The sequence below is a fragment of the Oncorhynchus tshawytscha genome, linkage group LG01, assembly GCF_018296145.1.
Source record: "Oncorhynchus tshawytscha isolate Ot180627B linkage group LG01, Otsh_v2.0, whole genome shotgun sequence".
Classification (NCBI taxonomy): Eukaryota; Metazoa; Chordata; class Actinopteri; order Salmoniformes; family Salmonidae; genus Oncorhynchus; species Oncorhynchus tshawytscha.
This window is the reverse complement of record NC_056429.1, coordinates 78,981,904-79,105,303: the sequence shown is the minus strand read 5'-3', so window position 1 is coordinate 79,105,303 and position 123,400 is coordinate 78,981,904. Positions and strand designations below refer to the sequence as shown.

The window sequence follows — 123,400 nt, the reverse complement described above, 5'->3', positions numbered from 1 at the left end:
CATACTTTGAGGCCGGTCTTGTAAGAGGCTATATTTGTTACAGCTGTTAGTGAGAGTCCTGTACCAATTTAAGTGATATGTGGTAGAAGTTTCCTAACAATTAAATGTATATAGGGAACAGGTCAGAGTGGTAGTGGGTCTTAAACATTTTACTGCTTAACCTGTTACCCATGTCCATTTTATCTGTTTTGCTCTGTGATTACAGCCAGTTAGGAAGCTTTTGTTTTGGCCTCTAGAAGTGCAAGTGATTGCAGCCAACCTGCTTGCTCTAATGCCTTGTAATTACAGTAAAATACTGTAGAAATAATTTTGTTAGAACTTTAAAGTCACACTTACTGTTCTGTGTGTTATTGCTCTGGCTTCAAATGACCATTAATATCTCAGTATATGATTGGATTGGATCTAGTCAGAGATACATCGTAATCGATTTCTTGCTGTAATTACAATTACACTGAAGACCAACGTATCCTTAACCACAACATTTTCAGTAACAGTTGATATGACTGTGATGTGTTTTCTTTCTCTACCTTGGTTGAATGCACTGACTGTAAGTTGATAAGTACAAGAGTGTCCACTAAATGGCCAAAATGTAAATCGAAAAATGAAAACTTGCAAAGAAGACTGGGTAATATGTCACTGGGTCGGTAATTCCAGTAATATATATATTCCAGTAATATACTGTAAATTAGATTACAGCAATGGTTCCCAAACTTTTTATAGTCCTGTACCCCTTCAAACATTCAACCTCCAGTTGCGTACCCTATCTAGCACCAGGATCAGCACACTCTCAAATGTTGTTTTTTGCCATCATTGTAAACCTGCTACACACACACTATACGATACATTTACATAAACATTTGTGTGAGTTTTTGTCACAACCCGGCTCATGGGAAGTGACAAAGAGCTCTTATAGGACCAGGGCATAAATAATAATATAATAATAATCAATAGTTTTGCTCTTTATTTAACCATCTTACATATAAAACCTTATTTGTTCATTAAAGATTGTGAATAACTCACCACAGGTTAATAAGAAGGGTGTGCTTGAAAGGATGCACATAACTCTGCAATGTTGGGTTGTATTGGAGAGAGTCTCCGTCTTAAACCATTTCAGTCTGTGCCTGTATTTAGTTTTCATGCTAGTGAGGGCTGAGAATCCACTCTCACAAAGGTACGTGGTTGCAAAGGGCATCAGTGTCTTAACAGCGTGATTTGCCAAGGCAAGAAACTCTGAGCGCAGCCCTATACAGAAACCTGGCAGTGACACATAACCGCTTGTAGCAATTTTGATGAAGCTCTCTTGTTCAGATATCGGTAAGTGGACTGGAGTCAGGGCATGAAAGGGATAATGAATCCAGTGGTTTGTGTCGTCCGTTTCGGGAAAGTACCTGTGTAATTGCGCACCCAACTCACTCAGGTGCTTCACTATATCACATTTGACATGATCCGTAAGCTTGAGTTCATTTGCACACAAAAAATCATACAATGATGGAAAGACCTGTCTGTTGTCCTTGCTAATGCAGAGAGAAAAGAGCTCCATCTTAGCATCAATTTTGTCCCGCACATTTAATATAGTTGCAGAGAGTCCCTGTAATCCTAGATTCACATCATTCAGGCGAGAAAAAACATCACCCATATAGGCCAGTCGTGTGAGAAACTCGTCATCATGCAAGCGGTCAGACAAGTGAAAATGATGGTCAGTAAAGAAAACTTTAAGCTCGTCTCTCAATTTAAAAAAACATGTCAATACTTTGCCCCTTGATATCCAGCACCCTTCTGTATGTTGTAAAAGCGTTACATGGTCGCTGCGCATATCATTGCGTAATGCAGAAATTACACGAGAGTTTAGGGCCCTAGCTTTACCAAAGTTAACCATTTTCTCTGTAGTGTCCGAAACATCTTTCAAGCTGTCAGGCATTACCTTGGTAGCAAGAGCCTCTCAGTTGATGCTGCAGTATACCCAAGTTGCGTCTGGAGCAACTGCTTGCACAGGTTGGAGTCATTAAAACTCATTTTTCAACCACTCCACAAAAGTCTTGTTAACCAACTATGGTTTTGGCAAGTCGGTTAGGATATCTACTTTGTGCATGACACAAATAATTATTCCAACAATTGTTTACAGACAGATTATTTCACTTATACTTCACTGTATCACGTTTCCACTGGGTCAGAGGTTTACATACACTAAGTTGACTGTGCCTTTAAACAGCTTGGAAAATTCCAGAAAATGATGTCATGACTTTAGAAGCTTCTGATAGGCTAATTGACATCATTTGAGTTAATTGGCTCATTCATCCCCCTCCTCTCCCCTGTAACTATTCCCCAGGTCGTTGCAAATGAGAACGTGTTCTCAGTCAACTTGTGACATCGGGTGGTGTAGGTGTCCTGGAGGGCAGGTAGTTTCCCCCGGTGATGCGTTGTGCAGACCTCACTACCCTCTGGAGAGCCTTACGCTTGTGGGCGGAGCAGTTACCGTACCAGGCGGTGATACAGCCCGACAGGATGCTCTCGATTGTGCATCTGTAGAAGTTTGTGAGTGCTTTTGGTCACAAGCCGAATTTCTTCAGCCTCCTGAGGTTGAAGGGGCGCTGCTGCGCCTTCTTCACGATGCTGTCTGTGTGAGTGGACCAATTCAGTTTGTCTGTGATGTGTACACCGAGGAACTTGAAACTTACTACCCTCTCCACTACTGTTCCATCAATGTGGATAGGGGGGTGTTCCCTCTGCTGTTTCCTGAAGTCCACAATCATCTCCTTAGTTTTGTTGACGTTGAGTGTGAGGTTATTTTCCTGACACCACACTCCGAGGGCCCTCACCTCCTCCCTGTAGGCCGTCTCGTCGTTGTTGGTAATCAAGCCTACCACTGTTGTGTCGTCCGCAAACTTGATGACGGAAGTGAGTGCTATGGGGCGGTAGTCGTTTAGCTCAATTACCTTAGCTTTCTTGGGAACAGGAACAATGGTGGCCCTCTTGAAGCATGTGGGAACAACAGACTGGGATAGGGATTGATTGAATATGTCCGTAAACACACCAGCCAGCTGGTCTGCGCATGCTCTGAGGGCGCGGCTGGGGATGCCGTCTGGGCCTGCAGCCTTGCGAGGGTTGACACGTTTAAATGTTTTCCTCACGTCGGCTGCAGTGAAGGAGAGTCCGCATGTTTTAGTTGCGGGCCGTGTCAGTGGCACTGTATTGTCCTCAAAGCGGGCAAAAAGTTATTTAGTCTGCCTGGGAGCAAGACATCCTGGTCCGTGACTGGGCTGGTTTTCTTTTTGTAATCCGTGATTGACTGTAGACCCTGCCACATACCTCTTGTGTCTGAGCCGTTGAATTGAGATTCTACTTTGTCTCTATACTGACGCTTAGCTTGTTTGATTGCCTTGCGGAGGGAATAGTTACACTGTTTGTATTCGGTCATGTTTCCGGTCACCTTGCCCTGATTAAAAGCAGTGGTTCGGGCTTTCAGTTTCACACGAATGCTGCCATCAATCCACGGTTTCTGGTTTGGGAATGTTTTAATCGTTGCTATGGGAACGACATCTTCAACGCATGTTCTAATGAACTCGCTCACCGAATCAGCGTATTCGTCAATGTTGTTGTCTGACGCAATACGAAACATATCCCAGTCCACGTGATGGAAGCAGTCTTGGAGTGTGGAATCAGATTGGTCGGACCAGCGTTGAACAGACCTCAGCGCGGGAGCTTCTTGTTTTAGTTTCTGTCTGTAGGCAGGGATCAACAAAATGGAGTCGTGGTCAGCTTTTCCGAAACAACTTACCTGGTAAAATAACAGATAAATAAAAGGAGGTCTACCTTCAAATTCATTGCCTCTTTGCTTGACATCATGGAAAATAAAAAGAAATCAGCCAAGACCTAAGACATTTTTTTTACACCTCCACAAATATGGTACATCCTTGGGAGCAATTTCCAAACGCCCGAAGGTACCACATTCATCTGTACAAACAATAGTACGCAAGTATAAACACCATGGGACCACGCAACCATCATACCACTCAGGAAGGAGATGCGTTCTGTCTCCTAGAGATGAACGTACTTTGGTGCGAAAAGTGCAAATCAATCCCAGAACAACAGCACAGGACCATGTGAAGATGCTGGAGGAAACAGGTACAAAAGTATCTATATCCACAGTAAAACGAGTTCTATATCGACATAACCTGAAAGGCCGCTCAGCAAGGAAGAAGCCACTGCTCCAAAACTGCCATAAAAAAAACAGACTACGGTTTGCAACTGCACATGGGGACAAAGATCGTACTTTTTGGAGAAATGTCCTCTGGTCTGATGAAACAAAAATAGAACTGTTTGGCCATAATGACCATTGCTATGTTTGGAGGAAAACGGGCGAGGCTTGCAAGCCGAAGAACACCATCCCAACCGCGAAGCACCGGGGTGGCAGCATCATGTTGTGGGGTTGCTGTGCCGCAGGAGCGACTGGTGCACTTCTCAAAATAGATGGCATGATGAGGGAGGGAAATTATGTGGATATATTGAAGCAACATCTCAAGACATCAGTCAGGAAGTTAAAGCTTGGTCGCAAATGGATCTTCCAAATGGACAATGACCCAAAGCATACTTCCAAAGTTGTGGCAAAATTGCTTGAGTGGCCATCACAAAGCCCTGACCTAAATCCTATAGAACACTTGTGGGCAGAACTGAAAAAGCTTGTGCGAGCAAGGAGGCCTACAAACCTGACTCAGTTACACCAGCCACCTCTGTCAGGAGGAATGTGCCAAAATTCACCCAACTTATTGTGGGAAGCTTGTGGAAGGCTACATGAAATGTTTGACCCAAGTTAAACAATTTAAAGGCAATGCTACTGTCACGTTCTGACCTTTATTTCCTTTGTTTTGTCATTATTTAGTATGGTCAGGGTGTGAGTTGGGGTGGGCAGTCTATGTTTATTTTTCTATATTTTGGGTATTTCTATGTTTCGGCCTAGAATGTATAGTTAAAGTGACTATGTATAGATGATAAACAGAGAGTAGAAGCAGCGTAAAAGAGTGGTTGGTGGGGTGCTGGGACACAATGCAAATAGTCAGGGTAGCCATTTGATTACCTGTTCAGGGGTCTTATGGCTTGGGGGTAAAAGCTGTTGAGAAACATTTTTGTCCTAGACTTGGCGCTCCGCTACCGCTTGCCATGCGGTAGCAGAGAGAACAGTCTATGGCTGGGGTGGCTAGGGTCTTTGACAATTTTTAGGGCCTTCCTCTGACACCACCTGGTATAGAGGTCCTGGATGGCAGGCAGTTTAGCCCCAGTGATGTACTGGGCCATATGCACTACCCTCTGTAGCAGTTGCAGTACCAGGCAGTGATGCAACCTGTCAGGATGCTCTCGATGTTGCAGCTGAAGAACATTTTGAGGATCTGAGGACCCATGCCAAATCTTTTCAGTCTTCTGAGGGGGAATATGTTTTTTCGTGCCCTCTTCACAACTGTCTTGGTGTGTTTGGACCATGTTACTTTGTTGGTGATGTGGACGCCAAGGAACTTGAAAGTCTCAACCTGCTCCACTACAGCGCCATCCATGAGAATGGGGGCGTGCTCGGTCCTCCTTTTCCTGTAGTCCACAATCATCTCCTTTGTCTTGGTTATGTTGAGGGATAGGTTGTTATTCTGGCACCACCCGGCCAGGTCTCATCATTGTCGGTGATGTTGCCTACCACTGTTGTGTCATCTGCAAACTTTATGATGGTGTTGGAAACGTGCCTCGCCATGCATTCATGGGTGAACAGGGAGTACAGGAGGGGACTGAGCATGCACCCCTGAGGGGCTCCAGTATTGAGGATCAGCGTGGCAGATGTGTTGCTACCTACTCTCACCACCTGGGGGCGGCCCGTCAGGAAGGGTCCTTAACTTAGGAAGGGTCCTTAACACAGGGTCCTTAACTTAGTGATGAGCTTTGAGGGCACAATGGTGATGAACGCTGAGCTGTAGTCAATGAATAGCGTTCTTATGTAGGTGTTACTTTTGTCCAGGTGGGAAAGGGCAGTGCAATAGAGATTGCATCATCTGTTTGAGCGTTATGCAAATTGAACAGTGCATTTCATGTAAAAAAAAATGTAAAATTGAAATCGAAAACCATGATAATTTGTTTTAGAATCTTACTGAAACCGAAATGATTTCAAAAAGCACTAATTGCTCAGCATTAGGTACTGTACAATGGTTTACTGTCAAATGGATTACAGTAGCTGTGCTCTAAAATAAATTAAAGTAACTTTCTGGCCAATTGCTGCCAGTAAATTACAAGAAATTTGACAGGAAATGTTTTACAGTGTGATGCCATAAAAGGTTTGATTGAACACTGTGATGATAATAATAGTGTGAAGTGAGAAGGATTTAAACAGGACTGATATTTAAATTTTCGACTTGGAAAGAAGCCAAAATAGTCAAGATGTTGTCAGTGAACAATACCACTCATACTGCTACATGTATATTAATACAACTGTAGGTATAGGGGTGTTAAATTATGCTTACATATCAAACTAAAAACCATGCCTTTCTGCTTACGTGCAAATAAAGTTGGAGTCGTCACACTCCCAACAACGTCATGTGCAGTCTGCTGTTGGATGGAAATCCCAACTTCACTCACTTACCTTAGACCTAGACACACACACACACACACAAACACACGCAAACACGTCTGTAACTAGCTCCTTAACGTGATGAATGACTGAATCCCTAAATGGAGGGAGCTGTAAAGGCTCAGGGATTTCTGTCAATCAACTCACTCTATTCTAAAGATTGAAGAGATGAATGATCGACAGATTGCTGCCCCATAGTGCTCTGGTCAAAAGTAGTGCACTATATATGCAATATGGTGCCATTTGGGACACTCCCAGAGACTAAAGCACGGGTAGGCAACTAGATTCAGCCGTGGAATGATTTTTGTTGGAGCAGATGGTCGGCGGGCCAGAACATAACAAATAAACCACAACTAAGCCCCAAAAGAAATTGTATTTTCAAATATAATCATTTCATACCTTGATTGCACTACATTATTTTGTTTTGTAATTTAAAACAGGACTTTGTTACGAGAGGCGTATCTAGACAGCTGCTGTTGTCACCAACTCTGTTTTGTGGTAGGCTAGTTGACACACATGGCTTTGATACTGGTGTTGAGTGGCAAAACCATTCCCTGAATCCCCAAGGCCCTACTAACTCTCTAACACACACACACACACACACACCACCTATATTGGTCTATTTTCTGTAGATTAAGTTTGGATTAGCAGGTTCCCATACCTCTTTCACACTGAGGGCTTTTCTCTATGTCTCCTGAGATCAACCAACACAATGTTAGTATCAGTTGGTTATTGTGGTTATTATTATGAACAATGTGGATTCATTAATGTGTGTGTGTGTGTGTGTGTCACCTGACACCTACCATCCTCACCTGACACCTACCATCCTCACCTGACACCTACTATCCTCACCTGACACCTACATCCTCACCTGACACCTACCATCCTCACCTGACACCTACTATCCTCACCTGACACCTACCATCCTCATCTGACACCTACCATCCTCACTTGACACCTACATGGGCTGGCACTGACACTATAGGTGAGATTATTGCACCTGTGTGTGTGTGTGTGTGTGTGTGTGTGTGTGTGTGTGTGTGTGTGTGTGTGTGTGTGTGTGTGTGTGTTGTGTGTGTGAGTGAGTGAGTGCACTACTGACAAACTGACACTCGCCAAACTTGGTTCTGACATGCACGTTATTTATTTTTCTGACATTCACTCTACCTACTCAGTTGATGAAGGAGTGAACTGCAGGGTTTACATACAGTAACAAACATGATCAAGATTAAATAAATTATATACATAAAAGGTTATGCCATCATCTCACATCACACCTGTCAGTCAAGACACAATCAAGTGAGACGACAAAAATACATAAAATCAAATCAAACGTTATTTGCCACATGTGCCGTGAAATGCACAAGAAGGTAGTGAATGAAATGACACTGGGGAATAAAAAAATATTATTCAGCAGTACTATCAAATCACCACTAGATGCCACTCTTGTCCTATGTACAATTCATTTACATACTATCAACAGAACAGAGCCATGGAACAGGTAGGCAAACTTAACAAGGTCTGTGGCTGTGTGTATGTCACAGGAGGTTGGGGGCACCTTAATTGGGGAGGACAGCTCATGGTAATGGCTGGAGCGTTTTAGGTGGAATGGTATCAAATATATTAAACACGTGGTTTCCATGTGTTTGATGCCATTCCATTTACTCCATTACAGTCATTATTATGAGCCGTCCTCCCCTCAGAAGAAATGTCTATGATTCGTTCAGATTTGTATCTGGTCCACACTGCCTAAATGTGTACTTATTTGTGTAAATGCATTTGATGTCAATGTCTGGGAAAGACGTCTAAAAGACATATTTTCAATGTCATTTTGCTTACTGGGTAAGAACAGATAGAAAGGTCAACAAGAACCAGAGGAGGCCGGTGGGAGGAGCTATAGCAGGCCTGGCTCATTGTAATGGCTGGAATGGAATCAATGAAACGATATCAAACACATCAAACATATGGACCCTGTCATCCTATAGCTCCTCCCACCAGCCGCCACTGAGAAGAACATATAGGAAGATAGAAAGTGCCCTTCTCTCCAACAGAAACCTTACAGGCAGCGGTGAGTAGCTCACACAGGCATTCAGTGATTTGGCAAGAGTACAAATCACCTGGGACCAGGCTAAGAGGGAGGGGATTAGGAGACAGATTAGTTAATACCCTAATAGACTAACTTTCATAGCTAATGTTACTTCCAAAGATTAAAAAAAGTATATTTGTTACCATGACTAGCTAACTAGTAAGTGGTAAACAAAAGTCTAGCGTAGGTGAAGGCTAAAAGCTATACTTAGCTAGGTAGATATCTAGCAGTAACGTGCCTCAAACACTCCATCTAGTTCCTCAGTTATATCATCTGCATTAAGTTCCAGCGCCACCCCAGAGATAACCCCCTTGATAGGTGTCCTGCTTTGAAGACCCACACACTACACATTCCATTCAGATAACTGTTTAAAGGGCACAAAGCACGCTTCATCTGCTCCGCAGACACCAAACCAAAAAAAGAAAACACTTGTTATTCTAACTGACGCCGCATTACTCAACGCATCCATGATTTTTATAGAGATTTCCTCCAACCCCCATGTTATCCAGCTTGATGAGTAGGCCTCCCTTCCACATCATATCATAAGCCTACATCAAAGAAAACGGCTACCACCACCTCCTTATTTGCCTGAGCCTTCCGTTTGACTGACTCAATGCACAGTTCAGGATCAATCGTTCCCCTGCCTTTCCTGAACCCACGTTGATCTGGTGACATTAGTCCTCTACTTTCCAGAAAGTACGTTATCATCCTTTCCATAAGTTTATATACATGAGATGTCAACGCTATCGGCCTATAGCTTGAAGGAGTATTAGGGTCTTTCCCTGGTTTCCATATCGGCACCACTAGTCTGCTTCCAACTTCCAGGTGGTTTCCCTTCCTGCCCCACCTTAATGTAAAGGCCCAATACTTTCCCCATTGCAGCGTCACTGAGATGAGCCATCATGATGTAACACATCCCTTCCATCCCAGGAGATGTTGCTCCAGCTTTAGCTAATGCTCTCTTCATCTCAGCCAATGTAAAAGGGCCATTCAATGTATCCCCACTTTTGCTCTCTGATCCAGGACCCTCTGATGTTCTCCTCTGACCCTCTCTCTCCCACGTTTCTGTCAGATTATTTGAGCTGTGCACCTTCACAAATGCCTGGGCTAACATCTCTGCCTTCTCCATGTCTCTCACTGCAAGAATCCTGACTAGAACCAAAATATTTGATCATATTACTCCAGTGCTAGCCTCTCTACACTGGCTTCCTGTCAAAGCAAGGGCTGATTTCAAGGTTTTACTGCTAACCTACAAAGCATTACATGGGCTTGCTCCTACCTATCTCTCTGATTTGGTCCTGCCGTACATACCTACACGTACGCTACGGTCACAAGACGCAGGCCTCCTAATTGTCCCTAGAATTTCTAAGCAAACAGCTGGAGGCAGGGCTTTCTCCTATAGAGCTCCATTTTTATGGAACGGTCTGCCTACCCATGTCAGAGACGCAAACTCGGTCTCAACCTTTAAGTCTTTACTGAAGACTCATCTCTTCAGTGGGTCATATGATTGAGTGTAGTCTGGCCCAGGAGTGGGAAGGTGAACGGAAAGGCTCTGGAGCAACGAACCGCCCTTGCTGTCTCTGCCTGGCCGGTTCCCCTCTTTCCACTGGGATTCTCTGCCTCTAACCCTATTACAGGGGCTGGGTCACTGGCTTACTGGGGCTCTCTCATGCCGTCCCTGGAGGGGGTGCGTCACCTGAGTGGGTTGATTCACTCATTCATTCTGTTGTGGTCATCCTGTCTGGGTTGGCGCCCCCCCCTTGGGTTGTGCCGTGGCGGAGATCTTTGTGGGCTATACTCAGCCTTGTTTCAGGATGGTAAGTTGGTGGTTGAAGATATCCCTCTAGTGGTGTGGGGGCTGTGCTTTGGCAAAGTGGGTGGGGTTATATCCTTCCTGTTTGGCCCTGTCCGGGGGTGACCTCGGATGGGGCCACAGTGTCTCCTGACCCCTCCTGTCTCAGCCTCCAGTATTTATGCTGCAGTAGTTTATGTGTCGGGGGCTGGGGTCAGTTTGTTATATCTGGAGTACTTCTCCTGTCCTATTCGGTGTCCTGTGTGAATCTAAGTGTGCGTTCTCTAATTCTCTCCTTCTCTCTTTCTTTCTCTCTCTCGGAGGACCTGAGCCCTAGGACCTGAGCTCCAGGACTACCTGACATGATGACTCCTTGCTGTCCCCAGTCCACCTGGCCATGCTGCTGTTCCAGTTTCAACTGACCTGAGCCCTAGGACCATGCCCCAGGACTACCTGACATGATGACTCCTTGCTGTCCCCAGTCCACCTGGCCATGCTGCTGCTCCAGTTTCAACTTCCACCTGACTGTGCTGCTGCTCCAGTTTCAACTGTTCTGCCTTATTATTATTCGACCATGCTGGTCATTTATGAACATTTGAACATCTTGGCCATGTTCTGTTATAATCTCCACCCGGCACAGCCAGAAGAGGACTGGCCACCCCACATAGCCTGGTTCCTCTCTAGGTTTCTTCCTAGGTTTTGGCCTTTCTAGGGAGTTTTTCCTAGCCACCGTGCTTCTACACCTGCATTGCTTGCTGTTTGGGGTTTTAGGCTGGGTTTCTGTACAGCACTTTGAGATATCAGCTGATGTACGAAGGGCTATATAAATAAATTTGATTTGATTTAATTTGATTTGAACAGTCTCCCCACTTTACAGCACAGGGAGATCCCAATCTATTCAGACCCCACTCATCCTCTTAATCATCCCCTATACAGTACCTTTCCCACAGAAGTGGTCCTGCCTATGTTTCCACAGAACCGGCACCAATATCCTCTCTTAACTGTCCTAATGATTGTTCTTACTACTGCTTGTTTATAATGAATCAGGTGCTGGTAATTATGGGACCTTTTCAACATTCTGAAAGCCCTGTTCCTACACTTCACTATTTCTCTACACTCTTCAATCCACATGTTATATATTTTTTATCCCACTCTTCAGCTACCCTTAACCCCTCCCATCTATCTCTAAAAACCATCCATTCTTGACTTCTACTTGCCATATATTTTTCACTGTGCTGTGATGTTTCACAAAAGTTCTGAACCTACCTATTCTTATAGTTTCCACAGATTCTACATTAAAGACGAACACCTTTACTAAAAGTACTATTCTATTATTGTTTGACTGACCATGGCTTTTCAAGTCACTCAGCAGTGCTATTTGCAAAGATAGCTTTAAGTGAATGTTGGGATTTTTCAGCCATTCCTGAACCTGCGACCAAAAACAAACTACATATGGGCAATACCAAAACAAGTGATCTAATGATTATATATCTTTGCAACAAAATATGCAGAGCTGGGATGTTTGTATCCCCCATATCCCCCATATACATAACATTCTATTCTACCAACAGGAAATTCACAACTGTTATATCTCATGTTAATAGAGTTGTGGCTGAACGACGACACGGAGAATATAGAGCTGGCATGGTTTTCCGTGCATCGGCAGGACAGAACAGCTACGTCTGGTATGACTAGGGGTGGGGCTGTGTGTCTATTTGTCAATAACAAATGGTGCGCGATGTCTAATATTAAAGAAGTCTCAAGGTATTGCTTGCCTGAGGTAGAGTACATTATGATAAGCTGCAGACCACACGATCTACCAAGAGAGTTCTTATCTATATTATTCGTAGCCGTCTATTTACCTCCAAAGAACGAAGCTGGCACTAAGACCGCACTCAACAAGCTGTATAAGGCCATAAGCAAACAAGAAAATGCTCATCCAGAAGCTCCCAGTGGCCCGGGGACTTTAATGCAGGCAAACTGAAATCTGAGTTACCTCATTTCTACCAGCATGTCACATGTGCAACCAGAGGAAAAAAAATCTGGACCACATTTACTCAACACACAGAGGCGCATACATAGCTCTCCCTCGCCCTCCATTTGGAAAATCTGACCATAAGTCTATCCTCCTGATTCCTGCTTACAAGCACAAACTAAAGCAGGAAGTACCAGTGACTCGCTCAATACGGAAGTGGTCAGATGACGTGGATGCTACGCCTCCTGTACGCCCTGTTCACTCATGACTGCATGGCCAGGCACGACTCCAACACCATCATCAAGTTTGCCGATGACACAACCTTGGTAGGCCTGATCAACGACAACGATGACACAGCCTACAGGGAGGTCAGAGACCTGGAGTTGTGGTGCCAGGACAACAACCTCTCCCTCAATGTGAGAAAGACAAAGGAGCTGATGATTGGCTGAGAGAAATTCATGATAAAAAGATTGTGGGAGCTATTTTGTTAGACTTTAGTGTGGCTTTTGACATCGATCATAGTCTGCTGCTGGAAAAACGTGTCATGGCTTTACAGCCCCTACTATATTGTGGATAAAGAGTTACCTGTCTAACAGAACACACATTGTAATATTATTGTATGGTGGTTTTATACATTTTATATTGTAGATATGTAGTGGTGTAATAATGTTATGATATACTGTTTTATCTTTTGTTTTATGTGTGATAAGTAGTTGCTGCCTTAGCAGAAGCTAATGGGGATCGATAATAAATACAAATACAAATTATATTACTTACAAAGATTATACAATTTTTAAACATTTCTTTTAACATATTTTTTTTATCAATTATTATTTTTCTGGTGGATTAAACTGAAATTGCAACCAGCTTTCTATGGCTTGTTTTAAAAAATATTAATATTTCGGAGATAGTTTAATTTTTAAATGACCGAAAGTGAGAGGTTGTAATCTAAATTCATGGAAAGGGCTATTTTTGAACAGAGGGTAAGCCATTCCTAATAATCTGTTGCAGAACCAGTTCGGATTCAAGTATAACTTGTATGACTGAAGCCTTTAGTCAAATCAAACTTTATTGCCACATGCGCCGAATACAACAAGTGTAGACTTTACCATGAAAGGCTTACTTACAAGCCCTTAACCAACAGTACAGTTCAAGAAGGAGAAAATATTTACCAAGTAGGCTAAAATAAAAAAGTAATAATAAAAAGTAACACAATAAGAATAACGAGGCTATATACAGGGAGCACCGGTACCGAGTCCGTGTGCAGGAGTACAGGCTAGTTGAGGACTATGCGTAGGTAACAAACAAACAGCGAGTAGCAGCAGTGTACAAAAGGGAGGGGGTGTCAATGTAAATTGTGCAGTGCGATTTTTATGAATTGTTCAGCAGTCTAATGGCTTGGGGGTAGAAGCTGTTGAGGAGCCTCTTGGTCCTAGACTTGCCACTCTGGTACCGCTTGCCGTGCGGTAGCAGAAGAAAGAGTCTATAACTTGGAAGACTGGAGTCTCTGACAATTTTATGGGCTTTCCTCTGACACCGCCTATTATATAGGTCTTGGATGGCAGGAAGCTTAGCCCCAGTGATGTACTGGGCCGTACACACTACCCTCTGTAGCGCCTTACGGTCAGATGCCGAGCAGTTGCCATACCAGGTGGTGACGCAACCGGTCAGGATGCTCTCAATGCAGATATCAATATTGCAGATTTATTGTTGGATCTGATTTTACTAGCTAACATTTCCATGGCCATAATAAATAGATACAGTATGCTGATAGTGGACAAACTTGTTTTACTACTCTTTTACAGTTGAATACTTTCTGAGATGTAGACATTATTTACTATTTTACACCTGGGGTTACTATACATTCTGTAACTGTAACCCATTGCATAAGAGATTCTCCTAAATTAAAATAGTCCATGCATTTATGTATACATTATAGGTGTTCTTTATCAAAGGCCTGGTTCTATTGTTTTCAGTTATTGTCTTATATTATCTCCAATGTATCTCCTATGTAAAAAATCTGATTAGGATGAATAATATTCGACAACACCTTTTTAATTCTAAGTGCTATACATTTTGCTAAAATGTTGGCATCACAACACTGAAGTGTAAGGGTTCTCCATTTTTATAGGAGTGGTTAAAACATGTTAATAATGGACATTTGAGTACATCTAAAAATATTTGATATACCTCAACTGCCATCCAGCCTTGGAGTTTTCCTGGACTTAAAGGCTTTAATTACATCTAGAAATTCATCCTCTGTATTCAGGCCTTCACACGAGTCTTTCTGTACCTCTGTTCATTTACACTACTTATAGAAAGAAATTACTCACAATTAACTTCAGTTAGTAGAGACGGACTAGACTGACATGAAACATACGCTTAAAGTACTTTGCTTCCTCTCAAAATATTGTTTGGTGAATCATGGATGACACCGTCATTTGTAACAAGTTTCTGTATATTATTTTTGGTAGCATTTCTATGTTGAAGATTAAAAAATAATTTGGTGCATTTTTCCCAATATTCCATCCAATTTGCTTTATTTTGTTAATATATTACGCTTGATCTTTCTTGAATAAGCAACTCCATTTCTTTGTTTTCTTCTAACTTATTCTGTTCATGAAAATAAAAATGTGGCTTTGGTCTTAATTTAAGGTTAGGGTTATGCTTAGTAGTGTGTTTAAGGTTATTGTTAGGTTTAAAATTACATTTTAAGAAGAGAAATTGTAGAAATCGGCGGGGTTTATAACGTTCTGTTTGTGGTAACTAATGACGACCCTGAACTGGAACTGTTGTCTGCGCATGCGTAAATGCTGTAAATGCGTAAATGTTAGCAGCTTTTTGACTTGTAATTTCAAACGTGTTATTCCAGACATCAATGCTGTAGTTTAACAGCGGAATGAAGCATATTCTCTCAGCGAAACAATCAGAAAGTAGTGGGTACAATATTACCCAGCATTCCCTTCGCCCGTGTATATGGAAACGGTATTTGATCATTTGCTGAAATTCCACCAAAACCACATAAAGCTACATTAAATTCCCTACTGGACCATATTATTGTGCGCGGACTCAACATGCAATATTTTGTATTGTAGGTTTACCCAATGTGCGTTCAGTATTTGTGTCTACATAAAGAAACTTATTGATGAGTAACTATAGAGGCATAGTGTTGCTGAAATTGCTACCCTATCCCTACTGTCGGTCTTGGTTGACACCGAGTTTTTATCTCAGTCTATTTTCTTCTATGAAAGTTACAGTTGTGCAATACATTTACGAACGGACAAGCTGACTGCGCTCTGAATTTACCAACCGCCCAGAGCACAATACAGCTTCTATGACTCTTGATTGGTCAACGTCACACTCTGTGGCCCCGCATTCGATGGCAGAGACGAAGTACGACAGAAAACACCATTTCTAGTAGTTACCATAGCCACAAAGTCAATTTTGACAATATCGTAAAAAATCATGAAAACAAAAATTAGCTTTTTGGTCTTAATTTAGGGTTATGCATAAGGTTAGCAGTGTGGCTATGGTTAGGCTTAAGGTTAGTGTTAGGTTTAAAATGACATTTTAAGAAGATAGATTGTAGAAATAGGCGGGGTGTATGACTTTGTGACTGTTGTAACTAGTAACGACCAGGAACGGCGATTTTGGTTTGTTTACATAAAACGGACCTAAACCTAGAGCACAAGGGCCACAAAGGAACAAATTAGACATGTCTTAATGTATTTCATACGTGAGTAGCTAAAACGTTTATATTTAATTTAATTGCAGAGCTATTTTTGTGTTAGCATTCTTTCCTTTCTAGCATCACTCCTTGTGCCCTCAGTTAGCTCACTACGATACGCGTTAACGTTAGCTACATAAAAACCGACCTGAATTTATTTTAAATTGCGATATTTGTGTCTATCCACTACATAATATTTCGTCTTATATCTAACATTCCCATGCCAGGCATTCCACTTGTCTGGTATTGCTAGCTAATCTTCGCTATCTAACAAACTGTAGTTAGTCGGTAACGTTAGTTAGCTAGGTAGCTAGCAACTGTAGCTAGCTAGCTAACGTGTACAACAGGGTTATTTATTGATCCATGGCCACAGCTCGGTTGGCGTTTTTCCTCATGTTGCATGTTATATAAATCATTGAACTCTGTGTTATACGAACGTTGTAGAATAATATGCCGATTCCACACCAGCGGGAGCGGAAAATATTTTTGGCATGTCATTGTTCTTGCAATTCTCAAAAACTTCATTGTTCATGCTTTTTACATTTGTATCACAAACCATTTTTGAGAAAATCATTATTAAAGTGTTCCTTTTTAGACCTATATACCTCCTGTAAGACCCTATAATCGGTGAACAATAACGCTCAGTTGCGGTCAGTGCCATTTAAGATGAGGGAGGACGATGTTTTTTCATGAGCATTACCTTATTTTTATTAAAGCATATTGGATGACTGTCATTCATATTCCATTCACCCTGTTCAATGTAACAGCGATAGGTTTAGACTACTACATGATACTAACATTTTCCCTATACCTATCATGAGGTTGCTACAACCTAGCCTATGAATAAAAATTTACAACGTAGGCGCACACAGGACTAGAGACAAATTTGAAGTGACAGACCTTGACATATGGACTGATGGTGACATTCAGTACCACCTTGCACACTCTTGCCTGCATCAAGCTGATATAGGGTGTAATCATTAGTCCAACAGTTGCAAACGATTGGACAAATTCAGGCAATTTTTTTAATCCCTGTTTTGTTCCATTTGAAACATTTTTCAATAGAATCAGCTGAATGAATATCAATTCAAATTGTATTAGTCACATGTGCCGAATACAACAGGTCTGTAGACCTTACAGTGAAATGTTTACTTACGAGCCCCTAACCAACAATGCCGTTTAAAATAATAAGAAAGAAAAGTATCAAGTAATTAAAGAGCAGCAGTAATCGCAAGCAGTGATCACGTGTAAACACTGTTCACTTTCATAGCAGCCACGTTCTATTCTTTTTATCTATGCACTCTCCTCCTCTCACCTCTTCGCTTGGGGATGCACAACACATCAGCTGTATGTGACCAGGCGAAAAAACCTTTCCAAGCCAAACCACTACACACAACAGCCTCCATTGTTCTCACAATATTTGCTAAAGTAACATCATAGTCAGCATAGCTAACAGAACTAACAAGTTAGTAAACCCTCTACAATCATGCAGTTACATTAGTGTACAGTCAGTAAGCAGTTACACCGGCGGGCCCCGGTGGCAATAAATTGGTCAAACCAAAAGCTTACCTTAACTTGAAAGAGTTTCAGTGTTGTGTTGGATAGTCATAGCCAGCTAGCTAACATAGCATCCCTTTGTTTGAGCAGGCTAAACTAGCTGTGAAACTGAAAGTGAAAAAAATTGCTCCTCCTTCATTTTGGAAGAAATTAATTTAACTGTTCAACTATTGTCTCTCTCTGAGTCAACTACTCACCTCATTTTATGCAGTGCTAGCTGTAGCTTATGTGTTCAGTACTAAATTCATTATCTGATTCTTTGATTGGGTGGACAACGTGTCAATCCATGCTGCAAGAGCTCTGATAGGTTGGAGGATGTCCTCCGGAAGTTGACATAATTACTGTGTAAGTCTATGGAAGGGGGTGAGAACCATGAGCCTCCTAGGTTTTGTATTGAAATCAATGTACCCAGAGGAAGACGGAAGATAGCTTTCTTCCAGCTATACCATGGTGCTACCCTACAGATGCTGTGGAGGCTAATGTAGACCTTTGCAAAATGAGGATGGTCCTCCCCTTCCTCTGAGGTGCCTCCACTGATAACATTACATGATACAGACAGCATTTTGGTGTCATTACATTATAGCTACTCCTTACAGTGTGCTATAAAATGTGACCATCGACTCGATTCGGTTTTACGTAGCAACATTTGAAATTGTGTTTTTACGTAGGATAAAAGTAGATTGAGGAACAATGGGAAAGTAATTCTGCTTTAAAAGTTGATATAATTTTTTAACACCACATTTGAGAAAATGGCCCATGAATGTTTTGGTACACCTACTGGAGAACTCTTCCTTGTCTACACCTATTCAGCATCGTTCACACCCTCTTAAGCCTTACTTGCTGACCAGACTGGACACATCGCGTGCGGGAGCGTCGCAAAATAAATGTAGAAATCCATGTTATTCAATTATTGCACCCTCACTGCTCGCGTGCACCAACGAGCGTCTGCAATGCCAGGTGCTAAAATAGAACTCCTTTCTATTTCTGACGCAGATTGCGCTGAAAGTCCTGCCTCTTCCATCTCCTCATTGGTTATACCCACGTGGGTGATTGAAAGATAAAAATGTTTTACCGGTTGTCATGGTAAAAGTGTAGATGCCAATCACCATATAAGTTCAAAGATGAAAAAGCCTGGAAGGAGGAGAATTGACTAGAAACGATTCGGTTGGCCGTTTTATGTGTGGATTAATTGTCGGAGTAGAAGACCTTGTGCATTTCAGGTAAAATAACAACTCAATGTTTATATCCCAGGACCTATTAGCTAGCAACAGCAAGCGAGCTAAATAGGACAAATTAGCTAGCAAGTGCAAGCTAACTAGCTAAATTGCCATACATGTTTAATGCTTTTCAACCTGTCCCCAAATTAATGTCATTGGTTCAGAGTTTGTTTTGATTTTTTAATCGGCACGTCGTGATCGTGTTTGATGTAGTGGGACAAAATATATTTATGAACGATGGCGCACACGCACAAACAGTTTGGGTTCTGTGTTAGCCCCACTTATCTCTTTAAATCAAATCAAATTTTATTTGTCACACATGTTTAGCAGATGTTAATGCAAGTGTAGTGAAATGCTTGTGCTTCAAGTTCCGACAATGCAGTAATAACTAGAGGTCGACCGATTATGATTTTTCAATACCGATACCGATTATTGGAAGGAACTGGTGGTTCCTTTTAACATGAGTCTTCAATATTCCCAGGTAAGAAGTTTTAGGTTGTAGTTATTATAGGACTATTTCCCTCTATCATTTGTATTTCATTATCCTTTGACTATTGGATGTTCTTATAGGCACTTTAGTATTGCCAGTGTAACAGTATAGCTTCCGTCTCCTCGCTCCTCCCTGGGCTCGAACCAGCAAGACAACGACAACAGCCACCACATCGAAGCGTTACCCATGCAGAGCAAGGGAAACAACCACCCCAAGGCTCAGAGCGAGTGAAGTTTGAAACGCTATTAGCGCGCGCAACTAGCCAGCCATTTCACTTCGGTCACACCAGGTCACACCAGCCTCATCTCGGGAGTTGATAGGTTTGAAGTCATAAACAGCGCAATGCTTGACGCACAAGGAAGAGCTGCTGGCAAAACGCACGAAAGTGCTGTTTGAATGAATGTTTACGTGCCTGCTTCTGCCTACCACCGCTCAGTCAGATACTTAGATACTTGTATGCTCAGTCAGATTATATGCAACACAGGACACGCTAGATAATATCTAGTAATATCATCAACCATGTGTAGTTAACTAGTGATTATGATTGATTGTTTTTTTTATAAGATAAGTTTAATGCTAGCTAGCAAATTACTGCATTTGCGTAACAGGCAGTCTTGTGGAGTGCAATGAGAGAGAGGCAGGTCGTTATTGCGTTGGACTAGTTAACTGTAAAGTTGCAAGATTGGATCCCCCGAGCTGACAAGGTGAAAATCTGTCTCTCTGCCCCTGAACAAGGCAGTTAACCCACCGTTCCTAGGCCGTCATTGAAAATAAGAATGTGTTCTTAACTGACTTGCCTAGTTAAATAAAGATTAAATAAAGGTGTAAAAAAAATACAGATTTCCGATTGTTATGAAAACTTGAAATTGTCCCTAATTAATCGGTCGAACTTTAGTAATAACCAACAAGTAATCTAACCTAACAATTCCACAACTACTACCTTATACACACAAGTATAAAGGGATAAAGAATATGTACATAAAGATATATGAATGAGTGATGGTACAGAACGGCATAGGCAAGATGCAGTAGAGTACAGTATATACCTTCCATATGAGATGAGTAATGTAGGATATATAAACATATACAAGTGGCATTGTTTTAAGTGGCCAGTGATGCATGTATTACATAAAGATGGCAAGATGCAGCAGTTTAAATGAGTACAGTATATACATATACATATGAGATGAGTAATGTAGGGTATGTAAACATTTATATTAAGTGGCATTGTTTAAAGTGGCTAGTGATACATTTTGACATCAATTTTCATTATTAAAGTGGCTGGAGTTGAGTCAGTATGTTGGCAGCAGCCACTCAATGTTAGTGCTGACTGTTTAACAGTCTGATGGCCTTGAGATAGAAGCTGTTTTTCAGTCTCTCGGTCCCTGCTTTGATGTACCTGTACTGAGCTTGCCTTCTGGATGATAGCGGGGTGAACAGGCAGTGGCTTGCTCGGGTAGTTGTTGTGCTTGAGGATCTTTATGGCCTTCCTGTGACATCGGATGGTGTAGGTGTCCTGGAGGGCAGGTAGTTTGCCCCCGATTATGTGTTGTGCAGACCTCACTACCATCTGGAGAGCCTTACGGTTGTGGGCGGAGCAGTTGCCTTACCAGGCGGTGATACAGGATGCTCTCGATTGTGCATCTGTAGAAGTTTGTGAGTGCTTTTGGTGACAAGCCGAATTTCTTCAGCCTCCTGAGGTTGAAGAGGCGCTGCTGCGCCTTTTTCACAACGCTGTCTGTGTGGGTGGACCATTTCAGTTTGTCTGTGATGGGTACGCCGAGGAACTTAACTTACTACCCTCTCCACTACTGTCCCGTCGACGTGGATAGGGGGGTGCTCCCTCTGCTGTTTCCTGAAGTCCACAATCATCTCCTTTGTTTTGTTGATGTTGAGTGTGAGGTTATTTTCCTGACACCACACTCCGAGGGCCCTCACATCCTCCCTGTAGGCCGTCTTGTCGTTGTTGATAATCAAGCCTACCACTGTAGTGTCGTCCGCAAACTTGACCATTGTGGGTGTATCAATGCTTGTGTTCCTAGCTCCAACAGTGCCATAGTATCTAACAATTCACAACAATACACACATCTAAAAGTTAAAGAATGGAATTAAGAAATATCTCAATATTATTATGGGCAATGTCAGAAGAACATGTCTAAACAAAAGGCTGCACTTCACCAGGTGATTACATGACCCATCAAGTTAGAAAGGTGTGACTAGGGGTGATTACGGCTATCTATCGTATTTCATGAACACGTGTACGTGTCTAGACAATAGTTACCCATCCACTTAGCTACATGTGGCTCGGGTTGGTTTTAGCATTTCCTTCACATGACCCATCAATTTAGACAAGTGTGTAGGGAAAGCGTCATCAAATAATTAAACATTTTAAATCTGGACACTTTCTCCTCTTGATATTGTTACTATGCAAGTAACCATTTCACTTTACCATTTACACCTTCTGTATCCTCTGCTTATGACAAACTTAGATTTGATTTGATATAGTGTGTGTTAAACAGAGGCAGTAATGTGAAGAACAACATGACCTGCACCAAAGTCGGGTTAGGATATACGCCAAGGACTAGATAGTGTATTTTTACCTGGAGTTTTTCCTTATTGTAGGCAACTATTTTTACCACTTTTAATCTTGAAATCTTTGATGTTTACTTAACGATTCACTCTGTTTAGCACATGGCCTCACAGATGAATCCTTAATACATATGAATCCAAATACATATCCGGCGCCGACAGTGATGGCCGCCTCGCTTCGTGTTTTTTTACGTGTTATTTCTTACATTGGTACCCCAGGTAATCTAGGTTTCATTACATACAGTCGGGAGGAACTACTGAATATAAGAGCAACGTCAACTCACCATCATTACGACCAGGAATATGACTTTCCCGAAGCGGATCCTGTGTTTTGCCTTCCATCCAGGACAATGGATCGGATCCCAAGCGGCAAACCAAGCGGTCTTCTGGTCAGGCTCCGGAGATGGGCACATCACGCACCACTCCCTAGCATACTACTCGCCAATGTCCAGTCTCTTGACAACAAGGTTGATGAAATCCGAGCAAGGGTAGCATTCCAGAGAGACATCAGAGACTGTAACGTTCTTTGCTTCACGGAGACATGGCTCACTCGAGAGACGCTAACAGAGTCGGTGCAGCCAGCTGGTTTCGTCACGCATCGCGCTGACAGAAACAAGCATCTTTCTGGTAAGAAGAGGGGTGGGAGGGTATGCCTTATGATTAACGAGACGTGGTGTGATCATCACAACATACAGGAACTCAAGTCCTTCTGTTCACCTGCCTTAGAATTCCTCACAATCAAATGTCGACCGCATTATCTACCAAGAGAATTCTCTTCGATTATAATCACAGCCGTATATATTCCCCCCAAGCAGACCCATCGACGGCCCTGAACTAACTTCATTTGACTCTATGTAAACTGGAAACCACATATCCTGAGGCTGCATTCATTGTAGCTGGGGATTTTAACAAGGCTAATCTGAAAACAAGACTCCCTAAATTCTATCAGCATATCGATTGTGCTACCAGGGCTGGTAAAACCCTGGATCATTGTTATTCTAACTTCTGCGATGCATATAAGGCCCTCCCCCGCCCTCCTTTCGGAAAAGCTGACCACGACTCTATTTTGTTGCTTCCAGCCTACAGACAGAAACTAAAACAAGAAGCTCCAGCGCTCGGGTCTGTTCAATGCTGGTCCAACCAATCTGATTCCACGCTTCAAGACTGCTTCAATCACGTGGATTGGGATATGTTCCGCATTGCGTCCAACAACAACATTTAGGAATACGCTGATTCGGTGAGCGAGTTCATTAGAAAGTGCATTGGCGATGCTATACCCACAGCAACGATTAAAACATTCCCAAACCAGAAACCGTGGATTGAGGGCAGCATTCGCACGAAACTGAAAGCGCGAACCACTGCTTTTAACCAGGGCAAGGTGACCGGAAACATGACCGAATACATACAGTGTAACTATTCCCTCCGCAAGGCAATCAAACAAGCTAAGTGTCAGTATAGAGACAAGTAGAGTCGCAATTCAACGGCTCACGCGAGGTGTGTGGCAGGGTCTACAGTCAATCACGGATTATAAAAAGAAAACCAGCCCCGTCGCTGACCAGGATGTCTTGCTCCCAGACAGACTAAACAACTTCTTTGCTCGCTTTGAGGACAATACAGTGCCACTGACAAGGCCCGCTACCAAAACCTGCGGGCTCTCCTTCACTGCAGCCGACGTGAGTAAAACATTTAAACGTGTTAACCCTCGCAAGGCTGCAGGCCCAGACAGCATCCCCAGCCTCGTCCTCAGAGCATGCACAGACCAGCTGGCTGGTGTGTTTACGGACATATTCAATCAAGCCTTATCCCAGTCTGCTGTTCCCACATGCTTCAAGAGGGCCACCATTGTTCCTGTTCCCAAGAAAGCTAAGGTAACTGAGCTTAACGACTACCGCCCCGTAGCACTCACTTCCGTCATCATGAAGTGCTTTGAGAGATTAGTCAAGGACCATATCACCTCCACCCTATACCCACTCCAATTTGCTTACCGCCCCAATCAAATCAAATTGATTTAAATACCCCTTCGTACATCAGCTGATATCTCAAAGTGCTGTACAGAAACCCAGCCTAAACCCCCAAACAGCAAGCAATGCAGGTGTAGAAGCACGGTGGCTAGGAAAAACTCCCTAGAAAGACCAAAACCTAGGAAGAAACCTAGAGAGGAACCAGGCTATGTGGGGTGGCCAGTACTCTTCTGGCTGTGCCGGGTGGAGATTATAACAGAACATGGTCAAGATGTTCAAATGTTCATAAATGACCAGCATGGTCAAATAATAATAATCACAGACAGAACAGTTGAAACTGGAGCAGCAGCACGGCCAGGTGGACTGGGGACAGCAAGGAGTCATCATGTCAGGTAGTCCTGAGGCATGGTCCTAGGGCTCAGGTCCTCTGAAAGAGAGAATTAGAGAGAGCATACTTAAATTCACACAGGACACCGGATAGGACAGGAGAAGTATTCCAGATATAACAAACTGACCCTAGCCCCCCGACACATAAACTACTGCAGCATAAATATTGGAGGCTGAGACAGGAGGGGTCAGGAGACACTGTGGCCCCATCCGATGACACCCCCGGACAGGGCCAAACAGGAAGGATTATAACCCCACCCACTTTGCCAAAGCGCAGCCCCCACACCACTAGAGGGATATCTTCAACCACCAACTTACCATCCTGAGACGAGGCCGAGTATAGCCCACAAAGATCTCCGCCACGGCACAACCCAAGGGGGGCGCCAACCCAGACAGGAAGATCACATCAGTGCCTCAACCCACTCAAGTGACGCACCCCGCCTAGAGACTGTATGAAAGAGCCCTAATAAGCCAGTGACTCAGCCCCTGTAATAGGGTTAGAGGCAAAGAATCCCAGTGGAAAGAGGGAGACAGTAAGGGCGGTTCGTTGCTCCAGAGCCTTTCCATTCACCTTCACACTCCCGGGCTAGACTACACTCAATCATATGACCCACTGAAGAGATGAGTCTTCAGTAAAGACTTAAAGGTTGAGATGAGTTTGCATCTCTCACATGGGTAGGCAGACCATTCCATAAAAATGTAGCTCTATAGGAGAAAGCCCTGCCTCCAGCTCTTTGCTTAGAAATTCTAGGGACAATTAGGAGGCCTGCGTCTTGTGACCGTAGCGTACGCGTAGGTATGTACGGCAGGACCAAATCAGAGAGATAGGTAAGTGCAAGCCCATGTAATGCTTTGTAGGTTAGCAGTAAAACCTTGAAATCAGCCCTTGCCTTGACAGGAAGCCAGTGTAGGGAGGTTAGCACTGGAGTAATATGATCACATTTTTTTGGTTTTAGTCAGGATTCTAGCAGCCGTATTTAGCACTAACTGAAGTTTATTTAGTGCTTTATCCGGGTAGCCGGAAAGTAGAGCATTGCAGTAGTCTAACCTAGAAGTGACAAAAGCATGGATTCATTTTTCTGCATCATTTTTGGACAGAAAGTTTCAGATTTTTGCAATGTTACGTAGATGGAAAAAAGCTGTCCTTGAAACAGTCTTGATATGTTCTTCAAAAGAGAGATCAGGGTCCAGAGTAACGCCGAGGTCCTTCACAGTTTTATTTGAGACGACTGTACAACCATTAAGAAGAATTGTCAGATTCAACAGAAGATCTCTTTAGGTCCACAGACGACGCAATCGCAACCACACTGCACACTGCCCTAACCCATCTGGACAAGAGGAATACCTATGTGAGAATGCTGTTAATCTACTACAGCTCAGCATTCAACACCATAGTACCCTCCAAACTCGTCATCAAGCTCGAGACCCTGGGTCTCGACCCCGCCCTGTGCAACTGGGTACTGGACTTCCTGACGGGCCGCCCCCAGGTGGTGAGGGTAGGTAACAACATCTCCACCCAGCTGATCCTCAACACTGGGGCCCCACAAGGGTGCGTTCTGAGCCCTCTCCTGTACTCCCTGTTCACCCACGACTGCATGGCCATGCACACCTCCAACTCAATCAGCAAGTTTGCTGACGACACTACAGTGGTAGGCTTGATTACCAACAACGACGAGACGGCCTACAGTGAGGAGGTGAGGGCCCTCGGAGTGTGGTGTCAGGAAAATAATCTCACACTCACACTCAACGTCAACAAAACAAAGGAGATGATTGGACTTCAGGAAACAGCAGAGGGAGCACCCCCCTATCCACATTGACGGGACAGTAGTGGAGAGGGGGGCGACAGGGTAGCCTAGTGGTTAGAGCATTGGACTAGTAACCGGAAGGTTGCAAGTTCAAACGCCCGAGCTGACATGGTACAAATCTGTCGTTCTCCCCCTGAACGAGGCAGTTAACCCACTGTTCCTAGGCCGTCATTGAAAATGAGAATTTGTTCTTAACTGACTTGCCTAGTTAAATAAAGGTAAAATAAATTTTAAAAAATTAAAAAAGAGGGTAGTAAGTTATAAGTTCCTCGGCGTACACATCACAGTCAAACTGAATTGGTCCACCCACACAGACAGCGTTGTGAAGAAGGCGCAGCAGTGCCATAATTCCACCATAATTTGCAAATAAATCCATTAAAAATCCTACAATGTGATTTTCTGGATTTTTTTTTCTAATTTTGTCTGCCATAGTTGAAGTGTACCTATGATGAAAATTACAGGCCTCATCTTTTTAAGTGGGAGAACTTGCACAATTGGTGGCTGACTAAATACTTTTTTGCCCCACTGTATATTGACACCAAGAGGATATCTGTATCATGTAAGGTTCACAGATCATAGGGTCTTGCAGGAGGCATGTATAGGTCTATATATGGCCTAAAATGGCTAATTTCATCATGATTTTCTACAAAATGATTTGTGATACAAATGTTAAAAAACATGTTAAACATCCTTCCTCCCAATGAAGTTTCAATGTGAGAATTTCAAGAACAATCTGAGATGCTAAAAATATTTTCTGCTGTCATCGAATCGCCCAATTAGCCTTGCTTGCTTAAATTATTGACCCATGCGTTAATTATTTAGCTAGCCAGACAGCTAGCTAGCTACTTCCCTTGAGATCCCTTCCATCATCAAATTAATGCCAAGAATTTATCAATCTAGTAGTTAGTGAGCCATCTAAAAAAAGTTGCTCAAAACAAGGAGGATGCTTTATTTCTTGTTTTGCAGCTATTGCGCACATCATCAAATTAATGCCAAGAATTTATCAATCTATTAGTTAGTGAGCCATCTAAAAAAAGTTGCTCAAAACAAGGAGGATGCTTTATTTCTTGTTTTGCAGCTATTGCGCCCAGCTGTGGAGAACGTCCTCATTCATGCCCCAGACAGTTGAAGCATGCTGGTAGTAACGTTAGTATGCAGCCCAACATAATCAGAAGAGATGCCGGAGTCTGGCATCAAACGAAAAGCCTGCTTTACAAGAATCTTCTCATCAAATGGAGGACTAAACAACAGAGTCTGCAGGTGGGTTACTTGCTGCACCTTGTCCTTTGTCTGCCTGATTTGAATCACTTTGGGGCAGTTTCACGGACACAGATAAAGCCTATTATGTTTTGCATCTGAGAAATGTAGCTAGCTGTATAGTTAACTATATAACTCATCTGTATCTAACCCATGCTGCCATCATCATTTCCTTCTGCCAGGAGAATGGTAGTACAAAAGTCTCATTCAATTCTATGATAATATTCACACCACACTTTAGGCTGCCCCCATTAGGACTATAAGGCTTAGTTCGGTAATACTACTGCAGCCTGCTGAAGGCTGATTTGTATGTGGTGTTTATAGCCTACGTACGCCACTCAATCAGGTTCATTCTACTCCCTTAGGGCTAGGAGTGCACTGACATGGTCAGTCACATGTACCTTCCTTTCTCTTGTTTTACCTCCCTCCAGAGCATTTTGGCTCTAGCATTTTATTGTGCCCACCCACCCGCAAGCTTTAACTTCTCTGGGATATGTGGGACGCTAGCCTCGCCAACAGCCAGTGAAATTGCAGGGCGCCAAATTCAAAACAACAGAAATCCCATAATTAAAATTCCTCAAACATACAAGTATTTTACATCATTTTAAAGATAAACTTCTTGTAAATCCAGCCACAGTGTCCGATTTCAAATAGGCTTTACGGCGAAAACACACAAAACGATTACGTTAGGTCAGCACCTAGTCACAGAACCATAAAGCCATTTTCGATTAGCGATTAAATTAATCACTAACCTTTGATGACCTTCATCGGGTGGCACTCACAGGACTTCATGTTACACAATAAATGTGTGTTTTGTTCGATAAAGTTAATCTTTATGTCCAAAAACCTCTTTTGAAATTGGTGTTTTATGATCAGAAATGCATTGTCTCAAACAAACATCTGGTGAAAGTGCAGAGAGCCACATCAAATGACAGAAATACTCATAATAAACATTGATAAAAGATACAAGTCTTAGGTATGGAAATACAGATAAACTTCTCCTTAATGCAACCGCTGTGTCAGATTTCAAAAAGGCTTTACGGCGAAAGCACACCTTGCGATTATGTTAGGTCAGCACCTAGCCACAGAAAAACATTAGCCATTTTCCAAAGAAGGAGAGGTGTCAGAAATAGAATTGTAAATATTCACTTACCTAAGATGATCTTCATCAGAATGCACTCCCAGGAATCCCAGTTCCACAATAAATGTGTGTTTTGTTCGATAAAGTCCATAATTTATGTCCAAATACCTCCTTTTTGTTCGCGCGTTTCATTCACAAATCCAAACTCACGAGGCGCGGGCAAGTCCAGGCGAAAAGTCCAAAATGTTATATTGCAGTTCGTAGAAACATGTCAAACGATGTATATAGTCAATCTTTAGGATGTTTTTATCATAAATCTTCAATAATGTTTCAACCGGACAATTCCTTTGTCTTTAGAAATGCAATGGAACGCAGCTAACTCTCATGGGCTAGCACGAGACTGAGCTCATGGCACTCTGCCAGACACCTGGTTGAAACAGCTCTCATTCAGTCCCGCTTCACAGTAGAAGCCTCAAACAAGGTTCTAAAGACTGTTGACATCTAATGGAAGCCTTAGGAAGTGCAATATGACCCCATAGACACTGTATATTCGATAGGCAATGACTTGAAAAACTGCAAACCTCAGATTTCCCACTTCCTTCTCAGGTTTTTGCCTACCATATGAGTTATGTTATACTCACATACATCATTCAAACAGTTTTAGAAACTTCAGAGTGTTTCCTATCCAAATCAACTAATTCTACGCATATTCTAGCTTTTAGGTCTGAGTAGCAGGCAGTTTTCTCTGGGCACCTTATTATCCAAGCTACTCAATACTGCCCCCCAGTCCCAAAGAAGTTAAACTTGTTGTGACTAGTGATGCACCGATATGACATTTTTGGCCGATACCGATATCCAATATTTTCCTTGCCCCCAAAAAACGATACAGATAACCAATATTTAATATTTTAGCTGCCTTTTAAGCATTCTTGTACAGTTTATAGTTCACACATGGACGCAGCGGTCTAAGGCAGTCTGGTTCGAATCCAGCTGTGATTGGGAGCCCCATAGGGCGGCGTACAATTGGCCCAGCGTCGTCCGTGTTTGACCGGGGTAGGCCGTCATTGTAAATAATAATTTGTTCTTAAAACTGACATGCCTAGTTAAATAAAGGTTACACACACCACATTGACCAAAAAGTTATTTTCTTGGCATTTACTTATGTCCCCATTACCAGTAAAACATCCAAACCTATTTCTTTCACTTACTTGCTGTGCTGTTTCGTTGTTAATTTGTTCAGTCGTTTCATTCTAAACCAGAATTTCTATAGAATGATAGAAGGATTTCACGAAGGATTTCATTGTCTAAAATAACCAGTTCTTTGATTAATGGTGGTCGGACCCATGTATGTGAAGCTAGCCACAATAAGGTTTAGCCACAATAGTAGACTTTGGTTAGCCTTCAAAATAAAAGTATGGCATAATTCTACTATTTGTATTCAATTGCATCACTGTCAATTACTTTATTTTGAAGGCAAACGCAAATTCCACTATTGTGCCTAATCCTTAGCTGCCCGCTAATAACGTTAGCTTTGGCCAACAGGGTTAAGTAACTGGCTAGCTATTTATTTTCATGAACTGAAGTTCAATTTCAATAGGCGAACAACAAGTGGCAACATGGCTAATACTCGTGGTCAGTGTTTGCTTGTTTGCTGACTTTTTTTGTACAGCTTTGACAGTGCTCCTGTATTTTTTTTGACATGCAAAGACCCAAACGGCATTCCATAGTATGTTGGTGGTGAAGCTAATAGCAGTGACGGTATTACTGTGTAACTCCGGTAGGGCAACATCGGAAAAATAGCGCACTTGGTAGTGTGACACGGTGCTCGACCAGTCGGCGAATGCCAACATCACCCACAACAGAGAATGGTTGATTGTCAAGGGCAATGAATTCCATTATCTTGGCTTTAATGGATTTCGCCTTTGAGTTGTCTTGCTGAAATTTTGTTACTCTTTCAAATGACTGCTTGACTTGTTGACTGTTAGATCCGCACAGCAGACATTGTGGGCTAGTTTAGGAATGCTGTGTTGCACGTATAGAGTAACGTTTTACGTGGCGTCATTATGTCATGTATCTTCGTTATAGAAGTATGCACGTCAGCTTTGACATCGGTTTTGCACATTGGTCGTTAAACTAGACATCGGCCGATACCGGCATTTTTAGCTAATATTGGCCGATTCCGATATGTTCACCGATATATCTGCCTCGCCTGGTTCACTAACTACTTCTCAGAGTTCAGTGTGTCAACTCGGAGGGCTTGTTGTCCGGACCTCTGGCAGTCTATGGGGGTGCCACAGTGTTCAATTCTCGGGCCGACTCTTTTTTTCTCTCTATGTATATATATATATATATATCAATGATGTCGCTTTTGCTGCGGGTGATTCTTTGATCCACCTTCCTTCTTTGGACACTGTTAAGAAATTTCCAAACGAGCTTCAATGCCATATAACTCTCCTTCCGTGGCCTCCAACTGCTCTTAAATGCTAATAAAACGAAATACATGCTCTTCAAACGATCGCTGCACGCATCCTCCCGCCCGACTAGTATCACTACTCTGGACGGTCCTGACTTAGAATATGTGGACAACTATAAATACCTAGGTGTCTGGCTAGACTGTAAACTCTCCTTCCAGATTCACATTAAGCATCTCCAATCCAAAATTCAATCTAGAATCGGCTTCCTATTTCTCAACAAAGCCACCTTCACTCATGCTGCCAAACATACCCGTGTAAAACTGACTATCCTACCGATCCTTGACTTCGGTGATGTTATTTACAAAATAGCCTCCAACACTCTACTTATCAAATTGGATGCAGTCTATCACAGTGCCATCCGATTTGTCACCAAAGCCCCATATACTACCCACCACTGTGACCTGTATGCTCTCGTTGGCTGGTCTTCGCTACATATTCGTTGCCAAACCCACTGGCTCCAGGTCATCTATAAGTCTTTGCTCGGTAAAGCTCCGCCTTATCTCACCTTACTGGTCACCATAGCAGCACCCACCCGTAGCATGCGCTCCACTGGTCATCCCCAAAGCCAACACCTCCTTTGTCCGCCTTTCCCTCCAGTTCTCTGCTGCCAATGACTGGAACGAATGGCAAAAATCACTGAAGTTGGAGACTTATCTCCCTCACTAACTTTAAGCATCAGCTGTCAGAGGAGTTTACCAAATGCTGCAGCTGTACACAGCCCATCTGTAAATAGCCCATCCAACCAACTACCTACCTCATCCCCATATTTGTTTTTCTGCTCTTTTGCATACCAATATTTCTACTTGCACATCCCCATCTGCACACTCCAGTATTAATTGCTAAATTGTAATTACTTCAACTATGGCCTATTTATTGCCTTACCTCCTTACTTCATTTGCACACACTGTATACAGATTTTTCTATTGTGTTATTGACTGTACGTTTGTTTATCCCATGTGTAACTCTGTTGTTTTTGTCGCACTGCTTTGCTTTATCTTGGCCAGGTCGCAGTTGTAAATGAGAACTTGTCCTCAACTGGCCTACCTGGTTAAATAAAACCAAAATATCGTACATCCCTAGTTGTGACCAGTGAAAATATGACTGCCTTCTGCTTCGCAAATCAGCTGGTCTCCACAATTTTGATTTGGAATTGAACAAAATAAGAAACTTTTTCCTCTTTTTTTGTGCATTCTTTCTTTTGTATTATTTTATATCGTTTTTTTTTTTTTAGGGGGTGAATCAGCTTTAATATTTTGGATTGTTGCTTCCATCAATTTAATTGTCTGCATCATTTCCAGTACCCCATATATTTTTGGAATGTATACATGCATGCATGCATACATACATACATATATACATACATACATACATACATACATACATACATAAACATACATGCATATACACACTTTAAAATATATATTTATTATTTCCCGGCAAACCCTACCATCCCTCCCCCAATTGGAGTAAACTAATAAACAATAACACTTAGGTTTCTACCTTCAGTTTATACATATTATACACAATCTGTTTTACAATAGTTATATTCTGTTTTGTTTTAAGTCCTTCCTCTATTTTCCTTCTTTGTAGGGCCATGCGTTTTTCATTTGGAGTTGCTAAATTGCTGTAATGCATTATTAATGCATTTCCCGGTTTCATATTTTCCACCCGGGGTAGCCCGTGTTTGAGGGGCTTCCTGGAAATTAAGTCGCTATATAAGGGAAGTCAGAAAGTGTTGAATAACTAGGGTTGAGTTCCAAATGGTACCTTTGTCGTTTTGCACTATATCGGGACGCAGGCTGACACTTAGCATACAGTTCCTACTGCACATGTGCTGTCAAAACGAAGTGGTCGACTCTGCTTTTTAATCATGCTGGCCACATCAACCGCTCGCTGAATGTCATAATCTGTCTTGGACTGGCTGCAATCCTTTTAAAGGTTATTAAAATGCAACCAAATAAATGAAGCGTGTTATGTAACGCTCCATACCTCCATGCCAAGCTTGTCTGGGAGCAAAGCACCAATGCCAGTTTAGCGCTAATGATTATCCTTTGGCGAAACTGTGTTTATGAAACGTGTTTTGTTTTGCAATAGTTGTTCATTACAGATTTATAAACTAACGATAAGCAAGTAATTAAGTTTATTAACAACTGAACTTGAACGTAATGGCAAAATGTAGATTTCTGCCTAAATATAGACATACCCAAAAGTGAAGAAAAAAAATTACGTGATGGCTATAAACAATTTGCCTGACAACTAGGGTCACAAAGGGTCGGTAGATTTCCAGAAATTTTCCATGGGAAGTTAAGCCCAGGAATTTGGGGAATTTTGCTTAAATTCATCAAAAAAGTTTACTTAACAGTGAACCATTTTTTTTTTGCGGGATACACATCAGGCAATTCTAGGTCTTGTGGCATTTTGGTTAAACTATCCCCAATTCAATGGAATTGCAACCCTCTGCATGCACAGTGCATTCTTCCATCACATGTACAGTGCTCTCTTCCAACACATGTACAGCTGATTCTCAAGATATTGCACACTATTGAGATGCTATTGAGCCCACACTACTACACTGTCTAAGCCAAGGACTACATGTTTTCTGGTAAGTTTTGATTACAATACTTGGTGGGGTGAATATATTTTGTATGACGTATGTTTTTTTTGTTAACTGGTAAATAATAGGTTATAGCAAAGTGTGTTTAAATCATTTCTAACTTGTTAACAATTTCTGCTGGTTAGTTTTTTCTACCATGTGGGTTGTAGCTTGCTTTAGCTTGCTTGAGCCTGCAAACTGTTAATTCACTTGTTTCCATACATGTTTAATTTTAAAACATTTATCTTTCAAAGGAATTGTTTCATCTAACTGCTTAACTTTTTATCTGTACATGGAATTGTATTATTTATTTTTACTATTTATTTTCTCATCTTTACAGGAAAATGCCACGGGCACTATCTGATGTGTGGAAACATTTCACTGCAGCTAATGTAGAAGGAAAACGGTGTACATTTGCAAATACTGTGCCAAATCATATGTGAAGAATGCAACAAAGATGCAGAATAATCTGGCCAAGTACATAAAGTTCCCTCAGCTCTCACAACAAGCAACCTCTGACAAAAGTCCCTATATTTCTATTCAAGGTGAAAATGATGAATCAGACACCTTATCGATAGGAACAGCTCATGGTCCTCCTGGAATCAGAAGTTTTGTTTTGCTCAATGGAGGAACATAGTCAGAGAAATGCTGATGAATGTCTTGCTTGAACGGTATATGCAACTGGTTCACCTCTGATGCTCACAGGCAATGTGTATTGGAAGAGATTTCTGAATGTTCTTCGCCCAGCATACACCCCTCCAACCAGACATGCTTTACCTACTCATTTTATGGATGCAGAGTTCAAGTAAAGGTCAAGCAAATCATAGAGAAAGCAGACTGTATTGCAATCATCTCAGATGGGTGGTCGAATGTTCGTGGGCAGGGAATAATGAACTACATCTCCACCCCTCAACCAGTATTCTACAAGAGCACGGACACAAGGGACAACAGGCACACCGGTCTCTACATTGCAGATGAGCTGAATGCAGTCAATGACCTTGGACCACAGAAGGTATTTGCACTGGTGACAGACAATGCTGCGAACACGAAGACTGCTTGGTCTAAAGTGGAGCCCTACCCACACATCACACCCATTGGCTGTGCTGCTCATGCATTGAATCTGCTCTTCAAGGACATCATGGCACTGAAAATAATGGATGCACTCTACAAGAGAGCCAAGGAAATGGTTAGGTATGTGAAGGGTCATCAAGTTATAGCAGCAATCTACCTCACCAAGCAAACTGAGAAGAATAAGAGCACCACATTGAAGCTGCCCAGCAACACCCATTGGGGTGGTGTTGTCGTCATGTCTCCTGGAGGGGAAGGAGTCTTTCCAAGAAATGGCCATATCACAATCTGCCGATATGGACAGCCCCATCAAGAGGATCCTCCTGGATTATGTATTTTTGGAGAGGGTGGTAAGCAGCCTGAAACTCCTGAAACCTATAGTAAAAGTCATTGCACGGATTGAGGAAGACAATGCCATCCTGTCTGATGTTCAGACTCTGCTTACAGATGTAAGAGAAGAAACACATACTGCCCTGCCCACTTCACTGTTGCTCCAAGCAGAGGAAACTGCAGTTCTGAAATACATCAAAAAGTGTGAAGACTTCTGCCTGAAATCCATACACGCCGTAGCGTACATGTTGGACCCTAAGCATGCTGGCAAGAGCATCCTGTCTGGTGCAGAGATCAACAAGGCCTATGGTGTCATCACTACCATGTCTCGCCACCTTGGCCTGGATGAGGGCAAGGTTCTTGGCAGTTTGGCGAAGTACACTTCCAAGCAAGGGCTTTGGGATGAAGATGCAATATGGCAGTCGTGCCAACATATCTCATCAGCCACCTGGTGGAAGGGACTTTGTGGATCTGAGGGTCTTTCCCCTGTTGCCTCCATTATCATCCAAATCCCACCAACATCAGCTGCCTCAGAGCACAACTGGTCCTTGTTTGGGAACACACACACAACAAAGAACACAACAGGCTGACCAATACAAGGGTTGAACAATTGGTGGCCATGTGAGGCATTTTGAGCCTGACAACGAGCCACCTTCAAGGTTGGAAAGTGACCGTGAAGATGAGGTCTCAGAGTCTGGATGTTCAAGAGGTGAACATTGAGGAGGTCCAGGGAGAAGACATGGAAGCCTGAGGAAGACAACCAAAGCTTTAGTTTCTAGACTGTCATTTTATAGATGCATGTTGAAAACGTTTTTGGGAGATGCGATGGATCATTGGGGATCATTCAATATTCCCTTTTTGTTCAGTGAAATTATCCCATGTGAAGAGTCAACTCATCTAATTAAAGTTCAATTCATAACTAAATTGTTTTTATTTCTATTGGAAGAATTTAATAATTTGCAATTGTCTGCTTATGATAAGGTACAAGGTTTCTGTCACCATATCATATGGTAAATACAGTTGAAGTTGGAAGTTTACATACACTTAGGTTTGAGTCATTAAACTTGTTTTTCAACCACACCACAAATTTCTTGTTAACAAACTATACCTTTGGCAAGTTGGTTAGGGCATCTACTCTGTGAATGACACAAGTCATTTTTCCAGCAATTGTTTACAGACAGATTATTTCACTTATAATTCACTGTATCACAATTCCAGTGGGTCAGAAGTTTACATACACTAAGTTGACTGTGCCTTTAAACAGCTTGGAAAATCTCAGAAAATAATGTCATGGCTTTAGAAGCTTCTGATGGGCTAATTTACTTATTTTGAGTAAATTGCAGGTGTACCTGTGGATGTATTTTAAGGCCTACCTTTAAACTCAGTGCCTCTTTGCTTGACATCATGGGAAAATCAAAAGAAATTGACCAAGACCTCAGAAAAAAAATGTAGACCTCCACAAATCTGGTTCATCCTTGGGAGCAATTTCCAAACGATAGTACGCAAGTATAAACATCATGGTACCATACAGCCGTCATACCGCTCAGGAAGGAGACACGTTCTGTCTCCTAGAGATGAAAATACTTTGGTGCGAAAAGTGCAAATCAATCCCAGAACAGCAACAGACCTTGTGAAGATGCTGGAGGAAACAGGTATAAAAGTATCTATATCCCCAGCAAAACGAGTCCTATATTGACATAACCTGAAAGGTCACTCAGCAAGGAAGAAGCCACCGCTCCAAAACCGCCATAAAAAAGCCAGACTACGGTTTGCAACTGCACATGGGACAAAGATTGTACATTTTGGAGAAATGTCTTCTGGTCTGATGAAACAAAAATAGAACTGTTTGGCCATAATGACCATCGTTATGTTTGGAGGAAAAATGGAAGGCTTGCAACCCAAAGAACACCATCCCAACCGTGAAGCATGGGGTGGCAGCATCATGTTGTTGGGGTACTTTGCTGCAGGAGGGACTGGTGCATTTCACAAAATAGATGGCATCGTGAGGTAGGAAAAGTATGTGGATATATTGTAGCAACATCTCAAGACATCAGTCAGGGAGTCAAAGCTTGGTTGCAAATGGGTCTTCCAAATGGACAGTGACCCCAAGCATACTTCCGAAGTTGTGGCAAAAGTTACACCACCTCTGTCAGGAGGAATGGGCCAAAATTCACCCAACTTATTGTGGGAAGCTTGTGTGAGGCTACCCAAAACGTTTGACCCAAGTTAATCAATTTAAAGGCAATGCTACTGAATACTAATTGATTGTATGTAAACTTCTGACCCACTGGAAATCTGATGAAATAAATAAAATCTGAAATAAATCATTATCTCTACTAATATTCTGACATTTCACATTCTTTAAATAAAGTGGTGATCCTAACTGACCTAAGACGGAAATTTTACTTGAATTAAATGTCAGCAATGGTGAAAAACTGAGTTTACATAGACCTTAGCCAAATTCATTAAAACTTCTGACTTCAACTGTATATCCAATGCATTAAACATCTACATTTAAATGGTGTTAATATTAGTTTGCATATATTTCCGTTAATTCCCACAGTTTCCAGCTCTGAATATTCCCCAAAATGTGCAACCCTAGTACCACCCCAACCTTGTCACGACACAACTGATTTGCTCAAACGCATTAAGAAGGAAAGAAATTCCACAAATGAACTTTCAACAAGGCACACCTGTTAATTGAAACGCATTCCAGGTGACTACCTGAGTTGAGAGAATGCCAAGAGTGTGCCAAGCTGTCATCAAGGCAAAGGGTGGCTACTTTGAAGTATCTGAAATATAAAATGTATTTTGATTTGTTTCACACTTCTTACTACATGATTCCTTCTGTTATTTTATTGTTTTTATATATTCACTATTATAGAAAAATACAGAATAACCCTGGAATGAGTTGGTGTGTCAACTCTTGACTGGTACTGTGTGTGTGTGTGCGCAATGTGAAGAGTCAACTCATTTTATTAAAATTGCCTACCTATGAGGTAAAAGGTTTTATGTTTCTGTCTCCATATGATATGGTAAACATATCCAACACACAAAACATCGACATTTAAATGGTATTCATTTGCATATATTTCTGTTAATTCCCATTTTTTCCCCCATTAATTCCCACGAAAAGTTCCCACCTCTGAATATTCCCTAAAATGTGCAAACCAACTGACGACTCAAACTGAATTCTTCCGCTGCTCTATTGTTCGCTACATACAATACTTCAGTCTGAAACTGCCATCATTTAAGTAGTTTGTGGTGAAAATTAGGTCTGTTGTACAGAACGAAGTCATCAGTGATCATCTCTAACCGATCGGAGTATCGGTTTCTATGACCAATCAGAACTGTTAGAATGTTTTTCCGTTTTAGAATCGGCGGGGAGGTACTCCGACCCAGACTCATTGGTAGAACAAACGTCCATGGGCGTAGCATTTCGCCAAAGCAAGGAGTTTGGATAGCCAGGTAAATAAAAAAATAACTGATAAAGCTGCATAGTTTTATAAAGGTCTGGAACTTACCTTTTTTGGTGTACTCACTTTTGAGGAAACAAGCTGAAGTACATAGTACAAATATTATAGAAATATTAATAATTGTCTACACTGAACAAAAATATAAACGCAACAGGTGATGTGTTGGTCACATGTTTCATGAGCTGAAATAAATGATCCCAGAAATGTTCCATATGCACAAAGCTTGTTTCTCTCAAACTTTGTGCAGAAATGTTTTTCATCCCGTCCTATTACGTATCTATGACTGCTAGAGCCGGGCAATGAAGTTATAGCCTATCTACTGCAGTCATATATCCTTGAAAGTGCCTTGGCTAGGCCTATCTGCAATTAAAAGCTGTATCTCGCAATGGAATGCTGAATTTGGCAATTTCTTGAGTTGCAGTGCTCACAACTTCAGTAAAGCAGGGCCTATCATCAATGAATAGGCTAGGATATTCTACGTGCAACAGACTGAAGAGTGAACACCCACTTGCATCATTAGCAAAGCGAAAGAGCAGGCAAGCCAGTTGCACTGTGATAAACATTTTGTGGGGGGAAAAGAGAATTTCCCTGAAGGATTTTTCTTAATATTAAAGATCCCAATTTTGTTTAAACATTTTAGCTTTTAAATGTTCACACCCCTATTCTAAATATAGTAACAATGAAATTCTAAAGTACTTGCTGTAAGATTTCACCTTATAACTGTCAAATAAATATCATTGTAGTGACAGTACAATATTTGCACAATTTCATAAAACGGACAGACTTTTCTGCCGGATGTCTTCTGAGCGAAATGCCATTCAAATGTGTGCAGACTCATTACAACTACAGCTTTAAGCACAAATCAATTTAGTCTGTGACCAAGAGAAAGTGGTCTTGTTTCAATTATATTTTTTCCTGTTGAGAGCTATAAATCCAGCTGAGAACATCGCAGCGAGATGAAACTGCTATTGTTGCATCCGATAGACTCCCGTTTCATATGCAAGCTCAGCTATGAGGTTCACAGGCACAGGAAGCCAGAAAATGTGACGCGTCGCTCCCTATGCAAATGAACAGTTTCCCGTGTTTGTGAACCTCACAGCTGCGCTTGCAATAGCGCACATGAATCGGGACAACCAGCGCTTTTAGAGAGTGTAAAGCAATTGATGTTTCTGTTCACACAGAAATATTGGTCAGAACCGCTGTAAGTTTCGTAAATAGGGGACTTAACGTTTGAGGTTTTAATACCCCCTTCATAATGTGTGTTTTTTGCTCCGGAAAACCAACCCACAGTGTGTTTATATGGACTTAATCGGCATAGGCCCTGCAATAGACTAGCATCCTGTCCAGTGGGTGTATTTGTATAGTACATCAAGCTTCCTCACTTACCTAATAGGCATAGGACTAGGCATGTCATAGGAGTAGCTAACACATCTTTTTTATCCATGGCTGTTTGAATGATATGCCAGCCTCCAGCTCAGGGCATGACATGCCAAACACAACAATTAAGTGTTTCAATTAATCTCACTGCTCCCCAATAGCACTGTTTGTCGCCAACCTTGGTGGTAGTGAGAATTTGAGACCGTGGAAAAGCTAAAGACAGTGGGATTGTTCGACATTGTAAGCAACTGCCGACTGACTGACAAATCACTTTGCATCATTAATAACTACTCAGTCATTATTATTTGTAGATCAGTCAGTCAATCACAATGCGTCACAGATTTGATCCGCTCAAACCAGGCCACCGAGTGGTTATGGGGGAGGAGTAGTGTCTACGGTAGTAGGATGTTTACGGTAGTGTCACTGTGCTGTTTATTAGAATGACAAGGCTGATATGTTAATTCAACCTCAGTTTTGTGTCCTTCCATCTAGGCCGAGTTACTGTCAAGCACTTTGATAAATGCTGATATAAAAGGGCTTTATCAATACATTTGTTTCATTGTATTATTGATTAATTGATGCCCTTTATAAATCAATTTGATTTATTGAGGTAGTGAGTGGTTGATTAATTCCCTTTCCCTCCAGGAGATGATTTGATTGATTGGTGCCTTTTCTCCTCTAGGAGTTGATCCTGCCGCTGCTGCTGCTGTGCCTGCTGATTCTGATCAGCACCCTGAACCCACATGTCTACTACGGAGGCATCAGTACCATGGAGCTGGAGAGGGAGGACTATCACTTACTCAAGGGCCTGGGATACACCCCCATTAACAATGCCACCAATCACATCATGGAGGAGGTGGCCCAGGAAATGCGTAAGTAGGAGGATGGACATGAAGTGCGTAAAATGCTAATATAGGGGATATTGACTTGCTTTGGATTTGTCGCACAAATGCTAAAACGTTAGCATTTGGCGACTGTGACCAGATTAACAAAACCAAGGCATGGATTAAGCCCGTCCCGTCATGGATTTAGCCTAAAAGCATTGCCTTGGTGTAGACTAAGCATTGATTGGAGCCTGGAGGGAATTTATATGGGCCCTTGTCAAAGTTGTGCGCTATAACAGGAATACTGTGCTATTGGGGAAACAGACAGTGTATTTATGTCTGCCTTATTTCTTGTGATTTCCTGATTGCACTGTAGACTTGCAGGATCGCCTGGAGATGTTCTCTAGTGAAGAGGATCTGGAGAATGCCAGTCTTTATGAGCCCTCAGGCTACGTTGGGGTGGTCTTCATGGGCAGCACACCCACCTCTTACAGGTTGCGCTTCCCTTACAACCATCTGCCCCTGCCCAGCGACTACACTGAATCTATTGGTGAGAGATGATTTTAATTTTGCTATAAATAAAGTATTTATCAATGTCTTAATTAGAGGTTGACCGATTAATCGGAATGGCCGATTAATTAGGGCCGTTTTCATAACAATCGGAAATCGGTATTTTTGGGCGCCGATTTTGCCTGAGTCTTTAAAAAAAATATATATATATAAAACAAATATATACCTTTTATTTACCTAGGCTAGTCAGTTAAGAACACATTCTTATTTTCAATGACGGCCTAGGAACGGTGGGTTAACTGCCTTGTTCAGGGGCAGAATGACAGATTTTCACCTTGTCAGCTCGGGGGATCCAATCTTGCAACCTTACAGTTAACTAGTCCAACACTCTAACCACCTGCCTCTCATTGCACTCCACGAGGAGCCTGCCTGTTACGCGAATGCAGTAGAAGCCAAGGTAAGTTGCTAGCTAGTATTAAACTTATCTTACAAAAAACAATCAGTAAATCATAATCACTAGTTATAACTACACATGGTTGATGATATTACTTGTTTATCTAGCACGTCCTGCGTTGCATATAATCAATGCAACGCTGGGGGATGATTTAACACTGGCGCATTTGCGAAAAAAGCACAATCGTTGGACGACTGTACCTAACCATAAACACCAATGCCTTTCTTGAAATCAATACACAGAAGTATATATTCTTAAACCTGCATATTTAGCTAAAAGAAATCCAGGTTAGCAGGCAATATTAACCAGGTGAAATTGTGTCATTTCTCTTGCGTTCATTGCACGCAGAGTCAGGGTATATGCAACAGTTTGGGTAGCCTGGCTCATTGTGAACTAATTTGCCAGAATTTTACGTAATAATGACAACATTGAAGGTTGTGCAATGTAACAAGAATATTTAGACTTAGGGATGCCATCCGTTAGATTCACTGAAATAATAAACGTTTTGTTTTCGAAATGATAGTTTCCGGATTTGACCATATTAATGACCAAAGGCTCGTAATTCTGTGTGTTATAACTAAGTCTATGATTTGATAGAGCAGTCTGACTGAGCGATGGTAGGCAGCAGCAGTACTATAGTGCCTATAAGAACATCCAATAGTCAAAGGTATATGAAATACAAATGGTATAGAGAGAAATAGTCCTATAAATATTATATTAACTACAACCTAAACTAAAACCTCTTACCTTGGAATATTGAAGTCTCATGTTAAAAGGAACCACCAACTTTCATATGTTCTGAGCAAGGAACTTAAACGTTAGCTTTTTTACTTGGCACATATTGCACTTTTACTTCTCCAACACTTTGTTTTTGCATTATTTAAACCAAATTGAACATGTTTCATTATTTATTTGAGGCTAAATGTATGTATTATATTAAGTTAAAATAAGTGTTCATTCAGTATTGTTGTAATTGTCATTATTACAAATAAATAAATAGAAATTGGCCGATTAATCGGTATCGGCTTTTTCGGCCCTCCAATAATCGGTATCGGCGTTGAAAGATCATAATCGGTCGACCTCTAGTCTTAATGTCAATATGCCTTGTCCATTGCTGTTCTGGTTAGTGTTTATTGGCTTATTTCACTGTAGAGCCTTTAGACCTGCTCATTATACCTTATCCAACCTTTCAGTTCCACCCCCCACACATGAGATGACATCACCTGGTTTCAATTATGTTTCTAGAGACAATATCTCTCTCATCATCACTCAATACCTAGGTTTACCTCCACTGTAGTCACATCCTACCATACCTTTGTCTGTACATTATACCTTGAAGCTATTTTATCGCCCCCAGAAACCTCCTTTTACTCTCTGTTCTGGACGTTCTAGACGACCAATTCTCATAGCTTTTAGCCGTACCCTTATCCTACTCCTCCTCTGTTCCTCTGGTGGTGTAGAGGTGAATCCAGGCCCTGCAGTACCTAGCTCCACTCCTATTCCCCAGGCATTCTCTTTTGAGGACTTCTGTAACCGTAATAGCCTTGGTTTCATGCATGTTAACATTAGAAGCCTCCTCCCTAAGTTTGTTTTATTCACTGCTTTGGCACACTCTGCCAACCCGGATGTTCTAGCCGTGTCTGAATGCTGGCTTAGGAAGACCACCAAAAATTCTGAAATCTCCATCCCTAACTACAACATTTTCAGGCAAGATAGATTGCCCAAAGGGGGCGGTGTTGCAATCTACTGCAAAGATAGCCTGCAGAGTTCTGTCTTACTATCCAGGTCTGTACCCAAACAATTTGAACTTTTAAAAATCCACCTCTCTAAAAACAAGTCTCTCACCGTTGCCTGCTAGAGACCACCCTCTGCCCCCAACTGTGCTCTGGACACCATATGTGAACTGATTGCCCCCCATCTATCTTCAGAGCTCATGCTGCTCGGCGACCTAAACTGGAACATGCTTAACACCTCAGCCATCCTACAATCTTAGCTTGATGCCCTCAATCTCACACAAATTATCAATGAACCTACCAGGTACCACCCCAAAGCCGTAAACACGGGCACCCTCATAGATATCATCCTAACCAACTTGCCATCTAAATATACCTCTGCTGTTTTCAACTAAGATCTCAGTGATCATTGCCTGCATCCGAAATGGGTCAGCGGTCAAACGACCTCCACTCATCACTGTCAAATGCTCCCTGAAACACTTCAGCAAGCAAGCCTTTCTAATCGACCTGGCCGGGGTATCCTGGAAGGATATTGATCTCACCCCGTCAGTAGAGGATGCCTGGTTATTTTTTTTAAAATGCCTTCCTCACCATCTTAAATAAGCATGTCCCATTCAAGATATTTAGATCCAGGAACAGATATAGCCCTTGGTTCTCTCCAGACCTGACTGCCCAGAACCAACACAAAAACATCCTATGGTGTTCTGCATTAGCATCGAACAGCCCCCGTGATATGCAACTTTTCAGGGAAGCTAGAAACCAATATACACAGGCAGTTAGAAAAGCCAAGGCTAGCTTTTTCAAGCATACATTTGCTTCCTTCAACACAAACTCAAAAAGGTTCTGGGACACTGTAAAGTCCATGGAGAATAAGAACACCTCCTCCCAGCTGCCCACTGCACTGAGGATAGGAAACACTGTCACCACCGATAAATCCATTATAATAGATAATTTCAACAAGCATTTTTCTACGGCTGGCCATGCTTTCCACCTGTCCACCCCTACCCCGTTCAACAGCACTGCACCCCCCACAGCAACTCGCCCAAGCCTTCCCCATTTCTCCTTCTCCCAAATCCAGTCAGCTGATGTTCTGAAAGAGCTGCAAAATCTGGACCCCTACAAATCAGCCGGGCTAGACAATCTGGACCCTTTCTTTCTAAAATGATCTGCCGAAATTGTTGCAACCCCTATTACTAGCCCGTTCAACCTCGCTTTCGTGTCGTCTGAGATTCCCAAAGATTGGAAAGCAGCTGCGGTCATCCGCCTCTTCAAAGGGGGACACACTCTTGATCCAAACTGCTACAGACCTTATATCTATCCTGCCTTTTCTAAGGTCTTCGAAAGCCAAGTCAACAAACAGATTACCGACCATTCTGAATCCCACCATACCTTCTCCGCTATGCAATCTGGTTTCAGAGCTGGTCATGGGTCCTAAACGATATCTTTACTGCCATCGATAAGGAACAATACTGTGCATCCTCATCGGCAGACTCGATAGCCTTGGTTTGTCAAATGATTGCCTCGCCTGGTTCACCAACTACTTCTCTGATAGAGTTCAGTGTGTCAAATCGGAGGGCCTGTTGTCCGGGCCTCTGGCAGTATCTATGGGGATGCCACAGGGTTCAATTCTTGGACCGACTCTCTTCTCTGTATACATCAATGATGTCGCTCTTGCTGCTGGTGAGTCTCTGATCCACCTCTACGCAGACGACACCATTCTGTATACTTCTGGCCCTTTTTTGGACACTGTGTTAACAACCCTCCAGATGAGCTTCAATGCCATACAACTCTCCTTCCGTGGCCTCCAATTGCTCTTAAATACAAGTAAAACTAAATGCATGCTCTTCAACCGATCGCTGCCTGCACCTTCCCGCCTGTCCAACATCACTACTCTGGAAGGTTCTGACTTAGAATATGTGGACAACTACAAATACCTAGGTGTCCGGTTAGACTGTTAGCTCTCCTTCCAGACTCACATCAAACATCTCCAATCCAAAGTTAAATCTAGAATTGGCTTCCTATTTTGCAACAAAGCATCCTTCACTCATGCTGCCAAACATACCCTTGTAAAACTGACCATCCTACCGATCCTCGACTCACAGATTACTGCACCTGTACATAGCCCATCTATAATTTAGCCCAAACAACTACCTCTCCCCCTACTGTATTTATTTATTTAGCTCCTTTGCACCCCATTTTTTTCTACCTCTACCTTGCACATTCTTCCACTGCAAATCTACCATTCCAGTGTTTTATTTGCTATATTGTATTTACTTCGCCACCATGGCCTTTTTTTGCCTTTACCTCCCTTATCTCACCTCATTTGCTCACATTGTATATAGACATATTTTTCTACTGTATTATTGACTGTATGTTTACTCCATGTGTAACTCTATGTTGTTGTATGTGTCAAACTGCTTTGCTTTATCTTGGCCAGGTCGCAATTGTAAATGACAACATGTTCTCAACTTGCCTACCTGGTTAAATAAAGGTGAAAAAATGTATTTTTTAATTGTGAGCGAGAGTTGAGCCTATACCTTCCTAATGTCCATTAGTGAGAGAGACCCTACCCTCTTTGTACAAGCAGAACATCCCCAATACAATAGATAGCCTTCCGCTTGGAGATATATTGTTTGCATACTGCTAGATGATTTTAAATTCCAAGATTATTCAAAGGATTGGTCACTAGTCCATTTACAGATGTGAGTTATGAAGGCATTAACGGAGTGTGTCTGTCTGTTTGTTCCTCCCTCCCTCAGCCAACTGTTTTGCCAGCTCAGTGAACTGCAGAGCAGCTAATTACTGGTACTCTGGCTTCATCCGCCTCCAGACTCTCATCGACGCCGCCATCATACAGGTGAGATCAAATGTTATTTGTCACATGTGCCGAATACAACAGGTGTAGTAGACCTTACAGTGAAATGCTTACTTATAAGCCCTTAACCAACAATGCAGTTTTAAGAAAATACCATTTAAAAACGTATGAGATAAGAATAACAAATAATTAAAGTGCAGCAGTAAATAACAATAGCGGGGATATATACGTGGGGTACCTGTACAGGGTCAATGTGCGGGGGGCACCGGTGTCGAGGTAATTATGTACACGTAGTTAGAGTTATTAAAGTGGCTATGCATAGATATTAACAGAGAGTAGCAGCAGCATGAGGGGGGCTATGCAAATAGTATGGGTAGCCATTTGATGAGCTGTTCAGGATAGAGGTCGACCGATTATGATTTTTCAACTCCGATATCGATCATTGGAGATCCCAAAAAAGCTGATACTAATTAATTGGCCAATTTTTATATATACATTTGTAATAATGACAATTACAACAATACTGAATGAACACTTTTATTTTAACTTAATACATAAATAAAAATACATTTAGTCTCAAATAAATAATGACATGTTCTATTTGGTTTAAAGTAAAAGTGCAATATGTGCCATGTAAAAAAGCTCAGATTTAAGTTCCTTGCTCAGAGCGTAAGAACATATGAGAGCTGGTGGTTTCTTTTAACATGAGTCTTCAATATTCCCAGTTAAGAAGTTTTAGGTTGTAGTTATTATAGGAACTATAGGACTATTTCTCTCTATACCATTTGTATTTCATATACATTTGACTATTGGATGTTCTTATAGGCACTATAGTATTGCCAGCCTAATCTCGGGAGTTAATAGGCTTAAAGTCATAAACAGCGCTGTGCTTCAATCATTGCGAAGAGCTGCTGGCAAACGCAGTAAAGTGCTATTTGAATGAATGCTTACAAGCCTGCTGCTGCCTACCACCGCTCAGTCAGACTGCTATATCAAATCATTGACTCTATTGTAATATAATAGACACAGAAATAACAAGCCTTAGATCATTAATATGGTTGAATCAGGAAACTATCATTTCGAAAACAAAACGTTTATTCTTTCAGTAAAATACAAAACATAAACCTTGGCATCCAGGAATCAGGAGGATTTGCCAAATGGAGGGCGAGGGAGAGCTTTGTACGCGTCTGTGTGTGGAGTAAAGGTGGTCTAGAATTTTTTCCCCTCTGGTTGCACATTTAACATGCTTATAGAAATGAGGTAAAACTGATTTAAGTTTTCCTGCATTAATTCAAGTCCCCGGCCACTAGGAGCGCCACCTCTGGATTAGCGTTTTCCTGTTTGCTTATGGAGGAATACAGCTCATTGAGTGCGGTTTTTGTGCCAGTCTCGGTCTGTGGTGGTATGTAGACAGCTACGAATAATACAGATAAAATCTCTAGGTAGATAGTGTGGTCTACAGCTTACCATGAGATACTCTACCTCAGGCGAGCAAAACCTTGAGACTTCCTGAGATATCGAGCACCAGCTATTGTTTAGAAATATGCATTGGCCCTCGCCCTGTTTCTTACCAGAGGCTGCTGTTCTGTCCTGCCGATGCCGCCAGCTGTTTGTTCTTAATGTCGTCGTTCAGCCACGGCTCTGTGAAACATAAGATATTAGTTTTTAATGTCCCGTTGGTAGGATATACAGTGGGGCAAAAAAATATTTAGTCAGCCACCAATTGTGCAAGTTCTCCCACTTAAAAAGATGAGAGGCCTGTAATTTTCATCATAGGTACACTTCAACTATGACAGACAAAATGAGAAAAAAAATCCAGAAAATCACATTGTAGGATTTTGAATGAATTTATTTGCAAATTATGGTGGAAAATAAGTATTTGGTCACCTACAAACAAGCAAGATTTCTGGCTCTCACAGACCTGTAACTTCTTCTTTAAGAGGCTCCTCTGTCCTCCACTTGTTACCTGTATTAATGGCACCTGTTTGAACTTGTTATCAGTATAAAAGACACCTGTCAACAACCTAAAACAGTCACACTCCAAACTCCACTATGGCCAAGACCAAAGAGCTGTCAAAGGACAGAAACAAAATTATAGACCTGCACTAGGCTGGGAAGACTGAATCTGCAATAGGTAAGCAGCTTGGTTTGAGGAAATCAACTGTGGGAGCAATTATTATGAAATGGAAGACATACAAGATCACTGATAATCTCCCTTGATCTGGGGCTCCACGCAAGATCTCACCCCGTGGGGTCAAAATGATCACAAGAACGGTGAGCAAAAATCCCAGAACCACACGGGGGGACCTAGTGAATGACCTGCAGAGAGCTGGGACCAAAGTAACAAAGCCTACCATCAGTAACACACTACGCCGCCAGGGACTCAAATCCTGCAGTGCCAGATGTGTCCCCCTGCTTAAGCCAGTACATGTCCAGGCTCGTCTGAAGTTTGCTAGAGAGCATTTGGGTGATCCAGAAGAAGATTGGGAGAATGTCATATGGTCAGATGAAACCAAAATATAACTTTTTGGTAAAACCTCAACTCGTCGTGTTTGGAGGACAAAGAATGCTGAGTTGCATCCAAAGAACACCATACCTACTGTGAAGCATGGGTGTGGAAACATCATGCTTTGGGGCTGGTTTTCTGCAAAGGAACCAGGACGACTGATCCGTGTAAAGGAAAGAATGAATGGGGCCATGTATCGTGAGATTTTGAGTGAAATCCTCCTTCCATCAGCAAGGGCATTGAAGATGAAACGTGGCTGGGTCTTTCAGCATGACAATGATCCCAAACACACCGCCCGGGCAACGAAGGAGTGGCTTCGTAAGAAGCAAATACTTATTTTCCACTATAATTTGCAAATTAAATTCATTAAATTCATTAAAAATACAATGTGATTTTCTGGATTTTTTTCTCATTTTGTCTGTCATAGTTGAAGTGTACCTATGATGAAAATTACAGGCCTCTCTCATCTTTTTAAGTGGGAGAACTTGCACAATTGGTGGCTGACTAAATACTTTTTTTGCCCCACTGTAGGTGAATATACTGCCAAATTCTCTAAAATGACGTTGGAGGCGGTTTATGGTAGAGAAATTAACATTCAACTCTCTGGCAACAGCTCTGGTGGACATTCCTGCAGTCAGCATTCCAATTGCATGCTCCCTCGACTTGAGACACCTGTGGAATTGCGTTGTGTGACAAAACTGCAAATGTTAGTGGCCTTTTATTGTGTGTATGGAATTTCTGGGATATTTTATTTCAGCTCATGGAACATGGGACCAACACTTTACATGTTGCGTTTATATTTTTGTTCAGTGTATATTAATGCTTGATCCCTGCCTATGTCCTGTGTTCAGATGCAGACCAAGCGGTCAGTATGGAGTGAGATGGACCACCTGCGTGTGGTGATGATGGGCCAGCCAGGGTCAGTGGAGGTCCAAAAGTTTCCCCACGCTCTCATCTCCATCTACCTGGTGCTGGCTTTCACACCCTTCATCACCTTCCTCATCGTCAACGTGGCAGCAGAGAAGGAACACAGGCTCAAAGACACCATGACCATGATGGGCCTCTACGACTCTGCCTTCTGGTCAGTAGGATGATTTGTGTTTGTTAAAGTAACTGCTGTATACATTTATACTATATTGCCATAAAGAACCTCCAACAGTTAACTGACTCAATGATGGAGGCTGGCGTACCATGTGCAAAACTAGGTTGTTAAAGAAATAACATTATTAAGGTTTTTTACATCATCCCACGTAAGGGCGGCAGGTAGCCTAGTGGTTAGAGCGTAACCGAAAGGTTACAAGATCGACTCCCAGAGCTGACAAGGTAAAAAATCTGTCGTTCTGCCCCTGAACAAGGCAGTTAACCCACTGTTCCTAGGCCGTCATTGAAAATAAGAATTTGTTCTTAAACTGACTTGCCTAGTTAAATAAAGGTAAAATTATTTAAAAAAAATAAGAGTCTGAGGGGAGGATTTTTACATAATTTATGTTATGATATCTGCTTTTTTTTCTCTACAAAGGTGTGTGTGTGTGTTGATGTTTCAACAGGCTATCGTGGGGCCTGCTGTATGCAGCTCTGGTCACCACCATGTCCATCCTCATGTCCATCATCGCTACCTATACAGCTCTCTTCCCCAACAGTGACTTCATCGTCATCTTCCTCCTCATCTTCCTCTACGGCATCTCCTCTGTGAGTACCTCTAATGAGCCCTGGTTCGTTCATGACATGCCATTTACTGTGTTCAATTAAATCCCTGAAACAGAAGAACAGAGTTGAAGTTCAGACTGTTCTAAAAGATAATATACAGTACCAGTCAAAAGTTTGGACACCTACTCATTTCAGGGTTTTTCTTTATTTTTACTATGTTCTACATTGTAGAATTATAGTAAAGACATCAAATAACACACATGTAATAATGTAGTAACCAAAAAAGTGTTAAACAAATCCAAATATATTTATTGCATCACTGCCTGGTATGGCAACTGCTCGTCCTCCGACCGCAAGGCACGACAGAGGGTAGTGCGTACGGCCCAGTACATCACTGGGGCCAAGCTTCCTGCCTTCCAGGACCTCTATACACGAGCAATGGACAGTAGACCAGTGGAAATGTTTTCCTTGCGTGCGCTGCAATCTCAAAGAAAACCATTAGTAACACACTATGCCGTCATGGATTAAAATCCTGCAACGCACCCAAGGTCCCCCTGCTCAAGCCAGCGTATGTCCAGGCCCGTCTGAAGTTTGCCAATGACCATCTGGATGATCCAGAGGAGGAATGGGCGAAGGTCGTGGTCTCATGAGACAAAAATAGAGCTTTTTGGTCTAAACTCAACTCGCCGTGTTTGGAGGAAGAAGAAGGATGAGTATAACCCCAAGAACACCATCCCAACCGTGAAGCATGGAGGTAGAAACATCATTCTTTGGGGATGCTTTTCTGCAAAGGGGACAGGACGACTGCACCGTATTGAGGGGAGGATGGATGGGGCCATGTATCACGAGATCTTGGCCAACAACCTCCTTCCCTCAGTAAGAGCATTGAAGATGGTTCGTGGCTGGGTCTTCCAGCATGACAACGACCCGAAACACACAGCCAGGGCAACTAAGGAGTGGCTCCGTAAGAAGCATCTCAAGGCCCTGGAGTGGCCTAGCCAGTCTCCAGACCTGAACCCAATATAAAATCTTTGGATGGAGCTGAAAGTCCGTATTGCCCAGCAACAGCCCCGAAACCTGAAGGATCTGGAGGAGGTCTGTATGGAGGAGTGGGCCAAAATCCATGCTTCAGTGTGTGCAAACCTGGTCAAGAACTACAAGAAACGTATGATCTCTGTAATTGCAAACAAAGGTTTCTGTACCAAATATTAAGTTCTGCTTTTCTGATGTATCAAATACTTATGTCATGCAATAAAATGCAAATTAATTACTTTAAAATCATACAATGTGATTTTCTGGATTTTCTGTCTCTCACAGTTGAAGTGTACCTATGATAAAAATTCCAGACCTCTACATGCTTTGTAAGTAGGGAAAATTTGTATCAAATACTTGTTCTCCCCACTGTATATACTGTATTTTTCTCGATTCCACTACAGCATTGCTCGTCCTAATATTTATATTTCTTCATTCCATTATTTTACTTTGAGATTTGTGTGTATTGTTGTGAATTGTTATATATTACTGCACTGTTGGAGCAATGAACAAACATTTCTCTACACTCGCAATAATATCTGCTAAATATGTCTATGTAAAAAATACGATTTGATTTACATTTAACTGGGTGAATGGAATATGAGTGACAGTCATCCAATATGCTGTAATAGATATAAGGCCATGTTCATGAGAAAATATATATAGTTGAAGTCAAAAGTTTACGTACACTTAGGTTGGAGTCATTAAATTCGTATTTCAACCACTCCACACATTTCTTGTTAACCAACTATAGTTTTGGCAAGTCGGTTAGGACATCTACTTTGTGCATGACACAAGTAATTTTTTCAACAATTGTTTACAGACTAATTGTTTCACTTATAATTCACTGCATCACAATTCCATTGGGTCAGAAGTTTACATACACTAAGTTGACTGTGCCTTTAAACGGCTTGGAAAATTCCAGAAAATGATGTCATGTCTTTAGAAGCTTCTGATGGCCTAATTTACATAATTGTAGTCAATTGGAGGTGTACCTGTGGATGTATTTCAAGGCCTACCTTCACACTCAGTGCCTCTTTGCTTGACATCATGGGAAAATGTTAACAAATCAGCCAAGACCTCAGGAAAAAAATGTAGACCTCCGCAAGTCTGGTTCATCCTTGGGAGCAATTTCTAAACGCCTGAAGGTACCATGTTCATTTACACAAACAATAGTACGCAAGTATAAACACTATGGGACCATGCAGCCGTCATACCGCTCAGGAAGGAGACGCGTTCTGTCTCCTAGAGGTAAACGTACTTTGGTGCGAAAAGTGCAAATCAATCCCAGAACAACAGCACAGGACCTTGTGAAGATGCTGGAAGAAATGGGTAAAAAAGTATCTATATCCACAGTAAAACGAGTCCTATATCGACATAACCTGAAAGGCGCTCAGCCAGGAAGAAGCCGCTGTTCCAAAACCCGCCATAATAAAAAAGCAATTGCACATGGGGACAAAGACGGTACTTTTTGGAGAAATGTCCTCTGATCTGATGAAACAAAAATAGAACTGTTTGGCCATAATGACCATCGTTATGTTTGGAGGAAAAAAGAGCGAGGCTTGCAAGCCGAAGAACACCATCCCAACCGTGAAGCAAGGGGGTGGCAGCATCATGTTGTGGGGGTGCTTTGCTGCAGGAGGGACTGGTGCACTTCACAAAATAGATGGCATCGTGAGGAAGGAAAATTATGGGGATATATTGAAGCAAAATCTCAAGACATCAGTCAGGAAGTTAAAGCTTGGGCGCAAATGGGTCTTCCAAATTAACAATGACCCCAAGAATAGTTCCAAAGTTGTGGCAAAATGGCTTAAGGACAACAAAGTCAAGGTATTGGAGTAGAACATTTGTGGGCAGAACTGAAAAAGTGTGTGTGAGCAAGGAGGCCTACAAACCTGACTCAGTTATACCAGCTCTGGAATGGCCAAAATTCACCCAATTTATTGTGGGAAGCTTGTGGAAGGCTACAAGAAACGTTTGACCCAAGTTAAACCATTTCAAGGCAATGCTACCAAATACTAATTGAGTGTATGTAAACTTCTGACCCACTGGTAATGTGATGCAAGAAATAAAAGCTGAAATAAATCATTCTCTCTACTATTATTGTGACTTCACATTCTTAAAATAAAGTGGTGATCCTAACTGACCTAAGACAGGGATTTTTTACTATGATTAAATGTCAGGAATTGTGAAACTGAGTTTAAATGTATTTGGCTAAGGTGTATGTGAACTTCTGACTTCAACTGTATAATCTTTCCTCATCTTATACGGCACCGACCGCCACTGGTGTGGGTGGGTGTGTGTATGTGTGACACTGACTGGCTCGATTCGGTGCTTTGTAGCAAGATTTGAAATAGTGTTTTTTACATTGGATAAAAGTAGAGACTCGGAGCTGGACAATGGTATGTCATACACTGCAGTTATGCTTTGAAAGTTTATTAACTTGTAACTCCACTTATGAGAAAATGGCCCTTGTATGTTTGGGTACACCTGCTGGAGAGCTCTTCTTTGTCTATACCCATTCATCATTGTTCACACCCTCTTAAGCCTTAGCCCCACCCATCTTTTTAAGGATTCACATGTGAGGCCATGTGCTAAACATAGTGAGAAATTTGTAAACAACCAAAGATTTAAATACTAAAAGTGATAAGTAGTAGCAAAAATACACTTTATTTAGTCCTTGGCCTATACCCTATTCTGACTTTTGGGCAGGTCATGTTCTTCACCTTACCATCTCTGGTAAACACACAACATATCAACCAAAATCAAAATTGATTTTCACATGCAAAAGGTGTAAATGATACAGTGAAATGGTTACTTGCATATTTGCATAGTAGCAATATCAAAAATAGAAAGTGTCCATGTAAATATTTTATATTTATTAGATGATTCTTACCCAGACACACTTGTCTAAATCGATGGGTCATGTGACAGAAGTGCAATAACCACCCCGCAGCCACATCTAGTTAAGTGTATGGGTCACTATTGTCTAGACATGGTCATGAAATACAATAGATGACCGTAATCACATCTGGCTAACTTGGTGGGTCATGTCATCTGGTGAGGTAGAGTCTTTTGTTTAGACATGTAGCTAGCTAAACAATGAACCTAATGGTGCTTTCAAGACATCTGGGAACTTGTAAAAAATACGAGGTGAAATCATGACATCAGTGCTCTCTCTTCAGGTCGGAAGGTCGGGACTCTATAAAGAGGCCCGAGATTCCGAGTTGGATGACCTCAAAAACAACTATTTTTCCCAGTCGGAGCTCGTTTTTTTTTTGTGAGTTCCCAGTTGTTTTGAATGTGGCAATAATCCCAACCATAACTACTGGCAATACAAACTGATTGTCACAGCTAGCTACTATGCAATCTGCAGGTAGCTAAAGCTAACTAGGTTCCGTGTTAGCTAGCTAGCTAACATTAGGCTATGACTAGCAATGCAAATGGCTTTGTGAGATACAAATAATATATAGCTAGCGAGCCAGCCAGCTAACTTTAGCTAGCAAATGTTATCTAACAGTACTCTTTAACTTGCAATGAAAATGACTTTCTGACTAAAATGTAGCTAGCTAGACTATATTCCCCGTATACATGGATGAACGCTTCTCCCTCTGTCATGGATGCCATGGTTGCCATTAAATTGAAGCTGTAATCCAGAGACATTTGTTTTATACAACAGCCTTCTGTGTGTTCTCTTTTCGACTCACTCTGCATATTTTCTATCAAAAGCCAGAATTTTCTCCATCTCCTTAGCTAGCATACTCTGCTTTCACTGGGCATTCCACTGATTTCAAAACTCTGTCAACTTCTTCTGTGACAACAACAATGTTGATTACCGTTTGAGAAGACTCCAATGTCTGGTTCAATAAAAATGTTTGAACTTAAATCAGGGATTTCCCCATAGTCTGATTCATTTTCAGAGTCCGAGAAGAGTCCGCATGGCACAATCGTACTCCAGAAGGTGAGAGCAGTACAGTAGCAACACTTTTGCAGTTCTTCATGATACCTTTCAAAAAAGCCACAGTAGTAAGGATTACCAAAACACATACTGAGCAGCTCATGTTAAAGACAAGCATGCTACATGGCAGACCAATCTGAACTCCTCTCTCAGCATGTCCAGATCCTCCATTATCATAGCCAATCATTGCTAGCGGGAAGGTTCCTATCTTTTTCCGTGGCTAAACCAACTAAACTTATAATTGTATTTATTTATTCAAATTTACAGATGGCATAAAATGTCGTTATTAAGGCACATGAAAGTTCACATGTTCCAGAAGGCATTTCTGCCATTTTGATGGGGGGGGGAAATGCCTCTCCCGTGAAGTAGTTATGTGCGACATATGCCTAGTTTCCTAGGTTTGGACACACCTACTCATTCCAGGGTTTTTATTTATTTTTTACTATTTTCAACATTGTAAAATAATCCATATATTTTTGATTCTTGAAAGTAGCTACCCTTTGCATGATGACAGCTTTGCACACACTTGGCATTCTCTCAACCAGCTTCACCTGGAATGCTTTTCCAAACGTCTTGAAGGAGTTCCCACATTTGCTGAGCACTTGTTGGCTGCTTTTCCTTGACTCTGCGGTCCCACTCATCCCAAACCATCTCAATTGGGGTGAGGTCGGGTGATTGAGGAGGCCAGGTCATCTGATGCAGTACTCCATCACTCTCATTCTTGGTCAAATAGCTCATACACAGCCTGGAGGCGTGTTGGGTCCTTGTCCTGTTGAAAAACAAATGATAGTACCACTAAGCGCAAACCAGATGGGATGGTGTTTTACTGTGGTAGCCATGCTGGTTAAGTGTGCCTTGAATTGTAAATAAATCACCAACAGTGTCACCAGCAAAGCACCATCACACCACCGCCATGCTTCACGGTGGGATCCACACATGCGGAGTTCATCCGTTCACCTACTCTGCGTCTCATAAAATATTTGGACTCATCAGACAGATTTCCACCAGTCTCATGTCCATTGCACGTGTGTCTTGGACAAGCATGTCTCTTCTTATTATTGCCATCCTTTAGTAGTGTTTTCTTTGCTGTAATTTCACGCAGTCTCCTCTGAACAGTTGATGTTGAGTTGTGTCTGTTACTTGAACTCCGTGAAGCATTTATTTGGGCTGAAATTTCTGAGGCTGGTAACTCCTCTGCAGCAGAGGTAACTCTGGGTCTTCCTTTCCTGTGGCGGTCCTCATGAGCCAGTTTCATCATATTGCTTGATGGTTTTTGCGACTGCACTTGAAGAAACTTTAAAAGTGCTTGACATTTCCCAGATTGACTGACCTTCATGTCTTAAAGTAATGATGGACTGTTGTTTCTCTTTGCTTATTTGAGCTGTTCTTGCCATAATATGGACTTGGTCTTTTACCAAGTAGCCCTATCTTCTACATATCACCCCTACCTTGTCACAACACAACTGATTGTCTCAAACGCATTAAGAAGGAAGGAAATTCCACAAATGAACTTTTAACATGGCACACCTGTTATTTGAAATGCATTCCCCGTGACTACCTGAGTTGAGAGAATGCCAAGAGTGTGCAAAGCTGCTGTCAAGGCAAAGGGTGGCTACTTTGAAGAATCTCAAATATAAAATATATTTGACATATGTTTAACATTTCTTACTAAATGATTCCATATGTGTTATTTCATAGTTTTGATGTATTCACTATTATAAAAATACAGAAAGAAGTCCTGCAACAAGTAGATGTGTCCAAACTTTAGTGTGTGTGTGTATTAAAAACAGAAATACCTTATTTACATAAGAGTTCAGACCCTTTGCTATGAGACTTGAAATTGAACACTGGTGCTTCTTGTTTCCATTGATCATCCTTGAGATGTTTGTACAGCTTGATTGGAGTCTACCTGTGGTAAATTTCAATTGACTGGACATGATTTGGAAAGGCACACCTGTCTATATAAGGTCCCACTGTTGACAGTGCATGTCAGAGAAAAAAACAAGCCATGGGGTTTGGAATTGTCCGTAGAGCTCTGAGACAGGATTCTGTTGAGGAACAGATCTGGGGAAGGGTATCAATTCATTTATGCAGCATTGAGGGTCCCCAAGAACACAGTGGCCTCCATCATTCTTAAATGGAAGAAGTTTGGAACCACCCAGACTCTTCCTAGAGCTGGCTGCCCGGCCAAACTGAGCAGTCGGGAGAAGGGCCTTGGTCGTGGAGGTGACCAAGAACCCAATGGTCAATCTGACAGAACTCCGTAGTCCCTCTGTGGAGATGGGAGAACCTTCTAGAAGTGGGGTGGGCAACTCCAGTCCTCGAGGGCCTGATTGGTGTCACATTTTTTCTCCATCCCTAGCAAACACAGCTGATTAATCAAATATCCTTCTAAACTGAAGATCATGATTAGGTGATTATTGGAGTCAGGTGTGTTAGCTAGGGCTGGGGCAAAACTGTGACACCAATCAGGACTGGAATTGCCCAACCCTGTTCTAGAAGGACAACCATTTTTGCAGCACTCCACTAATCAGGCCTTTATGGTAGAGTGACTAGATGGATGCCACTCCTCAATAAAAGTACAAGACATGCCTCTTGGAGTTTGCCAAAAGGCACTTAAAGACTCTGAGAAGCAAGATTCTCTGGTCTGATGAAACCAAGATTTAACTCTTTGGCCTGTATGCCAAGCGTCACGTGTAGAGGAAACCTGGCACCATCCCTACGGTGAAGCACGGTGGTGGCAGTATCATGCTGTGGGGATGTTTTTCAGAGGCAGGGACTGGGAGACTAGACTAGGGGATCTAGGGAAAGATGAACAGAGCAAAGTACAAAGATGTCCTTGATGAAAACCTGCTACAGAGCTCTCCGAACCTCAGACTGAGGTGAAGGTTCACCTTCCAAAAGGACAACAACCCTAAGCACACAGCGAAGACAACGCAGGAGTGACTTCAGGACAAGTCTCAATGTCCTTGAGTGGCCCAGCCAGAGCCCGGACTTCATCCTAATCTAACATTTCTGGGGAGACCTGAAAATAGCTGTGCAGCAACCCTCCCCATCCAACCTGACAGAGCTTGAGAGGATCTGCAGAGAAGAATGGGAGAAACTCCCCAAATACAGGTGTGTGCCAAGCTGGTGGCATCTTAGCCAAGAAGACTTGAGGCTGTAATCGCTGCCAATGGCGCTTCAACAAAGTACTGAGTAAAGGGTCTGAATTCTTAATTATTTCAGTTCTTTATTTTTAATAAATTGGTATCATTTCTAAACATGTTTTTGCTTTGTTGTTATTGGGGTATTGTGTGTAGATTGATGAGTTAAAAAACAACATGGCACCTCATGGCAAAGAACTCTCTGAGGATCTGAAAAAAGAATTGTTGCTCTACATAAAGATGGTCTGGGCTATAAGAAGATTGCCAAGACCCTGAAACTGAGTTGCAGCACGGTGGCCAAGACGATACAGCGGTTTAACTGGACAGGTTCCACTCAGAACAGGCCTCGCCATGGTCGACCAAAGAAGTTGAGTGCACATGCTCAGCGTCATATCCAGAGGTTGTCTTTGGGAAATAGACGTATGAGTGCTGCCAGCATTGCTGCAGAGGTTGAAGGGGTGGGGGGTCAGCCTGTCAGTGCTCAGACCATACGCCGTACACTGCATCAAATTGGTCTGCATGGCTGTCGTCCCAGAAGGAAGCCTCTTCTAAAGATGATGCACAAGAAAGCCCGCAAACAGTTTGCTGAAGACAAGCAGACTAACAACATGGATTACTGGAATCATGTCCTGTGGTCTGATGAGACCAAGATAAACTTATTTGGTTCAGATGGTGTCAAGCATGTGTGGCGGCAACCAGGTGAGGAGTACAAAGACAAGTGTGTCTTGCCTACAGTCAAGCATGGTGGTGGGAGTGTCATGGTCTGGGGCTGCATGAGTGCTGCCGGCACTGGGGAGCTACAGTTCATTGAGGGAACCATGAATGCCAACATGTACTGTGACATACTGAAGCAGAGCATGATCCCCTCCCTTCGGGGAGACTGGGCCGCAGGGCAGTGTTCCAACATGATAACGACCCCAAACACACCTCCAAACGACCACTGCCTCACTGCCTTGCTAAAGAAGCTGAGGATAAAGGTGATGGACTGGCCAAGCATGTCTCCAGACCTAAATTCTATTGAGCATCTGTGGGGGATCCTCAAACGGAAGGTGGAGGAGTGCAAGGTCTCTAACATCCACCAGCTCCGTGATGTCGTCATGGAGGAGTGGAAGAGGACTACAGTGGCAACCTGTGAAACTCTGGTGAACTCCATGCCCAAGAGGGTTAAGGAAGTGCTGGAAAATGATGGTGGCCACACAAAATATTGACACTTTGGGTCCAATTTGGACATTTTCACCTAGGGGTATAAAAAAAGAAACGTCCTCTCACTGTCAACTGTGTTTATTTTCAGCATTTTAACATGTGTAGATATTTGTATGAACATAACAAGATTGAACAAGTGCCACAGACATGTGACTAACATAAATTGAATATTGTGTCCCTGAACAAAGGGGAGAGGCAGAGAAGTAACAGTCAGTGTATGGTGTGGCCACCAGCTGCATTAAGTACTGCAGTGCATCTCCTCCTCATGGACTACACCAGATTTGCCAGTTCTTGCTGTGAGATGTTACCCCACTCTTCTACCAAGGCACCTGCAAGTTCCCGGACATTTATGGGGGGAATGACACTAGCCCTCACCCTCTGATCCAACAGGTCCCAGACGTGCTCAATGGGATTGAGATCCGGGCTCTTCGCTGGCCATGGCAGAACACTGACATTCCTGTCTTGCAGGAAATCACGCACAGACCGAACAGTATGGCTGGTGGCATTGTCATGCTGGAGGGTCATGTCAGGATGAGCCTGCAGGAAGGGTACCACATGAGGGAGGAGGATGTCTTCCCTGTAACGCACAGCGTTGAGATTGCCTGCAATGACAACAAGCTCAGTCCAATGATGCTGTGACACACCGCCCCAGACCATGATGGACCCTCCGCCCCCAAATCCATCCCGCTCCAGAGTACAGGCCTCGGTGTAACGCTCATTCCTTCAACAACAATCGCAAATTCAACCATCACCCCTGGTGAGACAAAACCACGACTCGTCAGTGAAGAGCACTTGTTGCCAGTCCTTTCTGGTCCAGCGACGATGGGTTTGTGCCCATAGGCGACGTTGTTGCCGGTGATGTCTGGTGAGGACCTGCCATACAACAGGCCTACAATGATGTACCGATCCTGTGTAGGTGTTGTTACACGTGATCTGCCACTGCGAGTACGGACATTGCAATTTATTGCCCTGGCCACATCTGCAGTCCTCATGTCCTCTTGCAGCATGCCTAAGGCACGTTCACGCAGATAAGCAGGGACCCTGGGCATCTTTCTTTTGGTGTTTTTCAGGGTCAATAGAAAGGCTTCCCTAGTGTCCTAAGTTTTCATAACTGTGACCTTAATTGCCTACCATCTGGAAGCTGTTAGTGTCTTAACGACCGTTCCACAGGTGCATGTTCATTAATTGTTTATGATTCATTGAACAAGCATGGGAAACAGTGTTTAAACCCTTTACAATGAAGATCTGTGAAGTTATTTGGATTTTAATTAATTATCTTTGAAAGATAGGGTCATGATAAAGGGACAATTCTTTTTTCGCTGAGTTTATTTATATTTAGTAGATGCTTTTATGTGCGTGTCAGAGGAAAGATGTCTGAAAATGTTTTAAGGCCAAGATTTCTATTCAATGTGCCATGTGTGTCACGGATTTGACCTGAAATTGACTTCTTAATTCCAGTTACCATAGGATGATGTTAGCTTTTAACTCCCCTCTACCAATAGATTTGACACTGCATTTGGTTGACTCGCATTGGTTGTGACAGGCCATAACAAAGGGATTGTTCACTTTTTTAAAGTGTAGGTTATTTTCTACTTACCTAGAATGTTCCATCTGATTTTCAAACCTCAGTGAACTACCTCTTTAAACTCTTGTATTTTATCCTTCCCCAGATCTTCTTCTCCTTCATGCTGACCCCTCTGTTTAAGAAGCCTAAATTTGCCAGTACGGTGGGCTCAATGCTGACTGTGGTGTTCGGCTGCCTGTCCCTGTTCACTGTCCTGATGAAGGACTTCCCCCAGCCGCTGGTCTGGGTTCTTTGTCTGCTGTCCCCCAGTGCATTCTCCATCGGCATTGCCCAGGTAACCAACACAGTCAACGCCCGTGTCGTGTTCATTAAGCACCAAATGGGATTAAACAGACCAAAACAGGGAGCGACTACCTGGACTTGGACAATAGAAGCACACATTTTCTGTGGTGATACAGTGCAAAGTTTAGTAACAGAATCACAGAACAAACAGCACAAACCATCATTCTGTTACCAAACTTTGCATCTGCAAATCTGTTCAAGTAAATGTGTTTTTGTAAAATGTTCTGTGGAAATTAAGTTATTCTTGTGCATAAAGCTGTATTGTTTGTTTAACTTTGCAATCATTGTTTTTTGTTTGACATACATTTTAAAATGAAAAACCGGACTCACAGCATCAGCCTGTTACCATGGAATTGCCCAACATTTTATTGTCAAGGTTGTCCAAGACAGTGTGCAATGTTTACGGAGACCACCCCCCATGTAATAAAGCCATTCTGTTCTATTCTCTGTGAGTCTAGGTGGTGTACCTTGAGGCCCAGGGGGACGGAGCTGTGTTCGCTACCCTGGCCAACGGCCCCCATCCCCTATACGCCCCCCTTCTCATGCTCGTCCTGGACTGTATACTCTACCTGCTGCTGGCTGTCTACCTGGACCAGGTCCTACCAGGTACTGTTTTGACTTCTCCTCTCTTCTCAACACATCAAGGAAGTATTGATTTCATTCAACCTTTACTCATACAGTTTGGTCTTAAAATTGAGTACATTTTTTTAAACAGTGACCTGTCTATTTATCTCAAATGGCCTTCCGTATTCCTGTGTCCTTTGTGCAGGTGAGTTTGGCATGCGGCGCTCCCTGGTATACTTCATGAAGCCATCCTATTGGTCCAGGCGCAGTAAGCGCTACGTCGAGGTGAGCTCTGCGTACGAGACGGAGGTGAACGGGGCCACAGGAGTGAATGAGTCTGTGGAGCCCGTCTCTCCGGAATTCAGGGGGAAAGAGGCCATCCGGTAAGAGCCTCCCCTTTATACCCTTTCCACACTACTGATCTAAGCCAAGCTGCACTGGGCTGGCCTGGTTATACATCCACCATAGTTGCTTGATGCGTCCTGTCCAATGGGTGTAGTTCAGTGGACGCTCCTCAGAGGAGGAAGGGGTTGACCATCCTCAGTGAATTTCATAAGAACAAAAATGGTAAAACATTAAAGTTATGTTTTTTTAGATAAAACTATACTAAATATTATCAAATCAAATGTTATTTGTCATATTCGCCAATACAACAGGTGTAGACCTTAAAGTGAAATGCTTACTTACAAGCCCTTGACCCTGGGACTAAACACCTCCCTCTGCAACTGGATCCTGGACTTCCTGACGGGCCGCCCCCAGATGGTAAGGGTAGGTAACAAAACATCCGCCACGCTGATCCTCAACACAGGGGCCCCTCGGGTGTGTGCTCAGTCTCCTCCTGTACTCCCTGTTCACTCATGACTGCATGGCCAGGCACAACTCCAACACCATCATCAAGTTTGCCGATAGCACAACTGTGGTAGGCCTGATCACCGACAACGATGGTGCCAGGACAACAACCTCCCCCTCAATGTGAGACAAAAGACCAAGGAGCTGATTTCTGGACTACAGGAAAACGAGGACCGACCACGCCCCCATTCTCATTGACGGGGCTGTAGTGGAGCAGGTTGAGAGCTGGTATGGCAACTGCTCGGCCTCCGACCGCAAGGCACTACTTAGGGTAGTGCGTACGGCCCAGTACATCACCAGGCAGTGTCAGAGGAAGGTCCTAAAAATTGTCAAAGACTCCAGCCACCCTAGTCATAGACTGTTCTCTCTGCTATCGCACGGCAATCGGTACCAGAGTGCCAAGTCTAGGTCCAAAAGGCTTCTTAACAGCTTCTAACCCCAAGCCATAAGACTCCCGAACTGCTAATCAAATGGCTACCCAGACCTCTCTTTTATGCTGCTGCTACTCTGTCTATAATCTATGCATAGTCACTTTAACTCTACCTACATGTACATATTACCTCCACTAACTGGTGCCCCCACACATTGACTCTTTACCGGTACCCCTGTATACAGCCTCACTATTGTTCTTTTACTGCTGCTCTTTAATTATTTGTTACTTTTTTCTATTTTTGTACTTTTTTTTTTTTAACCAAAAATGCAGTTTTAAGAACAATAAGTGATAAGGGCTTGTAAGTACACTTATGTACTTAATACACCTGTTGTATTCGGCGCATGTGACAAACAAAATATGATTTGATTTGATGAGAAACTTTAAGAGTTTTAATGAGCAGGCTTTCTTTCATGATTTGTTTTATTTTGACTGGAGCAAGATTGAGCTTTTTCCTGATGTGGAAACTGCCTGGAAATTCTTTCATGATTGTTTTTTCCAAATAGTAAAAAACATGCCCCATTCCACAGGTTCAGAGTTAAAGGGAGGGATAATCTATGGTTTTCTTCTGAGCTGTTTTGTATTATTCACTAACGTAATCTAGCCTGGGCTAAAGCAAAGAAATCATGTTCTTATGCTGATTGGCTTCTTTTTTCACAGCTATGAAGCAAGTGTTCTTCTCTTTTCAGGAAGGCCAAGTCTGAATATTTTATGTCTGTTACTACTAATAACCTGAATGACCCTAGGAAGTTTTGGAGGGCTATTAAGTCTGTCTGGTAACAGTACTGTTAATGAATTACCTTCATGTTTATTGAAGGACTCTGTTGCTCTTCATGACGAAACTGAAATGCTGAATTGTTTCAATGAACTTTGTGTCATCTGATAGGCTGTTTGATTTAGTATCTTCTGTCTCTATACAGCCCTGTGTGGATGAACCGGTGAGAGCTGGTCAAACGTTTAGCTTTTTGCCATTCTCAGTGCAGGAGGTACATAAAGCCCTGACATCCTTAGATCAGAGAAATCCTGCAGGTCCTGATCTTCTTAATCCCTGCTTTTTAAAACTGGCAGTTGATTTCATAGCTGAACCACTAATATATCTGTTCAATATAACCCTGGCATGTAATGAAATTCCAAGGATCTGGAAATCAGCATTTGTCCTACAACTTTTAAAACTGGGAGATCCAACTCTATTATAGGCCAATCTCAAAGCTGTCACCCCTAGCAAAAATACTAGAAACCCTTGTTACTGATCAGCTAAAATAGTATATAAAAATGAACTTTTATCAATGCACCAATCGGGCTTCAAGTAGAAGCATATCACAATTACAGCAGCCATGAAGGTTTTAAATGATATCACTGAAGCCCTTGACAAAAAAACAGCACTATCTCACTTTTTATTGATCTCTCTAAGGCTTTTGATACAATTGATCATGCTGTACTGAGGCAGAGATTATCGAGCATAGGTCTTTCCGAGCATGTAGTTGCATGGTTTGCTAACTATCTGTCTGATAGAACTCGGTGCACTCAATTTGATGTGCTCATGTATGCTAAATTGTCTGTCTGTAATGGTGTGCCCCAGGGCTCGGGACTTGGTCCACTCTTATTCACTATTTATATAAATAATTCACTTTTATGCTGATTATACTTTTATTTATTATTTATTGTTGTCTCCTCAATGCTGACTAAACTAATTGTGTTTTCTAAAGCAAGAAATAGACCTCTGAACTGTTCACCTACTACTACCTGTCAGGGAAATGAGATTGAGGTTGTAACCTCGTCAATATCTTAGTTATCTTATTAGTAGCCTAACCATATTGCTGTTACATTGAACTGGGTGAATGGAATATGAATGACAATCATCCAATATGCTGCAATAGAAATAAGGCCATGCTCATTAAAAAAAAGAATTGTCCTCCCTCATCTTAAACGACACTGGCCGCCACTGGTGTGGTTGTACATGAAGCTGCCTCACACTCGGACAAGGCTACTGACTTTACCTTCATAGTTGCTTGAACCATGCTGTAAAGGACAATGTGAAGGGAACACTGTAAGGTTTCGGCCGGCCCTATAGTGTGAATCAGCAACTTTCCATTGACATCAGTTCTGATGGTGCATGATAAGAAATGTTTTGGTGCAGATCTTCTTATCATAATGCTCCTGTCCATGGCTGGAAGAGGACACTTGTGTCTCTCTGTAACAAGTGGCTTTGAAAATAGACTCTGTGGCTGCCTCAGCTCGACAGCTCTGGATCAGGCTGATATCCTCTTACATTATAGAGAAACCTGGTCCCATTATTGACTTTCCAGGACAGAAATACAGGCTTTTAGAGTTACCAGTTGAAACGATAATCTCAGCCGAGCTGTATCGATATGGATGAGCACCTGATAGGAACCTACTAGCTTGGTCTGATTACAGCCTGCAAACTTCCATTAGCTTTGATCCAGAAAGAATGAGTGCCAGATTGAAACCTGTTGTTTACCCTCTTCTCTGTCTCCCCACCCTGGCAGCATTAACAACATCCGCAAGGTGTACAAAGAGAAGGACAGCATCGTGGAAGCTCTGAGGGGTGAGGCTCATTCCTCTAAGTATTTCTCTTGTCACTCTGGTGTCTATGTCTGTGTGGAGCCTCTTTTCTAGTTGCCGTATCTAACAGACAAATTGGAAATCGGCAGAGTTCCGAACTTCCTTAACAGATACTGACGTTGTCTTACCTTTCTCTGTTTATCCTCGTCCATGACCATGATTAGGCTTAATCTGTGTCCACGAAACCACCCCATATGAGGCTCTTCGTAGACCCTAATGTCTTCATGTCCCGCCCCCTTCCCTTCTATCCAGGCTTGACCTTTGACATCTATGAAGGTCAGATCACAGCCCTCCTGGGCCACAGCGGAGCAGGGAAGTCCACTCTGATGAACATCCTGTGTGGGATCTGTCCTCCGACTGACGGCCACGCCTCCATCTATGGCTCCCCTGTGGCAGAGATCGCTGAGGGGGCAGAGATGAGGCAGCTGGTGGGCATCTGCCCTCAGTTCAACATCATCTTTGACGTGCTCACTGTAGAAGAGCACCTGAGGATATTTGCTGCCATTAAAGGGATTCTGCCCTCTGACATTGACAATGAGGTGAGGGAATTTTTATTACCAGTACAGATACTGATAGCGGCTATTTTAAATAAGGATTTACTTGAGATGTTGTGATACTGAATGCTGTTTCAAATCGCTCTGGATAAGATCGTCTGCTAAAATAGTCAAATGTAAATGTAAAATGCATCATATATGATCACTCGGTCACTCTAGCATGGCTGGTTGGTAACTGGCAGGCCTCTTATGTTGCTTCTGTATTTCTGAATTCAGCTTCAACTCACAAGATGGATAATATTGAGTCATGTTTGGGATCACATCCTTTTCTCTCCCTCCCTCCTGTGTGTTGGATCTGTCTGTTAGGTGTCCAAGGTGCTGAAGGATCTAGACCTGGAGAAGATCATGGACGCCCAGGCTAAGAACCTGAGTGGAGGCCAGAAGAGGAAATTGTCTGTGGGCATAGCCATCCTGGGAGACCCCAAGGTAGCTGGATCCTTGATCATCCACCCTCACAACACAACAGAAATGGCCTTCTGTCTGTCTGTCTTTCTGTCTCTCGCTGTCTGTCTGTCTCTCGCCGTCTGTCTCTTGCTGTCTGTCTGTCTCTCGCTCTCTGTCTGTCTGTCTCTCGCTCTCTGTCTGTCTGTCTCTCGCTCTCGCTGTCTGTCTCTCGCTGTCTGTCTGTCTCTCGCTGTCTGTCTGTCTGTCTCTCGGTCTGTCTGTCTGTCTGTCTCTCGGTCTGTCTGTCTGTCTCTCTCTCTCTGTCTGTCTGTCTGTCTGTCTCGCTCTCTGTCTGTCTGTCTGTCTCGCTCTCTCGCTCTCTGTCTCTCGCTCTCTGTCTCTCGCTCTCTGTCTGTCTGTCTCTCTCTGTCTGTCTGTCTCGCTCTCTGTCTGTCTGTCTCGCTCTCTGTCTGTCTGTGTCTCACTCTCTGTCTGTCTGTCTGTCTCTCGCTCGCTGTCTGTCTGTCTGTCGCTCGCTCTCTGTCTGTCTGTCTCTCGCTCTCTGTCTGTCTGTCTGTCTGTCTCTCGCTCTCTGTCTGTCTGTCTCTCGCTCTCTGTCTGTCTGTCTCTCGCTCTCGCTGTCTGTCTCTCGCTGTCTGTCTGTCTCTCGCTGTCTGTCTGTCTGTCTCTCGGTCTGTCTGTCTGTCTGTCTCTCGGTCTGTCTGTCTGTCTCTCTCTGTCTGTCTGTCTGTCTCGCTCTCTGTCTGTCTGTCTGTCTGTCTGTCTGTCTGTCTGTCTGTCTCTCTCTCTGTCTCTCGCTCTCTGTCTCTCGCTCTCTGTCTCTCGCTCTCTGTCTGTCTGTCTCGCTCTCTGTCTGTCTGTGTCTCACTCTCTGTCTGTCTGTCTGTCTGTCTCACGCTCGCTGTCTGTCTCTCGCTCTCTGTCTGTCTGTCGCTCGCTCTCTGTCTGTCTGTCTCTCGCTCTCTGTCTGTCTGTCTGTCTGTCTCTCGCTCTCTGTCTGTCTGTCTCTCGCTCTCTGTCTGTCTCTCGCTCTCTGTCTGTCTGTCTCTCGCTCTCTGTCTGTCTGTCTCTCGCTCTCTGTCTGTCTGTCTGTCTCTCGCTCTCTGTCTGTCTGTCTCTCGCTCTCTGTCTGTCTGTCTGTCTCTCGCTCTCTGTCTGTCTCTCGCTCTCTGTCTGTCTCTCGCTCTCTGTCTGTCTGTCTCTCGCTCTCTGTCTGTCTGTCTCTCGCTCTCTGTCTGTCTGTCTCTCGCTCTCTGTCTGTCTGTCTGTCTCTCGCTCTGTCTGTCTGTCTCTCGCTCTGTCTGTCTGTTTCTCGCTGTATGTCTGTCTGTCTCGCTCTCTGTCTGTGTCTCTCGCTCTATGTCTGTCTCTCGCTCTATGTCTGTCTCTCTCTCTGTCTGTCTCTCTCTCTGTCTGTATGTCTCTCGCTCTTTCTGTCTGTCTCTCTCTTTCTGTCTGTCTCTCGCTCTCTGTCTGTCTCTTGCTCTCTGTCTCTCTGTCTCTCGCTCTCTGTCTCTCTCTCTCTTTCTGTCTGTGTCTCGCTCTCTGTCTGTCTGTGTCTCGCTCTCTGTCTGTCTGTCTCGCTCTCTGTCTGTCTCTCGCTCTCTGTCTGTCTGTCTCTCACTCTATGTCTGTCTGTCTCTCGCTGTATGTCTGTCTGTCTCGCTCTCTGTCTGTCTCTCGCTCTCTGTCTGTCTGTCTCTCGCTCTCTGTCTGTCTGTCTGTCTGTCTCTCACTCTATGTCTGTCTGTCTCTCGCTGTATGTCTGTCTGTCTCTCGCTGTATGTCTGTCTGTCTCTCGCTCTCTGTCTCTGTCTCGCTCTCTGTCTGTCTGTCTGTCTCTCGTTCTCTGTCTGTCTCTCTGCTACCGCACTGCGAGCGGTACCGATGCACCAATTCTGGAACCAACAGGAGCCTGAACAGCTTTTACCACCGAGCCATAAGACTGATAAATAGTTCATTAAAACAATATAACATTTAGGGGGTAGATCATAAAAGTTTGGTGTCACTTAGAAATGTCCTTGTTTTTTAAAGAAAAACATCTGTTAAAATAACATCAAATTGATCAGAAACACGGTGTAGACATTGTTAATATTGTAAATGGCTATGGTAGCTGGAAACAGCTGATTATTTTAATGGAATATCTACATAGGTGTACAGAAGCCCATTATCAGCAACCATCACCGTGTTCCAAAGGCACGTTGTGTTAGCTAATCCAAGTTTCTCATTTTAAAAGGCTAATTGATCATTAGAAAACCCTTTTGCAATTTCAGCCATTTCCAACTACAATAGTCATTTACAACATTAACAATGTCTACACTGCATTTCTGATCAATTTTATGTTATTTTAATGGACAAGATATGTGCTTTTCTTTCAAAAACAAGGACACAACCTTTGAACATGCGTGTGCGTGCGTGCGTGTGTGTGTGTCATGGCTTTAGAAGCTTCTGATTGGCATCATTTGAGTCAATTGGAGGTGTACCTGTGGATGTATTTCAAGGCCTACCTTCAAACTTAGTGCCTCTGCTTGACATAATGGGGAAATCAAAAGAAATCAGCCAAGATCTCAGAAAGAAATTGTAGACCTCCACAAGTCTGGTTCATCCTTGGGAGCAATTTCCAAACGCCTGAAGGTAGAACGTTCATTTGTACAAACAATAGTACGCAAGTATAAACACCATGGGACCACGCAGCCGTCATACTGCTCAGGAAGGAGACGTGTTCTGTCTCCTAGAGATGGCCGTACTTTGGTGCGAAAAGTGCAAATCAGTCCCAGAACAGCACAGGACCTTGTGAAGATTCTGGAGGAAACAGGTACAAAAGTATCTATATCCAGAGTACAACGAGTCCTATATCAATATAACCTGAAAGGCTGCTCAGCCAGGAAGAAGCCACTGCTCCAAAACCGCCATAAAAAAAAAAAGCCAGACTACGGTTGGCAACTGCACATGGGGGCAAAGATTGTACTTTTTAGAGAAATATCCTCTGGTCTGACAAAACAAAAATAGAACTGTTTGGCCATAATGACCATTGTTATGTTTGGAGGAAAAAGGGGGAGGCTTGCAAGCCGAAGAACACCATCCCAACCGTGAAGCACGGGGGTGGCAGCATCATGTTGTGGGGGTGCTTTGCTGCAGGAGGGACTGGTGCACTTCACAAACTAGATGGCATCATCAGGGAGGAAAATTATGTGGATATATTGAAGCAACATCTCAAGACATCAGTCAGGAAGTTAAAGCTTGGTTGCAAATGGGTCTTCCAAATGGACAGTGACCCCAAGCATACTTCCAAAGTTGTGACAAAATTGATTAATGAAAACAAAGTCAAGGTATTGGAGTGGTCATTACAAAGCCCTGACCTCTACCCTGTAGAAAATCTGTGGGCAGAACTGAAAAGCGTGTGCAAGCAAGGTGGCCTACAAACCTGACTCAGTTACACCAGCTCTGTCATGAGAAATGTGCCAACATTCACCCAACTTATTGTGGGAAGCTTGTGGAAGGCTACCCGAAACATTTGACCCAAGTTAAACAATTTAAAGGCAATGCTACCAAATACTAATTGAGTGTATGTAAACGTCTGACCCACTGGTGATAGAAGAAATAAAAGCTGAAATAAATCGTTCTCTCTACTGTTATTGTGACATTTCACGTTCTTAAAATAAAGTGGTGATCCTAACTGACCTAAGACAGGGGAATATTACAAAGATTAAATGTCAAGAATTGTGAAAAACTGTGTATAAATGTATTTGGTTAAGGTATATGTAAACTTCCGACTTCAACTGTATGTATACACACATACAAACACAAACTACCGTTCAAACGTTTGGGGTCACTTAGAAATGTTTTGACACACCTACTCATTGCAGGGTTTTTCTTTATTTTTACTATTTTCTACATTGTAGAATAAAAGTGACAACATATACTATGAAATAACACATATGGAATCATGTATTAAGCAAAAAAGAGTTAAACAAATCAAAGTAGCCGCCCCAGCTCTGCACACTTGGCATTCTCTCAACCAGCTTCATGAGGTAGTCACCTGGGATGCATTTCAATTAACTGGTGTGCCTTGTTAAAAGTTCATTTGTGGAATTTCTTTCCTTAATGTGTTTGAGCCAATCAGTTGTGTTGTTTCAAGGTAAGTGGGTATACAGAAGATAGCCCTATTTGGTAAAGTATCAAGTCCATATTATGACAAGAACAGCTCAAATAAGCAAAGAGAAAGGACAGTCCATCATTACTTCAAGGTCAGTCATTCTGGAACATTTCAAGAACTTTTAAAGTTTCTTCAAGTACAGTTGCAAAAACCATCAAGCGCTATGATGAAACTGGCTCATGAGGACCGCCACAGGAAAGGAAGACCCAGAGTTACCTCTGCTGCAGAGGATAAGTTACTTCGAGTTACTAGCCTCAGAAATTGCAGTCCAAATAAATACTTCAGAGTTCAAGTAACAGACACATCTCAACATCAACTGTTCAAAGGAGAATGCATAAATCAGGCTTTCATGGTCGAATTCCTGTGAAGAAACCACTACTAAAGGACACCAATAATAGGAGACTTGCTTGGGCCAAGAAACATGAGCAATGGACGTTAGACCGGTGGAAACCTGTCCTTTTGGTGTAATGAATCCATTTGAGATTTTTGGTTTCAACCGCCGTGTCTTTGTGAGACGCAGAGTAGGTGAACGGATATTCTCTGCATGTGTGGTTCCCACCGTGACGCATGGAGGAGGTGTTGTGATGGTGTGGGGGTGCTTTGCTGGTGACACTGTTGGTGATTTATTTAGAATTCAAGGCACACTTAACCAGCATGGCTACCACAGCATGCTGCAGCAATACACCATCCCATGTGGTTTGCGCTTAGTAGGACTGTCATTTGTTTTTCAACAGGACAATTACCCAACACACCTCCAGGCTGTGTAAGGGCTATTTGACGAATGAGAGTGATAGAGTGCTGTATCAGATGACCTGGCCTCCACTATCCCCTGACTTCAACCCAACTGAGATGGTTTGGGATGAGTCAGACTGCAGTGTGAAGGAAAAGCAGACAACAAGTGCTCAGCATATGTGGGAACTTTCAAGACAGTTGGGAAAGCATTCCAGGTGAAGCTGGTTGAAAGAATGACAAGAGTGTGCAAAGCTGTGATCAAGGCAAATGATGGCTACTTTGAAGAATCTAAAATCTAAAATACATTTTTTTGGTTACTGCATGATTCCATATGTGTTATTTCATAGTTTTGATGTCTTCACTATTATTCTACAATGTAGAAAATAGTAAAAAATAAAGAAAAACCCTTGAAGGAGTAGGTGTGTCCAAATTTTTGACTGACTGGTACTGTACATATTTACCCCAATTACCTCGTGCACATCGACTCGGTACTTGTACCCCTTGTACAGTGTATATATCCAAGTTATTGCTAGTCATTGTGTATCTATTGTTATTTTTATTATTACATGTTTTACTTTTCTATTATTTCTCTATTTTCTTTCTCTCTGCATTTTTGGGAAGTTCCTATGAGTAAGTATTTCACTGTTAGTCCACATCTGTTGTTTACGAAGCATGTCACAAATAAAATGTGATTAGATTTTGCATGTGTGTATATGTTTAGATCCTGCTCCTGGATGAGCCTACTGCTGGTATGGACCCCTGTTCCAGACACCAGGTGTGGTCTCTGCTGAAGAGTCGCAGAGCAGGCAGAGTCACGGTGCTCAGCACACATTACATGGACGAGGCAGACATACTCGCTGGTACACCCATCTCTTCCCTATCTATCTCTAACAATGTGTTCATCTATAGCAGGGTTCTCTCTATCCCTCAATACACTTACGTCTTTCACTCGCCATCTCAATTTCTCTTATCTCTCTCTCTCTCTTTCATTTTCCCATTCCCTTCTAGACCGCAAAGCTGTGATCTCTCAGGGCCAACTTAAGTGTGTTGGTTCTTCCCTATATCTCAAGACCAAGTGTGGAGTAGGATACCACCTCAGGTAATTTCGGCAGACAGCTCTCTAAATGTCACAAAAAAATACACTATAAAACATATCTCAACCTAAAGCGTTTTGACCTATTTAAGCCATCCAGCAGATTGTTTCTTCAAAAATGATGTTGTTTGATGACAGTAAGACTGATGCATACATACCACAGCTAAATCATGTTGTTTGATGACAGTAAGACTGATGCATACATACCACAGCTAAATCATGTTGTTTGATGACAGTAAGACTGATGCATACATACCACAGCTAAATCATGTTGTTTGATGACAGTAAGACTGATGCATACATACCACAGCTAAATCATGTTGTTTGATGACAGTAAGACTGATGCATACATACCACAGCTAAATCATGTTGTTTGATGACAGTAAGACTGATGCATACATACCACAGCTAAATCATGTTGTTTGATGACAGTAAGACTGATGCATACATACCACAGCTAAATCATGTTGTTTGATGACAGTAAGACTGATGCATACATACCACAGCTAAATCATGTTGTTTGATGACAGTAAGACTGATGCATACATACCACAGCTAAATCATGTTTTTTTCCCCTTCCTATAGAATGTCTATTGGTGGACGGTGTGAGGTGGATGGTGTCACATCATTGGTCAAGCACCACGTCCCCAAGGCGCAGTTGTCACGGCAACAAGAGGCTGAGCTGACATTCACCCTCCCTTTCGAAAGCATGGACACCTTTTCAGGTCAGAAACTAATCTCTGTGCTACGGCTCAGTTGATCGCGCCTATCATAGAAATATAATTCCTATTGAGTGTACCCATGACGGGGAAGTCCAATTGCTATAGTCCGAGGGGCTATTCACTTTCGAGGAATTCTATTTCTATTCATATATAGCAGGTTGAGTTTTAGATCTGTGGTTCTGTGCTTACTGTACCTTGACTTCACTCTCTCAGGATTGTTCTCAGAACTAGACTGCAGGCCAGACCTGGGCATCATCAACTACGGGGTGTCCATGACAACGCTGGAGGATGTGTTTCTTCGTCTGGAGGCTGAGGCTGAGGTGGACCAGGCTGGTGAGCCTTCTTTTCTCTCCTTCTGTACTAAGCAGGGCTCTACATTCACATGCACTGGTGCTCCCAACTTAAAAAAGTTAGGAGCACCACATTATATTTTGGAGCACCAGAAAACATTATACATTTTATTTATTGAGATACGGCCTACATGAATTCTAGCTACTTTTGCAGCACATGTTGTGACCTAGAAACGAATATGTAACACTGTAAAGACATGAGTTTATTATAAAAGCTAAAATGTTGATCCAAATACTTGTCATTTAAATTACAAAGTCATTTGTGGAATATTAGGTTTCTACATTGTGTAAAAACACTATTTACTATTTTTTAAGTTGTACCATGTCTCTTTAAAAATGTCAGGTTTTTGATGACGACATGCAGGAGATCTTTCATTCATTGCTATGATCATTGATCTCCTGAAGAAGAAATCCCTTTTGCTTTCTTTCTGTGCCTGCAAATGTTTGGATATACTGGTAAAGTTACCAGGTTGTTAGCTAGCTAGCCAATGAGGTAACATGATTGAACAAATTATTTAACAATGCTCAAGTAGTTTTAGAACAACCAACGACATGGTTTATGAATGTAAAATGGGGTCCTAGCGATCCACTATAGGAAGATAAACATGTTGCGGTAATATGGGTCAGATCTTTTGGTCCTGGTTGGGCTAGAATCAAGATGTTTTCACTTTTTTCTCTAGGGTACTCGGAAACATTATCATTACAACAATTATTATCTGGGAGAATTCTTTCATAATCGCACAGTGTTCCCATAATAAAACTCCTTGGTCGCACTTTAAAGCCCTGCCCTTATGGAAAAACCACATGATTCCACATGTGATATTTCCACATGATTCCACATGTGATATTTCCACATGTTTTCACATGTGATATTTCCACGTGATATTTCCACATGTGATATTTCCACATGATTCCACATGTGATATTTCCACATGATTCCACGTGTGATATTTCCACATGATTCCACGTGTGATATTTCCACATGATTCCACGTGTGATATTTCCACATGATTCCACGTGTGATATTTCCACATGATTCCACGTGTGATATTTCCACATGTGATATTTCCACATGATTCCACGTGTGATATTTCCACATGATTCCACGTGTGATATTTCCACATGATTCCACGTGTGATATTTCCACATGATTCCACATGTGAAACCATGTGTTCTTAGAACACTTCACCTATGATATTTCACGTGGATTTTCACGTGATCGCATATGCTCAAGAAAAAGTATTATATTTATCATAGTGATTCAGGAGTACCATTAAAACAGAATTATATGCCACACCAACATTAGACAACTGTACAGAAAACCCTGAAATTGCTGAAATAAGTAAATTTAAATAAATAATGAGAGAATAGTCAGAGTAACTGACAACTAAAATAGCAGTGCAGCTGGCAGTCTTCTGCCAAGTGAAGAGATATATTATAGGTAATGAATGTGTAGGGGAATGCTACAGACTTTGTGGCACAGCAGAAAGGTCAGTGTACCTCAAATCCAGAGGTATAATCAAATCCCAGGTTGGGTCATACTTTTGCTGAAGGAGCAATAACACATGCAATTCCACATGTGAAGTTTTGGAAAAACATGTTTTCATATAATTTCACGTGTTCCAAAAACACATTTTGACATGTATTGTGAAGTCATGTGATTTTCCACATTTGAAATCATGTGTTTCAATATGTGATAACTTGAAATTACACTGTTGGCCATTGCTGTTAATTTTGAGGTAGATTTTTGTAATTTTACTGTACATTTCTACAGTAATAGTGTTTTGCTATATTTACTGTGAATAACAATGCACTTTTTGATCCGTACTGCAAATTAACTTGGCACGCTTCACTTGTAATTGCATTTTAACTTATAGGATACTTGTTTTATGACAAACTTTTTTTTCTTTTTTCTGTAAGTTATCAGCTACTGAGTTGTGGTGAAAATAGTGCAAACAAGTTTTAAAGTATTTCTACAGTAAATCTACTGTGAAACAACTAACTGTATTCAGAAGGCACACATACATTCTAATTAGTTATTTTCAATACCGAAAAATGTGGAATTGGTATTTGGTTCACTTTCTGAATTGACTGGAACTTGAATGGAATTGACCTCAACATTGGTTAGCGCACTTGGGATGCAAACATACCTAGGATTTGAACTCACAACCACTTGGATGCCAGCAACCTGAATTTCCTTATTTCCTGATCTGATAGAATCTAGCCCTAAGTCTGCATAAATGCTCTCTGGATTTAAACTGGAGTGCCACAAGATTCGACATAAAAAACATCCAGTCAGCAGCAGTCCTGTGGGGGAAAACGGCTTGTTACCAAGAACATACTCTCACCGGACAGTTTGAGGTACACCATACCTTTCACAACAATGTATCACTCCTACAGACAGTCACGTGGCCCTGGCTTGTTATATGAAGCAGACATCGAGGCATTCAGTTTCTGTTCGATTGAACGTTATAATGGGCAAAATTAGTGACCTAAGCGACTGAGCTTGGTATGATCGTCAGTGCCAGGTGTGCCGGATCCAGTATCTCAGAAACAGCCACATTCCTGGGCTTTTGACAACAGTTTCTAGGGTTCAGGGCATAGCATTGTATTTTTGGTCCACCAGCCTCTGTGGCAGGTAGATTTAAAAATCTACCAGCCACTCAGATTTGTTTTACCACAGAAAAATATTCTTGGGTGCTCAAATTACACCAACAAAACACAAAAAATGCATGAGCATGCTTTGTCATGTTTCTAAAACAAATGTATTACTAGTAAGAAGTAATGAGGTATATTGTTTAAGAGAATTTTAACCAAAATATCACAGATTAGACAAATTCACCTGCCCCTTTAAATCAAATCAAATGTATTTATAAAGCCCTTTTTACATCAGCAGATGTCACAAAGTGCTTATACAAAAACCCAGCCTAAAACCCCAAACAGCAAGCAATGCAGATGTAGAAGCACAGTGGCTTGGAAAAACTCCCTAGGAAACTCTGACGTAGCCTAGAGGAACCAGGCTCTGAGGGGTGGCCAGGTGGAGATTATTAGAGTACATGACCATTAAGGCCAGATCGTTCTTCAAGATGGCGGGAGGTTGCCGTGGTAGTGCGCCGCGAGTCATGTTTGTGCCTGTGAGATTGAGTCTGAATAGGAGAAGGGTTGTCTTCTCTTCTCTTCTCTCCCTAGCCGTTGAAACTGAAACATAGAAAAACAAAGTAAATAGCCAAGAAAGACAAGGACAGAGTCTCACTTCACTAGACTTTAGTTTTAAGTAAATTAGACTGACTTTTATGCCTGTGTGCAGCGCTTCTAAAAATGAATTTACGTGCGGACAGCCCCCAGCCAGGCAGAGTTGCAGCACGAGGTGGAATAGGTTATTTACGATTCGTAGTTCTTTGACTTTGTACGATTTTAATTTACCAGCTATGAAAAAAAACGTCAGAAATACTTTGAAAACCGCTACAGCAGCATTTATTTTTCTTTAAAAGTGATCATACTTTTTTATTCACAAATGCCAGTAAAATGCTCCCACTGTGGAGCCCTGACCACCTGCCAATGTGGCTGGTGAAATAAACATTTTACCCACCAATGCCAAAATCTACCTGCATTTGGCAGGGGGTGTGTGTTAACTTTAGGCCCTGTTAGGGTTTACCGAGAATGGTGCGACAAACATCCAGTCAGCAGCAGTCCTTTGGGCAAAAAGCTAAAATAATAATTGCTCCAATGGGCAAGCGATCACCAACACTGGACAATTGAGGAGTGGAAAAACATCACCTGGAACATGACAGCAAGTTAAATTTACTTGAATGGCCTGCGCAGTCCCCAGACCTCAACCCAATAGAGCATCTTTGGAATGAGATGGAACGGGCTGTTCGCAGCATGAATGTACCGCTGTCCATCGCGTGATGCCATCGCGGGATGACACCTTGTAGAATGCCCCATAGAATTCTGGCTGTTCTGGATGCAAAGGGGGGTCTGACCCGGTACTAGATGGGTGTACCTAATAAACTGACCGGTGAATGTATAGCCACACACTCAAATATAAGAGTATGGTTACAGTACAGTGTTGTTCCCCGGTGTACTAAAAGTCAAAGGTACACATAAGGTACCTTCAGAGGTACACATAGGAACTCACATGGTACTGGTCGGTACCTTTTACATGTGGGTACATGTGCAGATAATCTACTATAACGGTACATTTTTCTACCCAATATATTCAATATAATGCTGCATTCATAACCATGTGGGAGGTGGGAATTTACTAGTTGTGAAGTTGGATGCATTCATGTGCTTTGAAGTTGTTGAGAAATGCCAATTGGCTAATAGCCAACAAGCTGCATTAACCATAAACTATAAGTACAGCTATCATGCTTGTAAACAAATTATAGAGTTCAAAAACAATATTAATAGATAGCTTTTTTATAAATAATGTTTCGTTACATTTAACTGCTGAAAAATCCTCTTATCGAGGTAATTTCCTTAGTAGGTGAGGTCAGCATGTGGGTGAAGTCAGAGCTCTGGGATGATAGATGCATTTCCCACTAGTAATTACCAGATGGGGGGCCGTTCAAATTCATTTTTCACAGTCGTGGTAATTTCCCACTTCCCACTTGATTACGAACGCAGGATTAGGTACTGCACTTATACTGAGATGTAGATGGGGGCAATGTGCTGAAGAGAGGGTGCATTAGCATATTTGAGGTCAAAAATATGTTTCAGTGGAAATGTTGTAACAGTTTTATCTTTTGACAATGTCAGGTCTGCAATCTTTGTAAGAACTTGTGACAACCAAGAGCTGCACTGTTAGCTTCTTGGTGACAGGGGGCATTATTTTCACGTCCGGATGAAATGCATGCCCAAATTCAACTGCCTGCTACTCATCCCCAGAAGATAAGATATGCATATTATTAGTAGATTTGGATAGAAAACACTATGAGTTTCTAAAACAGTTTGAATCATGTGTGTGAGTATAACAGAACTTATTTAGTAGGCGAAACCCCAAGGACAAACCATTCAGATTTTTTGAGGTCAATCTCTTTTCAATGGATTTTCATTGGGAATCCAGATTTCTAAGGGACCTTCTTGCAGTTCCTATCGCTTCCACTGGATGTCAACAGTCTTTAGAAATTGGTTGAGGTTATTCCTTTGTGTAATGAAGAAGTACGGCAATCTTGAACGAGGGTCACTTGAAGTTTACTGTCAGATAGAGGCGCGTGACCAGAAAGCATGCTTCAGTTTGTTTTCTTCCTGTATTGAACACCGATCATCCCATCTTCAATTTTATTGATTATTTATGTTAAAAAATACCTGAAGTTGTATTACAAAAGTAGTTTGAAATGTTTTACAAAATCCGCAGGGGATCAAATACTTTTTTCCCTCACTGTAGCTTAGAAAAGCACCAACATAACATGTTCCATCACAGGACGAATTTGGGTTTGGTGGATGCTACCTACCCGACTGCATAGTGCCAACTGTAAAGTTTAGTGGAGGAAGAATAATGGTCTGGGGCTGTTTTCCATGGTTCAGGCTAGGCCCCTTACTTCCAGTGAAGGGAAATCTTAACGCTACAGCAAACAATGAATTCAAGACAATTCTGTGCTTCCAACTTTGTGGCAACAGTTTGGGGAAGGCCCTTTCCCATTTCAGCATGACAATGCGCCTGTGCACAAAACAAGGTCCATACAGAAATGGTTTGTTGAGATCGGTGTGGAAGAACTTGACTGGCCTGCACACTTTTGGGATGAATTGGAACACAACGACTATGAGCCAGGCCTAATTGTGTCCCAACTCACTAATGCTTTTGTGATTGAATGTAAGCAGGTCCCCGCAGCAATGTTCCAACGTCTAGTGGAAAGCCTTCCCAGAAGAGTGGAGGTTATTATAGCAGCAAAGAGGGGACCAACTCCATATTAATGACCATGATTTTGGAATGAGATGTTCGACGAGCAGGTGTCCACATACTATTGGTCATGTAGTGTATTTAACCACGCCCCCAAATATGTGAATGAGACCCAACCAGTACATTGCCCCCACCTATATTTTAAAGTGTGGTGATGATCATTCCTTATGTTCAAAATGGTGGGAAAATCTGACATACCTATGAGGTACACCGAACTGTTCCATGTGAGTTTACAGTATGTATAGCTGTGAAGTGTATCTTTGACCTTTTTGTTCCCCAGGGAACAACACTACACTAACCAAACCCTTGTTTTTTGAGTGTGTTAATATACCGTATGTTCCGAGCACTGCAGAAACATTGTTGCACTCCCAACAAAGGGGTTGCACGTTCAAATCCTCAAATAATTGTTGTATATTCTCAAGTGTCATTGAGCACTGCTAGTTTTACACTTACGTTACTTGATTCTGTGCAGCTTTTAGCAAAGTGCAGAAATGGCCAATTATTGCCAATTAGTCTGTAGAACGCATTGTTCACAGTACAAAATTATATTTTACAGTAATTGAAATCAGAATATAGCAGTATACTGTCATGTTTATAGAAATAAGAAGTTGTACGTTTTTACTTTATTTTTACTGCAACTTTAGACAAATTGCAAACGTATTCTTGGCAATAAATATATAGCCAATCTCCATTATGCCCATAGATCTGGTGGTGCAGCAGCAACATCCGGTAGCTAGCAACCAAGATGTTGTGAGTTCAAATCCCAAGTGAGGTTGAGTCCCAAGTAATCAGCATACAGCCGCATACTGTCCATTAACATCAACTATTCATTTTAAAGTAGTATTCTAAATGATATTGGACATCTCAGGTTTCACATGTGCTCAAATGTTGTCATGTGTAATTTCATATTCTCACATTTACATTTTGAATGTCACATTTATTTCACATTTATTTCACATGTTGTCACGTGTAGTTTTATGTTCGCACATGTTATCACATTAACTTCACATGTGATCATAAGATGCAATCTACTGACAACTATGTTACTAGGTCGTATTCATTAGGCACCGAACTGAAGAAAACTGACAAACAGGGAGATGACTTGTCCAATTAGAAATATAATTTTTCGTTTTCTGTTCAAAAACATTATTTATTTTGGGGGGAATTTTACCCTGTTTTCTCCCCAATTTCGTGGTATCCAATTGTTTAGTAGCTACTATCTTGTCTCATCGCTACAACTCCCTTACGGGCTCGGGAGAGACGAAGGTTGAAAGTCATGCGTCCTCCGATACACAACTCAACCAAGCCACACTGTTTTTTTACACAGTGCACATCCAACCCGGAAGCCAGCCGCACCAATGTGTCGGAGGAAACACAGTGCACCTGGCGACCTGGTTAGCGTGCACTGCGCCCAGCCCGCCACAGGAGTCACTGGTGCGTGATGAGACAAGGATATCCCTACCGGCCAACCCCTCCTTAACCCGGACGACGCTAGGCCAAATGTGCGTCGCCCCACGGACCTCCCGGTCGCGGCCGGTTACGACAGAGCCTGGGCGCGAACCCAGAGTCTGGTGGCACAGCTGGCGCTGCAGTACAGCGCCCTTAACCACTGCGCCACCCGGGAGGCCCTTCAAAAACATTTTAAACAGTGAGCCCGAAAAGTACAACCCTGTTTAGTAGCCTAATAACATATTCCTCTCTCCCACCCATCCCGTCTCCAGACTACAGTGTGTTCAACCAGGAGCAGGTTGAGGATGAGGGTGATGCATCCTCTCTGGACGACACTGACCAAAGACTACTGACCTTCTCTGACAGCAAGCCAGAGGCGGTCCAGGGCCATGCTCTGTGGAGACAGCAGTTCAGCACCGTGGCCTGGCTACACATGCTCAACATGCAGAGAGAGAGGAAGGCCTTTGTCTACACGTGAGTCTGGGGAGGGAACTGCTTACCTCTCTATTACCTAACCTAATATGACGTTATTGACCTTATACACTGTTGTTGTACTAAGGCTATAGGCAAGATAATAGGGAGGTAAGCAGTTCCCTCCCCACATGCTCAACATGTAGAGAGAGAGGAATGCCTTTGGCTACACGGGCTAGTCTGGGTTGAGAAGGACAGGGAACTGTTCTGGGTGTGAGTGTGAACCCCAACACAGTGTCAGTGTGGGTCAAAGGTCCATTTGATACATGTGGTGGCAGGGGAGACAGTTACTCAATGTATTTGTGTGTGTCTCACTCCCTCCCCCTCTCAGTCTGGCATTGTTCCTGGTCTTCCTAGCTGCTGTGCTAGTATTGTCTCTGGCTACGGGGAACATCCAGATCCACGCTCCAGAACGGCAGTTTCTCCCCATCTACCTGCTGAGACCGAACCAGGCTCCCCGGAAATACACCACCAGTCTACTGGTCCAGAACTCATCAGGTACGTCAGCCAATCAGTCAGGAAATACACCACCAGTCTACTGGTCCAGAACTCATCAGGTTAGTCCATACTCTCTTCTATACTGTGAACTGATACTCTTGAATACTGTGTTCTCCTCCCATCACTACAGCTCTGAAATACTTTGTTCTCTATCTAGCTATTCCCAAGCAGTAGAGTTCCTAGCAGCATCTGTTCACAGAATATGAATGGCTGAATACGAGATTAGAAACACACACAAAAAAACTGTGGTCTGTTTCTCTGTGCAGGCTCGGATATCTCCGACTTCATCCGTAACCTGGAATCTCAGGACATCAAGGTGGAGATGATGAAGAACACAGACTACATGTCCTGTGCTCCTCACAGTGCAGCCATCAACGTCACCGGATCCAACAAGGTGAAAAATAATAACCCCTCTTCTAAAGAAGGGTGACATTCTTTCTTTCTCTCTGTGAGTGTGTATGTATGTGTGTGGGTGGTTTACCCTCTGATTATATGCATGATGTGGATGGTTCTAAATTAGATGCTATATGGAGTGCTCTTAGGCTGAGGCTAGTTATGCAGCAAGTGCCCTAATTGGTAGTAGGGTGCTTCAGTAGAGTGGTTCAGGTTTACCCTGGCTGTCTGTCTATGGTGCAGGGCCACATAGGATGTGTCGACACAGGCACTATTTTGACCAATCAAAATCAAATCAGCTCTTTTGCCAATTATTGGGGCATAAGATCAGAAGACATAGAGAGGCCACTAATGCCACTTTAAATGCCCAGTCCTTGATTGACTCTTCTGTCTGGTTATAGGGTTTCAGTTAAGCATAGCTTTACACAAGCGCGCCTGCGCACACACACACAGACAACCATTGACCACAGACACTTTTTTCTTTCTCCGCTTTGCAGGGTTTCAGATACAGTGTAGCATTCAACAGTACTACCGTCCACTCTTTGCCCATGACAGTCAACGTCCTCAGTAACGCCATCCTACGAGGTCTAAACGGCACACAACGCATCCACACCTGGACCAAGCCCTTCGACTATGTAAGTCAAGTCCAATAAAACTAATGAATGGAATAACACCGTGATGGTTTAGTTAGAATAGCACGTACAGCAATAGTCTAGAAAAATGAAGTTATATTCTATCTAAAACTTGTTACAGACATACACAAGCAATAAAGTATATTTATCCATGTATCTATCGAATTAAGAAAAGGTGCCTGAAAGAGTGAGCGTCATGCTACAATAATTTTACGTTCCCTATGTTCTTCTCCTTAGCAAATTCCCGACGCCACGTCATATGCTCTGGTCTACATTGAGGCTATCATACTGGGGATGCTAGCTGCAGGCATGCCTGCCTACTTCGCCATGGACCACACCCGAGACAGAGAGGTAAGCACTAAGCGGTCGATTCACCCGAGACAGAGAGGTTAAGCACTAACCAGTCGATTCACCCGAGACGGTGAGGGTAAGCACTAACCAGTCGATTCACCCGAGACGGTGAGGGTAAGCACTAACCAGTCGATTCACCCGAGACGGATTGAGGGTAAGCACGATTCAACCATTCGATTCACCCGAGATGGAGAGGGTAAGCACTCGAACCAGTCGATTCACCCGAGACGGAGAGGGTAAGCACTAAGCAGTCGATTCACCCGAGACGGAGAGGGTAAGCACTAAGCAGTCGATTCACCCGAGACGGAGAGGGTAAGCACTAAGCAGTCGATTCACCCGAGACGGAGAGGGTAAGCACTAACCAGTCGATTCACCCGAGACGGAGAGGGTAAGCACTAAGCAGTCGATTCACCCGAGACGGAGAGGGTAAGCACTAAGCAGTCGATTCACCCGAGACGGAGAGGGTAAGCACTAAGCAGTCGATTCACCCGAGATGGAGAGGGTAAGCACTAACCAGTGGATTCACCCGAGACGGAGAGGGTAAGCACTAAGCAGTCGATTCACCCGAGACGGAGAGGGTAAGCACTAAGCAGTCGATTCACCCGAGACGGAGAGGGTAAGCACTAACCAGTCGATTCACCCGAGACGGAGAGGGTAAGCACTAAGCAGTCGATTCACCCGAGACGGGAGGGGGTAAGCACAGTCGAACCAGTCGATTCACCCGAGACGGAGAGGGGAGGGTAAGAACTAACCAGTCGATTCACACGAGACGGAGAGGGTAAGCACTAACCAGTCGATTCACACGAGACGGAGAGGGTAAGCACTAACCAGTCGATTCACCCGAGACGGAGAGGGTAAGCACTAACCAGTCTATTGACTGATAACTCTTTCCTTTCTCTTCTCAATCCTAGATAAAGTGCCGTTCAACGCTGCGTATCTCTGGCCTGGTCCCATCTGCGTACTGGTGTGGTCAGGCTGCAGTGGACATCCCCTTCTACTACCTCATACTGACCACCATGACCAGCATCCTCTTCTCCTTCCATACTGCCAACCTGCTTACCTCTAGCAACGTCACCGCAGTGGTCAGTTAGTTAGACTCGCGTGTCTAGTACAGTACACATGCACACTTCCGTGGTCAGTCAGAAACAACACACACATACAGTGGAAAGAAAAAGTATGTGAACATTTTGGAATTACCTGGATTACTGCATAAATTGGTCATACAATTTGATCTGATCTTTATCGAAGTCACAGCAATGGACAAACACAGTGTGCTTGAACTAATAACACACAAATTGTTGTATTTTTCTTGTCTATATTGAATATAGCGTTTAAACATTCACAGTGTAGGTTGGGAAAAGTATGTGAACCCCTAGGCTAATCACTTCTCCAAAAGCTAATTGGAGTCAGGGGTCAGGTACCCTGGAGTCTAATCAATGAGACAAGATTGGAGATGTTGGTTAGAGCTGCCCTGCCCTATAAAAAACACTCACAAAATTTGAGTTTGCTATTCACAAGAAGCATTGTCTGATGTGAACCATGCCTCGAACAAAAGTGCGCTCAGAAGTCCTAAGATTAGGAATTGTTTACTTGCATGAAGCTGGAAAGGGTTACGAAAGTATCTCTAAAAGCCTTGATGTTCATCAGTCCACGGTAAGACAAAGCGTCTATAAATGGAGAAAGTTCAGCACTGTTGCTACTCTCCCTAGGAGTGGCCGTCCTGCAAAGATGACTGCAAGAGCACAGAGCAGAGTGCTCAGTGAGGTTAAGAAGAATCCTAGAGTGTCAGCTAAAGACATAGAGAAATCTCTGGAACATTCTAACATCTCTGTTGACGAGTCTACGATGCGTAAAACACTAAACAAGAATGGTGTTTGTGGGAGGACACCACGGAAGAAGCCACTGCTGTCCAAAAAACCCCATTGCTGCTCGTCTAAAGTTTGCAAAAGAGCACCTGGATGTTCCACAGCGCTACTGGCAAAATATGTTGTGAACAGATTAAACTACAGTTGAGTTGTAGGGAAGGAACACACAACACTATGTGTCGAGAGAAAAAAAGACACACCAACATCAAAACCTCATCCAAACCCTAAAGTATGGTAGAGGGAGCATCATGGTTTTGGCTGTTTTGCTGCCTCAAGGCCTGGACAGCTTGCTATCATCAACAGGAAAAATGAATTCCCAAGTTTATCAAGACATTTTGCAAGAGAATGTTAGGCTATCTGTCCACCAATTGAAGCTCAACAGAAGTTGGGTGGTGCAACAGGACAACGACCCAAAAAGCAGAAGTAAATCAACAACAGAATGGATTCAACAGAAGAAAATACGCCTCTGGAGTGGCCCAGTCAGAGTCCTGACCTCAACCCGATTGAGATGCTATGGCATGACCTCGAGAGCAGTTCACACCAGACATCCCAAGAAAATTGCTGAACTGAAACGGTTTTGTAAAGAGGGATGGTCCAAAATTCCTCCTGACTGTTGTGCAGGTCTGATCCGCAACAACAGAACACTTTGGGTTGAGGTTATTGCTGCTTTAAGAATATTTTGAAGATAAATACACAACGCAGAGGACGAGAGTACTAGAATACTAATGGTCAATAGCAAATTGTAAATAGGAGTTGGGTTTCAGTTCAACATCTGTTTAGAATCTGTGGAATGTCACTCCTGAACTCAGAGCGACGTGTGCCACGTTTTCATTAGTCTGTACATTGAGTCGGGGGCAGGATACTTGTTACTTGGCCATTGGCCAAGTTGTACTGCAATGACTTCTGATTAGTCAACCCCAGGTTAGGGTGGGGGGTTATAAATGGCATCCTGTTCCTTTGTTCGGTGGAGAAAAGCTGAGGAGAGGGGAGACTGAACATCTACCTACCAGCATAACATCCTGATTAGTCCTTCTCAAATAAACCTATTTTTCTCTCCTTGATTTGCTTTGGGGTTTGTGTTATTGAAGAATAACATAAATTGCTAACACTGCCAAAGGAGGGTCAACCAGTTATTAAATCAAAGGGCTCACATACTTTTTCCACCCTGCACTTTGAATGTTTACATGGTGTGTTCAATAAAGACAGGAAAACATATAATTGTGTGTTATTAGTTTAAGCAGACTGTTTGTCTATTGTTGTGACTTAGATGAAGAGCAGATCAAATTGTATGACCAATTTATGCAGAAATCCAGGTAATTCCAAAGGGTTCACATACTTTTTCATGCCACTGTACACTCCCTCAGACTGACTCTCTCTCCATCTTATTTTCTATAGATCCTGTGTCTGATAGGTTTTGGTCCAGCTATGATCCTGTTCGCCTATGTGGTGTCTTTCATGTTCACACGCGTCCAGAGTAACAGAGACTTCTTCTCTGTGGTCTCCATGATGGTGAGAACAACAATCTTCCCTCCCTCCCTCCCTGTCACACAACATTTATATAACATTCACACACAACATTACAACGTTCACACAACATTCTTACAATAGTAACAAAACCGTGAATTGTTTTTATTATGAAGTTTCATCTTTAGTGAAAAACAATATAAGTAGATTAATGATTTGTGTCAATGTGGGAGCAGCTATATTACTTTGTTTGGTTATTTTGTGTGTATGTGTCGTTCTGTTGCATACTAGGTGTGTGTGGTGTCTGCCTCCATCGTCCAGCTGTCATTTGTGAACGACAACCCCGGGCTGACGAGGATCCTCCACAATACACTATGTTTCTTCAACCCTCTCTACCCCTTAATGGGCTGCCTTAATTCTATCACCAAGGCCACCTTCCTGCCCTCCCTCTATGAAGAGGACTTCCTCTGGAAGAACCTGCTCATAGCTGTCCTATCTGTAAGTAGCAGGAAATGCCCTGGACATTACAGTAGGGATAGGAGTCAGAGTACAGAGATGTTGAGGTCTAACATGGATTGGGTTTGTTGTTGTTGCTTACTTTGTGTCTGGTAGGAAATTATTTCTGTTTCATACAGTATGCTAGCATATCAATATTTTTTTGTAGACAGACATATAGCACATCACACACATTGTTTCTCCCCAGCCCTATCTGCAGTGCATCCTGCTGCTGTTCATGCTGCGCTGGTTGGAGATCCGCTATGGAGGGAGGACCATGAAGAATGACCAGTTCTGCAGGTAAGGGATGAGAGAAGAAGAAGAGGGGCAGGGCTACTCAGAGGGAAGAGGTGGTGGTCAATGGATAGGGGGAGTATGTTGATAAAAATATCTCACAACTAAAGTCATTGTTAAAGTCCCAGTGCAGTCGAAAAGGACTCGCATACAGTAGAATAGAAAACCATTTGTACAAACTAGCGGAAATTATTAACACAACTGGTCACAAAGGTTTACTTGGAAGGGATATAAATACAGCGCTAATTTTGCTTTTATTTTATTTTTAAATAAAAAGATAAGGACGCCACCCAGTGCTCTCACTATCACCCCCTATCTTTGATAAAAACGGATATTAAACCATTTTGTAAAATCCTGTCGTCCTGTCTCGAAACCTACTTACCCAAATTGGTACATCCTCAGATAGCCGCCATTGTCTATTACTTACAGTATCTTACATGCTCATCAGAAACCAAAGCTCATTGGGCAGTTACAGTGCCTTGCGAAAGTATTCGGCCCCCTTGAACTTTGCGACCTTTTGCCACATTTCAGGCTTTAAACATAAAGATATAAAACTGTATTTTTTTGTGAAGAATCAACAACAAGTGGGACACAATCATGAAGTGGAACGACATTTATTGGATATTTCAAACTTTTTTAACAAATCAAAAACTGAAAAATTGGGCGTGCAAAATTATTCAGCCCCTTTACTTTCAGTGCAGCAAACTCTCTCCAGAAGTTCAGTGAGGATCTCTGAATGATCCAATGTTGACCTAAATGACTAATGATGATAAATACAATCCACCTGTGTGTAATCAAGTCTCCGTATAAATGCACCTGCACTGTGATAGTCTCAGAGGTCCGTTAAAAGCGCAGAGAGCATCATGAAGAACAAGGAACACACCAGGCAGGTCCGAGATACTGTTGTGAAGAAGTTTAAAGCCGGATTTGGATACAAAAGATTTCCCAAGCTTTAAACATCCCAAGGAGCACTGTGCAAGCGATAATATTGAAATGGAAGGAGTATCAGACCACTGCAAATCTACCAAGACCTGGCCGTCCCTCTAAACTTTCAGCTCATACAAGGAGAAGACTGATCAGAGATGCAGCCAAGAGGCCCATGATCACTCTGGATGAACTGCAGAGATCTACAGCTGAGGTGGGAGACTCTGTCCATAGGACAACAATCAGTCGTATATTGCACAAATCTGGCCTTTATGGAAGAGTGGCAAGAAGAAAGCCATTTCTTAAAGATATCCATGAAAAGTGTCGTTTAAAGTTTTCCACAAGCCACCTGGGAGACACACCAAACATGTGGAAGAAGGTGCTCTGGTCAGATGAAACCAAAATTGAACTTTTTGGCTACAATGCAAAACGTTATGTTTGGCGTAAAAGCAACACAGCTCATCACCCTGAACACACCATCCCCACTGTCAAACATGGTGGTGGCAGCATCATGGTTTGGGCCTGCTTTTCTTCAGCAGGGACAGGGAAGATGGTTAAAATTGATGGGAAGATGGATGGAGCCAAATACAGGACCATTCTGGAAGAAAACCTGATGGAGTCTGCAAAAGACCTGAGACTGGGACGGAGATTTGTCTTCCAACAAGACAATGATCCAAAACATAAAGCAAAATCTACAATGGAATGGTTCAAAAATAAACATATCCAGGTGTTAGAATGGCCAAGTCAAAGTCCAGACCTGAATCCAATCGAGAATCTGTGGAAAGAACTGAAAACTGCCGTTCACAAATGCTCTCCATCCAACCTCACTGAGCTCGAGCTGTTTTGCAAGGAGGAATGGGAAAAAATGTCAGTCTCTCGATGTGCAAAACTGATAGAGACATACCCCAAGCGACTTACAGCTGTAATCGCAGCAAAAGGTGGCGCTACAAAGTATTAACTTAAGGGGGCTGAATAATTTTGCACGCCCAATTTTTCAGTTTTTGATTTGTTAAAAAAGTTTGAAATATCCAATAAATGTTGTTCCACTTCATGATTGTGTCCCACTTGTTGTTGATTCTTCACAAAAAAATACAGTTTTATATCTTTATGTTTGAAGCCTGAAATGTGGCAAAAGGTCGCAAAGTTCAAGGGGGCCGAATACTTTCGCAAGGCACTGTATATCTCTCGACGCAGAAAAAAGCTTTTGATAGACTAAATGGTCATATCTTTGGTCGGTTTTGGAAAATATTATTAAAATACTATGTGCCAATACCTCAGCCATAGTAATAACAGGCAATACCTGCTCTGTTCTGGTCAGAATAAGTAGCAGGCAAGGTGATCCCATCTCACCTCAGCTATTTTTATTGTCTATGGAGGCCCTGACCCAGGGACTTCAACAATCAAAAGAAATTACAATCATATCTCTCAATTCTACGGGTCATGCCATCTCATTATACTCAGATAATATCAAACTTTATCTAGACAATGTACACTACCGGTTAAAAGTTTGGACACACCTACTCATTCAAGGGTTGTTCTTTATTATTACTATTTTCTACATTGTAGAATAATAGTGAAGACATCAAAACTATGTAATAATACATATGGAATCATGTAGTAACCAAAGTGTTTTATGTTAAACAAATCAACATATATTTTATATTTGAGATTCTTCAAATAGCCAACCTTTGCCTTGATGAGTTCTGGAGCGTGGATCTGGATGTTCCCCGTAGCCAGAGACGATACTAGCACAGCAGCTAGGAAGACCAGGAACAATGCCAGACTGAGAGGGGGAGGGAGTGAGACACACATACATTGAGTATGAAATGGACCTTTGACCCAAACCGACACTGTGTTGGAGTTCACACCCAGTTCCCTGTCCTTCTCAACCCAGACTGGGGGGAAGGGAGAGAAAGAAAGAGGGAGAGAGAAGAGAGAAAGAAAGGGAGAGTGCATGGGAGTGAAAGGGAGAGTGCATGGGAGAGATCATTTGAATTACAGCGAGAGAGACAAATGTATAGAGTAATTGTCTCTGACACAATGTATAGAGTAATTGTCTCTGACACAATGTCGAAAGTTCCTCTGCCACCACGAGTATCAAATGGACCTTTGACCCAAACAGTTCTTTAGAACACCCACAGGCCTCACAAGACATGTCTGAAGGTCCCCTGGTACCAGTTGAAAAAAATGAATGGAAGTATATGTGGAGACTGTTTAATGACAGAAAATAAGGTTTTAAATACGTTTAAATATAATAATAATAATAAAAGTTTCCTGATCTTTCTTATATCTCAAGATATAAATGTCTCTCTAGAGACACTTCAGAATAAACATCCTTTTTATATTTTGGGGGGACTGTCCATGTAGATAGTCTGTTATTCAATGCATTTGTATTGGCTAATAGCAGTAAGGCCCAAAACATTTTTTCATAATTATTATATATATATTTTTATACTTCAAGGTGTCTTAAAATTCAATATCAAATAACTAAATGATCCTTGGTGTGACCTTCTTAAAGCAATTCCATATACACTACCAGTCCAAAGTTTAGACACACCTACTCATTCCATGGTTTTTCTTTATTTTTTCACTATTTTCTACATTGTAGAATAATAGTGAAGACATCAAAACAATAACTTAACACATATGGAATAATGTAGTAACCAAAAAATTGTTAAACAAATCTAAATATATTTGGTGTCAGGTTTCCTCCAGACACAACGCTTGGCATTCAGACCAGAAAGTTCAATCTTAGTTTCATCAGACCAGAGAATCTTGTTTTTCATGCTCTGAGGGTGCCTTTTTTGCAAACTCCAAGCAGGTTGTCATGTGCCTTTTACTGAGGAGTGGCTTCCGTCTGGCCACTCCACCATAAAGGCCTGATTGGTGGAGTGCTGCAGAGATGGTTGTCCTTCTGGAAGGTTCTCCCATCTCCACAGAGGAACTCTGGAACTCTGTCAGAGTGACCATCGGGTTCCTGGTCACCTCCCTGACCAAGGCGCTTCTCCCCCGATTGCTCAGTTAGGCGGCGCGGCCAGCTCTAGGAAGAGTCTTGACTGTTTCAAACGTATTCTATTTAAGAATGATGTAGGCCACTTAGTTCTCGGGGACCTTCAATGCTGCAGAAATGTTTTGGTACACTTCCCCAGATCGGTGCCTCGACACAATCCTGTCTCGGAGCTCTACGGACAATTCCGTCGACTTCATGGCTTTGTTTTTGCTCTGACATGCACTGTCAACTGTGGGACCTTATATAGACAGGTGTGCCTTTCCAAATCATGTCCAATCAATTGAATTTACCACAGGTGGACTCCAATAAAGTTGTAGAAACATCTCAAGGATGATCAATGGAACAGGATGCACCTGAGCTCAATTTCCAGTCTCATAGCAAAGGGTCTGAACACTTATGTAAAGGTTTCTAAAAACAAATTCTAAAAACCTGTTTTCGCTTTGTCATTATTGGGTATTGTGTGTAGATTACTGAGGAATTGTTTTTATTTAATCCGTTTTAGAATAGGGCTGTAACGTAACAATGTGGAATGGAAAAAGTCAAGGGGTCTGAATACTTTCTGAAGGCACTGTATTTAGCGAACTACATGACAGTAGCTCACGCAAGGGCACAAGTAGACTACAAATGCATGCTGGGGCAGGCATGCCCTGAGCTCGTGAAGTGAGCGCTATTGAAGCGAAGTTTGGAGCGGGCGAGAAACCCGACTCTCTATTCTTTAGGAATATTTCTCCACGCACCAGCTCTGCTCCGCTAACATACACTTGACGCAAATGAGCTTCCCTGAGATGGTTTCTGACAGGTTGTGCAGAAATTATTTGGTTGTGCAAACCCACAGTTTCATCAGCTGTCCGTGTGGCTGGTCTCAGACGATCCCGCAATTGAAGAAGCCCGGATGTGGAGGTCTTGGGCTGGCGTGCTTACACGTGGTCTGCAGTGTTGGACGTACTGCCAAATTCTCTAAAATGATGTTGGAGGTGGCTTTTGCTAAAGAAATTAACACTAAATTATCTGCCAACAGCTCTGGTGGACATTCCTGCAGTCAGCATGCCAATTGCACGCTCCCTCAAAACTTGAGACATCTGGAGGCCCACCTCTTTTTTTGTTTCTCTTTTCTTTACCTACCAATTTTTTTACAAAATGCTGTGTGGTTAATATGATCATTTTCTTTTACTGTAGAGGGGCAGCTTACGCTACGTGTAGTATAAACTAAAAGTGTGTAAATGCACATCAATATTGTACCTGTAACCCCCCCCAATCAAAAAATGACAAGTAAAAACATAGTCAAAAATGTTTTTTTAAATTATTTTTTGGGGAGAAAAAAAAAACAGTAAAAATAAATAATTGTTTTTGTTTCTTTCTGACCTTTTCAATTTAAAACAATCACAGTGTGGTACTTGATATTGAGATAACAATGGCTGCATTGGATCTTTAATTCGTCATAATACTCCACCTAGCTTCAATTCCAATGTTCCTTGATTTGAATGAGACTTGAAAGTATGGTAACGTGAGACTATGAAACTGAATATTACCATTCTTTCTCCTGAAGGATCTCTTCCAATACTAAGGCTAAAGTGGAGCGTAACCCAGAGGAGGGGATCAACGAGGATGAAGATGTTCAGATGGAAAAGGCTCGGGTGAAGGAGGCCCTCACCTGCCAGTGCTGTGAGGAGGTGTGTGTGTTAAGTGCTTTTTTATTCACACCTTGATCTCTGTGGAAGACTAGTCCCATCTTTGAAAGGGGATTTGCCATGTTTTGACGGTTTCCTCAGATCTATTAACTGTCATCTAATAATGTTTTTTTTGTGCCCCCCCCTTCAGAAACCAGTAGTGGTGGTGAGTAACTTGAGGAAGCAGTTTAAATGTCCAAGGGAAGGAATCTCTCTCAAAAAGAGGAGGACGGTAGCCACCAAGAACATCTCCTTCTGTGTACGCAAAGGTCAGCCGAGCTTACTACTCTCCAACTGTAAACTGTACATTTGATCAGTCAAACACTAAACAATTCCATTGCTTGACATTTATCACATGAAGTTATGAATGCAATGATTTATGTCCAGGGCAATGGAGGCTGCTGAAGGGAGGATGGCTCGTAGTAATGGATGGACCGGAATAAATAGAATGGTATCGAACACATGGTTTCCATGTACTTCATTCCAGCCATTATTATAAGCCGTCCTCCCCTCAGCAGCCTCAACTGGATTTAAATGAGGCTTTGGTGGTGGGCGTGGTAAGGGTTGTGACAGGGGCGCAGTTGTTCTGCCTGCACAGTAAAAAAAATAAAAATTAGTGGCCCCAATCTTGGCGGTGTCAGGAAATTATAGACAAGCCATTTTCCCCCAATTCTACACTTTCCATGCAGCTGCTATTATTTTTGTTTTAAAGCAGATTTCCTGCAATTCTATGCATTTTGCCATGGCTAATACTGTGTTCTTTTGCCCAAACATAACAAAATATATACTGCTAAATTAATTGTTTTGGGGTTTTTCTATTCTCCCTTGACTGTCTATTTTTTATTTTGGTGGTTGTTAGTTCAAAACAAATCTAGATATATTTTACATTGTTTGTATTTAAGCAACCCGTCCAAGGATATTAATGGCAGAGAAATCCCTGAGGTCTGCACTGTGAGGCTTGGGTTTTTGAACAATGTCAATGGTCTCATAACAGATAACCAGTATATCAACTGTATGTGTGTTCAGGTGAGGTGCTTGGACTGCTGGGGCCCAACGGAGCAGGGAAAAGCACCATCATGCATATGTTGTCTGGAGACACAGTCCCAACCGCTGGACAGGTACATACCATTCACCCTCTCTGTCTTTTGACTGGACCCTATATGGAATTTTTAGGGCCAGTTTCCTGGACTTAAACGTCATTTAAATTGAAAATGCCTTTTAAGCTGGGTGTACATTACAAAATGTTGGTCCCGATTTAGCTGTCCCAGACAAGTTTGAGATCAGAGACAAAATCCCCATGTTGTTGCCTACTTGGGGTGCGCGGCAGTAACCAACGGTTGTTTAATGGGAGTGGGTCAGAGACTCAATCTGAGGGCTAACGATCAATCTTTGAGCAGTCCCAGACGTCACAATATTTTCAAACAATTCTCGTTGTGTGAGATGTGCAACGTCAAGTTTTGAGAACGGTGATGAGCAATAGCTAATGAGAGCACGTTGTTTCACGTCACCCATAATGTGTAGACTCGAGAAGGAGCGATGACTACTGCTAGTATGCATTTGTACTTGCCTTTAAATCAAAGCCAACGTGTCAAATTGTTACAGCTCTGAAGTTCACAATCAATCTTATTCATTTCAAATTGTTGGCTAGATATTTCAACTCTGAATGGCAAGCGTGAATGTCTGACTGAAAACATTTAGGACTGCTTTGAGCCACAGCTTGTTGTAGCTACGTTAAATCTAATCCCATCATTGTTTTCGTGCAACACCGTGGTATTAGCATTCCTCAAGACCAAGTGAAGAATCTTGTAGTGCGACCCCCGTCTGTCCCACCATCGTTTAGTGTGCGCACAACTACAGGAAAGATGGTTGTTTAATGTGAGGTTTAGCCTTAAAGGCCCAGTGCAGTCAAAAACTTGATTTTCCTTGACTTTTTCCACATTTTGTTACGTTAGCCTTATTCTAAAATGTATGAAATTGTTTTTTCCTCAATCTACACAATACCCCATGACAAAGGAAAAAAAAAATGTTAATACAGTTTTGCAAATAAAACGATTACATTTGCGTAAGTATTCAGACCCTTTACTCAGGTTCGATGGGGAGTGTCACTGCACAGCTATTTCAGGTCTCTCCAAAGATGTTCAAATCGGGTTCAAGTCCGGGCTCTGGCTGGGCCACTCAAGGACATTCAGAGACTTGTCCCGAAGCCACTCCTGCGTTGTCTTGGCTGTGTGCTTAGTGTCTTTATGCTGCCACCACCATGTAGGGCTGGGCAATATGGTCAAAATCTCATATCCTGATATATCACATTTTATATAAAATGACCACATGTAAAGGCCTATTTCTTATTACATATTTTTCTTCTTAAAAATATTTTTGTGGGCTTGCATGTTTTGCATTAATACGTGTCACATCAATTTGCATTTGGTACCTTGGGTCAAGTGTTAGCACCAACTCACGAAAACCCCCGTTTCTCGACCGTGTAAATTGGGGCCATGTTTTTGCAGATGTAAGTTGTAACGGCAGCTGTTAACTCCCATCTTCGTGGTCTGAGTCGGGGGTTTGTTTTGAGCACTCAACCGTACTTTTTTGGATCTCATCCGTAGACTCTCTCTGTACTGTTTCACACGATTCTTGTGTTGGTGGTGTTTGAGCCCATTATCGAGAACCGGCCTGAGGCATATTTTGCAGAGGACGGTTTTCTGGTCCGTGTCAGACTTTTCATACCCAAACCACATCCATGTGACCGAAGTAGCCCTTTTAGGTACGAGCTCCGTGTCACGTTTCTTCTCCTCCGTGTTTGTTTGTGTTGCAAATTTCCCCGTGTGGAAGAACGCTAAGCATTTTCCAATTGACAAAAAATATTGCTGCAAAGAGTGATTTGCAACAATTAAATATTATGCTCTATCGTCACACAATCTATATATCGCCCAGCCCTACCAGCATGCTTCACCGTAGGGATGGTGCCAGGTTTCCTCCAGATGTGACACTTTGCTGTCAAGCCAATGAGTTCAATCTTGGTTTCATCTGACCAGAGAATCTAGTTTCTCATGGTCTGAGTCCTTCAGGTGCCTTTTACTGAGGAGTGGCTTTCATCTGTCCATTCTACCATAAAGCCCTGATTGGTTGAGTATTGCAGAGATGGTTGTCCCTTCTCCACAGAGGAACTCTGGGGTTCTTGGTCAACTCCCTGACCAAGGTGTTTCTCTCCCGATTACTCAGTTTAAGATGAGTCTAGGTGGTTCCAAACTTCTTCCATTTAAGAATGGAGGCCACTGTGTTCTTGTGCACCTTCATTGCTGCAGAAATGTTTTGGTGCCTTGACACAATCCTGTCTCGGAGCTCTCCAGACAAACTCATGGCTTGGTTTTTGCTCTGACATGCGTCAACTGTGGGACCTTGTATAGTAACTTTCCAAATCATGTCCAATGAAGTTGTAGAAACATCAAGGATGATCAATGGAACAGCACACACCTGAGCTCAAGTAATTTAAATGTTTATTTGCAAACCTGTTTTTGCTTTGTCATTAAGCGGTATCGTGTAGATTGAGATTTCTTTTAATCAATTTTAGAATAAGGCTTTCAATGTGATGAAAGGGGTCTGAATACTTAGTATTATTCTAACCTCAGTGGAAACAATACATACAGTCAAAATTGGGATGCTGTCCAGTCTTAACAATTCTTGCTTGAGAAATTGCTCTTTCCTAAGGTTGGTTTTCAATCAAAATTGTATAAAACAATCACAAATAAAAGGTACTTAATTATTGCCCAGAAATGGTTTAATATTGAGACAAAAAACAGCTGCTTTTAAGGTCCAATCTGATCCTATATAACAGTCTGTTTTTCTTGCCTCAGGTCCTGATGGGGGACTACAGTACAGAGTTCCGTCCAGTAGACAACCCCCTGGAGCATATAGGCTACTGTCCCCAGGTCAGCCCTTTGTGGCCCCGCATCACCCTGGAGGAACACCTGGAGATCTACGCTGCCATCAAGGGCCTCCGCGGACAGGACGTCCCTGGCATCATCACACGGTAACTATCCACTATCATGTTAACACTTGTCATTTAGCAGATGCTCTTTTCCAGTGTGACTGCATTCATGTTAACTAGGAAGGACAACCACATCACAGGCAACGAAAGTGTGGTGGGTGGGGGCAGTTGCTGTTCCGATCGTGAGGAGGAGCGGGGTGATATAGGAGAACTTGAAAACCAGGCAGGCGGCAGCGTTCTGGATAAGTTTCATGGGTTTGATGGCACAAGTGGGGAACCCAGCCAACAGCAAGTTGCAGTGGTCCAGACCGGAGATGACAAGTGCCTGGATTGACCTTCCTCTTCCTGTGTATTATAGGGTCGTACTCTACAGGTGTTGTAGAGCACGAACGGGTCACTGCTTTGATGTTTGCAGAGAACAATAGTGTCACGTCAAGGTTCTTCGCACTCTGGGAGGGTGACACTGGAGTTGTCAACCGTGATGGAGATTTCTTTGAGCGGGCAGGTCTTCCCCCAGGGGAAGAGCAGTTATGTCTTATTGAGCTTGAGGTGGTGGGCCGGGCACCTGGGTGTCAGAAGGGAACGTAGTTGCATGTCATCTGCAGAGCAATGATAGGAGAGACCATGTGAGGATATGACGGAGCCGAGTGACTTGGTGTATAGAGGCCCTAGAACCGAGCGCTGGGGGACACCAGTAAATCTGTGTCCGACGCAGATCCTCTCCATGTCATCTGGTAGGAGCGGCCTGCCAGGTAGGACGCAATCCAAGAGTGTGCAGAGCCTGAGATGCCCTGCCCTGAGAGGGTGGAGAGGAGGATCTGATGGTTCATGGTGTCAAAGGCAGTGGATAGATCTAGGAGGATGAGAACAGAGGAGAGAGTCAGCTTTGGCAGTGCAGAGAGCCTCTGACACAGAAGAGCAGTCACGTTTGGGTGACCCATCTTGAAGCCTGACTAGTTAGGGTCAAGATCATAGAGAGCCATAACGATAAAGTTGATCATAGACAGCACACTCAGGTGTTTTGGAAAGAAAAGGCTACAGGTCTATAGTTTGATGTCAGATGAGTCGAGTGTTGGTTTCTTGAGGGGAGAAACAATTTTGAAGTTAGAGGCGACGCAGCCAGTGGTCAGGGATAAGTTGATGGGAGAAGGTCTCCAAGATGGTTTGGGGTCGAGCAGGCAGGTTGTCCAGTGGCCAGACGTCATCTGGAAAAGGGGAGAAAGAGGTCAAGGTGAAGGGTAGTTCTGAGTGAGACCAGTGGACTCAATAGGCTGAGTGAAGGAGTAGCAGATGTCGTCAATCTTTTTTTCCCCCCAAAGTTGTTGATAAAGTCATCCAGAGGGAGGGGGGGGGTAGAGGATTAAGGAGGGAGAAGGTGGAAGAGTTTCCTAGGGTAAGAGGTAGAAGCATGAAATGTAGTGGTTGAAAGTGGTTTTAGCAGCAGATACAGAGGAAGAGAAGGTAGAGAGGAGGGAGTGAAAGGCTGATAGGTTCTCTGGAAGTTTGTTCCTCCATTTTCCTATCAGCCCTGTTTTGTAAACTCACAATGAGTCACTCAGCCACGGAGTAGGAGGGGAGGGCCGAGCCGGCCGGGAGGAAAGGGGACTGTGCAGGTCATAGGATGCGGAAAGGGAGGGGAGTAGAGTCGAAGAGGCAGAGTCGCGATAAGTATTTAGCAGAAGGGAGAGGAGATGGACAGGTGAGAATAGAAATTAGTAGACCTGTGTCACCACCACCAAAGACCAGGTGCTCTCGGACTATGAGAGAAACAGTCAGATGTAGAGTAGCAGTGTTCGCTGGGGTGATACATGTCTTTGTCAGGGCCAGAAAGTCGAGGGACTGAAGGGCAGCATAGGTTGAGATGAACTAGTCGTTCTTGACCGCAGAGTGGCAGTTCCAAATGCTGCCAGAGACCAGGAATTCCACATGGATTGTGAGTGCAGGGTGCACTAAATTAGGAGGGTTGCAACCAAGTTGTGGGGAACGTCTGTAAATCCTACAGGGGAGGTGCAAACAGGTATAGAAAACACACAGGGTTGACAAAGCTGCAAAATCAGAAAGTAAATAACTAGGTAAGATATACTCAAGTTAGAGTGTGGAGCCTTCCTCCAACAACTCCACAGAACCGTCTTTGTTTCGGCGTTGGTCTTAGTTATGAGACCGAACTGACACGACCGCTGCTTACAGCTGCTGCTTACAGCTACCGCTGAGAAACCAGGGGAGGCTGAAGAACTAACACTAATTGCTAATTGCTTATCAGAGGTGGAGAGCACGCCTCCCTGTACTAATTGCTGATTGCCTAGGAGAAGCGAAAGCACTCCCCCTCCAATATAGCCACTAATTACCCAAAATAAGTCACAAATGGCCCTGTACCTTCCTCCTGATTGATGTGTCATGAACTATCTGCAAATTATGAACAGTCAGCAGACACCAAGTAGGTCACTGTGAAGACAGGGAGCACTTACAGTAGATGGCCCTAGCTAGCTTACAGACAGTACTAGACATCAATAGATAAAGACAACAAAAAAATTCTACTATCAGGAGTCCTCTAGCTATAGATTGAAGCACACTGAGATGGTGCCTGAGAAGCTGGTTATATGCAGTACACTCAGAAAAGAGATGTTAACCACTGTGCCACAAAGAGGGACTTAGGGTAATTACAATTGGCTCAGAACAGGGCAGCACGGCTGGCCCTTTAAAGTAAACGGAGAGCTAACAATGATATGAATGTAAATCTCTCATGGCTCAAAGTGGAAGAGAGATTGACTTCATCACTACTTGTTTCTGTAAGAGGTGTTGACATGCTGAATTCACCGAGCTGTCTGTTTAAACTACTAGCACACAGCTCAGACACCCATTCATACCCCACAAGACATGTCACCAGAGGTCTCTTCACAATGCTCAAGTCCAGATTTAAAATTTAAATTAAAAAAATTATAAAAAATACAGGTAAAAATACACCTTATGGAACAGCGGGGACTGTGAAGAGACACACACAAAGGTGCAGACACAAACATACGCACACAAGCGCTAGCACACACACTCTACACACACGTACATTATAATATTGTTGTATGGTGGTTTTATACAGTTTGTATTGTAGATATGTAGTGGTGTAATAATGTTATATGATGTCCTGTTTTCTCTGTTTTTATACGTAATGTAAGTGCTTTAATGTGTTTGGACCCCATAATAGATATAAATACCCTTATGACAACTGTCTTGTGGTAGTAACAGGTGGTGCCTGATGTAGTCAGAGATGTGCTGTTGACAACTAAGCATTGATTGGATTGTTTATCTGGAGTTCATTTTAATCCTAAAAAATGAATAATGTATCTAACATTTGCGTCTTATCTAACCTACCTTTTAGACTTGGCCCTCTTTATTTTTCTGTTATGTACCTTTTTGCTGTGGTCTCCTGTGGAATGGACTTTGTGTGAACGTTGTGTCTGTCTCTCTCTCTGTGTTCCTTTCAGTGTGGTGAATGCTCTGGAGCTGAAGGGCCACCTCCACAAGCAGGCCAAAAACCTCTCAGCTGGGATCAAGAGGAAGGTGAGACAGAAAGAGGGAGAGCATGAGAGAGTTCCACTTTACACTCTGTCTACTCTCCACACACCTTTACATAACACTGTGGAAAGGGAGACGTTTAGTTTGAAACTGCCTGCCAGGGAGACCTTTGGAGAGCTGAAATGGGGTTGCTTCAGAGATTCCGTTTGGGCCTAGCAGTACCATCCATCATTTAATATGACGTTTGATAATAGAGGAAAAGAGGTGAGTATTTCCTCCCTCTGCCAGCTCAAACAACCCTACAATGTTAGCTGGTGTGTGTGTAAAATAACCACCAAGCTTAGCCCATAAACATTAACCAAATCCTAAAACCTTACTTTGCTCACTTGTTTAATTTGTATATCTGTGTCACAGTATGTTGACTGCTGTCTCAATCTCTGAATGCTCAGCTATGAGAAGCCAATTGACGTTTACTCCTGAGGTGCTGACATATTGTACCCCCTACAACCGCTGTGATTATTATTTGACCCTGCTGGTCATCTATGAACGTTTGAACATCTTGAAGAACGATCTGGCCTTCATGGACAATCTTATAATCTCCACTTGGGAAAGCCAGAAGAGGACTGTCAACCCCTCAGAGCCTGGTTCCTCTCTAGGTTTCTTCCTGACTTACTAGGGAGTTTTTCCTAGCCAACCTTGCTTCTACATCTGCATTGCTTGCTGTTTAGAGTTTTAGGTTGGGTTTCTGTATAAGCACTTTGGGACATCTGCTGATGTAAAAAGTGCTTTATAAATACATTTGATTTGATTGTTGTGTTTTCTTTGTGCGTTTTAGCCTAGCCCAAACATTCAAATCCTTTTGCCCTCACTAATTCTCATTTGGCTGTTTAATTTGTATCTGTGCCACATGTTGTTGACTGTATTCCTTTGTGTTTCCTGTTTATGTGTTTCAGTTGTGCTTTGCTCTCAGCATGTTGGGGAACCCTCAGATAGTTCTGTTGGACGAGCCTTCTACAGGGATGGACCCCAAGTCCAAACAACGCATGTGGTGAGACCCATGCTCCTCTCCCTGGGACAGGCACAATCAGACCAAAACAATGTTGTTGACAAGAAGTAGTTGTGCGGTACAAGGCTGAGAAATTACAGCAAAATCACACTGCAATCAATAGAAACCAGAATGTATCGTGTTTCATTGTGTAATTTGTATATGTACACTATATATACAAAAGCATGTGGACACCCCTTCAGTGGATTCAGCTATTTCAGCCACACCTATTGCTAACAGGTGAATAAAATTGAGCACACAGCCATGCAATCTCCATAGCCAAACATTGGCAGTAGAATGGCCTTTCAAAGTGGCACCGTCATAGGATGCCACCTTTCCAACAAGTCAGTTTGTCAAACGTCTGCCTTGCTAGAGCTGCCCTTATTGTGAAGTGGAAACGTTTAGGAGCAACAACGGCTCAGCTGCAAAGTGGTAGGCCACACAAGCTCACAGAATGGGACCACTGAGTGCTGAAGCGTGTAGCGCATAAAAATCGTCTGTCCTCGGTTGCAACACTCACTAACAAGTTCCAAACTGCCTCTGGAAGCAACGTCAGCACAAGAACTGTTCGTCTGAAGATTCATGAAATGTTGTTCCATGGCTGAGCAGCCGCACACAAGCCTAAGATCACCATATGCAATGCCAAGCGTCGGCTGGAGTGATGTAAAGCTCGCCGCCATTGGACTCTGGAGCAGTGGAAACGCTTTCTCTGGAGTGATGAATCACGCTTCACTATCTGGCAGTCCGACGGACAAATCTGGGTTTGGCAGATGCCAGGAAAACGCTACCTGGCCGAATGCTAAGTGCCAACTGTAAAGGGGGGAATAATGGTCTGGAGCTGTTTTCCATGGTTCGGGCTAGGCCCCTTAGTTCCAGTGAAGGGAAATCTTAACGCTACAGCATACAATGACATTCTAGATGATTCTGCGCTTCCAACTTTGTGGCAACCGTTTGAGGAAGGCCCATTCCAGTTTCAGCATGAGAATACCCCGTGCACAAAGCGAGGTTCATATAGAAAATGTTTGTCAAGATCAGTGTGGAAGAACTTGACTGGCCTGCACAGAGCCGTGACCTCAACCCCATCGAACACCTTCAGGATGAATTGGAACGCTGACTAGCCCAACAGGCCTAATAGCCCAACATCAGTGTCCCACCTCACTAATGCTCTTGTGTCTGAATGGTAGCAAGTCCCTGCAGCAATGTTCTAACATCTAGTGGAAAGCCTTCCCAGAAGAGTGGAGGCTGTTGTAGCAGTAAAAGGGGGACCAACTCCATATTAATGTCCATGATTTTGGAATGAGATGGTTGACGAGCAGGTGTCCATACACTACATAACCAAAAGTATATGTCAACTTCAGTTTCAAAACTGTTTTCAGTTAGTTTTTTAGTTTTAGATTTTCATTGTTCTACTCTGTTAAGTAGCCAGTAAAGTGCTAAGGCTGTGGTCCTTCTGTCCCTCTGGTTCGTCCTGTCTCCAGGAGGGCTATCCGGGCAGCGTTTAAGAACCGCCAGCGTGGGGCCATTCTGACCACTCACTACATGGAGGAGGCTGAGGCTGTGTGTGACCGCGTGGCCATCATGGTGTCAGGGCAGCTCAGGTGAGTGTTGGGGTATCAGAGTAGGGGTGAAGATGGATGGAACATAGCGTTGGATAGAGAATGCACTTGCCACAATGGCTGTTTGTGGTCTGCCCTCTATCCAACTCAATGAGGGGGACAGGGGGACATCCAGAAGCTCTGACATTGGGGCTGGCTTTGGGGAAAGGTGTGATATGTTGCAATTACATTGCTTTAGCTAATAATCTATGTCGCAGTAACTAGGTTATAAATAACTTTGTTGCAATGACTTTGTTACAAGTACTTTGTCTTTTTTCATACTGTGGGTATGTTTTTAGTGTTTAGATTTTTTGTTTTGTGTTGAGATCAGGTGGTGTATTGGAGAGTTGATTTGTGGTAGTTGTGATTAGGATGATGGTGATGAAGACAAGGATGTGTTATATCTCAGGTGTATTGGGTCTATCTAGTTGTGATTATGATGACGATGTGTTTCAGGTGTATTGGGTTTATCTAGTTGTGATGATGATGATGATGATGTGTCTCAGGTGTGTTGGGTTTATCTAGTTATGATGATGTGTCTCAGGTGTGTTGGGTTTATCTAGTGATGATGATGATGATGTGTCTCAGGTGTGTTGGGTTTATCTAGTTGTGATGATGATGATGTGTCTCAGGTGTGTTGGGTTTATCTAGTTGTGATGATGATGTGTCTCAGGTGTGTTGGGTTTATCTAGTTGTGATGATGATGTGTCTCAGGTGTGTTGGGTTTATCTAGTGATGATGATGATGTGTCTCAGGTGTGTTGGGTTTATCTAGTTGTGATGATGATGATGATGATGATGAGGTGTGTTGGGTTTATCTAGTTATGATGATGTGTCTCAGGTGTGTTGGGTTTATCTACTTGTGATGATGATGTGTTTCAGGTGTGTTGGGTTTATCTAGTGATGATGATGATGTGTTTCAGGTGTGTTGGGTTTATCTAGTTATGATGATGATGTGTCTCAGGTGTGTTGGTTTATCTAGTTGTGATGATGTGTTTCAGGTGTATTGGGTTTATCTAGTTGTGATGATGATGATGTGTCTCAGGTGTGTTGGGTTTATCTAGTTGTGATGATGATGATGATGATGATGTTGATGTGTCTCAGGTGTATTGGGTTTATCTAGTTGTGATGATGATGTGTCTCAGGTGTATTGGGTTTATCTAGTTGTGATGATGATGATGATGTGTTTCAGGTGTATTGGGTTTATCTAGTTGTGATGATGATGTGTCTCAGGTTTATTTAGTTGTGATGATGATGATGATGTGTCTCAGGTGTATTGGGTTTATCTAGTTGTGATGATGATGATGTGTCTCAGGTGTGTTGGGTTTATCTAGTTATGATGTGTCTCAGGTGTGTTGGGTTTATCTAGTTGTGATGATGATGATGTGTCTCAGGTGTGTTGGGTTTATCTAGTTATGATGATGATGATGTGTCTCAGGTGTATTGGGTTTATCTAGTTATGATGATGATGTGTCTCAGGTGTATTGGGTTTATCTAGTTATGATGATGATGTGTCTCAGGTGTATTGGGTTTATCTAGTTGTGATGATGATGATGTGTCTCAGGTGTATTGGGTTTATCTAGTTGTGATGATGATGATGTGTCTCAGGTGTGTTGGGTTTATCTAGTTATGATGATGTGTCTCAGGTGTGTTGGGTTTATCTAGTGATGATGATGATGTGTCTCAGGTGTATTGGGTTTATCTAGTTGTGATGATGATGTGTCTCAGGTTTATTTAGTTGTGATAATGATGGTGATGTATTTCAGGTGTATCGGGTTTATCTAGTTGTGATGATGATGTGTCTCAGGTGTGTTGGGTTTATCTAGTTATGATGTGTCTCAGGTGTGTTGGGTTTATCTAGTTGTGATGATGATGTGTCTCAGGTGTATTGGGTTTATCTAGTTATGATGATGTGTCTCAGGTGTATTGGGTTTATCTAGTTATGATGATGTGTCTCAGGTGTATTGGGTTTATCTAGTTGTGATGATGATGATGTGTCTCAGGTGTATTGGGTTTATCTAGTTGTGATGATGATGATGTGTCTCAGGTGTATTGGGTTTATCTAGTTATGATGATGTGTCTCAGGTGTATTGGGTTTATCTAGTTGATGATGATGATGTGTCTCAGGTGTATTGGGTTTATCTAGTGATGATGATGATGTGTCTCAGGTGTATTGGGTTTATCTAGTGATGATGATGATGTGTCTCAGGTGTATTGGGTTTATCTAGTTATGATGATGTGTCTCAGGTGTATTGGGTTTATCTAGTTGTGATGATGATGATGTCTCAGGTGTCAGGTTTATTGTGTATGATGTTTGTCTAGGTGTATGATGATGTGTCTCAGGTGTATTGGGTTTATCTAGTTTGATGATGATGTGTCTCAGGTGTATTGGGTTTATCTAGTTGATGATGATGTGTCTCAGGTGTATTGGGTTTATCTAGTTGTGATGATGATGATGTGTCTCAGGTGTATTGGGTTTATCTAGATGTGTCTCAGGTGATGATGATGATGTGTCTCAGGTGTATTGGGTTTATCTAGTTGAGATGATGATGATGATGATGTCTCAGGTGTATTGGGTTTATCTAGTTATGATGATGTGTCTCAGGTGTATTGGGTTTATCTAGTTATGATGATGTGTCTCAGGTGTATTGGGTTTATCTAGTTATGATGATGTGTCTCAGGTGTATTGGGTTTATCTAGTTATGATGATGTGTCTCAGGTGTATTGGGTTTATCTAGTTATGATGATGTGTCTCAGGTGTATTGGGTTTATCTAGTTATGATGATGTGTCTCAGGTGTATTGGGTTTATCTAGTTATGATGATGTGTCTCAGGTGTATTGGGTTTATCTAGTTATGATGATGTGTCTCAGGTGTATTGGGTTTATTTAGTTGATGATGATGTCTCAGGTGTCTCAGGTGTATTGGGTTTATCTAGTTATGATGATGATGTGTCTCAGGTGTATTGGGTTTATCTAGTTGTGATGATGATGATGTGTCTCAGGTGTATTGGGTTTATCTAGTTGTGATGATGATGATGTGTCTCAGGTGTATTGGGTTTATCTAGTTATGATGATGTGTCTCAGGTGTATTGGGTTTATCTAGTTATGATGATGTGTCTCAGGTGTATTGGGTTTATCTAGTTATGATGATGTGTCTCAGGTGTATTGGGTTTATCTAGTTATGATGATGTGTCTCAGGTGTATTGGGTTTATCTAGTTATGATGATGTGTCTCAGGTGTATTGGGTTTATCTAGTTATGATGATGATGTGTCTCAGGTGTATTGGGTTTATCTAGTTATGATGATGTGTCTCAGGTGTATTGGGTTTATCTAGTTATGATGATGATGTGTCTCAGGTGTATTGGGTTTATTTAGTTATGATGATGTCTCAGGTGTATTGGGTTTATCTAGTTATGATGATGTGTCTCAGGTGTATTGGGTTTATCTAGTTATGATGATGTGTCTCAGGTGTATTGGGTTTATCTAGTTATGATGATGTGTCTCAGGTGTATTGGGTTTATCTAGTTGTGATGATGTGTCTCAGGTGTATTGGGTTTATCTAGTTATGATGATGTGTCTCAGGTGTATTGGGTTTATCTAGTTGTGATGATGATGATGTGTCTCAGGTGTATTGGGTTTATGATATGTGTCTCAGGTGTATTGGGTTTATCTATGATGATGTGGGTCTCAGGTGTATTGGGTTTATCTAGTTATGATGATGATGATGTGTCTCAGGTGTATTGGGTTTATCTAGTTATGATGATGTGTCTCAGGTGTATTGGGTTTATCTAGTTATGATGATGTGTCTCAGGTGTATTGGGTTTATCTAGTTGTGATGATGTGTCTCAGGTGTATTGGGTTTATCTAGTTGTGATGATGATGATGTGTCTCAGGTGTATTGGGTTTATCTAGTTATGATGATGTGTCTCAGGTGTATTGGGTTTATCTAGTTATGATGATGTGTCTCAGGTGTATTGGGTTTATCTAGTTATGATGATGTGTCTCAGGTGTATTGGGTTTATCTAGTTATGATGATGTGTCTCAGGTGTATTGGGTTTATCTAGTTATGATGATGTGTCTCAGGTGTGTTGGGTTTATCTAGTTATGATGATGATGATGTGTATCTAGTTATGATGATGTGTCTAAGGTGTATTGGGTTTATCTAGTTTATCTATTGGGTTTATGATGATGTGTCTCAGGTGTATTGGGTTTATCTAGTTATGATGATGTGTCTCAGGTGTATTGGGTTTATCTAGTTGTGATGATGTGTCTCAGGTGTATTGGGTTTATCTAGTTGTGATGATGATGATGTGTCTCAGGTGTATTGGGTTTATCTAGTTATGATGATGTGTCTCAGGTGTATTGGGTTTATCTAGTTATATGATGTGTCTCAGGTGTATTGGGTTTATCTAGTTGTGATGATGATGTGTCTCAGGTGTATTGGGTTTATCTAGTTGTGATGATGATGATGATGATGTGTTTCAGGTGTATTGGGTTTATCTAGTTGTGATGATGATGATGATAATGATAATGTGTCTCAGGTGTGTTGGGTTTATCTAGTTATGATGATGATGTGTCTCAGGTGTTTTGGGTTTATCTAGTTGTGATGGTGATAATGTGTCTCAGGTGTGTTGGGTTTATCTAGTTATGATGGTGATGTATTTCAGGTGTATTGGGTCTATCTAGTTGTGATGGTGACGTGTCTCAGGTGTATTGGGTTTATATAATTGTGATGATGTTGATGATGATGTGTCTCAGGTGTATTGGGGAGTTGATTTGTGGTCGTTGTGATTAGGATGAGGATGATGTGTCTCAGGTGTTTTGGGTTTATCTAGTTGTGATGATGATGTGTTTCAGGTGTGTTGGGTTTATCTAGTTATGATGATGTGTCTCAGGTGTATTGGGTTTATCTAGTTATAATGATGATGATGTGTCTCAGGTGTATTGGGTCTATATAGTTGTGATGATGATGATTTTATTTTATTTTTATTTCACCTTTATTTAACCAGGTAGCCTAGTTGAGAACATGTTCTCATTTACAACTGCGACCTGGCCAAGATAAAGCATAGCAGTGTGAACAGACAACAACACAGAGTTACACATGGAGTAAACAATAAACAAGTCAATAACACAGTAGAAAAAAAGAGTCTATATACATTGTGTGCAAAAGGCATGAGGAGGTAGGCGAATCATTTCAATTTTGCAGATTAACACTGGAGTGATAAATGATTAGATGGTCATGTGCAGGTAGAGATACTGGTGTGCAAAAGAGCAGAAAAGTAAATAAATAAAAACAGTATGGGGATGAGGTAGGTAAATTAGGTGGGCTATTTACCGATGGACTAAGTACAGCTGCAGCGATCGGTTAGCTGCTCAGATAGCAGATGTTTAAAGTTGGTGAGGGAGATAAGTCTCCAACTTCAGAGATTTTTGCAATGCGTTCTAATCACAGGCAGCAGAGAACTGGAAGGAAAGGCGGCCAAATGAGGTGTTGGCTTTAGGGATGATCAGTGAGATACAGCGTGTGCTACGGGTGGGTGTCGCCATCGTGAACAGTGAACTGCGATAAGGTGGAGCTTTATCTAGCATGGACTTGTAGATGACCTGGAGCCAGTGGGTCTGGCAACGAATATGTAGCGAGGGCCAGCCGACTAGAGCATACAGGTCGCAGTGGTGGGTGGTGTAAGGTGCTTTAGTAACAAAACGGATGGCACTTTGATAAACTGCATCCAGTTTGCTGAGTAGAGTATTGGAAGCTAATTTGCTAGATTTGATTTTAGATTAGAGATGTTTGAAATGAGTCTGGAAGGAGAGTTACAGTCTAGCCAGACACCTAGGTACTTATAGATGTCCACATATTCTAGGTCGGAACCATCCAGGGTGGTGATGCAAGTCGGGCGTGCGGGTGCAGGCAGCCAACGGTTGAAAAGCATGCATTTTGTTTTACTAGCGTTTAAGAGCAGTTGGAGGCCACGGAAGGAGTGTTGTATGGCATTGAAGCTCGTTTGGAGGTTAGATAGCACAGTGTCCACGGAAGGGCCAGAAGTATACAGAATGGTGTCGTCTGCGTAGAGGTAGATCAGGGAATCGCCCGCAGCAAGAGCAACATCATTGATTATATACAGAGAAAAGAGTCGGCCCGAGAATTGAACCCTGTGGCACCCCCATAGAAACTACCAGAGGACCGGACAACATGCCCTCCGATTTGACACACTGAACTCTATCTGCAAAGTAGTTGGTGAACCAGGCAAGGCAGTCATTAGAAAAACCGAGGCTATCGAGTCTGCCGATAAGAATATGGTGATTGACAGAGTCGAAAGCCTTGGCCAGGTCGATGAAGGCAGCTGCACAGTACTGTCTTTTATCGATGGCGGTTATGATATTGTTTAGTACCTTGAGCGTGGTTGTGGTGCACCCGTGATCGGCTCGGAAACCAGATTGCACAGCGGAGAAGGTACGGTGGGATTCGAGAACAGTTGCATATCGCGGGGACTATTCGATGCTATTGCAGTCCGCCACAGGATGTTTTTGTGCTGGTCGAGGGCAGTCAGGTCTGGAGTGAACCAAGGGCTATATCTGTTCTTAGTTCTGCATTTTTTGAATGGAGCATGCTTATCTAAGATGGTGAGGAAGTTACTTTTAAAGAATGACCAGGCATCCTCAACTGACGGGATGAGGGCAATGTCCTTCCAGGATACCCGGGCCAGGTCGATTAGAAAGGCCTGCTCGCAGAATTGTTTTAGGGGGCATTTGACAGTGATGAGGGGTGGTCATTTGACTGCGGACCCATAGCAGATACAGGCAATGAGGCAGTGATCGCTGAGATCCTGGTTGAAGACAGCGGAAGTGTATTTGGAGGGCCAGTTGGTCAGGATAACGTCTATGAGGGTGCCCTTGTTTACAGATTTAGGTTTGTACCTGGTGGGTTCCTTGATGATTTGTGTGAGATTGAGGGCATCTAGCTTAGATTGTAAGACTGCCGGGGTGTTAAGCATATCCCAGTTTAGGTCACCTAACAGAACAAACTCTGAAGCTAGATGGGGGGCGATCAATTCACAAATGGTGTCCAGGGCACAGCTGGGAGCTGAGGGGGGTCGGTAGCAGGTGGCAACAGTGAGACTTATTTCTGGAGAGAGTCATTTTTAAAATTAGTAGTTTGAACAGTTTGGGTATGGACCTGGAAAGTATGACAACTTTGCATGCTATCTCTGCAGTAGACTGCAACTCCTCCCCCTTTGGCAGTTCTATCTTGACAGAAAATGTTGTAGTTGGGTATGGAAATCTCAGAATTTTTGGTGGCCTTCCTAAGCCAGGATTCAGACACGGCAAGGACATCAGGGTTGGCAGAGTGTGCTAAAGCAGTGAGTAAAACAAACTTAGGGAGGAGGCTTCTGATGTTGACATGCATGAAACCAAGGCTTTTTCGATCACAGAAGTTAACAAATGAGGGTGCCTGAAAACATGCAGGGCCTGGGTTTACCTCCACATCACCCGCGGAACAGAGGAGGAGTAGTATGAGGGTGCGGCTAAAGGCTATCAAAACTTGTCGCCTAGAGCGTTGGGGACAAAGAATAAAAGGAGCAGATTTCTGGGCATGGTAGAATATATTCAGGGCATAATGCGCAGACAGGGGTATGGTGGGGTGCGGGTACAGCGAAGGTAAGCCCAGGCACATGATGATGTGTCTCTGTCTCTCAGGTGTATTGGGTCTATCCAGCACCTGAAGGGGAAGTATGGGCGTGGCTACAGCCTGGAATTGAAGCTGAGAGAGGAGCTGACGGGGCTCCAACAAGTGGCCCTGCTCCACAAGGAGATCCGTCGAATCTTCCCTCATGCTGCAAGACAGGAGAGGTGAGTCAGAGCAGAGGGGTGTGTGTGTGTGTGTGTGTGTGTGTGTGTGTGTGTGTGTGTGTGTGTGTGTGTGTGTGTGTGTAATGAAATGCTTAAGCCTGCTGCCTCTGTCTTACAGCTTTGCCACCCTGATGGTTTACAAGATCCCCATGGAGGATGTCAAGTCACTGGCCAAGTCCTTCTCTCAGCTAGAGAGTGGTGAGTGTGTGTGATCACTCTCTGACCATCTGCCTCATGTTTCATTGATCCGTTACAATTTAGGCAAAATGCATTGTGTTCTAATGTTTTCTGCTCTCCGCTTCCTCCAGCTAAGCAAGCCTTCAACTTTGAAGAGTACAACTTTTCACAATCAACCTTAGAGCAGGTAAGTACTCATTTGTGAACCTTACCTTGAATAACATGTGATGTTACATCAACTGCAATGCAAACTCCATCCACTTCCTGACTATTTGTCTTAGCTAGTCTCTCTCTTGCTCTCTCTCACCCCATCGCTCAGGTCTTCATGGAGTTTGCTAAGGAGCAGGAGAACGAGGAGGAAGAGGTGGGTTCCCTCAGCACCACGTTCCAGTGGCAGCGGCTCCGCCAGGACGGCCCTGTGCCTGTCAACCACACAGACAGCATTGTGCACCAGCTCTGAGCTCCACTGGGGGGGGGGGTGTCTGTGGCCGGCACCGTCTCTGGGCTCCCATTCTCCCTGCCTACATGGCACTAACCTCGTCCCCAGCCTAAAGAGGCTGGAATCGAGTTTACTATGGCACATGCTATGCCAGCCCTGGCAATGCACTCACCCCTCACCTCACGGCTAACACCACCACCCACCACCAGCCCAAACTAATAGGACAAGATGGGCGTCACAGGACGGATGGATGCCCCTATGGACATGGCCCTGGAGGGCTAGCAACTATACACTCACACCGGAACTGTCTGTGTTTGGGATGGGAAGTCTCTCTGGGGCTGAGGTGTGTGAGTTGTCCAAACTACTGTGTGTTTTCTGACCTTTGCACTGACTAACCAAGGGGCCTGCTCCACTTCACCCAACCAGAATCTCCCTCCTCTGATGACGCACTGATACGACTAATACCTACTACATTTTTTTAATAGGTTTTATTTTATTTTTTATCTGAATTCACAGCAAGTTCGTATATATGGATATATATATTTAAGCAATAAGGCCCGAGGAGGTGTGGTATATGGCCAATATACCACGGCTAAGGGCTATTCTTATGCATGACCCATCGCGGAGTACCTGGACACAGCCCTTAGCCATGGTATAATTGCCATATACCACAAAACCCGAGGCGCCTTATTGCTATTATAAACTGGTTATCAACATAATTAGAGCAGTAAAAAATAAATGTTTTGTCATACCTGTGGTATATGGTCTGATATACCACAGCTGTCAGCCAGTCAGCATTCAGGGCTCGAACCACCCAGTTTATAAATATAGATCTTCTTATATATATATATATATATATATATATATATACTACAGTTCAAAAGTTTGGGGTCACTGAGAAATGTCCTTGTTTTTGAAAGAAAAACTAGGCAGAGTTCCTCTGTCGAGTGTCTGTGTTCTTTTGCCCATCTTAATCTTTTATTTTTATTGGCCAGTCTGAGATATGGCTTTTTCTTTGCAACTCTGCCTAGAAGCCAGCATCCCGGGGTCGCCTCTTCACTGTTGATGTTGAGACTGGTGTTTTGCGGGTACTATTTAATGAAGCTGCCAGTTGAGGACTTGTGAGTCGTCTGTTTCTCAAACTAGGGGCGGCAGGGTAGCCTAGTGGTTAGAGTGTTGGACTAGTAACCGTAAGGTTGCAAGTTCAAACCCCCGAGCTGACAAGGTACAAATCTGTCGTTCTGCCCCTGAACAGGCAGTTAACCCACTGTTCCTAGGCCGTCATTGAAAATAAGAATGTGTTCTTAACTGACTTGCCTAGTTAAATATAAATAAAGGTTAAAAAAAAAAAAAAGACACTCTAATGTACATGTCTTCTTGCTCAGTTATGCACCGGGGCCTCCCAGTCCTCTTTCTGTTCTGGGTAGAGCCAGTTTGCGCTGTTCTGTGAAGGGAGTAGTTAGTACACAGCGTTGTATGAGATCTTCAGTTTCTTGACAATTTCTCGCATGGAATAGCCTTCTTTTCTCAGAACAAGAATTGACTGATGAATTTCAGAAGTTATTTGTTTCTGGCCATTTTGAGTCTGTAATCGAACCCAGAAATGCTGATGCTCCAGATACTCAACTAGTCTAAAGGCCGGTTTTATTGCTTCCTTAATCAGCACAACCGTTTTCAGCTGTGCTAAAATAATTGCAAAAGGGTTTTCTAATGATCAATTAGCCTTTCAAAATTATAAACTTGGATTAGCTAACAATGTGCCATTGGAACACAGGAGTGATTGTTGCTGATAATTGGCCTCTGTACGCCTATGTAGATATTCCATAAAAAAATCTGCCGTTCCCAGCTACAATACTCATTTACAACATTAACAATGTCTACACTGTATTTCTGATCAATTTGATGTTATTTTATGAGACAAAATATTTGCTTTTCCTTCAAAAATAAGGACATTTCTAAGTGACCCCAAACTTTTGAACTGTTATTTATATATATAGTATTTATTGATTCCTTTTACTTTCCATCCATTTCCCTACCTGGGGTACCCTCGTCCCTAGGCAAATTGGAAGTGTCTAGTGAACAAGATTATCCATGGGGAATCAGTGCAGTAAGTGTGTTTGCTCGTGTCTTCCACTGTGTTTGTGAAACTTTGTGTGTTTTATAACAACACCAATCCAGTTCTGGCTCTAGATCCACTAGAACCAAAGCAGTACATCCCTATTTACTCACACACTCCTAACCTAACACGTTGACACTAAGGTGCTTTTAGCGTCTGTAGCATGATATGGACTATTTGTGTCGTAGTTGTCGGTTGCTTGTTCTGGACGTGTGAGTACAGATAAACTACTGACAGATCTCCAGTACAGACAGAGTTACTGGCAGATGGAGTGGCCTTTTTTTGTTGCAAAAGAGGAAACCCAGCCGAACTGGAGCTCCAGTCCCTCTCCTCCCCTGCATCGCCCTCTGGTGGGTGTGAAGAAAATCACACCTCACTCTGCCTCTGCCTCTTCTGCACTAAGGGTTTGCTGCTGTTACTCTATGTTTCTCTCTGGCTGCATCTGAAATGGCACAATATTCACTTCTTGCTCTGGTCAAAAGTAGTGCACTATATAGGGACTAGGGTGCCATTTCCTCTGTGTTTCTGTGGGGCACTGTGAGTGCTGTATCTCCTATACACCAGCATGCATTTTAGTGTTGTTCAGGCCCATTGTATACTATAAACACAGCTCTCCCAGTTCTCATAGACAAGGAGAAAGAGGCCTGCTTTTCAGTGACTTAACATGCTTGTCTGAGAGGAAGAATTATGGATAAATAAGGAGAAGATGGTCAGTATTGTAGTGATGTTATAAAAGGCACAAGTGTAAGGTTTAGGGTGGAGAGTTTAGGACATGTGCTCACACTGCCCAGTGGCCTTCCACTCCTACAATACTTTAGTGTCTAAATAGGAATGATAGCTTGGTAATGTAGTATCTTAAATTCACATCAGTACATGTAGCACTCTGGCTTCATCAAACATTTGGTATGGGAACCAAGTCACCAACCCTAGAGAATCAGTCAATTTGAAAAATATTGTTTGGAAGAGTAGTTCTTGTTTTTATTTTATTATTATGATATATTTGGATTATTTTATCTTGGCCAGGTGTGCTCAAATTGGTATTTTGTGACAAAGTGAATCTTGAATGTATGAAAAAAATCATGCCTCCAAAAAGAGGCTTCTTATTTTATCTAGGTGACTTAGTTTTTGAAGTTCTGTTGGACTGAAAGGAGCTCAGTTTTCACTCTGTCACTCTGGTTCCGCTTCTAAGCACAGATATATTTTATTATTTGTATTTTGTGTGTGTGTGTGTGCGTGCGTGACTTATGTTTGGCTACTGTTATAAGACTGCTACAGTACTAATATAACCCTCTCCAGGGAAGCACACTAAGTGTTGGTGCAATACTTAAACAATTTTAACAGTAAAAATGTTAACTTTTTCTTGTGACATTCAGGTGAGCTTTGAAAGAGCAAATAAGAGATGAACAGAAGGGAGTTGAGAAGAAAATTCTTAGTATGTGAGGATGGAGGAACTGAGAGAATATGTTGGTTTCCTTGGTTTCCAAATTGAGAGTCCATGGAATTGAACTAATGTTTTCAGATGACACTTTTGACCCTATTTGTGATGCGGGCGTATGCTCAGCATGGTAGATTCTTGATTGCTTGAAACGCATGATCCCTCTGGTTGCAAGTTGCATCACATACTTACAAAGATGCAAACACAATTTCAGGATGCCCTAAAAAGTGTCTACAATACCTAACTGTCTATATGTCTCACTAAAGGTAAATATATTGTACAGTGCAGCATAATATTATGTCTAATTTGATATATTTTCCTGTAGCATAAATCACGAGTGCTTGCATTTTCTACAGAAGTGTGTTCTTCATCGTTCCGTAGAAGACGTGTCATAGTAGAGAATATCATCCTGCCGTAGAAGATGTGTTGTAGTAGAGAATATCATTCTGCCGTAGAAGATGTGTTGTAGTAGAGAATATCATCCTGCCGTAGAAGATGTGTTGTAGTAGAGAATATCATCCTGCCGTAGAAGATGTGTTGTAGTAGAGAATATCATCCTGCCGTAGAAGACGTTTCGTAGTAGACAATATGACAGTGAGTCAGATTTGTTGATGTCTTGCCAGCCTCTCTCTGATACTGAGACTTAATATCAGTCTGTTGGCCATGAGTCTGAATTAAGAAACATTCACAGAGAACGGGAGGCCTTCACTTATTGTTTACGGGTGGTGTGGCCATAGAAATATACTGTTGGCCTGAGGGGCGCTGTCCCTTCTAGCGATTATATTTCTGAGTGTAGCGCCTATTTTGGGCAGCGATAATCATTGAGCAAAATGCCTCTTGTCCCTTTTTGCCTTCTAACATAAACCCACCTCCCCTCCCTCTCTGTGAACTAGATACAGTGGGGCAAAAAAGTATTTAGTCAGCCACCAATTGTGCAAGTTCTCCCACTTAAAAAGATGAGAGGCCTGTAATTTTCATCATAGGTACACTTCAACTATGACAGACAAATGAGAAGAAAAATCCAGAAAATCACATTGTAGGATTTTTTATCAATTTATTTGCAAATTATGGTGGAAAATAAGTCGTCCTGGTCCCTTTGCAGAAAAACAGCCCCAAAGCATGATGTTTCCACCCCCATGCTTCACAGTAGGTATGGTGTTCTTTGGATGCAACTCAGCATTCTTTGTTCTCCAAACATGACGAGTTGAGTGTTTACCAAAAAGTTATATTTTGGTTTCATCTGACCATATGACATTCTCCCAATCTTCTTCTGGATCATCCAAATGCTCTCTAGCAAACTTCAGACGGGCCTGGACATGTACTGGCTTAAGCAGGGGGACACGTCTGGCACTGCAGGATTTGAGTCCCTGGCAGCGTAGTGTGTTACTGATGGTAGGCTTTGTTACTTTGGTCCCAGCTCTCTGCAGGTCATTCACTAGGTCAACCCCGTGTGGTTCTGGGATTTTTGCTCACCGTTCTTGTGATCATTTTGACCCCACGGGGTGAGATCTTGCGTGGAGCCCCAGATCAAGGGAGATTATCAGTGGTCTTGTATGTCTTCCATTTCCTAATAATTGCTCCCACAGTTGATTTCTTCAAACCAAGCTGCATACCTATTGCAGATTCAGTCTTCCCAGCCTGGTGCAGGTCTACAATTTTGTTTCTGGTGTCCTTTGACAGCTCTTTGGTCTTGGCCATAGTGAAGTTTGGAGTGTGACTGTTTGAGGTTGTGGACAAGTGTCTTTTATACTGATAACAAGTTCAAACAGGTGCCATTAATAGAGGTAACGAGTGGAGGACAGAGGAGCCTCTTAAAGAAGAAGTTACAGGTCTGTGAGAGCCAGAAATCTTGCTTATTTGTAGGTGACCAAATACTTATTTTACACCATAATTTGCAAATAAATTCATTAAAAATCCTACAATGTGATTTTCTGGATTTTTCTTTCTCATTTTGTCTGTCATAGTTGAAGTGTACCTATGATGAAAATTACAGGCCTCTCTCATCTTTTTAAGTGGGAGAACTTGCACAATTGGTGGCTGACTAAATACTTTTTTGCCCCACTGTATGTTGACACCAAGATGATATCTGTATCATGTAAGGTTCACAGATCATAGGGTCTTGCAGGAGGCATGTATAGGTCTATTAGGTCTGTATAGGTCTATTTTCTCACGTCTCATCTCCAACCTGGGGTGCAGAAGCTTTATAGTCGTCATCTCAACTTTTTAAGGGAGATTTTTTATTACAACATTGTTTATTTTAGTGGGGAGCTGTGTGACTTAGTTTTGTAATGTGGTGGTTGGGTTATTGAGATGTTGGAGCAAGTTACTTGAAGTGGTTGTTCATAGCTTCCTTTGTCTCTCTACCATGTCATGTGTGTGGTTTAGTTTATCATTATGCTTATTGTGTTGTCTTTTAAACTGATGAAAAGTAATTAAAGGAGAGGTTGAAGCCCAAGAAATAGGATGCAGTAGCATCTCAGAGTCCTGTTTTACCACCATTGACCTTCATTTGATGGAATATATGTTTTGTGTTTTCTATTCATATATTTTTTTTTTAAGAAAGGATCTGCAAATGTATGTTGGTATAGTATCGGTCTGTTGGGTTTCTGTTCATTTGCCCTCTGAAATGAATTACAATTGGTTTTATTTTAAATGTGTAAAGCATGTTTTCTACTTTACCCTCTCGAATGATATTTGCTACTGAGCATTGTTGGTGAAAAATCAGTGTATGGTTCTGTGATTCATTTTTATGATGATACGATACAACCTCCCACATGCAGCATTTGTTGTCTGATAATCCTTCTTTCTAGAATACCCCACTGACTGTGTATGTTTAAAGATATTGCTTTGTTCTATTGACATACTCTAACACTATCGTGTGAGTGGAGAGAGCATTTTTTATTTTTAACTCTGAACATTATTTTTGCACACATGTAGCCTTGTGCTATTGTCGCCACTATAATAGAGCGAAAATAGAATGTCTGTTATGTTTCATTCGGTATGAGTTGTGTATGGGGTGAGATTGACTACATTCACTGAATTCTTATCTATTTCAAAGTAACTGCCCAGATGTTCCAGATTTCTATAATTACTTACAATATGAGTGAAGTGGTTTTCCTTCCAATTATTATTTTTAAATTACCTTAAAAATCTGCTTTCCTGTGTCGGAATGATGTGGGTGTATAACAACAACAAAATGGTGTGTGCGTATACCGGTCAAAAATATTCTTGAAAGTCGACCGCTGGTATGCCAGCTCAGCCTCCTCTAGACCTCTGATTGGCCAGCTCATCCTCAGGGAGATGACATGCTCTATGAGGAAATAGCATGCATTTTTGAAAAGGTCTGTTTGAGATTGTTTGAGGTGGGGTTGTTGTGTTTTTTTTCCCAATGTATGCTCCGGCCACAAACGAGTATAGGAGGAGTCAACATTAGTTGGATACGAGTTTACTAAATTGTAACTTTTAAGTGAGATTTTCACTTGGCAGTTACTTTAAGATGTTTTTCCCAAGTGCAATATTTAGATGTGTGTTGTCACAAGCGTTCCATTATAAAGGCTATCATGGTTAACTAAAATATCAATGCATCCTTTATTCTGTGGACTTTAGTGTCTCTTGCAGTAAAATGTTAATAACATTAGATTACTTTCCTTTTGCTCTTTTTTGGTGCCCATTCCCTGAGCAGGTAAGCATTTTGTTTTTACTCCCTTCCATATGTATTTGGACAGCAAAGTGAAAACATTTTATTTGTCTCTCTACTCCAGCATTTTAGATTTGAGCTAGAATGTCAGATTTTATTTGAGGGTATTTTCATACATATCTGTTTTACCATTTAGACATCAAATAGCTTTATGTATCTAGTCCCCACATTTGAAGAAGTCATAAGTATTTGGACAAATTCACTTAGTGTATCAAAGTAGTCAAACCGTTAAGTATTTGGTCCCATGATTACATCTAGCTTGTGACTCTACAAACTTGTTGGATGCAATTGCGGTTTGTTTTGCTTGTGTTTTGGTTTAGGTTTTGCCCAATAGGGACTGAATAGGAAGAGTCACGTCATCAAAAAACTCTGCAGCTGGAATGACCCGCAGCAAACTCAGTCTGCCTAGTAATGCCATGACAGCCCGATCTAGCCTGCTACAGTAGCAGGGCAAATGTCATTTAAATTCTAATAAAAATATACAATACAAATAAACATAGGATATCAATACAATATATGAACATTTTGGAAAGAAGTAGGAGGTGCAACCTAAAAATGTGTTGACATCATTGGACAGGAAAAGGCGCAGCGCTCACTCACCATAGTTTTTTTTATTAGACCAGTTTAAGACATTGACGTTTCATCCTTCATTGGCCTTCAGAATCAATAATAAATCTCAAGAAGGCCGAAACGTCAATCTTTTAAACTTAAATAAAAATAATAAAACGTCTAATAAAACGACGCATTTTTCCTCTCCAACAATATATGACAAATAAAACGGTCACACTATTATTTGGATAGTCCCATATACAATCAATAAACAAGTAGGATATCAACACATCTTTTAAACATCATTAGATAGTATTACATGTAAACTGATTAGAAAACGAACTAAAATCAGTTACCAGCTAAATATTTTTAACTTGGATTACTTTTAAATTTAGAAAGGATGTTTGCAACAAAAAAAACATGACACCTTTCTGTTTTCTCAATGACATTCAATTCAGCATTGAAAGTAGGGGCAAGTTTAAGTTTGTTCCACCTGAGCAGAATATGTGAACGGAGTTGAGCTGTCGGAAATCGCGCTCATTGGTCATGGAGCAGCTCCAGCTCTCCACATCCTTTCCAACGGCTCCTCCAAAAACCACTCTGCGCTCACAGATAATAAAGCTGCCCCTCACAATTTAACTAAACCATATGATTTGAATGAAACGTATTTGAATAAACATGACTCATCATTTCAAATAGGTTACATGTCGTATTAAAGGGCATATAAACACTTTAAATAGGTCAGGAGCCAGACAGGGAGCCTAAGAAGGAATGAAAATGAATTCTTCTGGCTATTTATTTCAATTATTTCAAGGCTATAGCCTACAAAGAAATACATTGTGAAGCATTTGCGAGTGCGACACTAGGCTGGTAGGGACATAAAGCGCTCATCAATAAACAACATTTCGTTGTATTAAATCATCATCAATAAATTGCGCATATAGGCTGGGACATACTTAGAATTAAATATAAATTAAAGGAAACATGCCTTATTAGGCTCAGTCTACAGTGCCTTTTAATTCATTTTTAGAAACACGAGTTTGGCCAGAGTCTGTGGCTTCAGGCTTAGGCGATGGTGCCTGTATAACAGCGGAGAATATCCTCTCCATTCTTGCAGAGCCACTGGAGAAGCTAAACACCCTTATAGCTACTCTTGCCAGGCTGGGAAGAGATGCAGATTTTTTTTAATGTATTTTTTTATTTTGTGCTTTCAGGAAGTATTCAGACCCCTTGACTTTTTACACATTTTGTTACAGCCTTATTCTAAAATGTATTAAATAGTTTTTTCCCTCCATCAATCTACTCACAATACCCCTTAATGACAAAGAAAAAGCAGGTTTTTAGAAATTGTTGGAAATGCATTAAAAAAACTGCTATCACAATTACATACTGGTCAAAAGTTTTTAAAAACCTACTCATTCAAGAGTTTTTCTTTTACTATTTTCTACATTGTAGAATAATGGTGAAGACATCAAAACTATGAAATAACACACGTGGAATAATGTAGTAACCAAAAAGGTGTTAAGCCAATTTAAAAAATGATATTCCCACTAAGCCCAAACCAGATGGGATGGCGTATTGCTGCAGAATTCTGTGGTAGCCATGCTGGTTAAGTGTGCCTTGAATTCTAAATAAATCATTGACAGTGTCACCAGCAAGGCACCCTTGCTTTACAGTGGGAAATACACTTGCAGAAGATCATCCGTTCACCCACACCGCGTCTCACAAAGACAGCGGTTGGAACCAAAAATCACCTGTTTGGACAAATTTCCACTGGTCTAATGTTCCTTGCTCATGTTTCTTGGCCCAAGCAAGTCTCTTCTTATTATTGGTGTCCTTTAGTAGTGGTTTCTATGCAACAATTTGACCATGAAGGTCTGATTCACACAGTCTCCTCTGAACAGTTGATGTTGAGATGTGTCTGTTACTTGAACTCTGTGAAGCATTTATTTGGGCTGCAATTCCTCGTGAGAGCCAGTTTCATCATAGCGCTTGAAGTTTTTTTGCGACTGCACTTGAAGACACTTTCAAAGTTCTTGAAATGTTCCGTATTGACTGAACTTCATGTCTTAAAGTAATGATGGACTGCCGTTTCTCTTAGCTCTATTTAGCAAGAACAGCTCAAATAAGCAATCTTCTGTATACCTCCCCTACCTTGTCACAACACAACTGATGGCTCAAACGCATTTAGAAGGAAAGAAATTCCACAAATTAACTTTTTAAGAAGCCACACCTGTTTATTGAAATGCATTCCTGGTGACTACCACATTAATCTGGTTGAGATAATGCCAAAAGTGTGCAAAGCTGTCATCAAGGCAAAGGGTGGCTATTTGAAGAATCTCAAACATAAAATAGATTTTGATTTGTTTAACTTTTTTGGTTACTACATGATTCCATGCGTTATTTCATAGTTTTGATGTCTTTGCTATTATTCTACAATGTAGAAAATAGTAAAAAATAAAGAAAAACCTTTGAATGAGTAGGTTTTCTAAAACTTTTGACCGGTAGTATTCAGACCCTTTACTTTGTTGAAGAACCTTTTGGCTGTGATTACAGCCTCGAGTCTTCTTGGGTGTGATGCTTCAAGCTTGGCCTACCTGTAATTGGGTAGGTTCTCCCATTTTTCTCTGTAGATCCTCTCAATCTCTGTCAGGTTGGATGGGGAGGGTCACTGCTTAGCTATTTTCAGGTTTCTCCAGAGATGTTTAATCAGGTTCAAGTCCGGGCTCTGGCTAGGCCACTCAAGGACATTCAGAGACTTGTCCCGAAGCCACTCCTGGGTTGTCTTGGCTGTGTGCTTAGGGTTGTTGTCCTGTTGGAGATTAACCTTCACCCCAGTCAGGTCCCGAGTGCTCTGGAGCAGGTTTAGTCAAGGATCTCTCTGTACTTTGCCCCGTTCACCTTTCCCTCCATCCTGACTCGTCTCCCATTCCCTGCCGCTGAAAAACATCCCCACAGCATGATGCTGCCACCACCATGCTTCACCGTAGGGATGGTGCCAGGTTTCCGCCAGATGTGACACTTGGCATTCAGGACAAAGAGTTCAATCTTGGTTTCATCAGACCAGGGAATCTTGTTTCTCATAGTCTAAGAGTCCTTTAGGTGCCTTTTGGAAATCTCCAAGCGGGCTGTTATGTGCCTTTTACATAGGAGTGGCTTCTGTCTTGTCACTCTACCATAAAGGCATGTATGGTAGAGTTCTGCAGAGATGGTTGTCCTTCTAGAAGTTTCTCCCATCACCACAGAGGAACTCTGGAGCTCTGTCAGATTTACAATTGAGTTCTTGGTCACCTCCTTGACCAAGGCCCTTCTCCCCCGATTGCTCAGTTTGGCTGGGTGACCAGCTCTAGGAAGAGTATTGACGGTTCCAAACTTCTTTCATTTAAGAATGATGGAGGCCACTGTGTTTTTGGGAACCTTCAATGCTGCAGACATTTTTGCTTCCCTTTACCAGATCTGTGACTCAACACAATCCTGCCTCGAAGCTCTACAGACAATTCCTTCAACCTCATGGCTTGGTTTTTCCTCTGACATGCACGGTCAACTGTGCGACCTTATATAGACAGGTGTGTGCCTTTCCAAATCACGTCCAATTGAATTTACCACAGGTGGACTCA

The 123,400-nt window shown here is 42.4% G+C and overlaps 1 protein-coding gene across 2 annotated transcripts; it reads left to right on the top strand.

Annotated features, from left to right (window-relative positions):
• Window positions 1–15,865: 15,865 nt before the first annotated feature.
• Window positions 15,866–112,733, top strand: abca5 (ATP-binding cassette, sub-family A (ABC1), member 5). 2 transcript variants are annotated; one of them, XM_024431433.2, is made up of 37 exons: window positions 15,866–16,187; window positions 27,263–27,444; window positions 40,523–40,712; window positions 41,041–41,214; window positions 46,121–46,218; window positions 49,534–49,763; window positions 50,230–50,371; window positions 61,339–61,527; window positions 61,994–62,141; window positions 62,305–62,482; window positions 65,886–65,944; window positions 66,214–66,500; window positions 66,822–66,941; window positions 72,530–72,668; window positions 72,817–72,907; window positions 73,487–73,626; window positions 73,837–73,956; window positions 81,597–81,798; window positions 82,127–82,293; window positions 82,560–82,687; window positions 83,184–83,321; window positions 83,556–83,669; window positions 84,581–84,751; window positions 86,930–87,043; window positions 87,290–87,496; window positions 87,702–87,793; window positions 93,268–93,391; window positions 93,540–93,657; window positions 94,415–94,506; window positions 97,240–97,415; window positions 100,850–100,925; window positions 101,834–101,928; window positions 103,404–103,523; window positions 111,218–111,370; window positions 111,489–111,568; window positions 111,679–111,734; window positions 111,867–112,733. In XM_024431433.2, exons 1-37 carry the CDS (start codon window positions 16,175–16,177, stop codon window positions 112,005–112,007), a joined length of 5,064 nt encoding a protein of 1,687 aa, XP_024287201.1. In that variant the 5' UTR covers window positions 15,866–16,174; the 3' UTR covers window positions 112,008–112,733. The 2 variants fall into 2 exon arrangements, with proteins under 2 accessions (XP_024287201.1, XP_042182118.1); XM_042326184.1 differs by lacking the exon at window positions 27,263–27,444.
• The last annotated feature ends 10,667 nt before the right edge of the window (window positions 112,734–123,400 follow it).

What these genes read in the sequence shown, in the direction of transcription:
- abca5 (XM_024431433.2), top strand. An exon ending in TCGACGCCGCCATCATACAG is followed by an intron (nt 46,219 to 49,533) that starts GTGAGATCAAAT and finishes TCCTGTGTTCAG; the next exon opens with ATGCAGACCAAGCGGTCAGT. An exon ending in CTTCTCTCAGCTAGAGAGTG is followed by an intron (nt 111,569 to 111,678) that starts GTGAGTGTGTGT and finishes CGCTTCCTCCAG; the next exon opens with CTAAGCAAGCCTTCAACTTT.